Source organism: Plectropomus leopardus, chromosome 12, assembly GCF_026936395.1.
Source record: "Plectropomus leopardus strain MGB_pleo_1.0 chromosome 12, ASM2693639v1, whole genome shotgun sequence".
NCBI classification, from domain to species: domain Eukaryota; kingdom Metazoa; phylum Chordata; class Actinopteri; order Perciformes; family Serranidae; genus Plectropomus; species Plectropomus leopardus.
The window spans coordinates 8,085,557-8,207,452 of record NC_142187.1 but is presented as its reverse complement, the minus strand read 5'-3'; the positions used below and the strand labels follow the sequence as shown (position 1 = coordinate 8,207,452).

General features: G+C 40.5%; 1 protein-coding gene across 5 annotated transcripts; it reads left to right on the top strand.

The window, feature by feature from the left end:
• The first annotated feature begins 1,859 nt into the window (after positions 1-1,859).
• carmil3 (capping protein regulator and myosin 1 linker 3) lies at positions 1,860-114,647 on the top strand. Of its 5 annotated transcripts, none has more exons than XM_042496966.2 (41): positions 1,860-2,057; positions 3,420-3,693; positions 9,518-9,612; positions 23,174-23,224; positions 24,814-24,873; positions 24,964-25,085; positions 29,618-29,712; positions 30,146-30,216; positions 30,352-30,425; positions 39,992-40,067; positions 42,078-42,166; positions 44,832-44,926; positions 47,522-47,608; positions 50,911-51,020; positions 53,584-53,661; positions 59,779-59,855; positions 66,859-66,963; positions 78,103-78,172; positions 78,278-78,359; positions 81,593-81,689; positions 81,780-81,834; positions 84,239-84,411; positions 85,405-85,473; positions 85,903-85,996; positions 88,937-89,035; positions 89,143-89,262; positions 91,845-91,958; positions 92,665-92,840; positions 92,934-93,021; positions 95,975-96,100; positions 97,045-97,111; positions 97,693-97,880; positions 98,807-98,886; positions 102,344-102,463; positions 105,073-105,241; positions 106,527-106,896; positions 109,387-109,493; positions 109,606-109,819; positions 110,457-110,528; positions 110,856-110,975; positions 114,093-114,647. In XM_042496966.2, the coding sequence occupies exons 2-41, from the start codon at positions 3,636-3,638 to the stop codon at positions 114,131-114,133; spliced, it is 4,254 nt and encodes a 1,417-aa protein (XP_042352900.2). In that variant the 5' UTR covers positions 1,860-2,057; positions 3,420-3,635; the 3' UTR covers positions 114,134-114,647. The 5 variants fall into 5 exon arrangements, with proteins under 5 accessions (XP_042352900.2, XP_087941430.1, XP_087941429.1 ...); XM_088085304.1 differs by having other exon boundaries at positions 92,934-93,027; positions 97,699-97,880; XM_088085303.1 differs by having other exon boundaries at positions 92,934-93,027; positions 105,076-105,241.
• The last annotated feature ends 7,249 nt before the right edge of the window (positions 114,648-121,896 follow it).

Below are 121,896 nucleotides of genomic sequence, written 5' to 3'. Positions count from 1 at the left end.
ATAAATAATGGAACGTCCTTTCAAGTACATCTTTGAACAGTGCTGAAGTTTTTAACCCGATGAAACCTGGAGACAGCTACAGTCGCCTAGACTATAAACCGCTTATTCTCACTGCCTTGGCCCTCCGCCTTTCTCCTTCAACACCCCCACCCTCTTTCTCTCTGGCATAATGCCCCCCACTGGGTTTGCTTTCATCAGATTGAAGTATCAGTGAGACGCAGACACAAAGGTCTCTCACACACATGCGCAAACTTCCATAAAAGCATGCATAAATATAGCACACACTACACTTTAGTTGCTTTGAGGGCCAATTTTCGCAAATGAAACCAAGACACAGCTGCACCCTCCACAACTCAATAATTTGTGTCCTCATGAGCACATTTGTCACATTAGGAAGTGAGACATGGGACTAAAAGAGTTAAATATCCCGGTCTAATTCTGGCTGCTTCTATGAAAAACAGCTGAACTGTGTTGCATAAGCAATGACATTGACAAGTAGCAGCCATTCAGATGAGTGGGTGAATCATATATCATTGTTACTTACAGCTTGAGCTTCAACCTGGCCTCCCAATTCTCTGTCCCAAATCCTATCACAGCTGTGAGTGGTGATCTCGCAACTCTGAAGAGAAAGGCACTGGATGAAAGTGTTTGATATATGGCTCTATTCCATCAGCGTCCTCACATCATTACAGAAATATTGCCATAAAAACACATTTATCAAAAGCATCAACTCAACTTGCTGCTCTGACACGATAAAACCTTTACAATTCTGTGAAGTACTGCCTTCAAATAAATAAATACTTATTTTCTGTCAAAAAATGTAAGAAGAATTCAAGAATTCAGATGAATGCTTGGACACTTGAAAGCCTTCCTAATAATCTAACTCTGAATACTGGACATTTCTCATTCAGGTAGTACACCTTTCTGTTTATCCAGCACATGGATTTGGGGCCATCATGACCAGATTGTGAGCCATTAGCCAGAAAGAAATAAAAAAAAGTCAGGTAGTCTGAACTCCATTTGGTGATCAGAGTTATAGCTCCATTGCAGAACTGGGTAAAACAGCTTTATAAATGTTGCTGCCTCCACCTGGAGCTTTGTGCAATTGGATCTAAAATTGCAAAATGATGCTCCTCAGGCTGTTGATGTTTTGGGGGTATTTTATAATCTTGATGTGATACCCTCATTAGGTTTTCATAATAATAATAATAATAATAATAATAATAATAATAATAATAATAATAATAATAATAATAATAATGATGATGATGATGATGATGATGATGATGATGTTATTATTAATAATAATAATAATAATAATAATACTATTGTTGTTGTTATTATTATTTTTGGGTTATTTTAAAATTTGATGTAGTTTGCATCTGGGATGAAAATATTTTTTATAGTTGTATTTTACATCATTTTCTGAGTTGTATGCATTTTTTTTTTTAATGGAATCTCATTATTAATCTTGCCAACTCTTGCTGGGGCACTTGAAAAAGAGATTTAAAAAAATCTCGATCAGGATTTCCTCATTAAATTAATATTTTATACATTTTACGTGTTGAATAGAATTTGAAAAAGAGAAACATTACCAAGTAAATTATCATATGAAAAGGCCCACATAAAGTAAAATATAGGCTTTTATGCCTTACAACTATAAATTTGTTTAACATTTAAAACTCAATCTAAACATCATTTTCTAATTTTCTTAATATTGACAGTGTTATTGAAGTTCAGTTTTATCTGGAAAAGCTCTTTTTCAAAGGTCTGTTTTTATTCTATATAACGTTTCTTGACCGTGACGTAATAAATGCCCCGCCCCCCTCAACTGTCAGCCAATCACATGCGCCCTCAGCCTCCCAGCCGTCTAACTTACTTCCAGTATATTAGCGAAACCAACGACAACAGAGGGTCCGAAAAAAGACTGGCTGAGTCCGAAATAATTTAGGAAGTAGTGAATGAGCGACCGAAGTAGTGGTTCCAGATAGCCTCTGTGTGTTTTTGCTCTTCACTGAGTTGAGTGTCTGTCTCGTTGAAATCACGGCGCTCCAAAGGTAACACGGAACTGACCAGCTATGTGATTAGCTGTTACTGCTATCATTAGCTCTTCCCTTTAATGCTGACTTTTACATACAGGCTCACACAAGCTTACAAAGCCAGTTAGCTGGCTAGGTAGGTGACATGTTTAGCGTTGTTAAGCTAATTAAGACAACAGGTTTGTTTCTGTACTTCAACCTTTTACTTTATTTAAGTATAGCTGTAGCTTGTTGTTGCTTTGGCAAAAGCTAGCTGGCTAAACCATGGTAATGGTCTGTGAGGCTGCTATGTGATTGGCTTAAAGGCGGAGGGGGGCGGGCCCAGGGAAAACTGTCATAAAATGTGGCTATTATAAAACAAACAAGCAAACAAAAAATATCTATATATAAAATATTAGGCTAATGAAAAATATCAATTTATAACATTTCATTATTATGATTTTACTCATAATGATGAATTGAGTTGTAGTTTCAAATTTGTCTCAACTAATTAGTTAATTTATATATTGTACATTTTTTTGAAATATATTTGTCAGTTCAGTTCAAATGTATAGTTGTTTATTTATATGATAGTAAAATTTGATATAATATTAATATTTTATATCATTTTTTATTTATCCATTTAAAAAATAGATTTGATATTTTGGGGCGTTTTTAAAAAAGCAGCCATTACAAACAAGAGAATGGTTACTCTGAACCTCAAAACTCTTAAAATTATAGCCTTGAGTGCTTGACCCTAAGAGTTGTCAGTGTGATGGATTGATTGTGACTGAATTCTGTTAATCAGGGATTACAACACATCTTCAGGGGTAATCATTCTCACAGCTGCCTGTGTGTGTGATTATTTATTGATTGATTATAGTCATCCCTGTCATTCTGATTAACAAACTGGACTAACTTTCTGCATTTCACTGCAGCCAGTGGCTATCAGCTGTAACCTTTGTGTTGTTTATTGCTTGTCTATCTCAGCTTAGATCCCCTTTAGCCGACCAACTATGAGTCCTCAAAAACTCATCCAAACAGTGTCTATGCTGTGTACCACATATCCTATTTTGTATCATGCTGCTGAGAAAAGTGAATGATAATTAAATCTAGACCTGTCATCTCTTTGGATTGAATTCAGTACTGCATGATTTTACCTGAAGAGATCTCTCCCTGTTCGGGGCGCTGTGAATGTAATCTGTACTAATGAGGATGCTCATTCCAAGTAAATATAGATTAACAACAAACTATTGAATTTAAACAGAGAAATCCAGTGGCACAATCTCTAACCCTTCCACCACAATCTCTGTCTCTCTCTCTCTGTCTCTCTCTCTCTCTCTCTCTCTGTCTCTCTCTCTCTCTCTCTCTCTCTCTCTCTCTCTCTCTCTGTCTCTCAAGTGCTCGAGCGCTGGAGTCAGACGCGCTCCTCCGGTATTTGCCAGTGCGCACCATAGTATAGCTTCCCATCACACTATCCGGACTGTTGCTGCGCCCGGAGCACCTGCAGGCGCGGAGAGAGGACAAAACAAAAAGGAGTGAAGAGGACAAAATACGTAGGGGACATTTGAGAGCCGAGGAAGATAGAATTGGCCGGACCCGCGGGAGGAGCGCACCATGGCCTCAAAGGAGACCACAGCGGCGGGCTTCGTCAACGTCAGCAGAGAAATCACAGGTGAGCACGAGCGCCAGTATGAGTTTTTGGGGGAAGTATGTTTTAACATCTCAATCAGAAAAGAAGGAGAGAAAGAGGAGGTCTCTTAGGACGCGTGGGGTTAGTTTGTCTCCACTCAGCTGCTCTTTAAATCTCTGCTTTCCAGAAAAGGAGTTATCACCGCATGCAAGCGCAGGAAATGCCTCCCAGGGCAAAAGCAGTAGTTAATGGCTGTTGAGGCTTGTGAAGATTGTAATTCCATCGATCTTGGAGCGGCAGCGTTCACTTTCCGATTGATTTGGCATAAAGATCCGCCGCTGAATTTATCGCGCACAGGGGTCCTGTAGTGCTGTCAGAGTTATTTTTAAGTGTTGCGGTGCATGCGTGCGCGTCGTGGCTTTCATGTGCATTCATTAGGAGTTTTCATCTCTTTCTTCTCTCCCTGCATGTGTGCGCGTGGGAGTTATTGTGCGACTGGGAGCGCTTTGCGTGCAGGCAGGCAGCATGGGTTCATGTGCACACTGGCTGAGCCTCTTTCTGCTGGGGAGATTGGGCAAGAGAGCACAGACACACACACACACACACACACACACACACACACACACACACACACACACCAACATGTTTGGATGATATAAGAAGATGTGTCTCTCACTGCTAATTATCCAGACGCAGCGAGTTAAATCCCGCTGTTTACCAGCTCAACCTGGTCAAGCCCCGTCTGTCTGGCCTGGTGATAAGAGCCAGGAGGCTTTAGGCCAGTAAAACACCTGCCAGTTGAGGACAAGATTTGGAAGGGGGGTGGTGGGGGTTCATGATGGTGGGGTGAGTGAGCAGATCCATCAAAGTGTCAAAAAAGGCACTGGGGATATGAGAGGGAATCGAAGTGGAAAAGGGGGGGGGACTGACCCATCCTGCTTCTCCGTCTTCCCCTCTTCACCCCTTTGGGAGCAGATGCCGAGGTCACACCAGCAGGCCTCAGGGGCGCCGTAGAGTGTGTTAAAAGGTTTAAGCATTTGGGTCTTACCCAGCTTAACGTCAATAACTCTCTGTTTGTCTCCGACTGATCCTTCGTTCGATCTGCTGGTGTGATCCCCAACCCAACCCCACCCCACTCCATCCCTGCCTCGTCCTCCCTGCATCTGCTGCTGCTCACTCAAGTGTGAGAGCCAACTTCATGGCTGTTGCCGGATGTGGAAAGTGAGAATTGTGGGTGTGCAGAAGTGAGAGAGTTTGTGACACAATGGAGCATCGCCACACAGCATGACGTGCCATATCTCCATCTGGTGGGCTCATATTTAGCATGGGTGGCCCCACATGAAATTTAGACTGTGAATCTCACACAGCTTGCAGGCATATGTGCGTGTTAGCAGTCTGTGGATGTACAGTAGGTTGACACTGTGTTTGCGGACAGAGGGTTGTATTATGTTGGTCACTGTGGAGGAGATGTAAATGGCAGAGGCCTCCGGTGCGGTTCATTGAGCTTCAGCAGGGGCCATGTGGTGTGTTGGAGTAGAGGCCCCTGAAGATTGCAGCTCTGGATCTTGTGGATGGTTCCATTGAGATGAGCCGGGCTGTTTCTTTCTTTCTCTGAGGCTAAAAATAGCTCAGTTATGCGCCCTCTTCAGCTAGAGTGTGTGTGTGTGTGCCTGTCCTCAAGTTTGTGTCTTTGTAGCTGTCTACTTGTCTCTGTGACTGTTCACCCCTGTGTGGCTGTCTTTAGAGCAATAATCTACCAGTCTATCAGGGTTCCCGCGGATCCTTAAAAAGGGTTAAAAGCCACTGAATTTATTAATCTAAAAATCAGGCCTTAATTGGTATTAAAATGACTTAAATTCAACTTAAATGACTTAAAAATGCTTAGACATGGGAGGTAGGATTTTATGAATATTTTTTTCTGACATTGCGTTGTAAAATCTCAAAATATTTGGTAAAATCCTTTTTTTGTTAAATAATTTAATAAATTAATTTAATTTTATTTGTCATGATGGGAATCCAAGAAAAAACAGAAAATTGCCAAAAAAAGAAGTGCCAGATATTTCCCTCTTCGGTTGGTAAAAGATACTTTTATGATAGCGTAATATATTCATTATCTTCCGTGCGTTTCAGTCGAAAAAGGTTTTTTTTAATTTTTTTTTTAACATTTGACGCAAATAATCTAAATTATTCATTGTACCAAAGACTTTTCATGTTTTATGTCAAACTAAACAGCTGGGTAAAATAAAATTGTCCTTGAATTTAGGTAATTAGAAAATTAGTCTTAAGATTAGTTCCAAGTGGCATTAAAAAGTCTTAAGTATATCTTGTCTAAGGCTGCAGGAACCCTGTTTTTCCTTAAGGGGAAGATCAAAGACAACACACGGCGACAGCATCATCAGCATCAACATGGTGATTTTACTGGGATATGGGCATATTTTTAGCTATATTCAAAAACTGCAGAACTCACTTGGGTGGAAAACATCAAACAGAAGTTCTACAGCAGTCACTGGTTCCCTTTCATATGATCAGGTGCAAAAAGTGTCCAAAATCAAGTGTTAACACTGTGATGTCCAGCTTACTTTAGTAATGTGGATGAAAATTTAGAGAACTCAACCTGAAGTGTCTCTGTAAGGTATTTTTGACCATCATAGTCCTCCAGAACAGTTCACTGCTCCTCGGCATAGCTAGTTTAAATGAGCACTCCACCGATTTTAGCAATGCACTCCTATAGCATCGTCTGACTCACAGTGGACAGTAAAAAAGAAACAAAAAAGATAAAAATAAAGGCAGCAGATCCGAGATATCATCTTTCTTACTCTGTGTGTTCCTCCTTGCCAAAACCTACTGCCTACATAACCCTCAATGTAACGCAACCGCTGACTGTTTGTCGAGGGCATTTGGATGCTAATGTGTGCTATTGTGTTAATGTGTTAGCGGCTAATGTGGATGAGGAGCGGGCTACAGAGATCCTGTAACCTCTCGTCTTTCTAATTCAACCCACTTGGATCTTTTTCATTTTCAAACTTGCAGTCTTCAGCCCCCACCACTGCTACCTCAAGTGACATTACTTAAATTAATTTATCAGACTTCACATACGTCCCTCCGGAGCCACAAAATGCTTTATGCAACTTTTTTAAAAACATAACAGTAGTAGCCCTTAAGACCTGTAAACAGACTTTGATGTGTAAAATCGGAGGACTTCCCCTTTTAGTGTTGGGGACTAAACTAGAGGGATGAACACAAGGTGTTATCGGCCCAAACAGTTTTGGGGACTCCCTGAGAGGAACTGCCAACTGGGGAGCTCTCCTGAGAACTTTATATCTTCAAGGGCTTTTTTTCTGTTTGCATATGTGCAGCTTATTGGAATGCTGGTACAGCAACACCATACTCTCTTTGACATTGTATTCTCAGCATCACATACTGTACATGCTCAGTAAAACCTTGACTTCACTGTTGGTCCATCTATCTGTGTTTTCTGGTGTTTTTTTTTCAGTACGAGCTGTTGTTTGTGTTTTGTGTTGTCTGTTGTTTTCACTGCTAATGGGTTTTTATGAATAGCTGTTGCCAGTGCTGCATTGGCTTTGTTTGACCAGGCAAAATACACTTCAATCATGGTTCTTTTTGTGCTGGAAGAGTTACTACTCTGAAACTGGAGCTAAAAAAAATCCCTCAAAACGGCGTTCTAAAAGCTACAATCGTTCCTGGTTCTTGTGGTGCTGACACGACAAAAAAACGGGATTCCTAGAACTATGAAAAAGTTCCTCTGGTCAGAAAACCACTATTATTCTTGTTTGACAAAATAATCGCAACTGACTGACTTGCTTTTGACTAGGTCTCCAACTAACAATTATTTTCATGAATCCCATGATTATTGCTTAATTATTTGGGTTCAATCAACTCTCAAATATTCAAACATTTTTAGCAGATATTTTCATGTGAGAGGCCCGTGGCAGTGAACTTAGCTTTTAAAAACTACGTAAATGATTAATCAATTATCAAAATAGTCGCTGGTGAAAATGTCTATTCTTTTTAAATGATTTTTTAGGTTTTTGCCTTTATTTGACAGGACAGAGCATGAAAGGGGGAGAGAGAGGGTATGACTTGCAGCAAAGTGATGCGGGCTGGAATCAAACCCATGGCTGCTGCGGTAAGGACATGGCCTTTGTACATGGGGTGCCCGCTCTACCCACTGAGCTACTAGGCGTCCCAAAAATATCTATTCTTCTGATCACTTTTAGGGCTTGTAGTCCATGTCAGGTTAATGGGCAGCTTCATTATTTTTATTTTATTTTTAAAAAATCATTCTGTAGCTTCCTGGTAGTGTTCTGTATGGATTTAAATAAAAAAAAAACAAACATATTTTGTGCGACTAATGTATGTTGTAGTGTCAAAATGCTTTTTTCCCAAACCCCAAATCCCATGTGACCTGTCAGTTTCTGCATGATGATATTGCAACATAAAAACCCATGCACTGCTTTGGACGCGATGTCAATTCTGTTCTATAAATCATACAGAAACACAGAAAAACGAATGACAAAAGACTGAGGCGGCAGTAGACCAGCAGCTCCCACGTGCTGTGAGAAAAAATCTCTGTTTCTCTCAATGGAGTTAGGTGACTTTAAAAAGCAGAACTGCTTCTTCACTGAAAAAAGGCTGTCTAATTAAAAAACAAGGAGGTAAAAATAATTTAAGTAAAGCATAAACTTAATGTGATATATAATTTTTTTAAGGTGTCATTTTTTAAGTGGCTTAAATACATTTTGCTGCCACCAGACTCCTTTGAGGCAAACAGTAATTTACCTTCACAGACCATGGGGAATATATGGTCTACTGCTGCCTCTGTTTGGTCAGTTTGTTTGTGTTATTGTATCTTTCAGAGCCAAACTAATGTGGCGTCCACATAAGTATACTACATAGTTTAGCCTTTGAATGGCTGAGTGGGAGTTTCCATTTGAAAAACACTGACAAGAACGCACATGGCCCTTTAAATGTTGAACATGACAGTCTTGACCTTGAGCAAATTTTCTCTGCTGACCATGTGTCAGACAGACACTCTTGGTGTTTTGATGATGATGTTGAAGGGGCTGTCTGACAGGTCACTCCAAAATCTCCCATCGGTGTTCAGCTGAGTTGTGATCCGGTGATGCGTGAATGTTGCATCATACAAATCACATTGGTTTCATACTCATCAACCCATTCAGTGAGCCTTCATGCCCTGTATGAAAGTATCTGCATCCTTTATACAGATCTAATACGCTGCTGGGTCAGTATGAGCACTGATAACGACCTTATTAAGTGGATCAGGTATCGATCTGCCTTTTAGTCACTTCCGTTATGAAATTCCTTCCGCTTTTACACAGTCTCACTGGGCTGTTGACAGAATTTTGAGCACCACAGCAAGTCGCTAAAACGGCATCGTCACAGCAGGAGCCCCATTGTTTTGTGTTCTGCTGCGTTCTTTTGTTGTTGTGAGTGTATCTCACTTCATGAATAGTAACATGTAGCCTCCTGTTATAGGTTAGTTATATATAGTCATGTCCTCATGTTACCTTACACAAAGAGGACTGAGAATAATGAATTGAGGTATAAAGGGCTGCCCTGGTGTTGGAGCAATTTTGCCTAATATCCTGAATAGGTATCAGGAGAGAGAATTGATGCATCCCTAATGCTTCTCTGCTCTTTTATTTAGTTTTTACCCCCCCTTTCATTTGTCACCTAGCTGTATATTTGAATTTATGGTTTTCTTCCTTAAAAGCTTTTTACAGTGTTTCTGAGTGCATTTCAGGGCAACACTTTTCATTCTGTGTTTACATTATGTAATTGGCTCTCCTGTTTTACCCCATTTTTCCTCTGCTTTTCTCTCCAGAGAGCATCAGGAAGGTGCTGGACAAGCAGGCCATTAAGTTCGTGCGAGCCATCAAGCAGGACACGAGGAGCGGCAAAACAGAGGACAGGATTCTGGTGAGAGACGGCAACACCCTCACACCCAACCACCCCACCCCCCCCATTCCCTGTCCTCTGTCACACCAGGTCACCTGAAAGAGATATTGTTAAAGTGAAAGTGCCTTTCCGCGCGAGGCGTTGAATATGGAACACAACGGCAGCGGCTCCTTTCAGACAAAGTGGAAATCAATGGGAGTTAATTGGGACAAATTGAAAGAGCCATAAGATGTCACAGATTACACATCCGAGACACACAACAGACGCGTCGAAAATCAGGCTTAAGACAGATGCTGCCTAAGCAAAGCAAAGTGGACATGGCCTACTGAGTCCATCCTCAGAGTTTATTAGATGTGGCAGGATGGCCTTAATGCCACAGGCAAGAGTTTGGCGTGTGTATCCGTGTTTGAGTCCGACGTGGTGTACGTACATGGGCATCATTCATTGTTTTTTTCTTCTTTATCTGAAGGAGAAGCTTCTGTGAGTGTCTGCCAGAGGGTGTGTGGGCAGCCTGCGATGTGTTCAAGGAGCCTGTGTGAGCCAAGGCCACCTCTGTTATTGAGAAATTGTCAATTAGTCAGCCACATTAGTGACTGATCGGTTACTCACACACAGTTGCTATGCGCGAGAGCGAGCTCATTTCCTCCCCTGAAGACAGCAAAAAGGACAAGCTGATAAGCGAATCAAAACTATTAATCAGTACTTCTCTCTATTTTCCATCTCTGCTATTATTTCTCCTCCCCCTCACCCCCCCCACGCCTCCCTCTAACTCCATCATTTCACCCCCTCCACCCTCTATTTTTGTCATCTCCTCTCTTTGTTTCCTCTCTCCCTCCCTCCTTATCTGTCCATCTCGATTATTCTCCGCCCCATCATCACCCCGCCCCCTCGTCCCCCCCACCACCACCGCCCCAGTCGCCTTTCACTTTCTCTCCGTCTCTCCCCTTTATGCCCTTCCCTCTTCCCTCCATCTTTACTCAAACCTGTAAAAGGGTATTGAGCTCCTCTTTCCATCAGAAGCAATTCAATTAGGTCTCTGCCTTACGAGAGTTTTTTACTATCCAAATGGGCCTTGGCTGCTGCCACTGCTCCAAATTCTTTCAAGGCAGGGCAGGCGAGGGGGGGCAGATGGATATAAGCATTCATTCTAGCTCATTGTCAAAGTCTCCCCATCTAAAAGGCAATCTTTTCACTTTAATGGATACATTTGTTTGGATATATGAAGGGTGAACAGATGAGGGAGTTTGTAAATAGACTGTTTGTTTCAGTGTCTGGGTATTGCACACAAAATGCTCACTCATGCTTGAAAATGTCATACATGATACTAAGAGAAAGTGGCATATTTCAGGATTGCTTTCTAATACTGAGATGAAATTTACTCTTGGAAATTATTTTCTAAGCCTGAAGGCTCAGGCAAGGTCTTCTTTTACCTTTATCCTCCCTTTCATGTGGATCCTTCCTTCACGGCTGAAGAAGGATTTAGCAGGTCAAATCTGAACAGGATCATAGCTCTCATTCCGATTCCTTAGGTTTGTTTACTTTGCGGACAGGTGGGGTTTTTAATGTTACACACCAAGTCTATATCGACCGTATATGAGCCTTTGTTCTACATCTTGCTCTTTCTTTTTGCCCGCCTCTCCCTCCGGAGACTGCTGGTATCCAGCTGTCTGTGTGTGTTGACTGTACCAGCCATCACACTGCGACACACAGACACACAAATGTACACACATACACAGGGTCCCTCCACCCATCTCAGACAGACACAGTTAGGGCTCAGCATGACATCCAAACGACACCCAGGGCAATGCATTGGGGAGCTTCAACATTCATGTTTCCAACACGAACACACTCAGGCATACAGTTTGACATGTGCAGGAGGCAGACACACATGGTTCAGTGCATCAAAACTTGTGCACATACACACTCTTATAGCCATTATTAGATCACCCTATTTGAAGATTAGAGGCAACTCAGAAAACAAAGCATCTTCAAAGGCAGAGAGAGGGAGAGACACGGGGGGGAAGGGAAGGAGGGAGGAGTGGGTGGTTGTGATGGAAGAGGAGGGAAGGGCACCCCACATGAGGAAAGGGAATGGAGGAAGGAGCGAGGGGAGAAAGGGGGAAGGAAATCTCTGGTGTGTTGTGATGCCCCAGTTGCCGATTTGGCTCTTCCGCCACTTATTTATCCCTATCGGTCTCTCGGTTTTATCCTCTGTTGACTCTGCGGTTTCAATGCTGCCACCTAATAATGGGCCTATTACTGGCTGAGACTGCCACTGTTTGACAGTCCTGAGCACACTTGGGTGCTTCAGACGCTTATTTCCACTTAGATTACGCAGAGGTCCCGCTCATGAGACTCTAGTAGGGCCGAGGCTTGAGGTCGAGTTAGTGGTACAGCATTCAGAGACTTGGTTGTGGTTGCGTGCTCATAGGGTGTGTCTGTTTTGGGATGTCTACAGCAGGGTCTGTTATTTAAAAAGTTGGTGGAAGTAATAAAATGATTTATGGTCAGCATTCGCTTTTTAAAATTGCTTTGTTCTGCACAAAAATCATTCATGTGTGAGCCTCTTTATTTACTTAACCCAGAAAAAAACTATTTTGCATTTCTTAGTTCCCTGAGGCACTGACAACCAAAATCAAGATTTCTTTTTAATTATGAGCCATTACCACATAGTAGAAATGTCCATTTACATTAAAAGTGCACTTCTAATCTGCACATTTTTTTCTCCCTTAAAGTGAAGTTAAAGACTATTTTTAGTTACATATCTCTTTTTATGGAGAAGTAATTTATGGAAGCAAGAGAAATAAAACATTTAATAGGGCAGTTTAATATACTGGGTGATGGATCCCCTTTTTACTACAACTGGTATGGTTTTCTACAAATCACAACTGACTAGTTGTGGTTTGTAGAAAACCATAGTATGGTTTTATCATTTTCTATACACTTCAATCAAGCATAAACCTTTTGGACAGAAGTATCACAGAGTTAAAACTGTAATTCTTGACAACAGTTATACAACAGTTATTGGAAATTAATGTGGCTTTGTTTGATTAAATTTCTAACAGTAATATCAGTATCATCCTGTATAGGGGTTGATTAATACTGTTATTTTTAGGGCTGATACCGTTACAGATTATTAGTACTTAATAAGACAGATAACTGATATTTGGAATCAATATGCATTTACAATAAAAATGAAAATCTTTCTGTCAATATTTAGAATTTAGAATATAACTCCAACACAGAACGCTGTTTAAATGCCTTTAGCAAATGTTTAATCAAAAATGAAATGTTCAACATCATATACAGCAAGTTCCCAGCAACTTTTTTTTGATTAAGTCAAGTGAAAATTTAATTAAAAAGTAAATGAATAAAAATAGATCCCTGAAGTTTTACAAAGTAAAAGTTCCTCCCATACTGACATTTTATTTGCCCTTATAATTAATGAATTTGGTGACCATTAAAATAAAATGCTGATATAGATAATTGGCAAAATGCCAAATATCAGCACTAATAATTGGCCGATAATCCCGAACAGTAATTTTCAGATGACCCCCTCCCCCCTCCCTCCAACATGGTCTTATTAAAGTACTGCCTGCAATATTCTGACCAATGACAATTTGACCGGACAAGAGCATATTGACCAATTAGTTGATCAGGACTTCATAGCGCTACAAATTACATTCTTGTGTTCAGTTAACTCTCTGCAACTAAATTAATTAAAATGAATTACAATCATTTTCAGGATTACTTTATGAAAACTTCACCGAGCAGCACACAAGCTTAGTGATTCCTTCTGCTGCCAATTTCCTAAAAGGGACCACCTGAAAAGGTCTGGTTCTAAAAACTGCTGTGCACCATGGGAACATACTTCAAATGAGTGCTCGAGATGTACAGCTCATTTTTTTTAACAAGATATCACAGCTCAAAATGTGCTCTACCAAATGTTTGAAAGAATCATTCATAATTAATTTGATATTTTCTGTACTTTTTTTTTTTTTACCATACTTTCTGTGTTCCTTATATTGAAATTCACTTTCCCCATATTATAATTTCACAACTGCTGCCTCTTTCTCTTTCATTGCATGAAGGGATTTTTAAAAATATTCTTCCTTCAAATCAAGAGTCTACGAATTGACAGACTGTAAGCCCCCCGAGATTAACTTGTTTCCTTGCTAAATACTGTAAACGAAATCAATTTGACTTTAAATTTCTAGCATTTGGCAGTTAATACAGTTGCCAAATGTGGATACATGTACTGGCTTAGTTTTGGGACTGAAGCTCATTGGTTCCAAGATCTACCTCATGTTTGTAGCTAATCAGAATTGGCATCTTTCTTTGAGATGTCGTCCTTCTTCTTTGTGTTTTAAATTCAACCTCATAATCTCATTTCCCTAAACTTAGTTGTCTTTGCTAGTTATTGTAATTTTGTTGCAGTTAGTTCTTCTCTGCCTCCATTGTTTTTTAAACTCCTATATTTCTTTTACTCCATGGGGTTTTTTAACCTCATCTGCATGAATTAGTGTTTTCAGTCTTCTCGCTATGCATCTTTTTAATTATTGAATTTTATCGTTCTTTGGAATTGTTTAATTGCCTCTGTTCCTCAGCGCTCTGTCCAGTGTAAACTTCATCACTGACTTGTGCTTAACTGATTTGTCCAGACCCCAAGGTAATGCATTGGTGGTAAATCCAAGTCCACGTAGTTTGAATTATCATATTAGACCACTTGCATTGAAGTAGCACTCCAGTAAGTTCAGTTACTCCTCATGAGGGGTTTACTCAGCCTTTAAAAACTTGTGTATACTGTGTACTTTTGCTCTGGAAGGAGATCTTCAAGATTTTGCAAAAAAAACAAAAAACAACCCAGGTGGTGTTATTATGGTTTTCTTGGCTTGGGCTTGGAGACTTTAGTTTTAACAGCATTTTTGGAACTTAGCACAATCTAGGATAGTTGATTTTGCAATTAAATGGCCACTTTTTCCATCATTGAGCATATAATTATGATATGATTGTGAGCAAACACCTAGTCATCTAATTTTGTATATGTTTTCTGATTAGATTTGTTTCTGTATTTATAAATGTTTGTAGGCACATTAAATAGACACAAAGGTAAAATTCCATCCCTCTGCACTCAGCAGTAATCAGTAAAGAGTATTGTCACAATAATCATCAAACTTTCCTGAAGTACTACTTCAAGTAGTAGTGCTAAAATATAGCAAAATTACTTCACGCCATTATTTCAACAGATTATATTAAAACTAATGAAATGATTAACATCAAATACATTAAAACACCTCAAACAAGTATGTGGGCTTTTAGAGGTGTTTTCAGATATTTATACATGGTATAATTACCTTTGGGCGTGCATAGAATCTGAAAAGTCAAAGAAGTTAATTTTGCTTGATGAAGGATATATTATCAGAGACATTGTTTAAAAAAATGTTCAAGTAGTGCAACATTGTCCAGGATTTTTTTGGTTCTTTCACAGTTCATGATTTGACACACCTAACTAGGCATCTTGAGATTCGAGATTCAAGTGTTACCTGCTTGGTGTTACTGGATAAAATATTTTGTAAAAGACAGGTTGTTTGCAGAAGCTCAATAGAGCCTGAAACAGCTGCATTCCTTGAAGCCACTAGTGCTGTCCTCTCTGCACATTCCCTCCACACTACAACTATTAAACCCCGCAGACAGAGCTGAAGCTGACCTTTGAGGGAGAAAATAACCCTTGCTGTCTTGAGGCAAGGACTATCCCCTTTGCCACTCATGTAAAATGCATGTTCTTGCTCACATTGAAGGTTACAACTGACTGTATGTACAGATGGACAATGTGTCTCCATTTTCCCCCACTGTACAAAAATGAAGCTAATATATCAGGGCTTTGGCTGCTGCCATCTTGCACTGGTCATGTCATTTGGGCTTAAAAGATGGGCAATCAAGATGTTTTGGCTTCATTTTTTGGGGAGCTGTCATGTTGTCCATCTTGACTATACAGCCTATGATTATGACTCAGCAACACAAACTAGTGTCACTTCCGTAGGTCGACCAGCTTAAGTTAGAATAGCAAGAGTAGCCAGAGCAAAAGAGGCAGGAGCGTAATGCCCTGTAAAAAAACAGTGGTAGTGATGGTTAATGAAACTTTTGGTTGTTTGCATCAACATGTTTCTCAATGGAATATCAGGGTTTCACACAGAATGACAGTGTATGTCTGGCAGTAGCTGATGAGGTGGGAATTTTTTTTTGGCATCTTTTAAATGCCCGTGTGTACCTTTGTATCATTCTGTGTCATCTCTCAATTCAGATGCTTTTGTGCATCTTTGACTGCAGCCTAGAAGGCAGAGCTCTCCATGACTTATTTTTTTTCCTCCACAGCAGTTTGTTACTCATGTGGTGGATGACTGATTTGTCGATTGGTTAATTTTCACTTTCAGTGCGCCTGAACTTTTGCTGCGCTTTAACAAAACCGCACAGTATTTATGGCACTCTTAATGAACGGCCCAGCTTAAGGGTGGGTGACACATCAGATATACTCAATGTATCACGGCTTGTTCCACGTGCAATGTATAAAATGACTTTATTGCAAACATCAAGTATAAATTGTCACTTGTTTTGGTATGCTGACAGCGTTTTGTTTCTCTCGCTCTCTCCTGCAGCTCTGTGCCTCTCACAGACACACACACACACACAAAGTAGGGCTTTTGCAGAGCCCCAGACAGTGACTATTTAGTCACATTTTGCGACCATGGAGCACTTCTGTGATTTGCAAATGCTATTAATATATGAACTGGAGAGTTTCCAGCTTACAGTGAACTGAATAAGTGGTAGTGGAGGTTGTATGAGCAGGTGAGGCATGTATTTATATTTGCAGAGCTCCGATTGCGAGTATTTAGTCATATTTTGCAACCACGGACCACCAGTGTGACTTGCACATCTTTGCAATATATGAACTAGAGAGCAGTTAGTTTGTTGCCCGCTCACAGTGAATGAATCCTTATGGTTGAAGGTGCCACGGTATCTGTTTAACTGTCTGCTAACACTAACATCCAACTGTTGACTGGAAGCATCAGGTCCACAGCAAAAACACTGACACTTCTGGCCTGAGACGAGCCAAGTCATTCAAAATAAAAGCACCATAGGTCCTGCTTTGATTTATTTAATTATAACAATACTGTTCATTATAAAAGCACTTAATTTAACTTCCGTATAACGTTTTTTTGAAAATAAATGGTATTATAACAGTAGTGTGTTCAACTTCATTATTTGGCAGTTGCTACCTTATTTAACTTTATTGTAACTGCAGTTCATTCAATATTTTTTAAATTTTAGTAGTCAACATTAGTTTAAAGGACATTTAAAAATATTGTGATTTATATATAGCATTGCGATATAGCCAGAAAATATCTCAATAATATTTTAAAGCCATATCTCCCAGCCCAAGTCCAGCTCCAAAAATCTATTTGTGGATGCAGAAGTTTTATTGTGGCATCCCACCACAAATAAATGAATGTTTGGGAAACCCTGAATATAGTACAACCTGTATACCTGCACATCTTAACTGACATATCAGTCTTAACCTAGTGCATTTGTTTAATATTTTTATTTCCCTCTGACCCCATTTCTTCATGCCATTCAATTGCTGATTTGTTACATTTCCCACAATACTGTTTGACAACTTATAGAGAATGTGACTGACCATCTCATATTTGTTGCTACAGAGAGAAATATAGCACACTGCCAATCAACAAAACTGCTCCAAAATAGCTTCTTTTTTTTTTTTTACATTTATGACTTCATGGACATACAGTAAAGCCTGACAGAAAAGATCGAGGTGGGAGGATGTTTTTGACTCTCAAGGGGCCCATACAGATTCAAACGCAATTTTTCTGCTCTACATTGTTTGTGTTTTAGACGCCAAAAGTCTGCAGGACAGGGGATGAGGCTGAAATTGAGCCAAAGTTTAACCCACTTTTGAATTACTTGTTTCTTAAGAAAAGAAAAAAAAAAAAAATCATGCGTGGTTGGTAAAAAAACATTCACAGCATGACACACTCCCTGAATTACATAATCGACTTGTATATTTTAAATGGTGAAAGTGGGCCTTTCAGCTCTGAAGACGCTTTGTCATGGAGACTCCAGCTATGGAAGAAAGCCCAGCAAAGCAGCAAAGCACAGAGAGCGCGTGCTAGCAGCAGAATCTTCTGTTCTTTCAGCCGCTCAGCAACACTTCTATCTTTTTGTGTAATGGCAATACATTACCACTGCATCATCCGCAAGTTTCCTTTCATGGCTTTTTCCCTGCGAGATGCTCAGCGTGGAGTCATTTTCTCTGCAAGTGTCCGGGATTTACCATCTGACTGTGCGTGGCGAGCGCTCTCTCGGTGCTGTAATTAGGACTGTGCTTTCTTTTGATTATCATAACATGTCGGTGGCCTATGGCGCTGAGGCTATGAAGTGTGAGTGCTGACCTTCTCTCTTCCCCCATGAGAGGGAAAATGTGACTGAGAGTGTGTGTATTGTCACGGTTAGGAGGGCAACTCAAAGCATCTCTGCCTCTATTTTATCTCTCCTTCCTATTCTTTCTCTTCTTTTGCTCCCTTGCTCTCATTGTCGTGATGCCCCTGTATCCTCCGCACCTCTCTCTCTCTTTCTCGTTCATCCATTTGGCCTCTACCACACTCACTGCTTGTCTCCATCTCATCCCACTTTCTCACATTTGCTCACGTTTTTTCTGTTTTTCCCTTCCCCTTTTTTCCCTCTCAGCCCATTCATCCAATGCTGGCCTCTCTTCAGCCCCTACTTCTCTTATACACTCTGTCTCATCTCTAACTTCCATCTAGTACAACCCTGCAACCTCTTCCCATTATCCGTCTCCTTTTCCCTATCTTTTTTCCCTTTTTTAAGAGGTCCTTTGGGTTTCAGAGAGCTTTCTTTGCCATCTCTTTGATTCAGATGCATTGGTTTTTATGAGGGAATCTGGAACAAGATGTGTTTTTGAGCTTTGCATTTCTTTCCTCTCATTTGGCTCCATCTCTCTCTCTATCTTTCAACCACTCTAAAGTCCACTTATAAAGCAGGACCTGGGGCATCTGTGCTTTCAAACCCCCTGTCACTTACGCACACACACACATGCATGTAAGCTGACAGATTGACTGATGGCAGGGTTGTATTCTTGTGATGCAGAGTTCAGTTGAGTGATGGTAGCTGACTGTGTGTGTATGTGTGTGTGACAGTGAGAGAGAGAGGGAAAGACAGGCGAGTGTAGTCCAAAGCCAGCTTAGCTAGCTATTGTGCATCATTATACGTGCATGAGAGTCCAAACGGAGTGTGTGTGATGTACTTGCATGCTGGACTTATGCAAATGTCTGTATTGGAATGTTTCTGATTTTGCACCGTGTGTGTGTGTGTGTGTGTGTGTGTGTGTGTGTGTGTGTGTGTGTGTGTGTGTGTGTGTGTGTGTGTAAAATGCCCTTGTGGCCGAGCCAGAAATACCGCAGGCGGCCAAATCTGGCACTGATCCTCAGCTTGTTCCCTCAGAGGCAGTGCTGCAACACACACACGACCCAGAGACACACTTTGATTTGCACCATCTCGTTTGAAGTGCAAGACCCAGAGCCTGACAGCTTATGATTAATATAAGCCCCCGCCCTCTGCCCTCTCAGCTGCATGTGCACGCAAACACACACACACACACACACACAAGCAGAAAGAGATACATTTGTTGTTTTTCGTGCACGTACTGTACATGCACTCCAACTGTATGACACACACTCCCACTCTGCCCTCACAGTCTGCTTCAGGGGCCGGCCGGCTGGCTCTTTGAACTAGTGCTTCTGACACTGTGCCGTCACAGCAAGGGCAACTCTGTGGCCCCCGCCCCCCGTACCCCCAAATCCCATCGTTTTCGCCAACCGGTCCTTCTCTCTTGACACTTCCTCATCACTTTTGGAAATTGTCACCTGCCGTGTTCTTGGTTGACCAGGTCAAAAAAGACGACCATCTCATCTTGGAGGATTTCCTTGGCGGAAAATGAGTCTTTGAGGGGCTTTTAGGATTTTTGATTGATCCTCAAAGAAGAGGGCTGCCAGAATGCCACATGAGGGGGAAAAAATGTTGGTTTTGGCTAGTTGGGCTCGATGTTAGCTCTGGCTATTTGTGCCAATTAGTATCAGTAGCTAGATAATTTATCCTTATGGGTAGATGCCTCAGAAAGACTTTTTTTTTCATATAAGAAAAACCTTAGTTGTTGTTTCACCTGTTTCAGACAGCTCATGTCTGTAATAGGTTTAGGTACTGAACTGTACTTTTACAAAGTTCCCACAATCATGGAAAACATGGAAAAGTCATAGAATTTCACAGTCACATTTTCAAGACCTGAAAGATTTATACAATTAGTAAAATTATTGAAAGTTTTTGAATCGTGGCATTTTGTTGTGTGTAATAGAATTGCTACAGTAATGGACAACCTTCCGCTTAATATAACATAATGGCAAATTTATGTGTTACAGCTGTCAACGTAACATAGCTCTAATATACATGGATTACTGGCAAAGTTTGGTCTTCCATCATGTATGTTTCTTTATTTTATCACTGCATTCCATCTCTCCCTCTATGTATGCCAGCTAGCTGATAATACAACCACGAGTAAGTAGGGCAAAAAAATAAAATCTGGGTGAGAATGCTGGGTTTAGACAAGATGCAGAAGTGCTGGAAACACCTGGAAGCCTGAAAGCCAGCCATGGAGCTCAGAGGCAGCCAGTGGATCTCCGTAGATCCCAAAGTGAGCCAAAGTTATCACTACAGCGCCTATCTGCCATGATAATCACAACTTTTTGTTTTTTTTTCTTCTCTATATTATTTTAATAATAGCTTCAGGTTGCGTTCAGCGAGTCTTTACAAATGCTTTATAGCCATGGCGTTAAAATGGGAAGCAAAAATCCTGCCCTTGATATTATGGGGGACAACTGTGCACAGCGAATATGTTGTGTTAGCAGAAAACTGTCTAAACTGAGTCCTCTGTCCACCCCTAAGTCTTTCAAATAAAACGGCAACATACATTTCCAAAGGATTTCAACAACAGTTATCGCCAACTTCCAAAGTAGGATACTTTTAATATGCAGACACACTTAACTTGTATATATAAGACAGAAACTTCTGAATGTGCCTCTTTTAGAAGAAAACTGCGCAGAGCAACCCCTTTTTTTCATTATTTTCTTTATTTATTTTACTTTGTTTATATTTTATTTCCTTTCATGGTGAGAGAAATGGGCCTGTTACTGTCTATGCACATGTGTTTTTGCTCACTGGTGAGCCTGGAGTGGTTCTTGGTGTTAATAATGTTTGAGAAAGATGATACACAGCTGGAAGTCCATCCAGACAGGTGTTGTGTGTTGTGCTATTTGGTCCGGCCAGAGATTACCGTCTCAGACACATTCTGCAGCCAGAAAGTAGCAGTTTCAGTAGCGTTGTACTCCATGCTGTCATCTCTCTCACATCTTTCTTTTGCTGTTGTTTTCTCTAGCAAACTGTCTGTGCACTGTAAACATTCATTCCTTAGCAGCAACTGCTTCTCCTCTAGAGGGTCACGGGAGGTGGGGTACACGCTGGACAGGTCGCCACACTATTGCAGGTCTGACACATAGAGACAGACAACTATTCACGCTAACACTCACACCCACGACCACTTTAGAGTCACCAATTAACCTGATCTGCATGTCTATGGACTGCCCCCCCCCCTCAACTGTGCTGTGCACATGGTCTATAGCTGCGATTGCATGTGAGGAGCCCCCATCTCACCGTTTATTTAAATTAATCAGAAAATTGGTCAGAGTCCAAATAAAAAAATCATTGTTGTGCGATGGCTTGCTCTAGCTCAAACCCTGTTATCTCGCGTACCTCATGAATTGAAAAGAAATCTGTCATATTTTTGCCTTCACTGCTGCGCATACCCCAACCAAGTAGGCAAAAAGTAATCTTGAGTATTGATCGTCTCTAATGATACTTCAATGGGCTGTAAATGATATATCAAGAGAGGACAAACCGAACGCAAGAGGCCTTGTTCAGCATCAGAGGATCAAATCGGCAGCCGTCAGAGAGCCTGCATTATTGATGCCTCTGTTTACATTATGAGATCTTCTGTCGGCTCGCAGGGCTTTTGATGGGAGAAGATGCCTCTGTCTTTCATTTTTTCCACTATATCTCACCTCTCTCTCTCTCCTCTTTCTGTGAGCCTCAAGGTCCCATCACACCCCCCTACCACCACCAGCACTGCTCCTTCCTGGATTTATGTAACAGAGTTTTCAAACTTGTCAAGGAGCTGTGATTGGACTAACAATCTTCCTTGAAGGCCCTTCCACCAGCTTAGTGCGGAGATTTTTTTCTCTTGGTGGGGGTATCTCTCTCTATCACTCTGTCTCCTCCTTTTGCATCTCTTGTTTCCATTCCACTCCCTCTCCTCTGTCCCTTCTCTGCGGGAGTCTGTTATGGATGTCTATATAGTTAAGACATAGGGCTGATCCATGAGGCCAGCTTTGCCGGGGAGTAGGTGTAGTATCTGAAGGCTTCATTATCAGGAGGGAAATCTGGTGTCTCCGTCCTTCCATCGCCTCCTCTATCTCTCCCTCTTCCTCCACTCTCTCTCTTTGTATGTTTCATTTTCTTTCTTCCTCTCACCGCCACACAGCGGGGCGCCATTAGCCATTCAGCACAGAGAGGCCTTGAGGAATTGAAAGCGACGGAGCAGAAAAAGAAAAGAAAAACTGAACCGGGAAAGGAGACAGGGGAGTTAGGAGAAGGGAGGAGGTGAGGGCAGGAGGGGATGGAGTGAGGTGTTAAGGCGGGAGCGAAGCAGACAGGGCACTGTGGCGCGCAGGGAGATGGAGGGATTAGGGATTAAGGAAGAAGATGGGGAAAATGAACAGATTTCCATGGAGATGAAGAGAAATGGGAGGAATGACAGAATGCAAAGGAGGGAGTTTGAAAGCCAGCTGAAAAAGAGCAAAACCAAAGTGTGGCCGAGAATCGGGAGTACGAGATTGGGAGGGACAGAGATGCACAGTGCATGCATGGGGTATGCTAATTATGGAATTTTGAATTATGAATGAGATTAATTACATAGGCAGATGTGAATATATTCCCATTTTCTGTCTCTCACGTTATACCCAGACCCTTTTAAATGGTAATGTCTTTCTTTTGGCAGAAGCACACCTCTCTTTTTGCTTGCTCTTTGCATCTTCTTTGTCCTCTTTCTCCCCTTTCTCTCCCTTATCTCAGCATTACTTTTCTCCCAGACGCAATCAGGCATCTGTTGAATAAGTGCTACTTAGTTCCATCAACACAACTTAGCGCGATAAATCGGACTGTCATATGACTCTCAATCTCGCCGTAATATTTCTTTCACACACGCGCCATCATCATTAGCCCGCTAATGTCTAGAGTGCTTAGCATGACTTACGAGTCATTGGGATGAGCCGCAGAGATGATTTGCTCTCTTTATGGGGTGTTTGTGCTGTGCTATTTTTTGCTGCGATTTGCATTTTGCATTTCCTTCTCTGTGACAGAAAAAATGAATGTGTTCTCCCCTCAGGTCCTGGCAACATGGAGACTGTATCTCTTTGCTGTCAAAGTGCCCACCAAGGTAAATGTTCCCCCGCTCTCAGTAGAATTTTATGGCTTTCACTTGCCAACCTTGATCTTATGGTAATTCACAAGAGATATGATAAAAAAAGTAGCAGACTTTCAGCGCAGGAGAGAAGAGATAATGATGATGACTGTGGTGATGATGTTTTTGAATGATAGCGATTACAATGACAACGATAAGGTGGCAAGTGGCAGGAAGTCAGTGCTTTAAAGGGACATTTCACCTCAAAGTCAAAAATGCATATTTTTTCCTCCTACCTTCATTGCTGTTTATTGATCAAGTTTGTTTGTTTTGCTGTGAGTTGCAGAGTGCTGAAGATATTGAGGGCAGACATCTCTACATCTGATATCTCCAACACTCTGAAATTCACACCAAAACAATCTAGAATAATAAACAGCACTGCAGGCAAGAGGGAAATATTTTTTATTTGGGGTCATCTGCCCCTTTAAAGCATTTAAACAACAAATTTGATGCTACTCTCATATTTTAACATGAAGCTGCAGCTGTTTAAATTTATGGTTGTGTATGGATGAAACAAATAAGATTGCAAGTAAGATTAAGGGACTTGTTTGCAAAATGTGTTGCATTTGGAGAGAGCCTGGTAAGCTGATTTTCTGTCTTTTCTGAAGTGAAACTAACTGGCTGCTGGCTATAGATTTATATTATTTGTACGAGACAAGAGTGGTGTCGTTATTTTTACAGTCTGCAAAAAGGAAAAACTAATGTATTTTCCAAAATGCCAAGCCTCTAATTCAGGTGTATTTTAACTTTGGTCTTATTTCTGTAGATTTTGCCTTTATTTTTTCACTCATGAAATCGGTGTACATACGAGAATAATTGCTGAAATATGGGACCGTAGCAATCTCACAACAACAAAGTCCAACAGGGCTAGAGACACAAGCAGTCAAAAAATAAATGGTTAATAATTCATCAGTTAAGTGCTTCATTTTCTTTTGTTTGAAGTGGCACTTGTGACTTCAAGTTGAACTTACACGGCACGACCAACAAAGAGTTTATTAAAAAGTTTGGAAATTATTCTCACTTAAGGGTCCAGCAGTAGTTTCTTCGTGTTGGCCAGATTCAAAGAGCCACGTGTACCATTAACGTGGTTAGCATTCGTTTTTTGGGCATCCTCATTATTTTCATAGCTATGATATTTGTCCTCTACACATGTTTTTGGTCGACTTTCCCATCCCAAGTGACCTGTTGCATGAAATTGCAATAGAAATATCCAAATGTTATCAAAGCATTCGTCATTATTTTAACAGAGCTCTCCTGAGTCGCAGCATGCTCCGTCATTAGCCGGACTGGAAGTCATCAAGGCTCTGTTTTCTCTTAAGTTCAGCTAACCTTGGGCTTTGCTCAAAACATGAATGATTGTCTGATTGCTGGTGTTTTTTTGCCCCATCTGACTGCTTTTATGTGATGCTGCTGCGCTCCCAGATCTCAGCACATACTTTGAGTAAAATATTATTGAGATGAAAGGAAATGGCCATGAAAATAAGAGCCACGTTGTAATTGTCCTGTAAAGATGATGTAAAATAGGAGTTTAGTAGACCACAGTGACGTTTTTCTGCTGGTTTCAGATGGAGGTCACCTTCAACTTTTTGGAAATCCGAGCGATGAACACCTATCCAGAACACCAGGTGAACACACAGATAATCGTCTTGTTTTCCTGCTCTTTACGCCTTCAGATCAGCATAAAGTTTAAATATTGACAAAGTGTCCATCCACAGGTTGTAATTGACACAGACAAGACCACCTACTCGCTGAGACTGCAGACCCAGGACCAGCTGGATCACGTGGTCAGCCACATCAACTACGCCCTCTCCCGAGTCTTCAACAATTCCATTTATGCGTAAGCAACTCCGAGCATCCTCGCCTCGAGCAGAGAAACAAGTCTTTCTGTTTTTGTGTTACATGCGCTGAGGAGCGAAGACAAGTTGGCCGACGTTAACAGCACTCGACAGTGCGTTGGCAAGTTGGCAGCTTCACTTTCGGGGCAGCTTTCCTCTTCAGCAGCCAAATGCATTCTTGTATTGCTATAGTTTGCATCCAACCCATTTCTGTGTCACGGTAGACTTTAACACCCAGCAATCAGTGGGATTAAATCAGCCAGCTGACACTGAGTAGGCCGTTACCTGAAGGCATTGTGTTGGTTCTTTTTCATTCCTTTTTTAAAGCAGCTTATTTAGTATAAGCAATGAGCAGCAGAAAACACAGTTGCTGATGGAGAAACAGTCAAAAACGCATTCTCACAGGGTTGAAAATCCTAAAGTGGGCTGTGTGTGTCCTCTGCACTTACTAATGAGGGAAGCACAGAGGATGCACACTAAAGAAAAGCATGGATGGAGTTAAGTTCAGGCCCCGGAAATTTTTGTCCCGTGATCATGGCTGAGCAGGCGTGCGAGGCAGAGTGTATTCTCCTCCCTCGGGTCTCATCTACAATTTCTGAGAGCAATGGGATTGACTGTGCTCCGGCTATTGACCTACACAAGGCTATCTCCGCACTCTATCATTTTTCCGAATGGCTCTTTCCCATTAGGGCCACGGCGGATGATTGCTTCCAGTGAGAACGTTTAAAGCGAATAAAGAGAGAGGGGAGGACAGAAGGAAGAGAGTTGTTGTGGGTTTGATTGTGCAGCCATGTAACTGATTGGTGCCGCTGCATTGAAGTCCATAATGCAGATAGCATCCAGATAGCGGGCACATAGACACGCGCTCCAGGGGCGGAGGATGATTGTCAAGATAAGGTGGGGATTAAGGTCACGGATGTGGTTAGGTGTTGTGTGTGATTCGTTGACAAATGGGATTAAGGCTGGTGTGTGTTGAATGCAACAGTATAGTGGTGTAATCCTATCAAAAAGCCAAAGCAGGTAGAGCAAGGTATTATGCGCCATCGCAGTATTTACTTTGTGATCCCGGTCCTTAGTGTTTTCTGCTTACTGGATGTTTTTTTTTGTCAAAGAAGTATTTTAGAGAAAACAACCACTAAGCAGAGGGATATGTTTTTTTTTCTTAATGTAATTGCAGCGGGGAGCTTCAGAAAGCATCCCAGGGATCCAATTTTACAGTTTACGTGTTATTTATTCACTACCAAAGCAATGTCATAAGCAGTTTCGACATTGCAGACATTCACTTTCCATATTTACTTGAACTGGAGCAGCTATAATCAATGAAAAACAAGTCTGCTGCAAATTAGCATCTTGCGGCAAAAAAAGTCAGTATTATCGTTTGAAAATATGATGCAGCTGTGTTTCGTTTAGAAGGCTAAATTTGGATCTGAATCGTTATGAGTCAAATACCATAGTTTTATTGACTAAGTTGTTTGAGAACGGGTTTTTATTTATAACAATGTCTTGCAGGAGGGGTGCTTGCAGGGAGAGGGAGAGTTATACTCATTTTAATCTCTCACACCTGGAAGCAGTCTTGTACCAGTGTGCCATCATCTCTTGGGCACTGAAATGCTCCACTTATGCAGCTGGGATCTTAGTGCCTTGCTGAAGGGCAACAGCAGCTAAGGGAGGAGAGAAGCCTAATATTTACCATCCACTTTTCCCCCAACCTGTAATTGGGACCAGCGGCTCTCTAATCACAACATGGCTCCTCAAAAGTCAAGGAAAGTGGCCCTCCTGAAAAGATAGATAATGACGATGATACATTTTTAGCGAGCAGCAGTGGCTCTAGGGATGACAGTGTCACTCTGTCAGTTGGGTCTGCCACTTTGGTTCAGAGTGAAATATCATGAAAGTCGTGAGGAGATATCCTCTGAGCCACAAATGTTTGCTCAAAATTTCAGGGCAATTAATCTAGTAACTACTGAGATATTTCAGTTGGACCAAAGAGGTGCTGTCGTTTGTGGTAGAGTCGCACAATTAATCAAATGTCAGTCTTGATCAGGATTCGGGCTTCTCACAATTAAATGACCATGATTAACTGCAATATTGACGTTTACAATGTGTGCTCTTCTAATAGAAAACTGCTGCAAATCAAATCAAGTGCTCCCTAAACTAACAGCCATGGCAGCTGTCAAGTAGTAGCAGCCAGTGTGACAAACTTTCCTGAATGTTGACTGCAGTTGAGAGTAGAAAACTAGGTAGCAAAGAGCAGAGGGGCAAAAAGAAAATCAAATGTCTGGAGCAGAGGGTAAGGAGCTTGCTCAAAATGGCTCATCTCATGATGTTCGGAAATATTTTGATTTTAGGGTAGATGATGTTAAGCAAGAACATATTATATTCAAGGAGTGCATGATACTTGTGTTTGCGCCGCAAAGCAAAACATATAATTTGTTCACTAATGTGAACAAATACTACAAACTAGGGCTGCATGATTATTGCCAAAATGATAATCAGGATTATTTTGATAATTTATCACAGATTATTCACTGGTTTCAAGGGCAAAATATTTTTTATTGCTCTTTCACATATAAATAAACAGAGCATTGGTTTTACTTCCACGCTGTTATACACATCTCTGCATCAAATATGACTGGTCCTTATTCATAGTGCGTCTTCTAGAATAAAAATATAAATACAATTGTACCCAAAATATGAGCTAACTAAAATTAAGTAAGCCATTATAGATATGCAACCATTTGACAGATATCTTTAGCCAGGAGGAATGCTATTACAGTGGTTATTGTTTTTGAGAGCTGGATAGATTAGTTGATGCGCTTTAAAAAGAAAAAAAATCAGTAAGTTAACAATCACAACGACATTAATTTATCATTGTACTGCAGTTGGAGGTGTTTTTTTTTAAAGGTGATTTAACAATTTAGTTGTGTTGCTTTGTGGCACAGACACAAGTCTCGTGCACTTGTTGCAAACAATTTGTTCTCCTCCTAAATCCAAAATACTTTCCAATAACAGATGAAGATGGTTGACTAACAGCTGATTTTCGTTTTGCCTGTCTGCAGTCTCAACATTCAGGAAAGTTTAGACAAAGAGAGAGATGACAAGTTGCTCTGAAGACTATAGAAGATAAATAGGAAGGAAATCCAGGCACTCCAAAAGTGTGAAAAACATGAAAAAACAAGGACGTATTTGGCTCTATTTGAGACTCTGAAAAGTCTTTAGTATAGTAGCTAAATCATTTTAAAAAAGCCAACATGTTTTGACCACTGCCGGTCTTTGTCTTTCAGGAACAGGGACTTTCAGGAAAGTTTTTCAAAGGCTGCCACTGCACTGTCATGCATAGAGGCATGACTGCTCTTCCAGAGTGTAGGCTTGCTGTTAATTTAGGAAGTGCTTGATTAGATATTCAGCAGAGTTTTCTGTGAGCGGAGCACACATTTTAAACTTCAGTATGGTTGTCAGTGAGGTTTATTTAATTGTGGGAAGACAAAGTCATGATTGAGGTTAATATTCAATGAATAATGCAGCTCTGCAGCCCTACCACAATGTGAGGAATCCATGAAGGCCATAAAACAATGTTGCTAATGTTACTTCACTGAATCCTCATTCTTGTCTAACTTATAATAGAGACACTTTACATCATCATCCAGCGCCTAAAGACAGACTGAAATAATCAATGCAGCCGCACTTCAATTGGAAAAAAGATATGTGTCCAATAAACACGTTTATTTATATTTTGGCTCTGGGAGATGCACTGAAGTGAGATGAATAAAAACTTTATTTTAAGTCTTACTTTGCTAAAAGTAAAAGCAGTGCTCTGTTGATTAAATGGGGGTAAAATGTTTAGTGCAATTTTATTTAAAATTTGCTACCAGGAGATGCACTGTCAATAAGGGCCAGTTTTATTTTGATACAAAAATTTGTACATTAGTTGGAAGTTAGCACAACATGTAAATGAAGTCAGTGCTCTGTTTGTTTAAATGGTAATATGCAATAACAATTTGAAACTAAACAACAGTGACTAAGTGTGATTAATAATGGTTATCTCGATATTGATCAAAATAATTGTGACTATTATTTTGGCCATAGTCCTTCAGCCCTAGTTTGTGGCATAGGCTACTTGCTATTATCACAGTTGCTGACAAAAAACCTGATAGAGCTGCAAGTGTTGCACCCATGAATCACAGCAGACTCAGGGTAAACGTATTTTAAAATTATCAAAGACTTATTCTGAAAGAATAAATAAAAAAAGCAAATATCGACCGTCTCTGAGTTACATTTCTGCTTTCAATGGCCAACTGAAGAACGCAAGCAGAACTCCATTTATATAGGCTGACTCGCAGGGGAGCTCATGCCTTTTTAACTAAAACAGAGATTATTTAAATTGAATGTGGGGGTGTCTATTAACATTAAAAATATAAACATACAAATAAAATATCATGAAAGCAAGTTGGTAAATGGAGAATAAATATCCTCTGTGCACTAACATGGGTGGTGACTCTTATTTGAACCTGTTCTCTCCATTTTTGTCCTTCAGTCCTCCTATTTGTCGTGCAGAGGGAGATCTGACCGAAGGAAGTCACAAGTTCTCACCAAACTCTGAATCGTCATTAGATCCCCAGAAAACATGCGGTGAGTTTTTAATGTTTCTTGCTACTTCGCACAAAACACAGAGGCACACACTGCAGAGTCTGTCCACTCGCTGACTCACTGACTCACACCAAGTCATGTTGAGGACTCATCCTTAAGTGGGTCAAAAGACCGAAGTTGCTGGATGCACTCCCTTTCTGCTAGTAATCCCGTTAATCTACAAGAAGTGCTCTTTCATGCTGCAATACTTTCATCTTACCTCAATATTTACAGCTAATCTCTCTCTCTCTCTCTCTCTCTCTCTCTCTCTCTCTCTCTCTCTCTCTGACTTTTTCTTTCATCTCTGGTCTGCATTCTCTCTCCCTCTCATTCATACATACGTCCTCTTTCCTGCTTTATTCTATCCTTGGCATGTCTGATCTGTTATATGGTCTGGCTGGGATTGATTTGTTGTCTTCTCCTCTTGCCCTTTCAGGAGGTTTTTCTGAAACCTATGCAGCTCTCTGCGACTACAATGGAATTGGCTGCAAAGAAGAAGTACAGTGGGTGAGGACATGATACAGACTTTACAAAGCCACTTCTCTTTGTTGAGTTGTTTAAGAGACTCTGTCCTTTTCCTCCCTCCCTAACTTTGTTTCTTTTTCTCTCATCTTCCCTCCCTCCCTCCCTCCTCTCCTCCAGGATGTTGACACCATCTACCACTCTCAGGACAACAGGGAGTTCAATTTACTGGATTTCAGCCATCTTGACAGCAGGTGACATAGTTTATTGACATCTTAACCACAACCAGGCTGATTACGGTATGCCAGCATGCACTGATTGAAAAGACGCAATTAACTTATACCAAACTTAGACTGCAGCAGCATAAAGTGCAGTCAGTGCGTGCATGCGTGCGTGCGTGCGTGCGTGCGTGCGTGCGTGCGTGTGTGTGTTTGTGTGTGTATTGGCTCTGTACTCAGGCACATTAGATTTGAAATAAAGCTGCTAAAATAAGAGTAAAGTGCTGAGTTTCAGCATTAATGTGAGGTTGTTTACTACATCAGCAGGCATTTAGGGGACAGAAAGTAATTGGACAACACAAACTCATTATATCTGATATTTGTCAGTTCTGTTGCAGTCAATTTGTGGTTGTCTGTAACCCACAGACATCAGCAGACATTTTGGCATACTCCTTTGTGATGCTTTGCCAGGACGGAACCATCTTTATCGTTTCCTGTTTTTAATTTCAGTGTGGTTTGCAGAAAGTGAAACGCCTACTTAGCTGCATTGGGGGTTTGGTGCTTGACTTGACATTCCACTGGCTGCCTCAATGTACACATATTTCCCTAACAAGTTTAATGATGGGTGTTAATATGCAAATATTTCACAGTTTAAATGCTGGATATAAGATGTTGCCAACGTCACTAAAAAGTCCATTCTCAGTGTATGTGCAGTTTCCAGTTGCCACATCACACTTGCAATTGGCTCCAAGTAGTCGTGATGTGTAGTTAGTTAGTTGTATGATGAAACAAAAACTTTATACGTACAAGCACAGATTTAAGGTGAACATGGAGAAACTTTCATCCGTCTGTGGAAAATTGAAAAACAGCCTATTGGTGAAAAATTCTGCACATGCATCATTCGGTGCAGTTATGGGTAAACTTCTAAGTAACACTAAGGAAAACATATTTTTTAGTGGAGGGGACCTGTTAAGAAGATATACACCGTTTTATTGGCTGAGCATCAGTATCCGCCAACATCCGCCTTGTTTACTGTCATCGGCCTATCAGTAAATAAGATGACATTCACTAATGGAAGTGTCTGATGTTTATCTGTTTAGATGTGTTGCTTTAATATTGCACTGATTAAATGTTATGTCGGTTATTTGCTGCTGGACCCAGACAGCAGTAGCTGCTCATTGGAGAAAGAAGCAAATGTCTGGACCTGACTCTGGCATGATGTAAGAGGGTAACGGGTACCATGTGCATGTGTGGTTTGTTTTCACGTTTGCTTTCAGTGAGCAGCTGTTAAGTTCAGCATCTCACAACTTGGATGAGAAAAGAAATAGACTGAGCTGCAGCAAGGCAGAGATGCCTTTTTTTCTCTTCTTTTTAACACTAACATTCAGAATAACAACCAAGAAAATATTGGTAACTGCACTGGCTATCAGCCAAATGTTTTTTTTTCTTTTTTTAATGGTATTGGTATTGTCCCTGAAAATCACTATTTTTTTAGGTAATAGCCTATCACTTCAACCTTTCCCACATGGGTTCTCTTGTAGTAGCAGAAGCTGGTCCCCAGGTTGTGGAGTAAGGGTGCTCTGCTTTACTTTTAAATATAGAATATCATCAGCTGTGGAAAATAGACTGTATCCTCTTGCTGCAAAGCTAATACCACAGGAAGTTATCCATAACATTATGCATGCACAGGACTTTTAAAATGAAAAAAGGCATGGACCAGTGTTTTTTCCCCCAGTCAGAGTTGCCTCAAAGTGTTGTAAAATCGTGGATTTCAGTGTCACAGTTTGCACACGGTGGTCCCTGTGCGATAGTGTATGTGCACCCCTCATGTTTGTAGCATTCCCAAAACTGTTCACCGTAGTCTTGCAAGGCTTGTGTATTTCATGAATCACGTCAAGCTAATTCTTCCCTGAGAATTATTTAAATTAGAATGTGCCCAAAGGCTCCACTACACTGTGTACATGCAATACAAAGTCCTGGAGCTACACTGTGCTCTCATGGCACAGTGTAGCAATGCACTGCAAAAATACATTTTGTTTGTAATCTGTAAATGGATTTAGAATTGTAGAGGGTAAGCTGTGTAAATACATATTTTGCCACCCCTATGCAAAAGGCATTGACAGGAGAGATACATTCACTTACTGGACATGTGCTCAAGACACCAACCTGTGCTACTTGATCATGAATTCAGTGTCACTGTTGACTGTCCTTTTGAGCTGTCTATGTTACAGAATTGATGTGCTTCTTCCTCCCAATCCACAGCTTGTTTGGGTGCATTGTAAACAGATACTTGATAAGTCCTCTTCTACTGCACATCTGTCAGAATAGCTGTTTAATGAGTATTTGCTTCCTTGAGTCGTCGATGCAGGTCATAGAACTTGTACCTGAAAATCCATTCCTCCAAATGACCAAAGGTGTCGCCAGTCAGCCAGGATTGAAATGTTTGGGATTGTGATGCCAAATTTCTAGTCCATGGTTAGCCCTGATTTTACTTGCTTTTGGTACTAGGTGCTTTTCGTGATTTTGTTTTCCACAGATAGTACCCCTAAATTTCAGCGGGAAACCGTCGTGAACTTATCCTAAACGTGACAGAAACAGTGTTCTCTCTTGCTGGATCCTTTCAGCGACAACCTAAGAGAAACGTTTGGTGGACGATGGCATTGTTTTGCATGCTGCAATTTTAAAAAACAAATCTGGGTTGAGTGTGTGAAAATAAATGCTGTTTCTAGTGGGCTTGCTTGGCTCTTTAAAAATGGCCAATTTGTGTGGGATGTGAAGTTAGCCACGATTCTGTCTGACTAATCAGTGGTCTGCAGTGTTTTTCATTCCACCTTCTAGTATTGGCTCACTGGGAACCTCAACTGATGTGGTACCAAAAAAGTACCATGAACTACTTTCAACTTTTGCCAAAGATACCCCCCCAAAAAAACAAATTAGTTACAGTGAAGTCAAGCCATGCTCTGCTATGCAGTAGAAATGCAGCACAATTGAAGCTGAAATTCAGTTCTTAAACCTCACAGTCGTCGTTTCATTTCCAATCCACTGTGCTGGAGTACAGACCCAAAACAATAAAGCATATCACTGTCCTAATACTTCCTGACTACTCAGTCGATTTGAAAGACTTTTCCTCCTCATTCTACATCATGATGTTTTGCAAAAATGTTTCCCAGACAGCACGATGCATCTCATCATCTGTCTCATCTGACATTAGAGTGGCTGTTTATCTAACAAGACCCTCCATGGGTAAAATGTTGAGTGTATTAGTCTGTCGTTCTCTCTCTGGCTCAGCTGCTGTCCGATGTCTCTGTTCGCTTTTGTTAGAAGTTTGGAAAGATCATAGAAAAAGGGGAACGAGGAGCTTGTCAGAGGCAGAATCCAGGGCTCGGAAACAGCTGTAAAATGCCATATGTCTTCTCCTCTGCCTCCCCGCTGGTATCTTTTTAAGTCCTCCATTTCCTTTCCCAGACATATTGAGAACGAGCGTATGTGTTGCTCGAGTGCTGCCAATCATAAAAAAAAAAATTTGACAGCTGACATGCAAATGGAGCATTCAACCTAGCTTACTTGTCTTTTGTTTAAGGAATGTTTTGTCCGAAAAAAACCGGAGGCCTATAGAATTCTTTCGCCTTTACTGTGTAAGAAACAACAATCCCGAGTGGAGAGGATGCACGCACACTTAAAAATGCATTTCTCATTATAGAAGCGAGGCCTTGCTTTGCTGGTAAATCAAAAAGCCATTCATAGAATGCATGATTGCAGCAGCAGCTCATGAATATATTAATGTCTTTCATATTGAAAGCCAAAATCTCTGCATCGCTGTTGTTTTTCCTCTGCTATTTTATATAGTGTGATAAAGAGGACACATTTGCAGGGGAATCAGCCTGCTCATGCTGTTTTTTAAGATCTTCCTTTGACATATTGTTCCCACGAGCCCACGATCCAATACTAAAGACTCTCTCCCTGCTATTCGAGAGAAATCGTATCACATTGAAATTGATACAGGATGAAGAGATTTGACAAAAGTACACTCACAAAAACACAATGCAGGGAAACAATCAAGAAATTGTGCTAATGACTGAAGTAAGAGTCAAAGAATGGTCTTTCCAAGATCAACTGCCACAGGCTATTTGTGGTGCATTACTCCCTTCCTCCCCCCTTGTCCTTCCACATTTCCATCCTCTCGATCTCCCCTGATTGAGTCCATCTCCTGTTACCACGAGCGACAGGGCGATGCTTTTTCCGCTGACTGCTGTCCGTCCAAACATCGTCTGCGCTCATTCCTCCCGACTGAAAGCGGACACCTTTTTCTCTGGCCTTGTCTCATCCTGTTGTTATCCACTTCCTGTTATTTTTTCTTCCTCAGCTCTCTCTTTCTCTGAATCACTCCTGTTCACACAAACAGACACAGACACACACACTCTGCCTGCCTGGCTAGGTTGGTTCAGTCTGGCTGCTGCAGGTTGACACCATGTTGCAGAGGGGACTGTGTGTGCGAATTTAAGTTTAAGGGATTTTGTGCTTGCATATATTTACATTTGTTTGTTGTGTGTGTGAGAAAGAGAGAGGCAGAAAGGGAGGGATGAATTTTTACGCCTTGCTGCCCCAAGAATTTGTCGGGGCACTTCTTGGCCTGACAGTCACTCCTCTGTGTACACACACACATACTCAATAGTACATCTGGATGGCGGGTCTAACTTTTTGCCAACTCTCTGTTTGATTAGTTTTTTCTGTTATTGAAGCAGGACAGCAGCTCCACAGTTCACTACTACCATCTGCCTCACCTGTCACTGTTACAGGACCTGAGTCACCGTCTGCACGGGGTTAGACTCTAGCATCGATTTATTACCATACTGCATATTGGTGTGCTTCAAAATCCAATCATCTTCAAATGTTGATAATGGTCATTTGGTCCGACAATCAGTCAGATTGCTGTCAAATTTCTTATGAATATTTATAATCCCCAGAGGATGATTCCTAATGATTTAATGCCTTTTGACCTTTCTGACTCTGGAGCCACCAATTAGGTCAGAATATCCACCTTCCAAGTCACAGATATTCTCACAAAGCCCAATGAATATTCATTGTCCCCACAGGATGAATAGTAATGTTTTTGGTGACCCCTGCTAACCTTTTCTCTATCGCTACATTAAAAAAAAGTTCCACTTATAAACAAAAAATATAAAAATCTGATGGGCAAATAGCCATGAAGTTAACTTAGCAGATCCATGCTCCCCAGAGGATGAACTCTTTTTATTGTGAACACTTCATTTCCTTCCCTTAACTTTACCCACGGGCTATTAAATCATCTAATAGGCTTATTGCCATGAAATGCTCTGAGCACAGTCATGCACCCAGTGAGACTTTGATTTGAAGGATCCCATGACCTTTCCTCCTGGAACATCTCAGGAGAAACTCTGTCTTTGTCCTATTCCTGGTAATTTCTAAGAATATCAATATCAAACCTCTCTGTTGTGCATATAGTGGGCTGTAATAAATGTCGGAGCCTTTAGGGTTTGCTAGAAGGTCAGATTCAGATTATAATAAAGTTAGGCTTTGATTTAATTTATTCATGATTGTTGAACGACCAGTCAAGACCTGAAATGCTCTAAAACTGACATGGATGTGGGCAGCTCATGCCTGCATGGTCCCTTTTGAACCCCATTTGGTGTCTGCTCAGATGGACATGTTTACACATGAGCAGTTGCACATACAGTCTGTGCGGTCGTACAGTTTGAGATGCATGCAGCTGTCTGCGTGGGCAGGTGAATTTGCATCGCGCTGAACCTTGCAGCCACAATAAGTGCATGTAAAAAAATGGACTCTATAAATATAAGTGTACTTTTGAGATACATTTATTGGTTTGCTTGATAAGAAGGTCAATACCACACTCATGTCTGTACAGCAATTATGATACTGCAGCCAGTAAGCCTAGCTTAGCATTAAAGAAGTATTTCACAAATATAAAGAACGCCCTCACATACAACTGGGCCATTTATGCAGCAGAGAAAAGCAAATACTGTTGAAACTGGTGCTACATGACCAGAAAACCTAGGAAAACTACTGCTACTACCAGAATGCTACCTGCCTGATCAGACCAATAAACACTCGTGCTGGTGGGTGACATAATGTGTAATGGTCCGTGTGAAAGAATGGCATCCAGCCGGTTCTTGTATTACAGTTAAACAGTAAACTAAGACATGTTTCTGAAAACATTTGATGCAAGAAATATGCAAATCATACACAGAGCCTTGGTTTCTATTTGTTCAGTGTGGCTTAGTTTTACTGTTTGGCCACCCGTTTCTTAAGTCTCCATTTTCACTGTGCAGGAAGCAGTATGGCTCCCACTTCCTGATAAATAACAGCTAAAAAGGGCATTAAAATATGTTTCTGAAAACATACTAAGAGAGAAATAGGCAGTGCAGTACTTTAAGAGAGAGAGAGAGATAGGGGTGGATAAGTCTCTTGATCCGGCTCTGTACTTTTTGTGTCATGGTGGCGTGCGCTACAAAATGTGGAAGCACAGCCTGAAGTTTGAGCAACAGCCAGAGAGCCAGCTAAATCTGCCATAACGTAATTTGACTGTGTTGGGCTCGGGGATTGAGGTGGGAAAATCTAGACACTGGAGGGAAGATTACCACAGTAGTATCTACAAAAATTTTTATGAAACAATTTTATCCCATTTCCAATGGAAATGGGGGATAAATGGCTAGATGGGCTTTGGTCAAAAGGTGACAAATCAGCCTGTCAGCACCTTTTAATGCTGTGTTTACACTACGAGGGACACAGCAACAACAGAGCCAGCAGAGTTGCTGTTGAAGTTTTGTCAGTCTGTCCTTGTGTGTGTCTGTTACTTGCAACAAAATACCTTAACTCAGCGTCATATGAAGTTTGTTATTTGGTCAAAAACATAAATATGCTTTTGAACAATGTCCGAGCCCCATTGTAACATCACATTTTGCTGCCTCATTGCATCCCCGTGTGCACCACAACATACAGAAAGCTAGCATGGCATCATTACACAACACCACTGCTAAAAGCAAAAACATGTGATTGCTTCCCCACATCACTGAAGCGCAAGAAAAGCCAGCTCAACTTTGATTTCTAGAGCGACGCGCCATCACACAGCGACAAACGCTGGGTGTCAGTGTGTCGCTTCATGTCACTGATTTCCATTGAAAATGACTTGTAGCCTGTAGCTGTATTGTTCCTTGTGTGAACACAGCATAAAAACCAAAAATTACTTCCTGCAGTCTGGTAATCCCATGATGTTGCCAGGAAACCAGAACAGACTCTGCTGGCTCCATGAGGAAAGTGCGCAGCCAAGAAATGGTGCAGCACATAACCCCACCCCCCACCCACCCCCCCAAAAAAGACAACCCACAAATTAATTTTTACACTTCAGTTTTTACACAGATAAAACAAACAAGATATAATGTGTTGATTAGTGAGCTTTAGAAGAGCTGGTCGGCAGATAATTTTAACTTTTGGACAGAGCCAAGCTCGCTGTTCCACACGTTTTGCACCCGTTAAGCTTGCTGCCTGTAGCTTTTTATTTACCATGCTGACATGAAAGTGCTATCTATTTTATCATCCAACTCTCTGCAAGTACGCAATAAGCATATACCCCAAAATGTTGAATGAATGATGAACACCAGCGGGCAACCTTTAGTACATTCACACAGCATACATAGAAATGTAGTTTGTGTCCACTGCGCTATGAAATAGTAATTTACATCACATGGATCAACTAACATGAATTTGTATATTTGTGTGAACCATCTAAATTAAGTTATTCTGTTATTATTGGCTGTATCTGTTCCATCATAGAGGACACATGGAAGTGAAAGGACAGTGATGTTTGCAACGTTTGAAACTGACGTGTTAATTTCCGCCAGCTAAATGGCTAGCCTCCGCTTTAATGCTCCACTAACTTGAATGAGGATGAGATGATTCAATGTTGCCTCTCTTCTACCGTGGACTTTCCAAATGTAATCAGATGAAATCCTGATAGCAAACAAGTCATTTTGGGGGGAGCTGCGATGCTCAAAAAAATGTATCTACCTCTTTTTCCTTCGCTGTGCAAGTCTATGGGAAAATTCTTTTTGAGTTACAGTGCATCACATGACGGTGTAAATTCCACTATTTGGCCACTTCAAAAGTTGGCTTCAAGCTCTGTTTGATCTCAGTTTGATTTTGTTTTTTCTGTAAACACTTAAGAAAATATATTAGTGAGAGAGAGAGAGGGAGACAGAAAGGGAGAGGGGCGGCTTTCTCTCTCAAACTGCTGCTATGCTAATTGTGATGTCGGACATATGAAAATGTGGAAGAACAATCTGTAGTTGAAACAACAGCCGTAAAGCTAGTGAAAATCCACATTGAGCTGAAAGGTAAGCAGAGAGATCTGTGTGCTGGCAAGATGGAGCGAAGTCGACCATAGTTTGTACACATCTTTAACATCAGATCCAAGTCTTTGACCTTAACTAATCCATGTCAGGAAGTCAACAGCGACAAATTGACCTCCTGTACCAGCATGTCCTCGTGTGCGAGTACGCGACGACTCATAAACACCAACACGCCGCATGACAAGTGAGACATCACAGAGGTCAATTACATGTCCTGCTGTCATAACATGAATCAACAGTCAGCGTTGATGATTAATCCTGACATGTGCATCATCTGCTTACACACACACACACACACACACACACACACACACACACACACACACACACACACACACACAGACACACACACACACACACACACACACACACACACATGGACTCAGCTGCGTCAGTCAGACTGGACTGGTCTGATGGCTGGCATGGTAATGAAAAAGAACACAGCCTGTAGCCATTTTACTCCTCTGAGATATACTGTAATGTCCTGGCGACAGCAGTTATTGGCAACATGACCCTCCCTGGCTAGATTACACTTTCTCTTCCTCTCTCTTTCACTTTATGCTTCCCCTCTGTCTCGCTATCCTCCTTTCTAACTTTTTTCCTCTCTCTGGGCTTATTCTCTCTCTCCATCTTTGCTCCCCCTCCCGCTCTGCTTGTTTGTTAGATGATGTATAGCAGGTGTAGCGGCAGTGTGGCTTTAGTTGGGCCTTCGAGGATTCTAAAACTATCTCTCTTCCCTCGCTTTCTTCCTCCCTCACAAACACAAACAGGACGCTCTGCGGGCTCTGCGCCTGTTTGTGTAGCGGTGGATGTAGCAGCGTTTGAGGTCTGTAGCTGGGATCAAACTGTGGCTTTATTGAATAATCCACTGACCCGGCCATCGATCTTTGCATCTTTCTCCCCTTTTTTTCTTTTTTTCTCATCCTGTGCTTCTCGTCCTCAGCAGGGCTGCAGTATCAGTCATCTTTTAGAAAGCAGCCCTGCCCATAGTGTACTCCCTGTCACAATGATGAACTGCTTTTTTTTTTCACCAAACGGGAGAGCTAAGAAAAAGTTTGGCCCACGATAATGTGAATTTATGGATCAATGACATCAAATGGTTTTGAGCAGATGGAGTTTGCTAATTTAAAGAGTTGAATTTTATCTCTAATATGTGTGTGTGTGTGTGTGTGTGTGTGTGTGTGTGTGTCTCCATTGCAGGGACTTGGCGGTGATCGTTGCAGCCATTGCGTACAACACCTGGTTCACCAAGCTGTACTGCAAAGACATGCGCATAGTAACTATCTTTTTTTTGTTTCAATCTTTATTACTTACATTTTGTTTTTGTAGTTTTCCTTTCTTCTGGTTTCGTTTGCTGTCCTGTGTGTACATTTATTCAGTTGAATCATCTTTTTTATCTGCTCATTTGGCAGACTGGCGTCCAAATGAGTGTAAAGAAATTACGATTCTATGATTGGTTGGCATTTTCTAAGTCAACTTGAATCCATTTTCTCCTTTTTGGAACACTTCAGCATGTAAATAAAGCCTCACTTGACTGTCATTTAATCTCTTGAGATTAAAGACTGAATGAAAATCAAGTTAAGAGACGCCAAATTTAAAAGAGAAAGAAAAAGAGAGAGCCTCAGTATAGTTTTATGTACCTATTTAAGATGATGTGAATCTTCATTAAATATTCATCATATGCATCAGAGTGAGTGGTATCCATCTGAGGTGAACAACATCAAAACAGCCTGCTCAAAATATTAAATAAAAAAAATTGTTTTTAAGGTGTTACATAAATGTATTGATCGTTAAAGCCTGTCAAAACTTGGTTTTGTGTTTTAAAGGTGCCCTGTGGGAATTTGCATGTAAAAATGTCATTTACATTCATACTTTCAAAAAACATTGTGTGTACCTTTGAAGTCAAACAAACTACTTTTTCAATGTTTTTCCTTCATAGTTTACTTGCTAGCAGTCTTCTTCACTGCCTTCGCAGGCACATTACTGATTTCTCTACAAGGTACTGCCACCAAATGTCAAGTAGTGGAGTAGAATCAAAACAGTGGGAGGAATGTGTGTTGCACTGCCCATGTGCTGATTTGTGGTAATAAGGGATTAATACTATCCCCCAAAATGATACATTTTGGGAGCAAAAGGCACACTATCAAGGGTTTTCTGGGATAGTGACTTGTTTTTAAGATAACTTCAGCTACAGTGAAAATGCACTGCTTATATTTCAAGCAACGTTAAATGCAACATGGAAATATACGGATTAACTTACAGATTGCTTTAGGGTATTATTCGATAGCGTTTATAATTTTTAATGCAAAGCAATACAATTTATGTTAATTAATTAGTGATGTGTAGGTCACAACCTGCAGGACCTGGAATGGGCAGATTTGGGTAAGCTTAACAGACAATATCATGGGTTTGGGTAGATCAAAGTTTTCTAGCATTTTCTAAATATATAAAGCATTTAGTATAGAATAAAACAGAATATGTCTTTACTGTCATTGAACAGGCACAACAGAATTAAAATGCAGTCCTTACAGTGCAAGAAAGAGAAACTATGTAAAAAACTACAAAAAAGATTAAAAAAAACTATGAAATCTTAATAGCTAACAGTGTTCATTCATTCAGATTTCTTAAGATTGTTTATCTCAACCTAACTGTTGCCCTCGGGCAGACGCCTCAGGGCATTGAAAGCACTGACAAAAGGGTTAAAGAACATATTTTATGCCAGAGCCGTAACCCCACTAAACACAGCAAAAGCTTGAACATCTTGTAAATGTCCACCGTGCAACACTGATATGGATCATGCAATACCTGCAGAATGTGAATGTGTGTGTAATGTGTCTCTTGCCTCCTGTTTGAGGCCGCTAATTATTTATTTCATAGTGTTTTTTTTTAAATCTTTTTTGTAATTTTTTAGATAATTTTTTGATTTCACGAGAGATTTTTTCTAACTGAGCTCCACCTACATCTGACCAGCAAGAAGAGCACAGACAAGAAACAAGTCCAGAAATCTCTCATGTGAAATACCCAAACTGTTCTTGCCATTGCAGAGAATCTTGGGTTTATTTAGGGATATATTGTAGCTTGTGTCCCTTATTTTGGTCCCTAGTGTGAATTTATATAAGGTCCATAGCCTAATAGTCTATACCTGAGGCTACTTACCTTAATTTTTACCAATGTTAAAACATTATTAGGTTCTTTTGCTTCTGTTTTCTGCTTGTTTTTCACTTTCTCTGCCTGTATTCCTCTTCTGTTTGGTCTCAAGCTTTTGTTTTGTTTTGCTTGTCTCCAGGGGTCGGAGGTGGTGGACCAGGTCCTGCACACAGTCAGCAAGTCCAACAGTCTGGAGGAGCTCACTCTGGAGAATGCAGGACTGAAATCGTAGGTTTCCTCTTTCCTGACATTATCAACCCTGCCTGTCACCTCTGTGTTAATCTAATTTCCTCTACTTTTCTTCCTTTCCACACACCCTCACCTCTCTCACACTCCTCCATCTCTCGTCTTTTGTCCTTTCCACCCGCTCCGGTCTTTTCTCTCCCCTTTCTTTCTGCTTTGCTTGTATTCCCTCTTCTCACTCTCATTTTGCCTCACCTCTTCACCTCAGCTCATTTCACCTCCCCATTCTCCTCCCCTCCCCGACTGTCTTAACCTTTCCAATTCCATCTCTCCTCCTTTTCTCTCTCTCTCTCTCACCTCTCTTAACCTCCACTTTTTCATCTAATAAAGGTCCCTCCTGTCTGCCCGTGGCAGGTGTATTGTTTCCCCACCGAAACATTAGTGAAATTTTGGGCTTCACCCGGCAAGACTTTTCACCTTCTATGCATGGCTAGTATCATTTAACAGAGCAGTTTCCTTATTTAGTATTAATTGAGATGAATTGGCTGCCTCCAGGCGAGATGATTTACTGCAGCATAATGATGAGGTTACCAAGTTTTTATACTTTCCCTGTGTTAAATCACTTTCAATAGAGAGGGCCATTTTTATTAGAAGCTCTCCACAGGCACTGCACCAAACACACACAGTGAGGTGAAAAAAAGAGACAAAATACATTACACTATGTGAGATACTTAAACAGTATGGAATATGACTATTGAAGTTTGTAAGAGAAATATACTTTTTGCTTCGATTGCTGTGATTTAAAAGATTTGAAAGTAATGTAAAATTACAGCACAAAAAACATAAGCACTTTATTCCAAACACTTGTTTACAAGAATAAAAGAAAGTTAATTTTACTAATCCTGACTGCACATGCCCGAAGGACATTTTTCTTAAAGTGGCAGGAGGGTTGCCCACCAAATAATCTTTGTCAACTGCAGTTCATTAATTTAATTGTGAAGCACAGACTATGAATACATAGATGATCGATGGTAACGTTATTATTATTATTATGGAGCCAGAGTCTGCGCAGTAGCGCCGTGCCATTTTAGGCATGCACACCAGTTGGCACATAAAGCTGTCAATCGTGACATCAAATCCCCTTTTATGGCATCAAATAACAATTAATAACAAAATAATCAGAAAAGTTAACACTTTAAGATACATCAGTGTGATAAAAACAACCTAAAATGACAGAAACCATCTTTTGGGCAAAATTGTATTTGGTGTGCACTTTGAGTTCTAATTATGGCTCATGTCCCACCTGTTAACATAGAGATGGGGCAGGGGCGGGGGTTTATGACTTGTACTGCAGCCAGCCACCAGCAGGTGATCGAGATGTTTTGGCTTCACTTTCGGGGAGCTGTTATGTCGTCCATCTTTATTATACAGTCTGTGTTGTGAAGAAGCAGACTTAATTGAATTTTTTGTCCACTTTGGGGCAGCAGAGAAATCTGTAAACGTAATGGTGATGTATTATCATCTCATAAAGTTGTTGTAGCTAATATATTAGCAAACAAGTGCTTGTAATACATTAAACAGACATGGAGCAACATTAGCATCATGTTTTTGTCCATCACTCTCCTTTTTAGCCCTGTTTTAGTCTGGCTTTACACCTGTTAAACACTTAACTATGTACGGCTGCTTGTAGCATTGTCTGTCTGCTATTCAGTGCTAGGCAGTTAGTACAAAGTGGATTTATGCAAGCCTTTCAGCCGAAAACAGCTGCCTGCTGTTGCGATAAGATAAGTGATAAGAGTGCACGGAAACGGTAAATTTGTTGGCTGCAAAACCAAAACAATGCACTAAAAGGCACCAAAGAGCCAAAACTCACATAGAGGGTCCCCCTTCAAATGGATTTCATATCTCCTCCAATGTTTTGATACCAGTTCAAATATTATACTTGAGTTTTCACAGTAGTTCAAAAATAACTTTTTTGTGAACACAAATGCGGTGTCTTCAAATTACTTGTTTTGTCCAACCAACACTACAAAATTCAAAGAATTTCAATTCAATATCATAGATGGCTAAAATAAAACAGCAAGTAACCACATTTAACAGGCTGAAAACAATGAATTTTTGGCTATTTTTCTTCAATTGAATTGGAATCTTTGTAAAATTATGGGGAATTTAGTAGCATCTGCTGGTTGGATTGCAGATTACAACCAATTGAAACTTCTCCCGGTTAGAATTCCTTCAATGTTTATTGTTTTAGTGGAGAATTATCCGCAGAAGTCTATTCCTTTCCAAGGCGAAAGAAACAGGTGATTAAAACTAGTTAAAACACTAAATAAAGCACTTTCATGTCAGAAATCAATCTTTCTCCTATGCTGTTCGTCACTTCGCAGACGGGCTGCAAGTTCAGCATCTGCATTAACATTTTAAAAACTAACTCAACTTTTACCGTATGAAAACAGTTCAAATCAACTTCCTTTACATTCCACCCTAACAGCACAAACGTGCTTCAATTCAATTAACATTTCTACAAAGGAACAGTGCTACTTGAGTGGGATATCTTACACTCATTACCAGGAGTTTTAACGGTGAAACTTTATCAGCTGCATTCATTTGAACTGGGGAAATCTCTCCAGTGGATTTTCTCAGTCTTTGAGATCAGTATTCAGTTTTTTTGCAGAAAGTTTAATTATCCTTTTTAACATTTTGTCTCCAGGGATTTCCCGCAGAAGATGGCGTCGGCGCTGTCGGAGAACCCAGCCTCTGTGATTCATTCCCTCAACCTGGCTCATAACACGCTAGACAACCAAGGTAGCAGCCTGGACTCTGTGAACTCTCTCCCTCCTACTGCTCGCTGTCTCAGGGCGCAGCTGATTGTTCTTTTGCTTTTACTTTGCCGGCACTTTTGTTTGCTCTCAAAGAATTCAAAATCAATGTCTCTCCTCGCACAACCTTTATTTTCTGTTTCTCTTTGTTTCTCTCTCATCTGTCTTTCATACAGCATGTCTATGAGTGGTCCTGCTCTCTAGAGAAATGCTTTTATTATTTTTTTTCCCACCCACTACTCACCTCGCAGACTGAACCTCTTATTATGGTCACTAATTCCATGTACCTGATGTAAAACATTCCCCATCTTTCTCTGCCTGTGCCTCTTTCAAACTCATACAGCTGAAAAGGTGTACATGTGTGAGTACATGTGATTATGTGCCAGGGTAAGACTTTGCATGCATGCCAGTATCACTCATCAGCTTATTTATTTCCACTCGTCTGACACATGTCACTTCCACTCGCTTCAGTAAATTCTTTATGCTCACACTGCCACCCTCTGTGTGTGTGTGTGCACGCGTGCCAAGTGTGTGTGTGTGTGTGTTGACAGTGTGCAGACTTTTCTTTATTGTGACTAAAGCCACAAAAATGCTGCAGCCTTAACCAGCATTCCAGTGATACCCATAATCACAGTAAAGAATGACCTTCAGTGCTGTTTACAATGGTTGCAATGTTTCTCATGCCTTTAATGGCAGCAAGAGCTCCGTACACACGTCCCTGCAATAACAGGAAACAAAGTTTGGCACTACAAAAGAAAAAAGACATTACATTTTTAATAAAGCCGAGCCTTTCATATTATTATTACCATGGCTGTGTATAATGACATTGCTGAGCTGAAACTAGGTGTTATGTAATCTGGCTTGGCACTTGGTATTTATATGGGTTTGTTTCTGCACTGGGTATGTGGGAGAAAGAGAGATTTTTTATAGCAGTAGAATACAAGAGGGTATAGCTTGTATACCGGTATGTGTGTTTTGGTGGGGGTGTATTGAGAGAGGTTGTATTTTAGTTTCATGCTGTGTGGCAAAGCTGTGTGGGCTCTTCAGTCTGAAAGTAGATGGGTATAGGGCTATATTTTCATATTGATTATGCCAGCTATTTCTTTCACTAATTGATCAGTTGTTATTTGATCTGTTAAAAAACACAAAACAGTGAGAGATTTCCAGCATATTTTTCCACAGCTCAATTATTGTGTCTTTAAATCGCTTGTTTTATTCGACCAACATAACAAAATCCAAAGAATTTCAGTTCAATATCGCAGATTCCCTAAATAAAACAGTAAGTATCCACATTTAATAGGAAGGAATAACAAATGAATTTTGGGCATTTTTGTCTTTCATTTAAAGGAAAAGTGTGTAAAAATCAGGGGTATTTAGTGGCATCTAGTGGTGACGGTTGCAGAAATTTCTCCCAGTAAGAATTCCTACAGTGTTCATTGTTCAGAAGGTTTTTACTGAGAGCAGAATTATCCCCAGAGGTCTCTTCCTCTCCAAAAGAAAGCAAAGCAAAAGAAACAGGTGATTAAAACTAGTAAAGACACTAAATAAAGCAGTTTGATGTCACAATTCAATGACGATGCTGTTCGTCACACTGCAGACAGACTGCAAGCTTAGCACCTGCTAATGTGTGCCCACATTTTTCCACTAATAACGTGAGATCCAGGTGTTCAAGAGGTTTTTATCAAGAGGCGAATTATCCACAGAGGTCTCCTCCTATGCTATCTTTGCAAGGGGACTGTAACTACAGTTGCAGATGTGGAAATGTGAATGGCCCTATTTAGAGCCAATGTTTGGTTTGTCTGTTCTTGGCTCTGGGTTCCAGCGGGTCCTTAAAAAGTCTTAAAAGGCATTGAATTAATAAGTTTAAAAACATGTTGTAATTGGTATTATAATGTCTTAAATTAGTATTATATCAAGTATTAAGTTATGTGTCTTTTATTTTGACGTTGCATTATAATTAATAATAATTATTTCTAAATAAAAAAAAAAAAATGCAAAGAAAACGTAAGAAAAGCCAGGTATTTCCCAGTTCTAACCAGTTCTTTTATGCAACAAGAAACATGTGGGCAAAATTATCCTTATCCGTAAGGAACGAAAAATGTGGGTTCTTCTTTTTTTTTGGTAAGACTACTAAAAAATCTGTCTTAAATTTCATCCTCGGTAACATAAACAAAGTTTCAAATCTAACTTGCCTTAAGCTGTAGGAACCCTGTCTCGGCTCCTGTAGATGCATTGTGGTGCAACCTGGCATTCTCTTTAGGTCCCGCTTTCTCTGTAGATACAAATGGCTCATTCTAAGGTAGTGAAAACACAAACAAGTCTTATTTTTTCTTGATTATACACTAGAGAAAGCACACATAATATATTATTTTCATTTTTGCCATATATTCTCCTAAATCCTACTAACTGTATCCTTAAAAAATGAATCTGTCATGACAAAAGTTAGTTAGTTAGTTACTTGTGTTTATTTATTAATGAAACAATCAAATGCTTTGGCTCTAGATATGTGTTTTTTGTGGTTAAATAAGGCCTTTCTCTTCTCTTTTTGTGTCCTCTCCTCGTCTGCCTTTCCTCCAACCAGGAGTCTCCAATTTGATTCAACAAGTGTGTCGCCTCAACAAGGGACTGCGTCTTCTCAATCTCTCCAAGACCTCCCTTTCCTCCAAGGGTAGGAAAAGCTTCTTTTAAAAGCAGCCTTTACTGGCTGAACACATATTTTAGTAATATTATATGTAAATGAATGCCACAGAAAAATTTGGAGCTGGTACAAAAATGGTGCGTCTAGCTTAAAAGACACTCCATCAGAGTAGAGGCTTCCTGTGAATCTAGGTTTGAAAACAGGGTTTTCTAAGAAAGAGTCTCCATAATGCTGCCCTGTTGCCCCACATGCAGTTTTATTCATGCTGGTATTCACTCACATAGATAATCAGACCCATGCATGTGTAGTGTGACCCAACTACAAAATGATAATCAGGTCAGAATTATAAGTAGTTGATCTGTTTTTGTCCCTTAAAATCCCACGTAGGCATTAGTGCAGTGTCCCAGTTCTATTGCTTTTATCCCACACAATACAACCAACCATCCACGAGTATTACAGCAGATTCAAAAGGATCATACTGATACAGATGTAAATCCATACATCTGTGGACTGATTGTAGTAGCATTTTTTTTTGCTCATAATAGTATATTTGTAGCATGCATTTATGGATAATAACGTTCATCTGATTTAACTTAAAGGAATAGTTCACCCAAAAGTGGAAATTCAGTTGTCTTCTTCTCACCCTCATGCCCGTTGGAAAGTCGGGTGAAGTTTTATAGTCCACAAAATACTGTCAGAGGTTCAAGGGGAAAAGGAGTTGCACCCATCTCCTAAACAGTTGAAGCAAATGGTGACCAGGATTTACATACAAAAAAAAAAAAGCCAAAAAATGTCTCCTTACTGATAGTCCGTAGTAATCCAAGTGTGTCGAAGCCCAGATGTGCCAGGTTGTTTTGAAAAACGTCACTGACGCCATGTTTTTAGCCTTGTTGTAGCCTGTAGCTCCTAGTTTGCGAGTCATGTTTACATATGCACACTCACACAAGACCATCGAGAGCTCAGGTATCTGCACCGCAGTGTTTACATGCTATCTGGAAGCCTTCCCCACACACAGTAGTTTTAAATCTGACAAAGGGACCTGCTGCTTGCTGCTCACTGCACAAGTCTCTCTCTCTCTGTGTAAGGAAGGCTTCTGTGTGGCATGTAATGACAGATTTTGGCAAAACGTAAGCAATATTTTTGAAATTTCTATAAAGCACAATTGCAAGATGATTGCGTTTCCATTGAGGATTATGCGACTTCTCTTGCGATGTTAGGCGACTTTCCTCTGGCAATAACATTCAGCATGGCAATGGATGTCCAAAACATTGGTAGGTTTATTTCTATTGCAGCCACTCAGTAAAGCCAGTCTAATATCGCCAAAGTTTCTCTGTCTAGTACTGTATGAGAGTTAAGAAAATCTCTCTCTTCCTCCGCCAAAAACATATTGAGTCATCTTTTGTAGAATGTCATGTGATTTTGTTGTACTTTTTCTTCTCCTTTGGGTGTAATAGCGGTTTGCATCCATAAAGTTGCATTCTTGCCACCCAGTGTTACACATCACATGAGCTATAAAAGTGAAAAAAAAGTGTTTTCATTGCTGTTTTGTGAAATATGGCTTTTTCAAATTGTCTGAAATAACACCTCATGCACGTGTAAAAACTTTTTTGCGATAAGTAAGAGTCTTTTTGAAATTGCCGTGTTGCCATTAGGTGTATTCACAATTTCAACTTGCATAATTTGAGGGTGAATGGAAACCTGCCCACTGGCGTGCAGATACCGCAAACTGTCATTGGTCTTGTGCAGACATAAATACAGACATTGATATGAGAAAACAAATACAGAATAAAAAGAATGAATGAATGAATAAATAATATAAACAGTATTATTAGGTAGACAATATGTAGGATGATTTCTGTGGTCATATCTGAGCTGGTTTGTATGTTAGATAGAGAAACGAGGGCCACTGGGTTTCTCTCTTGCATTATACAAAGCAGTATCTGCTGTTTTTACGTATGCTGAAATAACCAGCTCAAAATGGCATAAAATGAAGGCATTAAACTTTACTATCTGTTAGACAGTTTGCTGGGCACCTTGAAATCGGAACCTTTCATTCCCCAGCTCCTCTGCTTTTGACTGCTCTTTGTAGAGCAGTATGGCTGAGGAGGTGTTGAATGTAATTATAAGGCTGTAAGCTGAGTGTGAGTGTGTATGCAGCAGACAACAACCTTGATACCCTGTTAGTGTACGTTATGAATGGGAAAACCACACGGTGCGATTTTAAAAGACAGCGGGTTGACACAGTGATTCAGGGTGGAATGCAGTGATGGTGCTGACCTTGAATGGTGGGTGTAGGTATGACTTTGCAGGGGCTGAGCATTTTTTGTTGAATATTTATAGGTCCCCCCCCTCCTTCCTGCTGTCTCTATAATACGTACACATATGCCGACACAACCACGTACACACACCTCGGCCTCGTGCACACACATGCATACGCAGTTTCTTAAAGGTGATCAGACATGCAAATAAGCAGATATATCACACATGCTCCCACACACTTGACATTGATGCACAGAGCGGATGGTTTCTGAAAGTCTCGACTTCCAGCAGAATCGAGCAGCTGATAGATCAATGAAGGGGGGGATTAGACACCCTGTCCCCTCTTCCCCTCATTTCGCTCCTAATCACTACAAATTAGGGATGAAGAGCTTAGCGCCGTGCCAGCTTGAGTGCAGCACATGCAGTGGCTGATTTCTTCATCACACACAAATGTTTGAGGACAGTAGAAATTTCTGCAACAGCTGACTATAATCGATGATAAATTTGTCGAGCGAATAGCACACGCATAAACAATGGTTGTTTTTTATTTGTTGCTGCTGCTAGTTATTTCTCCCGTGTTGTTTTTGTGTCTTATGTTTAATCCTCAACATGCCATGGCGTGCTGTGCTTTGCATCAGTCTTGCAGGGTGAGGATTTTAATGAGGGGTTCCATCGGGCCTGTGGGTGTAATTGTGTAGTGATCTGATTTGAGAGAATGATTTTCTTTTGTTTTGGCTTTCAGGGTACACTTGAATACTCAGATAGGGGGGGGGAAAGTAGCTGGCTTCCTCCAAAAGCTCTTTTGATACAAGCAAGCCATCGGAGCTTACTAGGCCCTCTTCAATTATTATTATTTTTTCCACATAGCTTGCTCACCGTCTTCCATGATGTTGTTTAGTATTCATTAGTTGCTAATAAGTCACGTCCAGAGCACTAAATTGGCCCATTGGAGAAAAAAAAAGATGATTATAAGATAATTAAATGACTCAAGGACGCATACAATTTGTTTATCCTAACTCCTAATCCTTCTCTCTCATTCATGCCCCTCTACCCATCTCCTCTCCCCCAATTAGGTGTGGTTACTTTGTCCCAGGCGTTGTGCTCAAGTGACGACTACTCTAATTCTCTGCTGCATCTGGACCTCAGCAAAAACCCCGGGGTTCTGTCTGGAGAGGATGCCACAGTAAGGGACACTCATACAGACACACAAATAAAATGCAGATTTCCTTCTTTTGCTAAGTAGATTTCCATTCACCTGTTTTTGTGGACATTTTTGATTTGCACACGACAAACCATGAAAATGCCATAAAGTCTGAAAAAAAAGTTTGCAAAAAAGTTTTTATGCTTGGCTGATGTGAAAAATTTGATCAATTGTAAAAAGTAAATCCAAAAAAATGCAGTGGAAGCAGCCTTAGGAAATACATTTTAACACTCATGAGGCATGTAACTTCAGTATATTCTCTGGACATGACAAATGGCTGCAGATGAACCATTAGATCTGTACGGAGTAGGGATGCACCGAATTTGAAATTCTCATACTGATGTTTAAAATAACAATTTGGCTGATAGCCAGTGCCAATACTGATGTCTTCATACTATTATTTATTTTGTTTTTGTAACCCCCCCCCGTACCTGGAAAACACCTCCACTATAAAAAAAAGGAAATTTTAAAGTCTTTACACTATTTTTGAATGAGCACTAATACAAACATGCAACTGTATGAAAAAACCTTTAATGTAACCTTTCACAGGAACATCATCTTTTTAAAAAATACCCTCAAATGTCGTTTTACCATGTACAATATATAATAATTCCCTCTCTAATATCTGTTTTTATTGTTGAGAAACATCAACAAATTTCTCCCTCAAGCAATTGTTTTCAAATTTCTTGCTTCTGCAATGGTTTAATGGCACCAGACTGGAGGATTTGCACCACCAGCTGTTTTTCTTGATGGAGCCATTCCTAATTTTTGCATAACAAATGTGGATAGAAATGTGGATGAAAATCCTGCTACTATTTTACAACATTTAATCATGGGGAAGTTAATGTGGCAGCAGAAAAGGGCCCTTTAATGTCGAAGTGAAGACAGATGGCTACGAAGTGATCTAAATGATTTACAAATACAAAATATATTGTGGCACAAGTATATATAAATACATTCATCTTTGCACAGCCGCTCAGGCTCTGTCAGGTTGCACGGGGACTGTGACTGAACAGCAATTTTAAATCCAGCCACAAATTCTGGATTGGATTGAGGTGTGGACTCAGCCACTCCAGGACATAAATTTTGTTGTTTTTACTTGTGTAACTTTGGCCTCGTGCTTGTGTTGCTTTAAAACAAATAATCTGCCATTTACAGGGTTTTCACATCAGATTTTCATTCTGGATGTCTGTATTTTTCTGCATTCATTTAACGCTCACAAGCCTTCCTTCGGCTGCCTGCTGCAGAGAAGCATTCCCACAGCATAATGCTGCCACCACCATGCTTCACACTAGGCATGCTAATGCATGTTGATGATAATATGATGGATGTAAAGCTCTCATCAGACCAGAGAACTCTCTTTCAGCTCTCTTTCAGTCTCCCACATATGTATTTTAGAGTGACTCTCTTTGCCACTCTTCATATAAAGTTGCGACAGGTGAAGCACCCTAGCCAGCTGTTGTCTAGACAACTCTCCTAGTTGTCAGAGATCTCCCTTGCTTTTCTCGCTCAGTTTTTGAGGACTGCCTACTGAAAGCTGTGCTGTGCTCCTCCTTTGTCTTAATGATTGATTCTTGGATTCTTAAGCAAAATAGTTTATTATTTTTTGGGGTTGTCAGTCTGTCTAATTCTAATTTGTCCCTCCGTCTATCTGTCTTGCAATATCTGAAGAACGCTTTGAGGGGATTTCTTCAAACTTGGCACAAATACCCACTTGGACTCAACAATGAACTGATTAGATTTTGGTGGTCCAAGGTCATTCCAATCTCCTATTGATCTTATTCTCATGAATAGGGTTATCTCAAGAATGTCTTGAGGGAATTTATTCAAATTTGGCAAAAACATGGTTTTAGCCAAGAATTTTAGCAAGAATGCTTCCTCCAGTTGTGACAACATTTTACACAAATGATAAAAAAATAAGATCATGAAATGATGACATTTTATATACAAAAATTTCAAAGGTCAGCTTCACTGTGACATCATAATCTGCAAAAACACTTTTCTGGCCATTACTGAGAGTCATAACTCAGGAACAGAAGGGAAGACATTTGGTCAGATACTGAATTGCTGACACTAATCTTGGGGGCACACCTCGAAACTGCGCTGAGTGTAAAGAAATTCTGTGCTGCCAGATTGAAGATGTGTGTTTGATGTGTGATTGAAGGAATCCACATATTAGCATCTTTGCAGCAACATCCATATTAGCCTTGTCATGGCTACATGTGAGTCTGGACACACATGGATATACGTAGATTTTAACTGCAATTTGACTGGTTTGCAGAGACATATAAATGTTAGTAATTTTGTTATGTATCTGTAATCATTTAGATTACTTTGTAGACATCTGTTTTCACTTTGACATGACAATTTATTTTTCTGTTGAAAAGTGTCAAAAAAAGCCACATAAATCAACTTTTATTGTTAAAATAAAAATCCAAAGGTGGTGAATACTTTTTATAAACACTGTATACTCTGTATATACATTGTATGTGTGTACATTTTCTATACTGTTTGTCTAAAAGACACTTTTGTTCTTCCCATGCAGAACCTGTACCTGTTCCTGGCCCAGCCCAACTGCCTGGTCCATTTGGACCTCTCTGGGACAGACTGCACCGTGGACTTGGTTGGTACTCATTGTCTCTGTTACAGTCGCTATCCGGCCCTCGCTGTCTGATCTCATCTCTAGGATGGGATTCGGGCCAAGAAACAGAAGGGGGGTAGCGTCCTGAATATGAATTGCCCACCACACAAATACAGTGTTACCTCAGTAGACTCTCAGTCTTCCACACAGCTCCTCTGTGTATAATGCTTTAAATGATGGTTTAAGCCCTTAGAATGCACTACAATAGAAACATATAGCTGCTTATCAATTATACAAACGATACATTGTATGACTAGCATACAGGAGCATTTGTTTCATGTGTTTGTTCGCAGCTTTGTCACTTCAGAGAGATGACTTTGTCTGTGTTGTTGCTGTGTCTAAATTTAGCATGTCTGCCAGTGTGACTAAACGGTGTCTTGCCGCATTAGCAGATACGCTAACAGCTAAAAGGATGACAGAGCCTTCTCTCTGGAAGAGTTAAGTGACCACGCTTGAACGTGTCTGCCCCTGCTGGTTGCTGCTGAGATGGCACTTTCTCTGGCTTCACTGTGAATGTACAAGACTCATTGGGAAAAAAATGTTGAAAGTTACAACTATACTCAGGATGTTTTTAGTGTCTGTGTCCCTCTGGAAGATGTAGAGGTTTGTGAAAAGTGCTGGCTGAATGGGAGGTCACATTTATTGTTAATGTGCAGTGGCTGCTGCTTTGTCAGTGCTGTATTGCTGCTGACAGGATAACGTGCAGGAGGGACATGCAAGGTTAGGTAGAACAGGCATAAATATTATTGTGTTCTCTGCTGCTGGGAGGTAAGAGGTCAGTGTCAGCCAGAGATCTCCTCTAAGCTCTGTTGCTGCTCAGTGACACCTCAGCAGGGCGGGTGCTTGCTGACATGGAGTGTTGTGTCTGAACTCTATGCTCACTTAATTGCCATGATACTGCGTCATATTACAAATCAACCACATTTGCTGATCTGCAGGTCTCATCCCTTTTTACTTGATTTAATCCCATTGCTGATTCAATACTTTTTTCTTCTCAGTGGTGAAATGTATTCTAAGAAAATTTATTGGAGTACTGTAGTTAAGAGCAGGTTTGAGGCACTTGTACTTTGAGTTTTTCCATTTTATACTTGTAATTCGGCACATTTTAGAGGAATATTTTATGCTTTTTGCCCTATCTTGCACTTTATGTCAACAACCTTAGTTAATTTGCCTATTTTTAAAAAAAGTTTTCACACAAAACATTGAATCAGCTTCTAAAACATGATGCGTTATCATTTAATAATCTCTTTCTTTTGAAGTATTTTAATCTAAAATAGTGTCATGGTTTAAAATCTTTATATTATAAAAGTGAAACAGTGCAATAGCATTATTTCAACTATTTTGTTACACCAGTCAGCTTTCTTGATTCCAGTCCTGCTACCTGCCTCCTTCATTTCTGTTTCAAGATATTGTTTCTTATTTCTCCAACATTTTTAAAACTAAACTTTAAAATTGCTTTTGCTTTCTATTGTAGATGTATTTTTTTGTACTATCAGTATCAGTGTAACCTCAGTAACAAATTAATTGTGTTTCCTGTGACTGCTTCACAATAAAAGCCACCCCGTGTTTTGTCAGGTGCTTTGAACTAGCAGAAATAGGAAATGTTCCATTTGCATTTGCAGTAATTGCATACCTCTCCGATACAGCTGCAGCAGTGTACAGTAAAAGAGTAAGGCAGATATCAGTGAGATAAAGTGCAGATAGTAATGTTAGATTCTATACATTTTTAAACCTGGTAATGTTTTAAACAAACATCGCCATGCTTGTTGAAATGTTATGACAAAAGAAGAGGTTCATAACATTGCAAGAGAAGTCTTATTACATCACTCAGTGGAAGTGCATTCATCTTGCAGTTGTGTTTTATCGACATTTTGAAAATATAACTTAAGTTTTGAGGTAATTATAGAATGCAAATACATTTAATGGCTGTTTTTTGAAAAATGCATATCACAAAATGCAAAAAGTTAGGTTTCTTTTTATGACTATTTTTAAGTTAAGAACTTTTAATTGCCAACAACATGAATCGAGGAGTTGAGGTCATCAGCACATTCAAAATAAACAAAAATTGGTAAATGCACTACTTAGTTGTAGCCCCTCTGTCTGCAGTTACCACTCTGTAGCCTCAATTAATGTCCCGCCCACAGCATCTGATTGGTTACACATGATCAGTAGGAGCTTATCAGCACTGAAGGCTGCAAAGACGGAGACTGGAGCTGCTGCGGTGAGCAAGCAGAATTACAGAGTGTCGAACAAAAGACAGCAGATATTACTGAAGTTGTAATAAACATCACAATCTCTTATGCTGAAGTTGCTAAAACAGACAAGAGTTAAACCAGAGACTTATACATTAACATTCATGATGTACAACACATAATGGTCTGTGTGTAGGGCACCAAGTGCTGGCAGAAGCACTTAAAAGTCTAATAAAAAACTAAGACAGTTATTTTTTGAGGGCAGTTGCAAGGATGGGGGGGTGGGAGTGTCAGTTACCCGCCAAACTGAGGTAAGAAAAAATCTATTCTGTCACAAACCTACTCAAACTTTAATGCAGCAATTTTAATGATACTACAATGTGTGTACAGGACTACTTTTACTTCTGTTACTTCAAGCTCATTTTGCTGATTATATTTTACTTTTACTTACATAAGGTTTTGAATGTAGAACTTTTATTTGTAATGAGTTATTTTCCGCTTGTTTCACAAAGGATCCATATACTACTGATACTTCCGCCACTATTTTTTTTCCACAGTACCTTGCACTTTACTGTGTGTGTGTGTGTGTGTGTGTGTGTGTGTGTGTGTGTGTGTGTGTGTATTTGCTTTATTCCTTGCTGCACTTCACTTGAGCAGTTTTAAACCCCAAGGAGCAGGCAGCTTGTCAGGCAGTATTCTGTTTCAGGAGGGAATAGTCCACCACGTGAAACTCATCCTCCTCCCTCCCCGTAAATGTGGGCCATGAATTTTGTATTGAATTATGTGCATGAGTGGAAGTGATTGCATCTATTCTGCTTTATTTGCAAGTTCTCAAACTTTGTCTCCCTCTATATCTCTTTAAAACTCCCCTTGAGACCAAATGAGTGCTCTCTGTGATAGCTGCCTCATGTCCTGTTTTGCTAATTGTCATTTATCCTTTAGAGGGGAACTGTCTGAGGGAGAATTTGTCTTTTTTAGTGTTGGCCTGTTGGATTGAATTATTAATAAGTTCCTGTTTTAATCTGCGTTGATGTACCGACAACGGTCGATTAGTCAATTTCCGTGATGGATCTCACTGCCAGGATAAAATGGATTTGTCCGACAGTTTAACCTCTCGCAAGTGGTGAGATGCTGCCCAAAGTGTTACGAGAAATTGGGTTTTGATGCCGATCATATTTGCCTAGAGCTCTTTCGTGTCCAACAAACACACATATATCATCTTTATTTTAAGATTAATTGGGTCACGGTTTCCTTGATATCCGTTTTGATACTTTCCAGAGAGTTTGAAAGTGAGCCAAATCTTCACAAGATGAGAGCTTGATTGGTTATGCACTTTGATAGATGGTCGATGAGTGGCTGTATTGCTGCATGACGTGACGTTGATCATATAGGCTGTAAAACCTTAGGTGACACACTATAATTAATTTCCACACAGCAACACAGGTTTTGAGTGGCTTTTTTTTCCATATTTAATGTGAAATTTGACATTTGATGGATATTCAGTATAATAAATTGAAGAATGTGCGTAATTAATTTTTTTTTTGCTGGTGCGGTTTCAGCTTGATTCTGATTCAGTGTAATACAATTACTTCTCTTACTGCCCATTTGGTCCTGCTATCGGGAATTCGTGGACTTTCTCTGACAGATGAGCACTTTCCCGACACACTTGGAAAGATTGGTGGAAACACAGTGTCTGCTGTTTTTCATTCAGCTGCTGGAGCTTGGGTGCATTAACCCTGAAATGGACGAGAAGAAAATAAAGTCACTGTATGTCTCCAACTGATACGACCAAAATAGTGTAATTGTGTTTTTTTTCTTTTTCTCAAAATGTCAGTTTCATTACTGCACATTAAGGGTATAGATTATCATTTGTTACTTCATGTTACCAGTAACTAAGCCTGTCATAAATGTAGTGGAGTAAAAAGCAGGGTTAGAAGAATTCCGTCTGAAATGTAGTGGAATAAAGATATTAAATAACATGACATGGAAATACCTCCAAATCATGTTTAAGTACTGCACTTTAGTAAGTGATACTTTCTACCATTGTGGGTGGATGATCCCAAAGTGTAGGAATCAAGTCAATGACTACTTGAGCCAAATCTCCCTCTCAGCATTTCTCACTGAGACTGAGACACCAAAAATGTAGTGGCTCAGAAGAAAGGGCATTTTAGAGTTACAGAACATTTTAGGGTGGCCTCACTTTACTGCACACAGTTATAACGTAGCATCTTAATAAGTACCCGCTGCAGATGTGAACTCAAGTCAGATGTCTTGGACTTGAGTCTGACTCAAGTCACATATTTCATGACTTTAAACTCAACTTGACAAGATCCAAAAAGACTTAAAACTCAACTTGGACTTGAACACGACGACTCGTGACTTTGCTTGGATTTGAGCATATTGACTTAAAAACACTCAATATCTTCTGCCAAGCTCAAAGATGAAAAAAGAGTTTTTGAATTTCCCATTTACTTTAACAGTTATCTTTTTATTTCATTTAGAAATAAAACGTAAAACATGCAACAACATAACATTTCACTTAAAAGGAAGAATATTCTTACAGAAAATGTCTTATACAAATGGTAAGAGAAAGCTATAGACTTTTTTTTCAATATGAAATGAATACAGTAAGACAGGAAGTAAGCAAAATAAAACAAAACAAAAAATTAATTCTGCTATGGTAATGCTTACCAGTGCTATATGCTATGAAAGTGCAGGGGCCAGTCACACTTGTTCCAACAAAGTTGTTTTACTGAGTATTTCTGATTTTTATAAACTCTGTAGTTAAAATGGCATGAAATTCGGTGAAGAGCGCATTGTGACTCGACTCTCAAAGTTTAGGACTTGGGACTTGAGTTGGGACTTGTCAGTCTTGACTTGGGATTTAACGCTGAAATTGCCTGTCCAGACTTTGGACTTGTAGTGGGACATAAGACTTAATGTAAATGACTTACAAAAAAGACTTGCAACTTTAACTTTGACTCTAACATCAGTGACTCATGACTTCACATGGACTTGAGCATTTTTACTTGCAAAGACTTAATATATTTCCTCAAGCTTCAAAAATTAAAAAGTGTTATTCATAAAATGTGCCACTGATCACTTGATCTCCCAATCATAGAATGTTTTTTTTTTTTTTTTTTGCATGTATCCTTTTATTTTATATTGGTGACTTGTGTAGGACTTTGATCTCAAAGTTTAGGACTTGGGACTTGATGTGGTAATTGCCTGTCTTTGACTTACAACTTGTAGTGGGCCCTGAATGCAAAAACTTGGGACTGCGACTGGGCAGATTCTGAACAAGCAGTCAGAACAACTCTGTATTTGTAGGTTTTCACCTACAAAGAAAACCATTTCAGAGATTCTGACCTTCACCTCAGATGATTTCATGTTACTCAGCAGTCACACACTGTGGATGCTCAGTACACTTGTGTATGTGTGTGAGAGACAAATGTTTTAACTTAATGACAAAGGTTGTATTATCTTGTATAAACCCTAACCATATGGCACAAAAAGGATCAAATAAATCCTAAATCAAATTGCAAAGACTGCTTTATCCTGATTTGACCAGCAGTAACATCACATTTGTTCTGGTCTATTTTTTTCCTCTACGCTCTGATCTGCCGAGTCAGGCTTCTGTGAAATTCTATTATTTAATACAATTTATAATGCTAGCATGATACATTTAGGGGCATTTTTATCAAAAAGGCTTCTGCCGAGAAAGAAATACAGCTGCATCATTTTTTTTTGCGTGTTCAAATTGCATTTGTGTCAGCTTTAATCTGTGCTATAATCATTTGTGCAGTGTTCAAGAGCCAGAATAACTGTTATACAACACACTCATAGTTGCTGTAGTGAACATAACGCAGCCCATTTATCTTTCTGTGTCTCTCTGTTTCTCTGCCAGTTGTTTGGGGCCTTGCTGCGAGGCTGCTGTGCTGACCTCTCCTACCTGAACCTCTCCAAGAACTCCTTCTCTCACAGGTGGGCGTTCACCTCAAGTGTAAATCCCTGTTAAAGCTTTTTTTTTGTTTACAGAAAAAAAATTACATTTGTTTTCTTCTTCTGACTCAGCCAAACAGCTCTGGAGGAATTCCAGTTAGGAGGCGCAGAGCAGAGCGAGCATCATCATTTATTTTCTGCTGTAGATTAGTGTTTAGCCCTGGACCTCACTGACAGAATTAGCTTGCACGCTCGGCTCGGCCCTCTTAATTTTTTCTGGCTCACTGCATATATATTTATATATACAGCATGTGTGTGCAGAATGTGTTCCCGTCTGTCTTCAACGTACACATGTCTCTGTTTGCTAACAAGTTTTCCATCTGTCATGCACTTGTTTGCATGCCCACAAGTCTCCTTTTTTGTGAAAATGTATGTGTGTGTGGGTGCATGTGTGTGTCTGTGTTTACCTAGCTAGCAGGCAGAAGCGGCTCCGGCTCTCATCATGTCGTGTCCCCCAGGAGCCCAGGAGCTTCCCTGCTCAGCATATTACATTACAGAATTACTGAGAAAGAAGTCGGTGAAAAATGAGACTAATTTTAGACGTGAATTATAGTGCCAATCCCCAGGCTCCCACGCTTGCATCTCTTTTTCCTGCATTCTGTTTCTTTGTATCTACTGTATCCCTCTATCTATCTGTTACTATTTGCATCAGTCTGGCTGCACCTCTTGTCTTCTTTATCACTTTTCTTCCACATTCGTATGCCTCTGCACCAGCGATAGCTGTGGCCCAAGGCGTTATGTTTTCGGGTTGTACATCTGTTTGCATGTCTGTCCATCCGTTTGGCACATTCTCTTGAATGTGATATCTCAAGAGCACCTTGAGGGAATTTCTTCTGATTTTACATAAACATTCACATAGACTGAACAATGAGCTGATTAGATTTTGGTGGTCATAGGTCAAAGGTCAAGGTCCCTGTGACCTCATCAGTCTCATTCTTGTGAACTCAGTATCTCGAGAAAACCTTTAGGGAATTCTTCAAGTTTGGCACAAATGTTCGTGTGGACTCAAGGATGAGTTATTAGATTCTGGTTGTCAAAGGTCAAGGTCATAGTGACATTGCATTGGTCTCACTCTGGTGAAAGGATATCTCAAGTGCAACTTAAGGGAATTAATTCATATTTGGCACAAACATTCAAGTGGTCTCAAGGAAGAGGTGATTAGATTTTGGTGGGTAAAGGTCAAGATCACAGTGACCTTGCATTCCTCTCAGATGGCCTTGAGGGAGTTTCCACTTGAACTGATCAGAATCTGGTGGTGGAAGGTCAAGGTCATGGTGACCTTGAAAAACATGTTTTTGGCCATACCTCCAGAAACTTAACTGTATAGATCTTCTGTGCTTCTGTGGGAAAGATTTGTGTTTAGCATCCATGTTCTCACAGACATGGATGTAAACTGTAAGTACAAGTAGACCGCTACATGGAGGCATACAACTGTGTGGTGGTATATCTTGTTTACTTTTCTGGTGTGAATTTGTGAGCTCTTCACCACACGGTTTCCTCATTTTTAATGATTTTATGGAGATTTAATTTCCCAGCATTCCACCATCCATTTTCTCTGTATGGATTTTGTCTTTCCCTTTCCATGGCTGTTTCCTCCTCTCTCACCCCTCTCCTCTTGCTTACTGCCTCCTTTACTCTTTTTTCATCTTTCCTCTTCCCTTTTCCTCCTGCCTTTGCTTTTATTCCCTTCTCGTCATCCTCTCTTTTATCACTCCTCCTCCCTCTCCTCATCCTCCCAACTTTCATCCCTTTTCCCACTGCTCTTTCTCCTTACATCTTCCCACTCATCCCCCTCCGCCCCTCTCCCCTCTGCCTCCCTCTCTTCATAGTTCATCTTACCACCTCTCGCCGGTCACGGGTCTTCTGGTATTAAATACACACTGGCTCAGTGCTGCCGGTCAGACGGCCACGGTGTTGTGGTGACAACACGGAGCCACAAAGCTGAACCGAGCTGATAAGAACCGCCCAGCTGCCGCTCATGAATATGGAACGCACCGCCTCAGACACCTCCTTCACCCGTCACACACACAAACACACACACACACACACACACACACACGGTGCTTTCGAGAAACAATGAGCAGTCCGTGTAGATACCTTTACACACATCCACACGTGTGGAAACAAGTTGCTGATACAGCTCCCCGGGGACGGTTTTGTGAGAGAGACAGTGACACCGTATCTGCTTATGCGACAGAAGCCATTCTGTATCAGCGGAGTCCTGACAGGCTGTATACTAATCATTACAAATGGGTCAAAGAGGAGCTGGCGTTCCACACACTGGGAGCTTATCACAATAGCAATGACAGGGGCTTGTAATGCAGCTGCCTGGTTTCCCCTCACTGCTATCTTAATGTCTTCATCTCAGTATTTTTTTTTTTACCTCCCATCATGTCTCACCCCCCTATGACCTTTTCCATTTTCTTCCCCTTCAAACTTAATTTTCTACTACGTTTTCCCCCTTCTTTATCTCACATTTTCTTTTATGTCTTTCCTCTCGCGACATACAGTTTTATCTTTTAACCAAGTTAACATGGTTTTATCCGTGTGGGGGGAATGTCAGAGCATTATGAAAGACATGCAACTCGGTCAAGCATACATTTTCCTAATCACTGAGAAAAAATGATTTGCTACAGTTCAAGAAATAACATGATTTTCTTTTAGCCTAGTATCTGTGCGCGCACGTGCGTGTGTGTGTGTGTGTGTGTGTGTGTGTGTGTGTGTGTGTGTGTGTGTGTGTGTGTGTGTGTGTGTGTAGGGCTCACAATGAACAACCGTCAAAAGCTTGTTGTGGCTGGTATTATTGTCAAGTTACAAGCCAACTCTGCAACTCCGAAATCACATTCTAATGGTCCTATCTTCTACAGTGCAATTATAACAGTCAGTGTAAATTGCTGGGTCATGTGCACAAGGACAATAAGGGCTCATGTTCACAGCGCAATATGCAGAAAAGAATTTGGTGAAGCGGAATAGAAATTGGTGGGGTGTAGCGATTATTCATTACATTCTCAGCCAGTCACATTACTCCTCTAATACCAATTAAACAGCTGTGCCAAACACATGGGCGCATGAGAAAGCTTGTAATCAGAGAGGAGAGTGCCGAGGAGCTTTCCGTTATGATGTCCTAGAGGTTCAGACATATTACAGATATGTAGCCAAAGGCAGGTGATATGTTGGTTTAGACTGAATATGAATGAGTGGAGATGTTGAAAGTCAGGTCATGTTGATATTTTTCCGTAATGCATAATTTTGTAGGCTTTAACTGTCTGGAGTTAAGTTCTGTAGCACATAAATTACAATAATAATGGAACTTGGCACTACAAAATGCTACATTGTCTGAAAGAAGGAAAAAAATAGTTGAACTAATACTGCACTTTTCTTAGTACTCAAAGATGTTTTCATGAAATGCAAAAAGAAAACAACTACAAATACTAAACACTGAAAGACACATGAAACAGAAGAACAAATACAAATATAAGAACAGAACACAAAAACAAAATGTAAAATAAACAAAAGACAGGAACAACTACAAAATTATGTGCTCACAACTGAAAGTGTTGCTGAAACATTTGAAATTTCTTTATTTTATCACGTTGAGTCTTCAGGAAGTGGCAACCTCCGGGGCTGAAAAATTAGGCCAACATGGAAGTGCCAAAAACTGCAGTTTTTTGTTTTTGATTGGCCCCTTAAGGCTGACTCTAGAAGCCAGGTAATCCCCATTTGACCCCCACATAAAAATGCCCAACTTTACATTAGAAATAAACATGTTTAGAGCCTGGTACAAAAAATGATTTTGACCTCTCATTCTTGACAGTTGTATGTTCAGTCAGTCATTTTCTGTAACTGCTTGTCCTCGTAAGGGTCGCGGGGGGGCTGGAGCCAATCCCAGCTGTCATCGGGCAGAAGGCGGGGTACACCCAGGACAGTTCGCCAGACCGACACATATAGACGAACAACCATACACACTCACAGTCACACCTAAGGGCAATTTAGAGTCATCAATTAACCTGAGCTGCATGTCTTTGGACTGTGGGAGGAAGCCGGAGACCCCAGAGAGAACCCACGCGGACACAGGGAGAACATGCACACTCCACACAGAAGGGCCCCCGCCCGGACTGAACCCCGTTCCAACTGGGACCCTCTTGTTGTGAGGCAACAGTGCTAACCACAAAGCCACCGTGCCGCCCTCAGTTGTATGTTATTTTTATATTAATCACCAATTTACCTTTTATTAAGGCTTAAAGTAAGGCATATTTAAGCGTGGGGTCTCTTTGAGTGACAGGCTGTCTGTGAGGCGGCACTGCGGCCTGAGTCAGATCCACCCCTCTCTCCTCCAGAGCTCCACCCTCTCATCCAAATATGGTAATTTCTGGCTCCCAAAAAAACCCCAATATGAAGATGGCCAGAATGCCAACTCTTGGCTTCAGAGCAGCAATCCACAAACCAGTGGGTGGTGTCATGGTGGCAATTTCTTTTATTTTTACGGTCTATGGTCTTGAGTCATGTTGTGTCTTTGTATGGGCATAAGTAAAACAGACAGACAGTGTCAGTTAGATTGAATCATAAGGAGTTGACTTGTGAGTTAAAGGTGAAACACTGAAAGTAATTCAAGTGTCAGTGGAAGCTGGAATGTAAGCAGGAAGAGGTGTTTACATGTTGTTTGCTGTTGTTTGGCTGAAAAGAGTCAAGATATCAGTGAAATTAAGAGTGTTTGTGAAACTGCTGAGTCAGGTAAAAAAAATTTAAAGGAGTCGGAGCATCAGGGAAAGCAGTTAAATGATCTGAAGCATATTTCTAAAATTAATGGGCAAGGCACATATCTTGTAAATATCATACATAACTAAAGTATGAAACAGCTTTTTAAGCTTATTTTTTTGGTTAGATACGACAGATTATCAAGCATGAAAAGGGGAGAGAGAGAGTATGACTTGCATAGGGCCACAAGTTGGAGTCAAACCTGTAGGTGCTGCAGCAAGGATGTAGACTCTGTACATCAGGCACCAGCTCTACCAGTTGAGCTACTGGGCATCCTAGAATTTTTTTTTTTAATTGTATAGAATTCAGCCACAACTTTGTGAATCAGCAAGAATGCAGTAGTCAACACACTAAAAATACTGTGCATAGTTTAGAGTGGATTTGAAGTGTCAGCAGGATTTAATGTAGTAAAGGTCACTATATTTGTTGTATAGAATACAAATGATCCTTGCATATATATACAGAAATACGCTACACAAACAATAAGGTCATTTATGTAGCTCCACTACTGGCGTTGCTTTAGGAATAGTAATTTCTATCTGTCACACATGCGGTTGGTCCACCACTTTCGTCCAGATTAAAATATCACAACAACTATTGAATATTTTGGGTTTTATTTTAGTACAGACATTAATGATGCCTAATAACTTCAGTGATCCCAGCATGTTAACAGTTTTACTTTTCAGTTTAACTTTGCTCTTACTTTTTTGTAACAGATTCCCAGCTAAACTAATGCCTGTCCCATCAACTAATGCTGCACTTTGCATTTAGGGCTAAACTGTTCAGACTCAAACATGTGAAATTGTGAAAGCAAACATAAGGTAAACATTATACCTCCTAAAAGTCTGTATTTTCCTTCATCACAGTGAGAGTGTGAACGTGCTAATGATAACACGTAGCTCAAAGAGCTGTTGTGGCCTCACAGAGCCGCCAGCATGACAGTTTTCTTTATCACTCCCATTACTCCATGATGTGTGGCTTTATTTTGAAAGAAAATTGATTCACTCAACCATCTGGTGTTAATTGATTCTGAAGCAAAAGAAAATGAGTACAATCAAAGTAAACAAAACATGTTGCAGACAGTTTGACATGTCATAGCAGGACACACGCAGCTTTAGTGAATAACATTAACTTCCCTTCATGGGACTGAGTCATGCCGGCCATGAGGAAGGTTTCCTTAAATTGCTAATGTCTGAAAAATGATCTGAATATATGAGTAGTGCTCTTTGATTTCAGTGTTCATAGATTTACTGATGAGTGATTTTTGCGTTTTAGTTTATGAATAACTAAAATAATGACTCATATTAACGACACTATTAAAGCGCCTCGTCATTGAAGCAGTAATCGTTGTTTATCAGAATGAGGGTGAAAAAAATGTGCAGTAAAAAAACAACAACAAAAAAGCAATCTGTGCTGCACAAGTAAACAACATATCAGCTGCCTGAAGAGGGGTAGCAGGTAATCTTTCCCTGAAAAACAAACCTCATTCTTCTGGAAGATGAATACCCCACCCGCACCCCCACCGCCCACCCTCCCTCCCCTCCCGTCTTCCCCTGCGTCTCATCACTTTCCCCCGCTGTCTCCAGACCCCTTCCTCATCCTCCCCTGCGGTGAATTATTTGTGCGCTGGGGGCTGAAATGGCAGATTGGCCGCTTTGACAAGTTCTAAACACAGATCGGAACCAGTGTACTGCATCCATCCTGTGAATGCAGAGGGTGGTCCCCATATGTAGTATGGCTCGGAGGGATGTCGTACATACACACACACATTCTCTCCGTCCTTTCTCTGATGACAGGCTAATGTGCTGTATGCCAAGCAGATGGTTGGATAATTGGTCAGTGTTACCTTTTTAACTGGTGGCAGTAATTAATGCCAACTTCACCTTTTCAGTGTCTGGTTGATATAACACCGACCTGAATGTCACAGCTAGCATCTGTCTACTTCTTTCTCTCCCTTTCTCTCCAGCTCCTCTTCTTCTTCTCTTTGTCAGTCCTCTACTTGTCTGCTGCAAAATTTCTGTCACTTTCTATCAGCATATCAACTCCCTCTGTCATCTGCTGTCTTGTCTCGATCACTCTCTTATCTGCTCGCTACCTTCCATTTTCTGTCTGTCTAACTGGCTGATTGTGGTCCATCTTTTGTGCTCGCTTTCTGTCCCGCTCTTCCCTCACCACTCCTACACATTTAAAAAATCTTTTCTCTTTTGTTTCCTTCGCCGTTCTTTTCCAGGAAAGCAAGAGATTCCCTGCCAACTTTCCGCCAGTTCTTCAGCTCTGCATTCAGCCTGACCCATGTCAGCCTGGCCTCTATGAAAGTCCCTCCTGATTCTCTGAGGTGAGTCACTGACACAGTTTTAACTGGACCTTGTTATGTCCTTAAGCATGTATAAGATGCAAAACACTACAAAACAAATGGAAAAGGAGCATCGGTACATTTTACAGCAGGGGTGTCCAAACGTTTTTCACTGGGGGCCAGATTAGACAATATGACTTGGGGGCCAGTTGCTTCTCTTATTATATGGGCTAATAAAGGGGATTTTTTTTTTCACTGCCATCTTGACTGTTAAGAGGCTAACATTTCTTTGTTCCGTCTGCCACATGGCGTCATACCACAATAGGAGTGTTTTAAAATGGATAATTTTGCCTGCCAGATTTTATTTTGTAATTATCTTTCATATTTGTGCTTCTGTCATAACTAAATAAATAGGCAGTTTAGCGTTTTCTTTTCTGTGTCTGTTTTAAACGTGTTTATTGTTTTATTTCCTACATTTTTGTGCTGTAGCCTATAGACAAAGTTGATACCATTCAAAGTTCAGTTATAAACAACATGGATCAAAAATTTGATGCTGTGTTTTCTTTAAAATGAATTCATCCTCATAATTATATTGAATCCACATTTCACATATATAGACTTTTTGCCACGTATTGTGGCTCCATCATAAATAGAGGACCTGGATTTTTATTCGGCTCTGAAACGTGCTGCGGTGCCTGTGCTATAATTACAAGAATTATCGAGAGTTGCTGGGATCAGCTCGGGCAGCCGCCTGGCGTAGATCTGCACTTTGAGTGCACTTTTCTAGTTTCTATATGTATCTGGGCTGATAAGATTCCAGCTCCATACAGCAAAAAAGAATACAATTCTTATGTAAATGCACTCAAACTGTATTAAAGATGTTATCCCCCAGACAACCTTGGGAAGTGATAAAAGATGCATATGGCTCTGCTACTTAAAAAAAATCATCTCTTGGAGGTATAAATAAATAAGTGCAAAGACAAACAAATCAATCCAAGAAGCACATCAAAACAAACTTTTCAACATACACTGTTAAGATACTCAAAATGCTTTTTTAAAGGTTGGTTTTGACAGAGAAAGTGACCTGTGAGAAGTAAGCTCTGCATTTTCACAAGTAGGGAAAAACATCTACTTCAGTGCAAGGTGCAATAGTAATAAATGCACCAAAGCTTCATATAAATCCAAACAGCATGTTAAGTCCACATATCTACGGAGTCAAGGAACATATTCAAGTTTAAAGAATCCAGCAGCACAGAGTAAACAGAGCTACGAGTGTAGTCATCGGGATTCATTGTTTGAGATGATGTGATGGAAATTGCCTGCAAACACTCAGAACTCAGGGAAGAAACACACAAGCATTTGTTAGGTTTGAGGTAAATGCATTGTATTACAGTATATTTTGGAGAGATTGTACCTGAGTACAGAAGCCAAGTAAGCTTCACCCCTATCTCTCTCAGAAAAGCGAGAAAGTCTGTGATTATTTACGGTTCCAACAAAATCACAGAAGTCTTACGGACTGGTTCTCTACTGCTTACACTGATCCTTCCTAAAACAGCACGTACGACAAGCTTAAACCTGAAAAGCAAATGCCGCACAGCTTTCATGTGACATTGTTTCAACAACATGCCCAACATGGCCCGCCATAACCCACAAATGACATCCAGAAGGGCCTGACAGTGGCGACGATTCATAGCTCAACATTGAGGTCAGCGTTCAGTGCTTGTACCTGTAGAATGCAGCCAACATGGAAATAAGTAATATCTGTTAAGGTTTTATACTGATTACTAATAACTTTACTATTAAAATGCTGGAATAATCGGAATGACGACTTTCCCCACTGGGAAAATTCACATGAATGACCTCACATGTTGAAAAAAACTACTCAGAAACTCAAAGATAATTTTTTAGAAAAATGCAACCCAACTTCTTTGTAGCTTCCATTTTGTCCTCTGTCACTCTGCGTGATGAAAGGTCCCACCCAGCCTTTTCGGAGTAGGTCCAACGGCCCCTGAACGTCACAGCCATTTAGCAGTTCCAAAGGGGAGAAGCCTGCTGATGCCTGGGGTACCTCACGGTAGGCGAAGAGCAAAAACGGCAGCGAGTCGTCCTAGTCCTTGCCAGTGTCAGCCACAAACTTCTGCAACATCTTCTTAAATGTCTGGTTGAGTCTGGTGGTATGGTGTGTGTGTTGCCTGCAGCCAGAGGCGTGTGTGGGTTTATGAGTGCGCTGCCCGCTGTCAATGACGGAGCCACTCCGTCACAATCTGGAAAATGGTGTAGTGTCGTGACTTAACTCTTCCATATGAAATAGTTTCTTTGTCCTTGTCATTATAAAACAGCTATATCTTGCCACACATTATAATGATCCAGTGAGTTTCACAAATTGAGGTTTACGGATTAAATTAATGTCTGAATTGGTATTGGATGGAAAAAAAGTGGAATTAGTACATCTCTTTTGACAGTTGTGGTATGATAATCAGTGTATAATACTCCAGTACTCACTCATTTGGTAACCAAATCTCCTGTCAGTGTTTGTATTTGTGACTGCATTAGTCGCCCTGATGTGGCTGTGTCATGAATATTCCACACTGACGGTGATCAGCTCTGACTAGTGTATCACCCCGTGTGACAGCCAATTGGCAAACACTTACTTCCTCTTTATTCACAGAACCTCTGGACAGGGTGCACACACTGAGTTGGCAAAATAAACTGCAATAAAAGCCAAGAGCATGCGCTAATATACTCATCACACAGTCCATGTCATATTATACTGATATTGTGAGAGAGATGAATATACTCCCTATTGTGAAAGCAAAAACAAAGCATGTTCCTGTATGGTGTTTAATGAATAAGGACTGATGGATAAAGTCAGTAGAGGTGCAGATCTTACAAGAAATTACCAAAGACCTAATTGCAATATTATGGAGATATTATGGATATATTATACAGAGCTTAAAATGATTAGACAAATTAATTTGTCGCTGAAAAAAAATAACGATTGAATAATTGTCTCTCAGCATTCCTATCATGAATTTCACATACATGTAGGAGAAAATTAAACCTATATAATAAGCCTATAAAGACATGAAATAGTTTAAATGAGCCAATATGGAGGTGTTTGAGATGAATTCCCTTATCTTTATTGTAACGGGTGTATGGAGGACCCAGATGCAGTACAGTACGCTTCACTGGCAGTTGGTAATAACTTTTATTAAAACCAACACGAATGGAAAACAGGATACAGACTGAGAGTTCGTTTCTTGGGCTGTGAGCCCTAGCAATAATCTCTGGGAGTCACAGGCGAAGACACGAAGCTTGTACCCTCGGTGGCTGGTGGCGAGGAAACCCCGTAGCTCCGTGAGCCGACAACACGTGTGTGAGCGTTGTCGGGGATCGAGCGGAGAGGTGGTCGAGGGCAGGCAGGGGTTGATTACCGGGAAGTCCGGTCCACGGAAACAACAGCACCAGCAGGGATCAGGCAGGAGAATGCGGTCAAGCAGAGCAGAGAGGTCTTTACCAGTGAATCCGTCAGATTCAGGAATGCGAAACTGAGCACGTGGTCGGGGACAGAAGGCAGGTAGGTTCTACGAGGAGTCAGGCGAGGAGAGCAGGTCGGGGACAGGCAGAGTCAAGCGGGTGATCTGTTTGGAGAGTGCTGGAAAGACATGCATGCTGCAGAGGACGATCTGGCAATGAGTGTGTGAACAGGAGTGTCTTAAATACCGGGTTGATTGGTGATGAGCTGCAGCTGTGGGAGAGCAGGCTGCAGCAGTGGGCGTGGCTTGAAGGTGGAGCAGGTCAGAGGAAGGTGAATGGAAATTTACTGGCAGTGAGGGGGAGGAGGATGCAGGAACCATGACAGAACCCCCCCCTCAAGGGGTGACCGCGCCCAAACCAAGGACACAAACCGGGTGGGCGGAGGGTCAGGAGAGGGCTAGAACTCCTCGGGACCCCATGGAAACATCGCCGTCAGCGCTGCGTCATGTCGTCGTCGTCATCCGAGGACGGAGCATCCTCATCGGTGAGTCGAACCCCTCGCAGGGACCCCAAACCAGATGGACCGGGAACTGGAGAAGGAGGAGGAGAAGAGACAGAAGACCCACCTCCAGGAGCGGCATGGGAGGGCTGATCAGGATGGCGACGGTGGAAGTCCTCAATCAGCTGGTCATCCAGGATCTGCCGAGCCGGGACCCAGGACCGCTCCTCAGGGCGTATCCTCCCAATCCACCAGGTATTGCAGGCCACGTCCCGGCGGCGAGCGAAGCGGCGTCGAGCGGAAGATGCGCTGGGGCGCCATCGATGAGGCGAGGAGGAGGAGGAGGCCGACGGGCTGCAGAGGCTCTCCCTGACAGGCTTGAGCTTGGAGACGTGGAAGGTCGGGTGAATGCATGGGCCGGGGCAGCTGAAGCCGGACTGCGACCTCGCTCACCACCTTCTCGACCGGGAAGGGACCAACAAACTTGGGAGCCAGCTTCCGGGACTCCACCCTCAGGGGAAGATCTTTGGTGGAGAGCCACACTTTCTGTCCCACCTGGTATGGAGGGGCCGGGGCGGCTGACGGTTGGCTGAGGAGGTAACGGGCAGCGGTCTTCAGGAGTGCTGACCGGGCTTGAGACCAGGTTCGGCGGCAGCGGCGGATGAAGTTCTCCACTGGACGGGTAAGCAGTCTCCATTTCTTGGGCGGAAACAGGGAGGCTGGAAGCCATAAGCACACTGGAATGGTGTGAGTCCAGTGGCAGAACACCTTCCAGAATGCAGACGTAAACTGAGGCCCCCGATCCGACACCACGTCAGTCGGCAGGCCGTGCAGGCGGAAGACATGGAGCAGCATTAGTTCTGCAGTTTCTTTAGCGGAGGGGAGCTTGGGTAGAGCGATGAAGTGAGCCATCTTGCTAAACCGGTCCACCACCGTCAGGATGGCAGTGTTGCCGTCTGACAGTGGTAGACCGGTGACAAAGTCCAAGGAGAGATGGGACCAGGGGCGATGAGGACGGAGAGAGGTTTCAGGAGGCCTGCAGGAGCTTGGCGAGTCTTGCTCTGGTTGCAGACCGGGCAGCATTTACAAAGTCCTTGGTGTCTTGATCCAGAGTAGCCCACCAAAGCGCTGCAGGACCTCCTAGTCCAGCGACCCCTGGGTGACAGGTCAGGCAGGGATGTGTGAGCCCACTGCAGAACTTCAGACCTGAATTCCTGTGGCACAAACAGCCGGTTTGTGGACAGGAACTGGGACCAGCTGATCCTCCAGTGCTCTTGATCCGCTCCTCCAACTCCCAAGTGAGAGCGGCCAGGAGACGGAAGCAGGAGAATGCTGTCGAACGGAAACCTCCTCATCCTCCCCACCAGGAACTGCCGGGACAAGCGATCCGGTTTGATGTTCCGGGGAACCAGGTCTGTAGGAGGCGTGAAGAGGAACCGGGCAAAGAACAGGGCCCACCGGGCTAAGCGGGGATTCAGTCTCTGGGCCGACTTGATGTATTCCAGGTTCTTAGGGTCAGTCCAAACCAAGAACGGAACCTGGGTACCCTCCAGCCAGTGGCGCCACTCCTCCAGGGCCAGCTTCACCGCCAGCAGCTCCGGTTCCGATGTCATAGTTCGCTCAGCCGGGATAAGACGTCTTGAGAAGAAGGCACAGGGATGCAACTTCCGTCGTCGGCCGGCGTTGAAAAGGGCCCACACCAACGTCGGAGGCGTCGACTTCCACCACGAACTGCTTCTCGGGGTCAGGGATGAGGAGGATAGGTGCCGAGCTGAAGCGTTTTTTCAGATGCTGGAAAGCTTCATTAGCGGCGAGGACCAATGAAACGGGATCTTGGGTGAGGTGAGTGCAGAGAGAGGCGCTGCCACAGTGCTGTAACCCGGATGAATCTCGGTAAAAGTTCCTTGAAACCCAGGAAGCGCTGGAGTTGTTTCGTGAGTCAGGAACAGGCCAGGCGGAAGCGGCAGAGACTTTGGCGGGATCCATCTCCATCCGGTTGTGCCCAATGATGTAGCCCAGGAAGGAGGCGGAGGCGGCGTGGAATTCACATTTCTCCGCCTTGACGAACAAAGAATTCTGTAGCAGGCGTTGCAGGACTGTCTGGACATGATGAACATGGTCTTGGCGGGACTGAGAGAAAATCAAGATGTCGTCCAGGTACACAAAACAAACTTATTCAGGAAGTCTCTCAGCACATACGTTGATTAACGCCTGAAAAGACTGCTGGGGCGTTGGTGAGTCCAAACGGCATCACCAGGTATTCGTAATGCCCATTGGGTGTGTTGAGCGCCCGTCTTCCACTCGTCTCCCTCTCTGATCCGGACCAGGTGATAAGCATTACGGAGGTCCAACTTGGTCAAGATAGTGGCGCCTTGTCACAGTTCCAAAGCGGAGGCAATGAGAGGAGAGGATAACGGTTTTTCACGTAATGTCATTCAGGCCCGGTAATCAATGCAGGGGCGGAAGAGCCATCCTTCTTCCCCACGAAGAAGAACCCTGCCCCAGCCGGAGGCGAGAAGGCGGATGATGCCAAGCCAGAGAGTTGATGTAGATCTCCATGGCCTCCCTCTCTGGCCCGGAGAGGGAGTAGAGACGCCCCTTGGGTGGGTAGAACCGGAAGGAGGTCGATGGCACAATCGTAGGCTCGGTGAGGAGGAAGAAGTAGCCGATGCCTTGTTGAATACCTCCCGAAGTCGTGGTATTCTGGCGGCACCATGGAAACATCCGGGAGAACCGGAACAGAGGGATGGAGCAGGTTTGCTCGGTGCGTTTAAAGAGCAGACCTGTTGACACGGCGGACTCCAGTTCAGGATCGAGCCAGTGGACCAGTCTATGTGAGGGTTATGTCGGTAGGCCAGGGATATCCCAGGATCAGGGGCAGGTTTGGGGACCTCAAAGCGTGAAACTGGATAGTCTCGTGGTGTTCCCCCGCTAATTGCATGGCGATGGGAGTAGTTTGATGAGTGACGGTCCCCAACAGATGACCATCCAGGGCGCTGGCAGGCACAGGACGAGGAAGGGGAACCTGTTGCACCCCTAACTGACGAGCGAGCTCCTCGTCAATCAGGTTAACATCTGCCCCAAAGTCAATAAATGTGGCGAGGGTGTAGAGTCCCTCCTTGAGCTGGAGCTGGGCATGGAACAGAGGACGTGGATTGGAGGCCGGGTTCCGGGATCGGCTCAGCAGAATGCCCCCTTTTACTGCTGAGCCCGCCCTTTTTGCAGACAGCGGAAACGAAGTGTCCGGCGACCACAATACAGACAGAGGTTGTCCTGACGCTGCCTCTCTCCCGCTCCTCGGCTGTCAGCCGGGTGCGACCCACCTGCATGGGTTCAGTCCCTGTACAGAGTTCGAGGAAGGGCTGGAGGAGGGACCAGGCTGAATGGCGAGAGTCAGCAGCCTCCCCCTCCAGGAGCCGTTCCTTTCTCCTCGCCAGGATTACGTCTGTCCAAGCAGTGGTGAGTTCGATCAAGCCGTCCCAAGGAATGTGGAAGATCAAGAAACCAATTCATCTTTGATGTATGGGCGAGACACGCTCAGGTGCGTCACACTGGGCCGTCAGGTTCCAATCACTCAGGCGAGCTGTCGTGCGGAACTCAATGGCGAAGTCAGCGACGGATCGATTACCCTGGCGTTGATTCAGGAGCCCCCCAGTGACGTCTGGACCCACAGGAATCGGACCAAAAACCTTGCGTAATTCCTCAGCGAAGGCAGGAAGCGACAAGCAGGCTGGCGTGCCCCTCTCCCATTCTGCCCGTTCCCCATAGGCGAGCTCGACCCGTGAGGTGGTTAATGGCGAAGGCGACTCTGGCTGCTTCTGAGGCGAAGGTGTGGGGTTGCAATGCGAACAGGATGGAACAGTTAGTTAGGAACGGGTTGCAACCCTCAGGATCTCCGGCGTAGCGTTCAGGAGCCCCTACCCGGGGTTCTGGAGCGGCGCAGGATGATGACGTAGGTGCTTGAACGGGCTGGGCAGGAGCCGGAGCTGGGCCGCGTGGTGAGTCAGCGTGGTTGCCATCTGTTGTACCTGCGTGGCTAGCTGAGTTAGCGCCCGTTCAACACTGAAGCAGACTGGCAGCCTCCGCCGCGTTTGAGAGTGAGTTGAGCTTCGTGCTGTTGAAGCATTCCTCAACTCGGGCTAGGGCGGGACTGAAGAGCACCGGAGTCTGCTGGGTCCATTTCTGGCCAGATCGCATTGCTGTAACGGGTGTATGGAGGACCCAGATGCAGTACAGTACGCTTCACTGGCAGTTGGTAATAACTTTTATTAAAACCAACACGAATGGAAAACAGGATACAGACTGAGAGTTCGTTCTTCGGGCTGTGAGCCCTAGCAATGTCTCTGGGAGTCACACGAAGCGAAGACACGAAGCTTGTACCCTCGGTGGCTGGTGGCGAGGAAACCCCGTAGCTCCGTGAGCCGACAACACGTGTGTGAGCGTTGTCGGGGATCGAGCGGAGAGGTGGTCGAGGGCAGGCAGGGGTTCGGTTACCGGGAAGTCCGTCCACGGAAACAACAGCACCAGCAGGGATCAGGCAGGAGAATCGTCGAAGCAGAGCAGAGAGGTCTTTACCAGTGAATCCGTCAGATTTCCGGAATGCCGAAACTGAGCACGTGGTCGGGGACAGAAGGCAGGTAGGTTCACGAGGAGTCAGGAGAGCAGGTCGAGGGACAGGCAGAGTGCAACGGGTGATCTGTTTGGAGAGTGCTGGAAAGACATGCATGCTGCAGAGGACGATCTGGCAATGAGTGTGTGAACAGGAGTGTCTTAAATACCGGGTTGATTGGTGATGAGCTGCAGCTGTGGGAGAGCAGGCTGCAGCAGTGGGCGTGGCTTGAAGGTGGAGCAGGTCAGAGGAAGGTGAATGGAAATTTACTGGCAGTGAGGGGGAGGAGGATGCAGGAACCATGACATTTATCATTGGAGCCAGGCTTTCTTCCTTGTTTAAGGTTGAGCAGCTGAATATTCACATAAATGTGTAGTCCAATAGTGAGCTAAATGATATGTTTAGCTGTGACGAGGGCTCGTAACATATGCGGGCCTGTTACAATAATTACATCATCGACTTATCGTACGATATATGAACACGACCTTGATCATTTAGCCAATTAGCAGTTAGCATTAACAGTAGGGTTTTTGCAACAATCATAAGACTTGGGTTTAGTGATGAAGAAAAATAAAATAACACTTCAAAGACAACACAGAGTTGCTTACCAGTAGCTAGCAACTGCATGTTTGGAGTGGAAGACGCACCGTCCCGATAGTCGTTAGTTGCCAGCCCCTGGCAACCAAACGAAAAATTGATCAACTCGGACTGGATTGACAGACCAGTTATCCACCTTGTGTGTCACAAACTCCTCAAACTGCGTTGATGGACCTGCAAAAACACGAGAATTAGGGAGGTGCCACAGAATGATAAAAAACAGACACACGCAAGATAAGAAAAAGGAGGAAATTTGCTGAACCGCCACCCTGGTCAATAGCTACTATAACTCAAATATTCTCATCTCGTGGGAAACACTGCATTGTACACATTATTATATTTATCATATCTACACATTTAAAAATGTGAAAATACTTTGTTTCCATATTCCAATTCCAATGTTTGAATATTCGTAAGAATTAAAAGTCTCTAAAAAAAGGCGCACTTGGATTATTATGCCATTATATTATCATTATTTCAGTGGCATAAAATGGTTATGAAATGACAATAATATTGTTTATCACAATTATTATTTCTGGGACAACAAAAGTGGTTATCCTGACAGGCCTAAGACAACAGATGCAGCCCATTTTTTTCAAACTGACCACCCCTTCAAGTGTGTTACCAGCAGTTTTTACTGATGCTGCCTCTCTGTGAAAACAACCATTTGTGCTGCTGACAATGTTTAGTCAGACTTTAAGTGGCAAAGGATGAATTCCCATTTGGGCCTTTCATGCTATAAATGTGTCCACTTGTGATGCTGTAAGGTGCTTCAGTTATAAGCACCGTCTAAATTACGCATAAGAAGGATCACTGCTGAAACCCTTTAAATTTTAGATCCAACCTTTAGCACACAGCAAAAGAGGAGACTCTTTAAGTTTGGTTTTTGTTTCTTCAGTTTTTGTTGTGCTATGCTTGAACACTAAAATAGCTCAACACCATATGGAGCATAGTTTGCATCCAAATCACGAGTGAGATTTAATCATCAAGGCTCGCATTAGGTTTCAAACGCCTTTCCTCGACAGCAGAGACATTTTCTATTATGTTGTTAGACTGGCCTTCAATCAGAGGACACAGATTGAAGCCCCCGTGTTGGCTGGCGTCCACCGTGCTGACGTGTCTTTGTGCACCACTCTGTATCCTTACCAGCTTCAGGAGATCTGTAGCTAAAGCAACTCCGAGAGCGGCCAAACAAAAAAAAGCAAGTTTCCCTATGAGAATAAACAAAATCTTGCTGTATAACAGTTTCTCTGTTAGGTGTATAGCCTGCTGGTAGCTTCTCGTAGCCAAGAAACACAATCAATAGCAGAGTAAACAAAGCAAACTGCCAACAATTGAGATGATTGTGGGCTGCATGGTGGATCTTGGCCAAAACGGACAGAGCAGACTCCCCACTTAGCACTTCTCCTCTTTACCTCCTCATGGTGCATAACTCTTAAATGTGTATTCGCTACACAAGAACAATCTCCAGCTGAGCCTTGATGTGCAAATGCAGTTTTCCTTTTTGTATCCAGCTGTGCTTGAGTGTGTGTGTGTGCGTGTGTGTGTGTGTGCATGCATGAGCAACAATTGGCCACTTCCTCTGAATAAATATTGAAGGGTTGGTTTTTAAGGTGATTTCTGGTGGGGAGCTAGTGAGCTTGGAATCTTCTTTTTAAGCTACTTTTCTGTAAATCCTTTAAGATGGCTCTAAAACTTTGAGGTGTGCAGAGGAGGACGTGGGGCAGGATGGGGTGGCGGGGAGCGGTTGGATGATCCGTTCAGGTTGTTAGAGGAAGGAAAAGAAGCAATTGGATTTGGGACTGATCTCTCTTTCTCTGTTTTTTTGTCATTTTCTCCTTGCCTTCATCAACTAATGGCCCTTTGTTTCTCTACCTGTCATTCTGTTCTCTCCCCTCTTTCCTTATCTCCTTTATCTCGCTTTTTTTCTCACTCTTTGGTTTTGTGTCCCCCTGTTCTGTCTCTCTTCTCATCCTACCCTGGCTGTGTTTTCCTTCAGGGCTCTGTTCCTAGGTCTGTCCAATAACCCTCATATCACTGATTTACACCTGGACATCAGCAGCTGTGAGGTACGCTCTGTTAGTCTGTGCTGTGGGTATATTCACTCATCTTCTTCACAGATTAACGCTCGTGGCCATCCCATCATGTCTCGCTCCTCTGTTATCCTCCCACAGTTGAGGTCAGCGGGTGCTGGGGTGATTCAGGAGCTGTTTCCTCGAGTTTCATGCGTGGGGACATTAGACATCTCTGACAACGGTAAGAGACGTGTCCACACACACCCACACCAGACAGACGTAGATGGTCTATTTTATATTTTCATATCAAAACACATTTCACATTTGCAGAATATTTGAAACCCTTTTGATCTCGGCCGTCATTGTCTGGACTCCAGCATGGGCAGTTTTCTATTTGAAATGCATCCTTTTCAAATGCATCTGGTTATGAAAGTGTCAGTAATATTATCTGCATTTTATATGTTACAAGCTTTAGAACTAAAGGGATATTGGACAGATTTCACATGTGAAGTTTGATTTACTCAAAGTTTAGTAATGTCATCAGGGTTATGTCAGCTCTTTAAAAAGAAAGCCTGAGTTACAATCTGGAGGTGTGGAGTTTGAGAAGTGGACATGCATTTTGAGAATTGTAGAATCCAGCCTTTTGGAGCTAGACCAATAATAGAGACTAAATGTCATAATATCTCGGCCACACAGATTTTGACCCTTTTATAGAAGTGCAGCACTGAATTGTTGGAATATCCCTGTAAAGCATCACAATAAATGCGAGTTACAATAGGCATTAAGGTGTATTTAAGTTCTGAAAACTTCAAGATTTAAACTTTATTAACGTTTCTACCAACAAAATTTAGTCAGAGAGACATGCGTCAAGGAATTGATAATTAACAGCAAAGGCTTATACAGTTAGATCTGTCTAAAGAGGCGCTGCTCTTTGAGGAAGCTGAAATATTGGAGCAGCAATAAGGGATGTGCAGGGAGAGCTAATCCCCCTTAATAAACGTCCATGAACATTAAAGCTGAGCTAAATCAACAGCACCAAAAGCTTATCACACAAGGAGGAGGTTGGGGTGGTAGAGTGAGCCACGGCAGCAAACATGGTTACTATTAGTGTATCAGTTGAGGAATTGTGATGTGTCGGAGCTGCTCTACTGCATTGGTATGATTGCTGTTAGCCAAGCAGCTGATGAATGAGTCAGTGATTGTGAAAAATGAATGAAGCAGCTTATGTCAATGACCCAACACAAGGTTGACTTTAGTGCTCTGAACTCGCGCAGTGCTCTGTAAAACAACACTGATGCATTCATTCATAAGGAAATGTGCTGTTTCTTTTATGTTCAAATCTGCATAACTAAGTGGGCAAAGTGAGCAATGACCCAGACTCGGTGCACCAGACCGTCTTGGACCCATTTTGTCCCAGGTTCACTGCATTTCAATTTGTTTTGGTAATTTGAATAAATTGCAGATTTGTTAGTTGGTGTTGTATGTAAGCGGTGCAGATTTCCTAAAACAGGTCTTTCATTATTAGCTAATCTGAGCCCTGTCTCGAAGAGGGGCATGATGTTTAATTAATCAAAAATCAAAAATGATGTATTTTTAATCACAATTTCACAGTGTTCGCTGTGTCTGTGGGGATTGTGAATGTACAGATGGACTAGATTGAAGACAGATTTTCACCCAGTAAAAACATTCTGTTGGCGCACTCTTAACCTTGCAACTACTGCTTTGCTTATACTTATTTGGTTAGGGGTAAGAAGAAAAAAAAGGTTCTTAGATGCATCATGAGAGAATGTGACTATTGTCTTGAGACTATGTCTCGAGTCAGAAAAGTCAGTATTTGAAATTTAAAACCCATGTCTCAACATTATGATCATCTGTAACTTAAAACAAATTGTTTTTAAGTCTGAGCTGTATATTCCCTACAGCTGAAACAATTGTATAGTGAAACTGTAAAATGTGATGTAAAACACTTTAAGCTAGGCAGCGCTGATCAAATATGTATTAAGATTCTGTCACTGCATGGTCTATTTCTCACATTTTAAAGTTTTCACAAATATATTTTAGTGTTCTGTTTAGCTGTAAAATAACAGTTTGCTCCAGCCAGTGGAAGGTGCTTAGTTTTGTCTCAGCTTTATCCAACATGGCAGCTAGATCACATGCTTTAAAATATGTCAGAATCTTGATTCATAATTGGTCAGCACTGCATCTAACCGCATTTCATGGAGTGATGGAGTGACCGCTGCATTATAGACTCCTCTGCTCTGATTGGTTGTTTTCGTTCACATGCTGTCTTGTGATGGCATCAGAAGCACTTCCAGGATAAAGAGGAACCTGTTTTTTTTATTTTTTTCAGATCACCCATCTAATGTACAACTGTTTGGCTAAGTGACAGTTTCAGAGTCATTATTATAGAATTAACCAACTGCAGCTTTAACAGCTAAAACATCTCTTCTGTTTTCTACTGCTATTGTGTTTAGAAAAGATTATGGAAATAATTTATGCTGTTTATTTTAATTATGGATTATTACAAATCTGCTGTGTTTTAAATGTAGTGTTTTAAAAGTATTCATGCAGCGAGACAAATTAAAACATGTTTAGAAAATTTTGAGGCATCTAGTTGCATTGACAATAGTTTTATAATTGCATCATAGACCTTTGATCCAGCATCAAATCATAATGTGCCTAAAGCTTCCCACCCCTACATCTGATGCTTCACAAAATCAACAAGTTCATTCTTTCTAACTCTAACAGCATAGTTTTTTTACAGTTATTGAACCACTTTCTAGACCATAACAAAAGCGATGACCACTGCCTTCATGCCTACACAGCCATTAAGCTATTTATTTCATCAATATGTGTCTCCTTCAACACACATCTCTGCTGTAGCCCCTGCACCCCTTTCTGCTCCGTCATGTAATAGTTTCTGTTTAGTGACACAAGAATAAGCTCACTGCATGTGAGTGTATTTAACCATGGGTATATTTTGCTCTCTGAATGAGGCATTTAAGTCTTTGTTGCTGAAATATCTTGCCATGGTAACCACTTCCTCTCAGCAAGCATCATCCATCCTTGAGCTTTTGAAAATGTGAGTGGGTGGGAGTGAGGGGGGGGGGTTAATTAGGAGTATTTTGGAATTTCAGTGGGCAGTGAGATTTTGTTCCAAAACAGTCCATGAGAAGAAAAAAAACAGCTTTGTAAAGTCAGGAATATTCACACCTGGCAGAGTAAATGATGACTCACTGCTGTGACAGACCAGAAATTTTATGTAGTAAAAATATGACTTGATGTACGTTAGCATCTCATCTTGTTTGTGTTCAAGAATAACTCTCGTAAAGTTTGATGCCCATTCTTTTCTGTACTTAGAAAGATGTAATTAAAGATTTTCTTGGAAGTGGGTTTTCACAAAGGCTCTGGAGAGCGCAGTATTGCTGGCGTTGCACTCCAGTGATGCGTGTGGTGTGTTGGTGGTGTGCGCAGGTTTGGATGCTGACTTGCTGGCTGTCATCCCGGCGTTCTCCAGGCACCCCTCCCTCAAACACCTGATGCTGGGGAAGAACTTCAACATCAAGGGCAGGTACGGCCCGCGAGGGGGGAACCAGCTGTGCAGATGGTTGTGAAGACAATACTGATGATGAATGTCTGCCTCTCGTCTCTGCCTCCTTAGGGTGCTGGATGAAATTCTGCAGAAACTGGTTCATTTGGTGCAAGAGGAAGAGTGTGTGAGTTGGATTATGTAACATATTGTACACAAATCCTCTGTGGCGTTCCACACAGATGCACGCCTACACATGCCTCACAGATTTGTAGCCGCACACACATCTTGCGCGCACACTTGTCGCCGTTTAAATTCTCATGTCCTCATTCATGCGCATTTAAGCACAATCTCCCACCTGCCACACACACAAGGTGTGAACATGCACACGAGTCATGTTGTCTGTGAGCTCGGCAAATTATTCATTTGGGCTCAGTGTATTCGCAGGGCTCCCCGGGCTCTCTCTGCTCTCCGCTCTGCAAATCCAGCATGACAAGTAGCTTACTCAATTATTTACCACTGTTGATGGTGATAGCTCTCAACGAAGCCCTCGCGCCGAGTACGGTCTGATGCGTTTGTGCGAGCGAACTAACAGAGGCGCAGATGGGTGTCAGTGTGTAAGTTTAAAGGAAGTACAGCAAGTTTGTCAGACGTTGGCCTGTTGTTCAACTCGCCCAGCAAGTTATGACAACACGAACATCAGAATCATCTGTGTTTGTCTCCTGGACTGCTTTGGTAGGGGCCCCATGATAACACTTCAGTACATGAGTCACAGAAGGCTGCGAGCATCAAAAGCGAGAAAATAAGAACAAACCAGGAGACAGTTAGCTTAGCTATACAAAAAGACGAGAGGCAGAGGGAAACGGCAAGCCTGGCTCTGTCTAAAGCAACAAAATCCATCAACCAACAACGCATTCATGTTATGTCTTTTTTGTTTTTAAATTGTTCACTCTAAGATCAAAAAAACATATTTTTCTTCTTACCTGTATCGCTGTTTATCAATCTAGATTTTTTTTGGTGTGAGGTGCCTTGTGTTGGAGATATCGGCTATAGAGATGTCTGCCTTCTCGTATAATGAAACTAGATGGCACTCAGCTTGTGTTGCTCAAAGTGCTAAAAAAATACAATTGAAAAACTCAACAGTTGCTCAAAACTTTCCAGAAGTCATGACCCAGTTACTTAAGATAATTCACTGAACTTGTTGTGAGCAGTTTCATGGAGGAGCTATTTTCTTTCTACCAAACTACACCCACCAACTACGTACATCAGTGCGCGGAAGCGTGCATCTACTCATGGACTACAGACTCGTGCTCGTGACAGCGCAAAATGCAAATGGCAAGTGCCAATTTAGCTACATTATATTGGACATCTCTACAGCTGATGTCTTCAACACACCGAAACCATCTACACTGATAGAAACTACAAGTAAAATGTGTATTTTTAATTTTGAGGTGAACTGTCCTTTAAGTATGAAAATAATCACTTGCAGTTCCTCCATGTTTTCAACTTTTATTCTGACAAAAGCTGACTAGCTGCTTGCTTTATATTTGGCATACAGACATGAGCTGGGAGAGACTAACTCTTGCATAGAAAGTGAATAAGAATATTTTTTTTCCAATCTTCAAACTATTGTTTTAAATTTAGCAAATTTCCTTTTCCATAAGAACTTAGTAATGGGAAAGGTGATGACTATCTTGGTTCCTATCCAAAATATTTTCAGAAATTCAAAAATATGATTGGACACTGGAATTTTTAATTAAAAAGTACCCAAACTAAAAAAATGACTTGGTGTGTGTCCAGTGTGTAGGATTTAGGCAGAAATATGGGCAGAAATTAAATATTATATTCATAGCTATGTTGTCATTAGTGTATAACCACTTAAAAACTAACAATCATGGTGTTTCTGTTATCTTAGAATGATCTGTTTATATGTGCAAACGGAGCAGGTCCTCTTCCACAGAGTCCGCCATGTTTTTCTACAGTAGGCCAGGATGGACAAATCAAAGACTTGCTCTAAATAGGACCACCTTAGTTCTCCTACTCACTTGGCACATGGGAGATATTTCAGTGCTCACTGCTCAATGCCACAAAATCCTACACGCTAGACCTTAAAACTAATTTTAAAACTGAAATGATTTCCAAAAATATTTAGAAAACAAACTTTATACTCAAAAGTTGTCTTAACGCATAAAGCACTGCTCAGAATGTTCTTCTGATAAAAGATTATCATGCACTGGGCCTCTCTAAGCAAGAAGAAAAACAATAAATGATTCAACTACAGAGGCTTTGAGCGGAAAAAGGTGCTTTGAAAAGCTAATTTACATCCAGGTTCATGTATTACTGACAAGAACATGGATGAACAACAGGTTTTAAGTTTTATAAGAATCATTTCAACACTTACACTCTTCTGCGCTCTACCTGAAATACATGTATGATTTTGTCTGTTTTCATCACTTAATGAGTCCATCCTCCAAAAAAACTTTACCATAAATATTACTACTCACATTTATTTCACTCCTGGGACTTTTTATCATACACACCATCTTCCATTTTTTATTTCCCCCCATGCTGTCTCCTCCTGCCTCCCCTAGGCCCTGCAGTCTCTCTCGCTGGCTGACTCGAGGCTTCGCCAGCGGGGCACGGTGCTGGTCAACGCTCTGGGCTCCAACGCCTGCCTACGGAAGGTAGACCTGAGCGGCAACCTCCTGGAGGACTCCGGGGCCAAGATGCTCAGCAAAGCACTGCAGATCAACACCACACTCAGGTGTGTGTGTGTCTAAGAAAAAAGGCGGATTTCCCTGCAGATCAGAGCGCACCATTACAGAGGAGGAGAAAAAAAAAGAGGAGGACAGATGAAAGAATAGGGTCAGAGAAAATTAATATGTTAGGTATGGTTTGAGGAGAGGATATAGTGAGGTTGCTCGGAGGCAGAACAGCGAGTTCAGTGCAGTGCTTCAAAGATAGAGGGGGGAAACATGAACCATGTAGGAGATAAGAAGGTAAGACTGAAGACTTGGAGGGATAGCGAGGAGAATCGGCGGAGGGAGGGGATATGGCCTTCAGGCATACAATGTATTGCACCTCCCTTAAGTAAAAGAAAAGAAGAAACTGAGTGAAGAGGTGTGTGTTTTTGGAATGTAAGGAGCAGATGGAAGCTCTGAGATAGGCAGAAGGAATGACAGGAAAGGAGGACAGAAGCGAGACGGGGGTAGGATGGAAGTATTAGGATGGGGGGGAAACGGTTGGATATGGACTAGAGAGGGGGAAAGTTATGAAGGGAGCGGAGAGGGAGACCACCCAAGGAGTGAGATTTGGGCTTAGCTGATTGAATTTCTAGGGCAGAGTGAGTCGAGGGAAGGAGAGATGGAGATGGAGGAGGAGGAAGATGGATGAAAGGGAAGAGGGGCTGAAAATGACTGATATATTAAAAACAGGAGTTAGACAGTGCGGAGTGTAGGTGGAGAATCTGCACAGAAGCTCATTAGTTGCATGGCAGTTGTTCATGCATTCTTAATGTTGTGATATGGACTCGTTCTGTGCATGCAGCAAAAAAGAAAGTCCTGACAAATGTCTTGCTAATCCTTCTGTGATGTGTTTGTGCAGCTGCGTGGTCAGATAAGTATGCTGTGATATTATGCCCCTGTGTGTGTGATTGTGTGCGCGCGTGTGTGTTTTAGGAGCATTAGAAAATGACTGATCTTCTCCTTCTTCTCTGTGCCTGTCTCCCCCTATTTCCTGCCGGTTTGATCCCTCTCAGGAGTGTGACGTGGGATCGCAACAACACCACAGCGACAGGCTTCCAAGATGTGGCGAGGGCGTTGGAGCAGTAAGAGGAACAGAACACACACACCAAAAAAAAAAAAAAAAAAAAGAAAAAAGTTTGAAGAGGCGATACACACATAAGACGGATCACACACACACACACACACACACACACACACACACACACACACACACACACACACATGAAAGGCGGATAACCATCTCTGTACAATGTTTACTATTACACAGCGTTTCATCAGTCGTCTGACGTGCACGCCAGTCAAACTGTCATTTTTTTCACAGTGTGTGGGTGTGAAGTTTGTGTTTATGCATGTACAAGTGAGTGTGGGTGCATTTGCGTATGAAGGAGTTGGAGACAAGTGTTAAAAGTGCCCTGGGTGTTTCCTGTTTGTTCTTGTTAACGTCACAATTCTTCCTGTTTATTCTTGCAAGGGTAATATTGTCTTTTCTTTCTTTCCTCTCCACTTAACAGCAACTTTACCCTTCAGTACATGCCCCTCCCCCTCAGTGATGTCACTCAGGCGTACCGCAGCGCCCCAGAGAAGACGGACCAAGCCCTGACCAAGGTGAGCACGGCTCTGTGCCTTCAGTTTTCGATGTCTAAATTTGCTACATCATGTTATAAAAATGCAAATTGTTAATAGCATTATCTGACAATTAGGATGATGATTCATGGGTTTGATGAATGAGTTTAATTAGCTTGTGCAGTAGAAGTGAAGATTAAATATATAAAGCTTTGATATTGCTGTTGTGGGATATGTGCCATACAGAAAGCCAATAACTTTTTAATGCCCTCTAAATATTTGGGTTACATATCAAACCAAGTGAATGCAGACAAATGCCTGAACATAAACTGTTATAGTAGTTCAGTTTATGCCATCTCCATATTAAAGGTAACATACCTGCCATTCTGATGACTGCAATATTTTAAGGACATCTTGAGAGGATTTCTTCCAAACGTCCACTTGGACTCAACAATAATTTCATTAGAATTTGGTGGTCAGAGGTCAAGGTCATTGTGACCTCACAAAACATGCTTTTGGCCAAAATTCAAGAATCCATATGGTATGACAAAAAATACACACAATTGTCTAATAGAGTAAAAAGAAGTGATGCCATTTTATATCAAAAAGGTAAACTTCATTGACATCACAATGTTGCACAAACAGTTTTCTGGCCGTTATTCAACATCACAACTCAGACCGGGAACAGAAGAGACATTTGGTCTGACACTAAATTGGATGTAAACTGTAACTTGACTGGTTTGCAGAGGTATACAAGCATGAGGCTGTAATTGTAGTTCTCTATGTAAAAAAGTCTTAATTACAGTCAAATTGATTAAAATTAGGGCTGTCAGATGATTATTTTTTAAAATCTCAATTACAGAATTTGAATAGTGAATTGCAGTTAATCACATTTTTTTAATCGTATGTTTTCAATTCCATTATTTTGCATTTCAAAACAGTTCAAATCAGTTGACTTGATTAGTAACCAAATGACAGTAAAAAAAAAAAACTGCATGGGACTAGCATAAGTGGGCTCTGTGGGAGGCTCATGGATACCCGCAGAACCAATTTTTGTGCCATTTTTTCATTGTCAAAATTCATCCTAACTTTTGAGCGTTATTTGACCTTCTCTTTGAGATGCTGGCATGAGATGGTACCACTGGATTCCTCAGGTCTTCTAGTTTTATATGATACCAGTATAATCACTGTATCCTTAAAATTCAGCATGGTACAGGCTCTTTAAGACAAGAATTTCAGCCAGCGATTAACCTTATAATAAAAAAAATTGCACCTTATGTGTGGTCCTTAATGGCATCACAATTGACACGTTAATGCTGGCAGCTTTAATTAAGATATAGATAATGATGACGAGCAATAATGTTGTTATAGTAAAAAAAAAGAGTAAAAAGGTAGGGATGATAATAGAACAAGTATAAATATGAAATATTAAAGTTATAAAACATCACATAAAAGCAAGACAAAATAGTTTTTGTTTTTTAGTTTATGTTTAAAACTATTCATATTTTCAGCTCCTCTCGGATCCTCTGGAGGGCTGTTCAGTGGCTTGAAGTGTAATGGCTGAAAGCAGCATCACCAAATGTTTTTGTTCTGCTTTGTAGAACAGTGAAAAAGAAAAGAACCGGAGGATCTGAGGGACTTTCCTAGTTCATAAACTAAAAGCATTCTGAGTGGTTGTCCGGTGCACATGCAGTGCTTTACATAAAACTATACAATACATTTAAAACCAATACAAAAACTAACAGGTAACTAGTGTAAAGACTTAAATATTTAACCAGAGTGCATTTTGTTACTTAAAAACTCACTCTGGAAGGTGATGGATCTCTTTCACAGATCATGCTGCTTTTCTTGCCACAACACATGGATGTGCTCCGAATATCGATGTTCTCCGGTGTCAGTGCCCATTCACATTTTATTTTTTGATCACGGAGGCGCCGCGTCTGTTCATGTGTGTGCCTACGTGCCGTTCTCTGGCTGTGTCTTCCGAGATGTTCTCTTCATGAAGCCAATCAAAACATTCTATTTCAAGCAGCATTTGCATAAAGCAGTAACCTCCTCTTATTGGCGTGACAGAGACATTTACTGACAGCCAGACAGCAGCCTACGACAAAGACAACAAAAGAGACAAAGACTGCATATAGACAACAAACATTAGCTATTTCAGCTTTAGTGTTTCTTTTTGCCTTGATGCATTTCTTATCTTGCATCATGGCTTTTTAAAATCCAGATCTGAATATCCATCAGAGAAAGGTGGGCTCGCTAACATCGCTAGACTGGCTAAATATAAACATTTGTCATTTTAGATAGTGAACAGTGTGGTCATTTTTGTCAACATGAGTGCTAACTAAATGCTGTTTGTCACTTGGCTTGTAAGCTGCAGTTAACAGAGCAAGTCTGTTTACGTTGCATGTCAGACTCCATATCCCCGGCAGCTCAGCTGTCAGTCAGTCACACACAGCATCTCGCCTCCCCAGAGGTTTGGAGGCTAAAGGAGCATTTCTGATACATCTCCAAAAAAAAAAACCCACTGGAAAAAAACAAATCTAACTTTATTTTTACATGACGTTATTTTGACTGTAGGATCTTTCCAGCTACAAAAATAGTTCTGCTGTGGAAGCAGCTGCATAGATAATTTTCTAGCTGTTATCTTAAGTGTGCATACGGAGTGTTTGAAGCTTTATTTGGGTTAGGGTCCTTGTTTGTCTGCACATTGTCTGTGCAGCTCCTAAGTCCTTGAAGAACCACCTCCGATTCTATCTTTCTTTACATAATATGATTAAGCAGTGAACACTTCCACCTGCTGAGTCAAGAAAATAAATCAAAGGCATCCCGTTTATTTCTGGGGATCAGAACTCTCTCTCCAGTCTCCTTATTACCATGCAAATGGACTTGTCTCCTGTCTCCTGCACACTGTGCTTTGTAAACACCTGTCATCTCCACTCCCCTCTCTCCTTGTTTGTTTTCTGTGTGTGCGTGTGACAGATCCAGCGTGCCCTGCTTAGGAACAACCAGACTCAGCGTTTCTCTCAGAAGCAGGCTCTCAGGCTGCACCAAGGCCTCGTCACCAGCACTGCCGAACAGGTGCGTGAACAAGTCAAGATTTTTTTATTTTGATGTGTATTCTACTGACATGTTACTTTACGATTACATGCATTCATGTGTTTTTTTTCTATGTTTTATGTGTGTAGGTGATGGAGCGTCTGTGTGTGCGGGTGCAGCAGCAGGTTTGTGTCCTGAAAGGCTGTGAGGAAGGAGAGGAGGTCCAGACGGCCAGACAAATCCTCAAAGAAGCCAGGGACTCGAGAGCTGTGAGGACATTACCACTATATTTTGTGTTTGTGTGTGACCTTTAAACTGTAATCATTTTCATAAAGCCAAAGGATGTGTGATGCATACACTAGAAAGAAGTGCACTACAGTGTGTCTACTCAGATGTCTAGCCTTTTAGAATAAAAAAGCTCTTGAAAATTCACTGGATGCCCATCATCAAACAGCAGACAGAAAATGTTAGCAGCTATCTAATGAACACAGTGGAGCATCTAGCAGCTAAAGAGAAATATGTTTTCCTCAAGAGCTGGTAGAGACCAAAAATGAGGCTAAAAGGAGAGTTTTAGCCCCCCCACCCCCCTCCCCACCCCTAGTTGTTGGTGCGCCAAAATGGCCAAAAACAAATGTATTAATGTAGGTTCAATATTTATAGGTACTTGTAATCTATTTGTGTGTTTTCACTGTAAACACTGTAAGCTACTTTATACTTCACTGCATTTCAGTGGAAAGTATTGTAGGCCAGTTATTTGGCAGATTATGACTTTACACTTTAAGATAAGGCACCCTTCATATAGGGTTAATACCCCTCAACACATTGTTTCATTAATGGTGAATTAATAATTTACTAATACTTTACACATCAGTTATAAGAAAATGAAACAAATTTTAGGTTGCCAGGTTGTGTCTGGTTGGATAGTCATAAATAAAGATTAACAAATAAGCAATCAGGCAGTACTTTTAACAGTTTGTAGGAACATGTGACAAACTTGGCAAAGCAATTGAAATCACCGAAGACATCAGATAAAAATTAATCATCAGCGATTGCAACTGTCCAGGGGCCAAGCCGGTATAACAGTTTGAGTAAGATTAAAATAGAATTAAGGACAACTGTGCAAACTACAAACCCACCTGGCATAGGTTGCTATGGCAACACTGGCACATGGCACACTATAAAGATACAGTAACAAAGAAGTGTCATAAACTGTATATTGGACCAGGATGAGCCATCAATAACCAGAACATGGAAGCTTTATAAAGGTCAACCCAACGAATGAAAAGTTTGTTTGTGCTGAATACTGACAGAGTATCAATACACGTGAGTATCAGTACACAGACCCACTAAACCACACTAAAACCCCCCGGCCCCCAAAAAACAAAACAACTAATTCCATATTGCACTCTGTTGCATGTGTGCTGGTGCGACAGTGGAGTGTTTAATGTTGCAAGTGCTCTCAACAGCCGAGTGTAAAACATGGGGACGTAACAAATAAAAATTGCTGCTATTTCATTGTTAATTAGAAAAAACTAATTAGAAAATTTCTAAGCTTCACAAAGTTCCAGAAGGAGCTGCTGCACCACCTCCTGATTTCAGTTTGTTTTGCATCCACTTCTGTTAGAAACTGATGATACACGCACATATTGTTTGTCTTTGTCACTTGGATTAAAGCTCCATGGAGGTTTCTGAAGTTTTCTCGCGAGAAATCAATGCTCCAAATGTACACGTTTCACCTGTAACAGTCCTGCACTGTCCAGCACTTCACAGAAGCAGAAAACTCGCCTCCTGTCAACTCTAATTAGGCTAATGACTGTCAATCACACATCAAAGGAGACAGCCAGGTGGAGCACTGCTCCCTGTTCAGAGCTGTTTTTCTCTGTGATCAAACAGAGCCAAACAGGATTAAAACCCAGCGTCTAAACCAAGAAAAAAGATAATGAAATTAAGCTAAAGAAAGAACAGCAATTAGTGACATTTCTAAAAGCTCTTGGCAAGAATAAACCAACAGTAAGTAACAGTATTTACATGAAAAAAAAATCCCAACCTGCAAATGTAGACTGGGTTTTTTTTAATGGCTTTTAAATGAAAATAATATATGAATGAAAATCAGTAATTTGGTCCACAGTAATACAATCAGCTTTTAGAATATGCTGATTTTTCATAAAATGTAGTTAAAGTTACTGTAAAACTTCAATTAATAGTCCGGGCTATTATTGTCTTAAATCATTCACCTCAAGAGGCTTATATTTGGGACAGACATCTATATGGGGCGGGCTTTTACTTTCTTTCACACAAAACTGTTGCTCAGCAAAGATGGAAATACAATCAAATTATTTATTTAACACTTTGAAACCTGGGCAAATTTGCTTTATTTATTTATTTTAAAAAAAGGAAGAAGGTAATGAGCAACAAAGGAAGAAATGACTCAAGTACAGAAAATTACCTGAAAATTTGCCAAAAACAAACAAACAAACAACCAAAAAAACCCTGAGAAATTGCTTGAAAAAGATAATATTTCAATAACTCCAGCAGGTAGCCAACAACCCAGTTTTATACATCCAAACAACCTCTATAAGAATGAACTGCATGGCAACGACACCGCGCCTCTAATTGTGACAGAATGTGTCGCCATACTGGGCTAGTATAAGGGACTAGCTATTTAATTAGGGACTAGGTTTATATATGGAGTTTTACAGTAGTTATTACTATTTACACCTTAATTATAATAATCAAACAGTATAATACACGGCTCAAAATGACTTTTGAAAAAGGCGAGATTGTGCTTAATGCTTTATTTTCATATTCATTTAAAACATTTTCTCTGTCCTGCTGTTTGTGTGTGTTTCAGCTGTATCCCTCACTGTGTGAGTTGGCCCATGTGTTGTCTGTGGATGGCCCCGTCAAACAGCGGCTGGACACTCTGGCTGGAGAGCTGGCTAAAGCTGCCGACAAAGAGCTGCAGGTACGATGGGAGTGGAACTGCAGCCGTAATCGCAGACAACAGCCGTTCCCCCGATGCATCCGTATTTTAAACAGAAGTTGAGCTCTGGACTAGTTGCATTTAAATTGCCCATTAATGGCGTGCGACTGTGTGTGTGGTGCAGGTATGCTGACTTCAAAAGAAATGTAGCATTGAAATTCACAGGGAAGAAACAGTTTAACATTTTTTTGGTTCAGTTCTGTTCCCATTGGGATTCAGTAGCAGTGGAATGATAAAAAAGCAGCACACCCCGAGGAGGAATCTGGGGTACTTTCTATTGAATTTGAAACTTTCTTGAGCATAATTCAGATTTCTGTTTGTGCTTTCTAATTTTGCTCTCATGCACAAGGCTACATTTCTAATTTTCAAAGGTCAAGATCAGTTAAAATGCAAAAACTCAGCTCATGCACAGCTGTGGTGTGAGCTGGTAAAGTTAAATCTTGAAGAGGATGAACAGATCATCTGAAGAGTTGGTGGCTGATACATGGATGAATGGATTGCTGCAATGCACATAAATAAAAGATAAAGACAAGTCGAAGTTAAGGAGCTGGATGAAAATCTAAGCGAACAGATAAAGAAACACAGTGCATGAAAAATTAAATGCTATGGAGATATCGATGTGTATTTATTGAGAATGTATTAAACATGTAAGCAATGTAGTGATGCATGTTGGGTTAACTGTGTCCAGGTGGTGGTGGACTCTATGGTGTCTCTGTGCCGCGAGTTGTGTCCAATGTCCTGCTCAGCGGCCGAGAGACTCAACCCGCCTCTCTCGTCCATCTCCGAACAAGTTTCGATCCCTCGCTCCGCCATCCGCAACGCGCTCTTGGAGAGAGCAGCTGAGGATATCAATAGAGCCCTCGAGTAAGAAGGAGAGCTGGTAAAACAAGCCAAGCCAAGAATTCAGCTAAGATACTGATTTTATTGTTCTGTTTTCCTCCACTCTCCTCTTTTCAGGGAGGTGAAGCTGTCTGTGGTCTCCTATCTGACCAACTCCATCGTGGATCAGATTCTACAAGAGCTGTACACAACCCATAAAACCCTGGTACTGGTAATACCCCTTTTCTGCATGACTTCTTTGTAGAAATGTAGGAACAAAATGTATTCGTCTTTAAAGCTGAAATCGATAACTTCATAGCAAAGATGATTTAGGCTCGGCTCAGACTACAGAAGTGTTTGGGCTGATTTATTCTTGATTCACCCCTCCTGACAATCAGAGGGGGGATCTGATCTAATGGTAAACCCAGATTATCTGGTAATGTGAGAGCTTTACAGATCCATTCTTAAACCTCCTGAACTGCTCACAGGCCTCATCGGGGCGGCCCTGATAATTTCAGATATGTTCAATGTGGATTTAAAGTCTGGTAGATTATGATTACATCAGTACTTTCACAAAAGCCAATAAGTGACATAAGTCGACTAGGAGACGGGAGCAGCTGACGGTGTTGCCAAACAGTAAACACTCGAGCCCTTGAGGCTCACATTATCTAGCCAGAGTTGTTTAGCCTTATGCTTTTGCTTTTTTCTTAAAGCGAAGCATAGTTAACATTACAGCAGGTTGCTGCACCATGTCAGTCTCTGTTTTGTTTACAGCTGTTTCCTTTGATATAATTGTGGCATGAAATTTTCGTATCATCCCATGCCTGAGTGTGTGCATGTTAGAGATTACAGAGAGGTACATCTGTAAAGTTTGTCCTTGTGAATCTTATGCCGCTCAATTTAAAAATCTGTTTGGATTTTAGATCTTCAGAAGTCTGATTCCGGCCTTAGGCAAAGCGTCCAGACAGTCAGATGCACCAGAATGATGGAGTCTCCAATTAATATTAAATCTAATGTTATTAGAAAAAAGGTTAAACCACCCTTTACTGTAACAGCAGATCTAAACATTATAATTATTAAAAAACTTTACAAATTTCAGCTATAAATTTGGATATTTCAAATGATTTTCTAAAGGAGTAGTTCAGCATTTTAGGAAAATGTCTTGGGTAAAAAGAAAAAAGCTGAGGAGAAACTAGTTTCATATTGACCACAATTTACATATTTAAAATTAATGTTACTAAATTATTTTAATATTCACAACACTTTTTTTTCCTGGTTAATTTCCTTGTTTTTTTTTTTTTTAATTTCTTTTTTTAAACCAATTTTCAGGTAATTTGCTTGTACTTTTCACTAATTTCTTGCTAATTTATGGGTCATTTCTTCCTTTGTTCCTTTGTTGCTCATTGCTCACGTTTTGGAAAGAAATTAAGCCAAAGGGTCAAGTTAAGCTACACTGCCTCCACTATCTGTGGTGGTACTGTTCCATTTGTCTGTATCCATAACCTTTCGGAAAACACACAATTTTTGACGAAGTGAACGCACAGGACAGACAGGAGGGATGGTCTGTCAACTTCTCTGTCTCTGTACCTAATGTTGACCATAAGTTAGCCCTCAGGGAACTTTATTTGGAGTATGCACGGCTGCATGTCAACAGGAATGGTGACAACAAGACTCTCAACACGTGTTTTTCCCAAAATATCGAACTATTCCTTTAAGTTGCTTGACATAAATCTGCGATCTCTAAGTCATTTTGGGAGGTAAGACATCAAATGTGTTGATATTTAAACCAACTTTAAGAATGACACCCTTACATTGATCCAAGCTCCATCCCCAGAAGTAGGTTAGAAGTGATTGACAGGCTGCAGGCACGCCCTCCGCCTTAGACTTCATCTCATTGGTTGGATAAACAATCCAACCAATGAGATGAAGTCTGAAAATCTATTGGATTCCAAACTTTGGAATCCAATAGATTTTTATTGCTACTATCCAAAATCAGGAATTTCTTTTAATATCCTCTATATGAGGAATAATTTATGTAATAGTTACCTACTGCCACTTCAACAAAACCCATTCACCATTGTGTACTTTTACTGATTTGTGTGCTGTTTGTTAACGACACTATGATTCATTTCATTTTGTGAGTCAATATTTTTTAGTAGGATGAGTCATGGATTCATCTCAATACTGAACACATTGAATTTGTTGAATTGAATTGAGTTGAATTGAAAGTGTTGCAGAATGATAAATGTTTGCTTTAAAAGTCTGTGTTTATTACAGAGTACACATAATATTGATAAAATGTTGCCAAATATGTGCAGCGTGCCTCTAGTTTCCTCAGCGTAGAGCAGAGCTTTACAGAGTTCTGTAGAGTCAGCCCAGAAATCCTTTTACATTACTCTCAAATGTCAAAGTCAACACTTAACAAAATGATAACATCTACTTTTAAGATTCAGTTTAGAGAGTTCTGGATCAGTGGTGGTGCAATTTGACATGAAGTGCAGATTAAGCTCATTATTGGCACCTTATGAAAGACTTTCTGTAGCATGGAGGACCTCATTAAAATCTGATGTCTTGAATGTTTGTGATAGAAATCTCCCATGCTGTCAAAAGGTTGTGTATCTTTAATGTTCGGTTTAATTGAAGTAGGTAAAATAATTGAGCTGCTGTGTGTCATTACCATATCAGGATGAAGGGTTGTAAGTATGGAGCAGCTTTTCTAGGAGAATATTGCACTCAGAAACAACATAACAACCAGATATGAGTCTGTTAAGGACATGATTAGACCCTGCAGGTTCTCCTTTCCATAAAATTGAATTGTTTAAGATGAAGCCAGTAGAAAAGGAGACAAAAATAGACTTCTTGCAATAACACCACCGGCCTTGCTCTGTTTTGCATTCCATTCACTGCCTCCACCGTTACATCTCATTTTCTCTTCTCTGTTTTGCTGCAGTTCGTCCTCTATCATGCCTCACTCCGCTTTGATAATCAAGAAACTGTATTTTATTCATATTCTTCATGCAAACTATAGCAAAGTACGATCTGCTTTGTTTGCGAGTTCCTTGTGTACAAGGGCGGACACACTTCTCCTCTGAGATTGTGTTGAAGGTTTCGGGTGTCATCACTGTGTATTTGTGTGTTAGTGTTTGTGCATGTGTTCTAATGTGTGTGTGTTGAATCAGCTGCGACAGGTGTCTCAGGCGAAGCGTTGGGATGATGTTGGGACGGGAAGGCGCACTATCAGACAGTCCAGAGTTATGGAGTCTCTGGAATTTCCTGATGAGGACTTTGGCGTCAACCTGGGGATAGTAAGTGTCTGAGGACAATATGACAATATTGTTACAATATTGACAATATTGACAATATGTGCATGCCTTGGTAAATCAGTAGTGAGTAGTTTCCTTTTTTATTCCACAGGTGCAAATGTGAATGAATTATTGAACATTACTTAACAGGGGTGGGAATCACCAGAGGTCTCATGATATTAAATGATCACAATACTTAGGTCACAATACAATATTATTAGGTTTTACAATGTTTTGCAATATACTTAGTACTGTGATTATTGTGCAGTATATTGAGATTTAAAACCTTTTTTTCAACTGAAAATTAAGGAAAAATATTGCCAACATCTGTTTAAACTAATAAGATAAAGTTTCAGTCTGTTCACCTCACTTAAGTCATTTTTATTGCAACAACTTGTATCTAATGGAATGAAAAGCAACTTATTTCATTATTCTTGTCCAAAAGTTTGATTTGTATTTGTAATATGAATAACTTATATAAATATAGAAAATCAATACTTTCGCATTTATGTTTTGATACAATATTGCCATGCAAAATATTCAATACTATGCCTTATTGATTTTTCCCCCTACCCCAATTACTAAATAACTTATTTTGCCAATTTGATTGTCAGCTGATACTTTCACCAGTTGTACCTCCATTTCCTCTGTTATAAACCCTTCAAATTGACAACTGTTGGATTTCAGGATATTGAAGGGACAAAGTAAGCAAGTGGAAAATGTAGCTTTGTATTTTAGGCATGGGAGATATAGAGAGATCTTTGATTTTTACTATTTTGCTGCGAGATCAAAATGTAATGAAGGTAATGATATTTCATTAATGCTGAAACAACACATTACCCTTTTCCTCTTGCTTAGTTTGTGTGTTGTTGTAACATCCGTGTTGAAATATTTGGATAGTGTTTGAAATAAAGTCATGGCTCATTACACATTTCTCTCCCTTGAAGGACACAATGGCTATTAAGAAGAGGAGCTCCAGAACTAGAAGAATTCGTCCTGTCTCCACCAGACTGAGTGAGTTGTCTGAGCCTCAGCTTGCAGCTAATTGCCCTCAAGTGCTCATGTAGCATGATATACTTACAGTTATTGCAGGGTCATGGTCAATTGACTCTTCATATGTCATAAGTACTGTATCAACTTAACATGATGAAATGAGAGATTGTGTCTTTCAATATGTAAGCTGGCTTTAACTTTGCTCACCCGTGCTAATGCTTATGCTAATAGTGACTGTGTGACAGCCTTTTTCGAGATATTGACATGGCCTTTGCTCTGATAATGCCAGACTTAACTCACCACTTTTAGCCCCACACCGCCACTAATGGTCTAAGAATAGCAGAGTTGCCTCTCCTTTTTATCAATGCTCTGCATAACAGGGCAGCTACAGTGGCATGGCTATGTAAATAAAGCCCATAGAAGTTTTTCATATTTGTCCTCTCATATTTGTGTTTAGAAAAATATAACGGAAGAAATTTCATATTTGATTGTAAATTCAGTCTGTTTAATTGAAATCAAGAAGACCTTAAAACCTGGTTTAAATGCAGTGTGCTGGAGGCCAAAATGTGATGAAACTTTATTTTTATTTCATGTCGTCGGAGGTTTAGGTGATGAGCCCAGTCCCTCTCCCACCCCGTCTGCTCCACCGCACTCTGCACCTCTTACCCACTCGGCATCATGGGAGTGCCTGTCCACCCTCCCCACCAACGGCTCGCCCTTGCGTCATGTGACCCACGTCAGGCCTCGCCCACCACGGAGACACAGAGCAGGGCACCCTCCCCCAGAATCTGTAAGTTAATGACAAGTGGTGTGGCAGTGACCTTTGACTTTATTCTGAGTCTTAGTCGGCAGGAATCCCCTTACCTTTGACCTTCTTGTGATGGCAAACTCTGACGAGCAATTACTCTACCATTAATCAGCGTAGAACTGCCATACAGGATGATCCTGATACACCTCAATTAAAATTACACAATTAAAAGGAATGCATAAAACAAATCATACAGCAAGTAAATAAAATGACTAAAATATTAAAAGGCAAGCAGACATTTGGGCACTCACCTGATTTCTAACACGGCTAGAACTTTTTAAAATAGCATGTGGATCGTTTTTATGGCCCCCTGAAGGTAAAGAGACTTTATTGTGCTAGTGGCACCATTGTATATGTTTAGCTGCCGAAAGTTTTATCTCAGACTGGAGCATGAAATTATGTGTTTCCACAAAAGAGCTCAGAAGGCTGCAGAGGTGCAAAGGTAAACCTGACATGTATAGTTTTCAGGGATGTCTTTTATCTCTTGACTGCTGTGTGTGAACCTTTGTTATTTATCTTATTTTTCATGCCAGTGGCACTTTCTAAAAATAAGCTCCTTTTAAAGTAGGAAGCTGCCGCATGTGTCTCTGTGACTCAAATGTTAATCATGCACAGCCATCTCCCAGGGGCTGCAGGGCAGCCTCTAACTTAGCGGTTTGTTTGTTTAGAGACTTTGTAAAAAGCTTTTTCTAAATCGGTACAAACTCAGTTAAGGCAGCGTGATGAGGAGTTGTTTTACAAACAGACTTCTGTTGGCAGTGGATTTGGTTCTGCCAGCCAGCCATTTGAAATGATAATACCTTATTGTCAGCCTTTCAGCTTTTTGTCGACATGGCGGATTGATCATTGTTATCCTGTTATTCTATCCCTTTCCTGTTATGTGTGTGTGTGTGTGTGTGTGTGTGTAGCATTGCTCAGAGAATGGAGGAGTCAATATGCTGGAGGATGGACTGCCTGATTTCTACAGCAAGAGAGTTCTTCCTGACAGGTAGTTTACAGAAATGTTTTTTATTTTTGTGCCATTATTAAAAAATGCAGTCAATATGTCTTTACTGCAGCGGGCCCTGAGGACAACACACATTCAAGGGTGGAAGCACAAACATTAAGAAAACTCCACATTAAATCTGGGGGATCAGTAAAACCTAATATTTTATTCTGTATCATCTAAAAGGAGCGTATCCAACCAGACATACAAGAGCTGTAATTATGTGAGACAAACGATTGTACAATTCTGCAGTTTCCTTCAGCTCTATGGAGGATCTTGCAGCTCACTGTCTTGGTTTTAGGCTCACAACTTAACTGTTTTGGTTCACTCTCAGTGCTTTCATTAGTTTCCAGCAGCAGCAGGCAGCTGTTTTCAGTCAAAAAGTCCTAAAAACTATCTGTACGCCACTTGTTTAGCACCTAAAGGTACCTGTGAAGTTTTTGTCCACTAGTTTCTTTGTAACTGTGCACATGCACATGGACACATGTGCACACGAGTGGCACAATAGACATTCTAGAAAATGGTTTGGAGCCACATGAAGCGACAGGCAATAGTAACACGCCAAGAAATGCAGTTCGGCAGCAAAGGCAAGGAAGATGAAGATTAAAGTTAGCAAACATGGACTCCATGCAGATTTTATATTTTTAGCTTTGCAAATGTTTTATAAGGAAGGAAATACGTCCAATACATCTGTTAGACAGCTAATGAAACACATAATGTGCTCTGGTGAGAACCACTGTATGCAAATAGTAACTTTTTTGTTTACAAGAAAATGCCTCAGGGTACATTTTACAGTAGAAACGAAGACGTTTTTTTTTTTCTTTGAAATGCGGTTCTGTCCCTTTTTATCATCCTGTGTCCCCTCTGTAAATTTGGAGGTTTTTGCAGGATCGTGTCAGAGCTATTGATGAGTTCTTTTTTAACTCAGAAACAGTTTATGACTCTTGTGGTGGATAATTGATCTGTTGATTGATGGATATGAGGAGCAGCTACAGTGAGTATATGCAAACTTTTACTCTCAATGTGTCTGATGTTCTGCTGCTTTATCTGTGCCCAGAGTATGCTCTGCGCTCCGGGAGGTGTAACGCGTAATTAAACAGTATATATATTTCAACAGCACTCCTAATGATGGTCCAGCTCCAAAACTAGAAAAGCTATTTGTGGCGGTAGATGTTTTAATGGCGGCGGGCTGCCACTGTTTTTACATTTTGCATTAAAATCAATGAATCTAGTCAGTGCATCCTGTTGGTGATAAGGTCCAGGTCATTAATTCCATACCAGTTAATATAAGTTACATGCTTTATTGCATTGCCAACTGCAAAGATTGAGCTTTTGTAGCAGGTAAAAAACAATGCTCCACCCCACATGCACTAATGTATTTCAACTGCAAGTTAGTAAACGCAGGTTTAAGTAAATCACGATGTGTTCTTCACCTTAACTTTCTGATCAGTACTGACATACAGTATTAATATTGCCATGAAGACAGTAACTGAATCAGTGTCTCTCAAACCAAGCAAGAAATAATAGCATAAAGGCCGTGTCATCCCAGTGTGTCGTCTCAAATGGTGACAGGTTTTTTTTTGTCATAATTATGGGATAGTCTTCTCATAATTATCACAAATATTTCCTAATTATGAAAAGTTTCCTCATAATGACAAGATAGTAAGTTATAATCATGAGATACTGAGTAATAATTATAAGAGAAGACATTTTTTTCTCCCTTGGATGAATGTGATATGCTTCAATGCTGTATCAGTAAAATGGAAATGTTATCAGTGTTCCTTCACATTGTTTTGAATTGGAGAGAATAATTTCATACATTTCATTCAGATAGGGCTGAAGTGAATGATATCAGTCTTGTGGCTGCTTAACATGTATCTGCATGCCTCAAATTAATCGTGTATGAAGATGTTAATGATTTTAGTTTTAGTCTTCCTATAGGGTAAACTGCTCTGGGCACAAAGTAAAAGGCCACTAATCAATCAGCTGTGTCAAAAATAGCAATATATGGCCCTATATAAAACGAGTTTTCCTTCTAGTTTATTTTACAAGTATTGCAACAGGACTATTAGATGTCCTTCTCTACTTTGCTTTTGTTATTGCATGCCATGCAATAGCAATAGCATCAATGATGAATGAACACTATGTTCCTAAAGCACTCTGGCATAGACGCAGTGGAGACTTTCCATTTGTACTGAATGGAGGCCTCATTTGTAGCTCTATTTGTTCAATAACTAGAACATAATTCATTATATAAGATAAATCATTTTGGTTACTGTCAGAGTCCAGCCTCCTGTTTATTAATTTTCCTTTGAAAGTGCACAGTGGTCATGAAAAATCATTTTTTGTGTATTAGAGACAACATTCATTGTCTACATATACACATCTGTGGCAAAGCAACTATATATTTAAGAAATGCTACTACTTCCTTACATTAATACAACCACTTTGACCCAGGATTTGTCCTCAGTGGTACATGGTGTGAAAGTATACTGCAAAAGTAATCAAATTTCAATAAATCATTGTATTTTGATATTGGAGTTAAGATGATTTTAACCTTTGCGGTCACTTTGAAGCCACTAAAATCAATATTTATGTATAAACAATGGGTTACATGTCTACTTGTATGTGAGAAGGTGATGAACCAACAGTTAATTATCACTCAACTCTGCAATTCCTCTCAGCTAACCAGAGCATTTCAGGATTTTTTTTTTTAGCTCATTGCTTGTTTTTAGGGACATCCACTTTGCTGTTTTGGATCACAAATCGCTCCTGTCTGCATTGTTTTTAGCAGCAGAAGGCAGCTAGTTTCATTAGGTACTCAGCACTATACTATCCAGTTACATATTTGAGCGTTCGGCAGCTAAAAAGTAAGATATTTCCCTCCAGAGCTGGTGTAGACCAAAAACTGAGCTAAAACGAAAGTTGAATACTGGGATGTCATTCTTCATTGAGAAGTTAAAGGTGCTCTATGTGCTCTAACTAATTTATTCTGGGCATATAATAAAAACAGATTTGATTGATATTGTAGCCTGATCATGACTCAAAAATATTCATCTCAAACTGCGCTGTGACTACCCAAACCTCATGTAAATTGTGGTTCCCAAACTGTTAAAAGGCCACATAACAGTGTGTGCTTAAAGTTCACCAGCAGTGCATGAAAAAGATTCATTGGGGCAGCATAAACTACGCCTTCTGTCAAATATATAAAACCATCTGCACAGGCCCACTCAGAATAAAAAAAAATGTTATTGGCAAATGGTTCATTAGCTGTAACACTGGGATTCACAAGCCAATAATGACTTGCATATATTGGTCAGTAATGGATGAAGGGTGATTGCATTAATAGCAAATCAACAAAATGACCTCTAACTCTGATCCTATTGTTTGTATCCATCTGTTCTATTACTCTGTCATCTTTTCCAATATCCTCTCTCTTCTCGTCTTTCTCTCCCCTCAGTCAGTTGTCATCCCTCCATCAGGGCCAGTCACTAAGGAGAAAGAAAAGACGCAGCGTGTTGTCCATTTTCTCTGGCTTTCGCAAGAACCGCAACTCCACCATCTCTAACCAGGACTCGGAGTAAGTATGCAGCACAGGGGCTGAGTGGAGGGGATGAAATTAACATTTAAGTGCATGGACCTAGAGAATGAGACGGCTGTTAAATTAATCCAGCGCTGGGCATTAACGTCACTTCATAGCTTCATAAATATTTTAATGGAAGAAAATGTTTTGCTGTCTCCAACTGTTTTCCTTTGCTTTGAATTTATGGCATTGCATACATTTAAGCTGCCGTTACATTACAGCGCCATAGTTTAAAAAGTAGACTGTATTGCAAAGGGGAAAAGTGAAAAGGCAAACGTTATTGTTGAAAATAAACTACCAAAGGAGTTACACATAGTGGAGAAAAAGGCAGTCAGAGCTGCGCGTGTGTTTCAACTGACAGATGCGCTCATAAATTGAACTTAAAGGAATTGTTGCGATGCTGAAAAGTGGTGACGCAAACACCTCTTCTGTTTAACAACCGTGCTGCAGCGAACGGAGGCCAAGTTTTACAGCAGCCTACAGTAGTCTGAAAGAGTCGAATAAAATAACAGCTGACTCATCTAAAGGATAGCTATAGATAGACACGGCTTTTAAAAAAAAAGGTCAACCATGCTGTACAGTATAGCATTTTACCTTCAGATTGTTGCTAAGCAATCAAAGAGATTGTTCTTGTTCTTCTCACCGTTTCTTTTTACAACTGCGCAGTGTGTGGGAATTGCAGCGGCATCTGGTCCAAAATGTGTTCATTTACTACGACATCTTCAAATTGTTGACATAAGAAGCGAGAGCATGTGATGTTCAGTAAATTGTAATAAAAGGTCAAGTGTGCAGGATTCAGGGGGATATATGGAAGAAATTGCTTGTAATATGTTAACTATGTTTTCTTCTCTAGACTCTAGTCTCTAGACTATAATGACCTGGAAACACAGACACAACGTGAAACTGCTTTATTCTGTGTTTTTACTTGTTTAAATCACCTGGCCTGTTGGTTTGGGAGAGAGAAAAAAAAACCTTTGCAGATTATTTGCCCCTTGGTAAAAACCTCCTGAACAATGAATTGTAACATTAACACTAAACTAGAACTAAACCCCCAGACCAGTTTTTTCAGTTAAAAACCAAAATATATACTGGTAGTGTTGTTCATTGATTCAGGTCTAATCTTGAAATTTTTGTGCAAAGTATTAAAATTCTACATATTGTGTGTGAATATGCATAGAGAATGCCCTCTGAAGGTTGAAACCTGCTATTGCACTTGAATTTTACTTGAATTTTGCTTTAAGCTCACATTGTGCGGTGTCTGTCACCGCCCTGCCGCCACCCTCTCACCAATAGACCCCACCCTTTCTTCTCTGCAGGCTGTGGAGGGTCAGACAGCGGTCTGTAACGCTCACCACATACATGAAACAAAAGCCCCATGAACAAACAGCCAATAACAGAGGTGCACACTTGTCACCTTTTGGCAAAAATTGCCATTTTGAATCCAAAATAGGTCATTTGTGAGATTTGTTCACCTCCTATGAGTTTTTGAAAAGGGTTGATTGTTGTGGGGGTGCGAGGAGAAGACAGAATCATGGGGAGTAAATGAGGTCAGTTTGTCTGTCCTCATGGTAAGAATCTCTTAAAGTAGTGTTATGATAAGTTGTGGCTTTATGACGATGTGTCAGGCATGGCAATTTTAGCCCCATTAGGTTGTTTTTATTTAGCAAACATTAGCCAGTGTTTCCCTTGCGCCACTGCTAGTACTGAGTTACGATATGATGCATTCAAGCGTTATTCAGTAAAAATGACAACTGGGTGAATAGAAATATATTGTTTTCATGTCATGTTTAATGTAATCTTATAAAAAGTAGTTTTTACCGCGAAACTTGAATAAATGCCGCTTTTTGAAGGCAAAAACGGAGCACTTAATATTTTTGGACTTACAAACGATTTTCAGTCAAAATTAGTGAGGGTAGGCACGTACAAACAGCTGCTCCTGGCTTGCGTCTCTCTCTCTTTCTCTCAGAGAAAGTTGAAGTTTTGTTTACAACCACAGAAAGCAAGGAAGAACCAAACTAAAGTTTTCTGTCTGTCTATTGATCTTCTCTGCTTCCTTTCAGTGCTGAGGACAGTGCTGCACCTTAACACATGCGCGCATGCACACACACACGCACACACGCACGCACGCACGCGCACACACACACACACACACACACACACACACATACCACTTCATATGCAACTCCAACATGCAACAAACAGCAATGGAGTCCAATTATAAATAAGTTCTTATGCCAAGTCGAAAAGACAAATTGTTCAGTCGGGTGTTTCAGCTCTTTTGTCTGGTGCGGACAAAAATAAACAAATGTTGTAAAAGAGAATATGGATCAAGAGGGGAAGAAAAAAAAACTAAACATGATTCAACTATCATTCAGCAACAGGCAACACTCGACAAATCGGATGAGTTTACATAAATTCTTAGTCTGGGATACTGCTAGTGCAATGTATAAATAACATAACAAGTAGGTGAATTTGAGGGCACGTTAGATCACCCAACACTTAGTCACATCATCCTGTGCCTCTCAGGCAAAACCTCAGCCCCAGAAACGTGTGTGAATATGATTCACATATCAAAATGTCTTGTGTTGTCTGTCTGTCCGCTCCAGCAGCGCCTCGGAGAACGTCTACTCGATGATTCAGCACCCTAAGGAAGCTGGGAGGCCAGAGAGCGCTGTTCCCGGAGCAAACGGGACCATGTCTTCACCTCGGCCCATGCAGGGCGTACCTGTGCATGGGATGAGGGCTGCCAGCCCCCCCTGCCTCATCCAAAGACAGGTACAGTGTCGGGGACGGTCACAGTGAGCATGCAGTCAACACTGTTCTACTAGAAATCTAAACTCTAACAACAACAGGCAGCTACTGACAGTGAATTGCAATCAGCTCAGAGGGTGCTTGTTCTGGCTAAATGTGACCTTTGACCTGTGGAAGCATAGTGAAACTTTATTAGTGTGTATTTTATTTTCCAAATAGCCAAAACTCTTTGGCACAAGTGTCATTATTCCCCTGTGGAATAGTGCGCCAAACTGGCACAGCAAACACTTTAAAAAATGCAAATGTGCAACTATTTAAAAAAAATCATATCTTCTGTCTGCTTTTAATCCAACTCATAAATTGGGATCCAATTTGCATCCTGTTCCAAATTCCTACAGTTTCACATGGCACGACGCAGTGCATGCTGTGCCCACAACCAGTCTACCCAGTCCAGTCCTGTGTTGGATGTGTGTAGCTTGTCAGATTTGTGGAGGACTATATGGCCTATTTTAAAATCTCTTGCCTAGAGGCACGTGCAGACACAGAGAGAGTTGGAGTTTTCCAAATCCCTTTGGTTCTAAAAGTAGAGTCCATGGATCCTCACTGAGCCTTGAGGGGATTTGAGGACATCCCCAGAAAAATGAGGGCTAATTTAATTTTAGTATAATTAATTTCACTAGAATTGCAAAATTGTTAATCGCAGCCTTCACTCTCTCTGCTGTTACCACCAGACTAGACAATTTAATGATTCAGTTCATCATCTACAACAAGGAATCCTAAACCGTGTATTATGAGGCATGTGAGGTTAAGTTTTAACCCTTTGAAACCTGAGCAAATTGGCTTGATTTTTTTTTCAAAAGCATGGGAACAAGGCAATGTGCTTCTTAAGAAGAAATTAAATTAATTAGAAAAATTATAAAAAAGTACAAGAAAGTTACCTAAAAATAGAAATAAAAAAATAACGTGAAAAATAACCCCCCCCCCAAAATGGAAATGACCTGAAAAAGGTGCTTAAAATAATAATAACTGTAGAATAATTATAAATGCATAGTTATGATAATTTTTAATCTAGTTTTTTTAATTTTCCAAATCTACTGAGTTCTTGCAATTTGTAAAAGCGTTTTTGCCAAGTTGCTCATTGCCTTTTCTCCCATGTTTTTAAAAGACATCAAACCTATTTGCTCAGATTTTGAAGGTTTTATCCCTTTCAAGGTGTCTGACTCCAGCACAAGAAAAGTAATGTCGATCCAGGTTTCAAAGGTTTAAAGACTCAGTTATGTATCTTTTTTGTGTTTTTGTCCTTGTCCAGTCCACAGACCTGGTCAGCATGGTGTACAGCTGCATCGGGGCCGAAATCGAAGACTCGGATGGGAGCAGCACCTGTGACATCAAAGAGACAGAGCAAGACGCCGACAGATCAACTGCCATCTCAGATGTCCCAGCAGACACTCGGACGAATGGCCACGTGGTGTCCTCCAAACAACAGACGGACAGACAGATGGAGACGGGCAGGCAGGAGAGGATCGTGCCCCTGACAGACTCAAGGACTGAGACGGAGGAGGACAGACAGAGCAGCGGAGGAAGCGTGGCCCCCTGTGGGCCGAGGCCAGACCCGCCCCCACAGAGCACCAAGCCCAGTCTGGTTGTCATGAAGCAGAGACACCTGCAGGAGAGTTTAGGTACTGCAGCCCAGACACCATGTGGAGTTTTATTAACATCATTTTATAGATGCATCGCCTCAGTTTGTTTCCTCATTCTAACAGCCCAAGTGACTCGTACCGTTAAATACATAATGTTGAACTTCACATGCTCCTCAGAATACAGTCGCTGCATATAAGCTTCTGTGCTTCCCAAGAACAACACAGATCACTGAATAGAAAGCAAGCATGCTTACTTATTAAATACCTTTACCCTGGTAGGTAGCATTGCATCACAAAAATTGTTAAATACTTAAGTTCACCGTCAGTTGTTGGAAAAGAAATGCAGTTTCTTTCCTTTTGATCACTGCAGAAGTGCTGCGATGTACTGAGCTGTGTCAGGGCTATGGCTTAGCATATATTGAATATAATAACTGTATCGCAGCCTTTTTCCACGATATTTAAAGTGCCTATATCGGGAACATCGAGTTTAAATTGTCACACTTTTTTAAAGTCACTGGAGTGACACTCACTTCGCCGTTTTGGTTCTCTCGCTCTCTCCTTTTGCTCACCCCCTCTCAAAATCACACACAAAAAGAGAGACTCACACACATGGCACGTCACACACACTCAGTTTCTCCCGAGCTGTAGAGTGCAAGCAGGCGAAACATGTTTTTGTATCTACAGGCCTCCAGACTGTGACTATTTAGTGGAATTTTACAACCATGGAACACCAGTGCAACTGGCAAATATTATTATTAAATGAACTGAAGAGCTTTTAGTTTGTTTCCAGCTCACAGCAAGTAAATCCTCACATATGACGGCTCTGCGACATTTTCTTTTAACTGCTTAATGCCAACATCTAACTGTTGACTGGAAGCTTCCAAGTTCACAGCAAAAAAAAAAAAAAAAAAAACACTTCCAGCCCAAGATGAGCTGGATGCTTCAGAATAAAAGCACCAGTGGTTCTGCTTTTATTTATTCAATTACAACAATACTTCATTTAACTTTATTATAACTGCATATTATTTAACTTTATTATGACAGTACTTTATTTAACTTAATTGTAACTGTAGTTCATTTGATAATTTTGTGTTTTCATTGTCTAGAGTAGTTTAGAAGGGATTTCAAAACACAGAGATATACACATGTATTGCACCATTTCAAATACTGACTTCAGCAGATATTGTTTTTTTTATCTCTCATTTTTCATCATACTGCTGGCAGCATTATTTTAGAAACACTACTTTATTTCAAAATTAAGTAATAATTTAGATTAAAAGCATCACAACTTTGTGACAACCATAATACTGTCTGATAAAATGTGACACTAGGTATAATTAGTGTGACATGCTGAAGACAGCTGGCTGGTTCTGTGTAATTATATGCTTTTTTCAAAATCCATTTGCTGATGTTAAATGCAGCATGTGGCACCTTTTTTGCCCCCAGTTGATGGTAGTTACTCGCTATAATGTAAAATTAATGATGAACTAACAGATTTACATGCAGTAAAAAGAAATATATAGATGTCAGATATCATAATACTGATTGACACCGATGCATTTATGGTTAAACTCTACTTGCTATGTGGCTGCCTGTTAAGTTAGATGTTTATTTTTGTTGTTTTTTGGTTTGGTTTGTCTAATCTTGTTTGATTTTATTTTTATATCTTTCTTTTTTCCCTTTTTTTATGACTGTAGATCCTTTTATATCTATATTATTTGTGCAATGCTCATACGAAGCCAAAAAAGCTCAGATGAAGCCAAATAAGAAGTAAGAAAACTTCTGTGCTATAGAAGCCAAGATTAGTTCAACATCATTAAAAGAACATTTGCTGAAGAGAAGTTTGTCAGAGTGAGTTGGACAGAGATGGACAGAGATTCGATTGGCTTAGTCCCAAAAGCTGTCCAAAACTATAATGGCCTTTACAGAAAGAGGGCCTCAGTTCTCAGCTCCTGTTGGTTTCAAATCCAGACTTTGTAATGAAAAAAACAACAACCTCCTCAGCTATAAAAGCAACTTTAGACTGTACTGGCTTAAAGGGAATTAAAATATCAGTATTATAACAGGGGGCCAGAACAGTGCAAATCAATGTAAAGATATGCAGACATAAAAAAAGCGAAATGGTACAGAAAAGTAGACTTTTATCTCTACTCATTAACTGGAGATGATGTCAATGACAACCCAGCAGCATATCAACATGAATATAGACACATACACATGTATATGATTATGATTTTTTTTGTCTCCCTTGAGGTCGTAGAAACCCCTTAAGACAGAAATTTCAAGCACCCCAGTCCATAATTGCAGGTCCTTTACTGTTATTGTTACTCTTTATCTTCTGTTTGTGCAATGCATGTATGTTTTGGCACCGATTTCGGTCCCTTCCTTAGTCAAGGTTTACATTTCTAATTACAGAACGCACATGAAATATGTGCACCTGCTACTTTGTGCTTAAAGGATTTGAATTTTCAAACAAAGCTTTGACAGATCATTGTAGAATCTGTGTTGACTGTATTTTTGTCTTTCCAGAAGAGGCAGGAAGGCTGCAAGGAGAAGAAGACCAGTGTGACAGAAAGCATGAAGAGAAGCAGAGAGCGCGAGGGCCGGAGGGACAGCGTCCTCTTTTACCCAATAAGGTATGTGTGCAGCATGTAAAACAGAAAGACACAAAAAGAAAAACAGAGGACACATTTTGAAGTAAGTCTCAAGCAGCAGACACCCTAACATAAGCAAGTGCTCTTCCTTCAGCCCAATCTCGACCTCTCAAGAGACAAGACCTCTCCGGAGAAGGTTGTGACCTCTCCCAAAACCTCACCCGTCAGTCCAGGTGGAGAACCGGCCAACGAACAGAGGAGCTTGCCTTCTGCTCAACCAATCATTCCAGAGGAGGAGACCGCTGACAGGGAAAGCCCACCAACATCTGCCAAGTCTGGGACAGACGCAGCAGATCCTGTCAGTCCAGGTACAACGTACAACTTACTGTAGACCAAAGTAGTGACAGAAGTTGGAAATTAAAATTTAAACAGTGTGGTTGTTACTTTAAAGTTATTTTCTTGGAATTTTTGTTAAAGTTTCAGATCTTACAGACTATACTAGAAGTGGATGAATTTTTGTGTACTACAGTTTTAAAGCCTCAAGTTTGGTATTTTGGCCATAGCCATCTTGGTTTTTTGGTGGAGAACTTTCTGGAATGTAGAGTAGTGGATGACCTATTACCCAAAGCATACCCTGCTTTATTGTCTCTTTTTCTTTAAATGGGACCATAATTTACAAAATTACCATTGTGCTATATTGAAGAAGACTTGCAAGTAGTGACTGAGACCATAAACTCAGCGGAAAAATGTTTACTGAAGTAATAAATCATGTGAGATATGGATCATTTTCGTGAAGACTTCGATATAATCTGACCTTTTGCAACCAGTGGAATCGCCCCCTAGTGGCCATTAGAAAAAATGCAGGTCTTAGGCACTTCTGCATTGGCTTCACTTTGTAGACCCAGAAGCTACTTCTACTTATTTCATACACTCTGTGGTCAGTAAAGTCGTGTCGGCGGAAGAAATGCAAATGGTGATATTAATTTTGACCATTCTACTGACCAGATGAGGAAGAAGGCCGTAATGGATTTCCAGCACCATCACGTCACACCAGGAAGTCCAACTCGTTTGACATAGGTACTGTATGTCTGACTCTGGTTTCAGCCCTCCTGCTGTTTTACACACACCATATACACAATCTGCATGCTATTCACTTCTAAACAGTGATGCCTGAGACAAACGCACATCTTGCTATTTTTCTTCATAATTCATGTCAGTGGCGCAGTGCCTTTGTTATTTTTTATGAAATAAAAGCAGCATGAGTCTCTTTATTTGTTGTGCTCCCAAGCCTGTAGAGTTTGCTGGCTATGCACCTACCGCATTACCGCTTCATCCTGCAACCCCTTTTCAGTCCCCACTCCCAACTCTGTGCGTGTGTGTGTGTCTCATGCCATCTCCCCTCAGGCATGGAACGGGACAGCCCCTACGATCTGGAGAGGTCCTCAGATCGCAGATTCCCTGTGAAAAAGCCCTGTTTTCCTCAGTACAGAAACAGATCTCTGGACTACCCTGCTGGGACCAGGTGTATGTATCTGTTTCACTTCCTGCAAATATGTACGGTATGACAACCATGAAGGAAAAAAGATATGCACCCATGTGCTTTTATACAGTTCAAAGTAATATGATGATTTTTATCTGATATAGTTCAGTTTTAAATTCACTGAAAGTAGAGTCACTTAATCTAAAGTTAATTAAAAGCATTTTGTAACTTAAAAAAAAAACCTCACCAGTGTAGTGTTTTTCATGGATGAGTCATACCTTCATATTGGATGCATGCTTGTTCCGGTATTTTATAAATGGCTGACCAAAGAAAGAGATCATAAAACATAATTTAAAGACGTAATTTGGCTGTTTTCCAGAAATAACATGATTGCAGCTGGCAGCCGGATCTGACACTGCCTGGATAAGTGTGCTATTAAACAAGAACCTCACCATTTTTCAAACAAGGACCTTTTATCTCTCGCACTTTAATTAAAGCTGATTCCTTTTTGATACTACGTTGTGTTATTGAGATAATTGGCAGCTGTGCTCAACCGATTCGTCATCAGTTTCTCCTCGGAGCCATTTGGTATTGGACTAAAAAACAAAGGAATTGTAGGTGCACTAATGACACGGCAAAACCACTGCCAATTACCTCTGAAATACACAGCTGTATGTACCTGCTGCATGGGACTCAATCATAAAAAGATCCACGTCACAAATAATGGCATAAAAGACAGTTTTGTAGAAAGTGTGAACGTAATTGGTCCTCTGTTGCCGGGCTAGTACAATTTCAGGAGGCTGTTGCATCAAGCAGAGACTTTATCATCTGGACAGTAGTCACATTGCCACATTTGCGTTTCCTGCATTAATATAAACCTGAATATTGGAAGTGTAAGGACAATGGATTCTTTGGGGCAGCAGAGCAAGCTGAAAACACATCTGACATTCAGTAGTATCACCTAAAAAACATGTTGGCATTCTTTTTACACATCCAGCAGACAGAACAACTGTAGCATTCATTTGGAGTTTATAGTGAATTGAATAGTGAAAATATACTTTTCCCCATTTTTTAAGGAATCCTGTGGAACTTCTTCAAGGACCGCTGGTTCAGAACCACTGGTTTATTAACAGGTGGTTGTCAAGAGCGAAGTTGTGTACCAAAAATCCAAAACAATGCAAAATAGACCAAAAGGCTTGGCATAATTGAGGGAAACTGCATGGTTTTGTTATAATTAGAGTTGGATTTGAAAAAAGGATTTTCTGATTCAAATGGATCTTCATTTGAATGCTCTGATATTGATTCATGAAATAAAATCCAGAGATTGATACAGTTTTCCCACAGTTATGGAAAACCTGGAAAAGACATGAAATTTCACAGTCACAGTTTCCAGGCCTTGAAAAGTCATGGAATAAGTAAAAATCATTAGAATTTTTTCATTTGAATTTTTTAATTTTACATTTTTTAAGATTTTTTACAGTAATCTTCTGTGATAAACATGTGTAGCACTTGTTTTTTTAACAAATGTATTTCCTGTAGCTGTTGACGTAGCATAGCTGTAAGATGCATTAATATGTGTCATTTTCTTATCATCATGTATGTTTCTGTAATTTTTTCCTGCGTTCTGCGTCTGCCTTCATGTATTCCTGTTAGCTGAAATTGTTTTTTGATTAGAGTGTGAATCAGATATGTCTGAAATGCCGTGCAACTGGGGTAAAAAAATGAAAGGCTCAATTAAAAAGCGTAGGATACCTGAATATATGCATTTTCTTATGGCTGCATGAGACTTCAACCTGATTCAATTTGTATGTCCGGCCTTTTGTTCTTTGTACAGCGAGATCTGGCATGAAAGACTGTTGAACCTCAGTCAAAACATGCTGGGAGCTGCTCCACTGAAGGCTTCACCAAGCCTTAAATGTCTGGTTGCATTTCAGATTTAAAAACCATGAACAAAGAGTTGTACGAAAACAAAGCCATACCAATGATATGGAAAATTGAGGAAATAATTGTGGTAATACCACAGTCAGATACATATTATGGAAAAAAGCAAAATATACTATATATTATAAATATGTATACATATATATATATATATATATATATTATATCAAGGTGGCCAAAAAAAATAACAGGCTGTGGCAACTTTAACATGCACATATATATAAATATATATATATGTGTGTGTGTGTGTGTGTGCCCATAGAGTTGTTGAAAATGATGGTCTCTGAAGCGTCATTTATACACTAGAATTATGCTTCGTTTTTCATTTTATTTACATTAATGCCTAGCTTAAAGGATTGCAGTTAGCATTTAATCAGTGTTTTGTCATTGAAATAAATGTGTGTGGGTTTTTTTTTTTAAATCTAATAGTATATCTAAAAATGTTTTCTATTTTGCACTCATAATAATGACATTTTTTTATGTTACATATTGTCATTATTTTGTAAATTTTAATTAATAAAAAAATACAGATAACTCAAGACTCTGAGGACCCTCTTGGAGTCTTGGACCTCCTGTTGAAGACCCATGGTATAAAATATTGATTGTAACAGCTTTAAACCAGAAATAACTTGATTTTTTGGCCACGTGGGGTCAGCACAAACACTGTATTTGGAGTTGATACGGTAAAGATGTTAGTGAAGAGCTGCCTGTTTACATATCAAGCACTTACACAACAACAATAGCTTTCATTTGAAGCCATGTTTGTGTTCAGCTGATGAATGTAAGGAGTTAATGTTCTTTGCTTGTTTCCACTCATCTAGGCAATTTATTTTGACAAATGACATATCCAAAAAACACTTAAGTCACAATATCTTCCCAAAATCCTTTAGTTATTTTCCTGTTTAAAAAAGTTTTTCCAGTGTCTCCTGTAGTGTACAGAAGCTGAGAGCTCAACTCTTCATCTCAAGATAATGGCATTTAAAACATGTATTATAAATAATTGCAAGCACTGCAGTTCTTGTGTCCTGTACAGGTTTGTCTCTTGCTTGTCTCTTTTGTCCAATATTAATTCTTGAGTCTGCAAGATAGGGTGAAGTTAGGCTTGTCACTACGGATGACCCATTTCACATTGCACATAATCACTTGATCCATTTCTAATGTAAAATGTTTGATTAGTGCAGCTTTAAAGTCATGTTCTAACACTGTATCTTCTTGTTCAGGTTATGAAAGTCCCCAACTTGGTAATCGAGACGCTTTATGACATTACCAGCGGACTAGAGGAAGTTTTCTGGGAAGGAAAGACTGGAACATGGAGGACTGGAGAGAGACAAGCTTTTGAACTGTGTGGACATGAGTGACAAAGCTCCAACAGCTGCTTTTTTTTAATTTTAATCCATGTAAACATTCGTTGCTGGAAATGCATGTACTGTATGCTTTCTGTTTTGAACTGGTTGCACTTGCTATGGTTTTTCTCAGGCATAAGGGAAGCTCTGACCTGCAGTACATAAAGCACACACTGTAGTTCATTGTCTCTCCAGTAGGCTTGTCATGAACTGTGTGGTGTTTGGGCAAAATAATTTAATATTGAAAACACTTGTCTTCTCACCCCCTTCCCTGTCTTTTACTGACAATCTGTGACAACAAAAAGTGAGTTTGTACTGTATTTATTCTAATGGAGGTGTAAATATGGAATATAAAACTGCACTAACCATTGTGGTTACTATACCAGTTAACAATCATGTTTTTATTTGTGATAATATAATTTGATAACTGTGTTTCTAAGTATGCTTTTCTTGGTGTATGCTGGTGATGATGATGATTGAGAAATGTGCACCATGCACTTAGCACTCCCATCTGTTCAAGAGTATTTAAGTCAGTCAGTGAATCACTTCCAGTTTTAATCTGATTTTGCAGGCCTGAAAATGAGTATATTTTCTAAAAATGCTTCTATGAATCAGAACAAATAAAATTGACTTTACACAAGGAACTGGATTGTTAAAATTTATTTTTAAGCATACCTTTTGAACCCTTTGAAACTTTCTTTTGAAACCTTTGAAATTTTCAAAAACAGGAGGAGGGCAAAAAGCAACTTAACAAGATGTGATCAAAAAAATAGCAACAATTTACAAAGTTCATTACCAGATTACCAGATAAAAAGTTAAAAACGAAAGAAAAAGACCTAGAAAAATTGCTGAAATTAAAATAATTTTTTGACTTTTTTATGCAGTTTTGGACGACATTCTATAGTATGTCAAAAATGTCAAATTTTGTCAAAGAATGGCTGAAAACAACATAGCTTGTAGAAAAACGTCATAGTATAGTATGTCATCAAAACGGCATGAAAAAGTCAGTATGTCGTCCAAAACGGTATAAAAATGTCATAGTTTAGTATGTCATCCAAAATGGCATTAAAAAAGGCATACTATAGTATGTTGTTCAAAACAGCATAAAAAAGTCAATGTATTGTATGTCTTCCAAAATGGCATAAAAAAGTCATACTTTAGTTTAGTATATCGACCAAAATGGCATAAAAAATTCATACTATAGTATGTCGTCCAAAACGGACATTTGTTTTGGATGACATACTTTACTATAATGTTTTTATGCCATTTTGGACAACATATTATACTTTGATGTTTTTATGCATTTTTGAATGACATACTATATGTTACTGTTGGGAGACCTGCTAAGAATGGAAACGTGCACCCACATCCTAACCCAAGCTGCTCCTTCCCCCCGAGGGAAATTAACCCTTTCATGAACATGCAAACTGCTGCACCCTCATGAGCATGTTTAAGATATTCATGAATAAGGTGCAGCAGCTGTTTGAGCAATCATTGACAGGAAACCACATGCGGAGGGTCGGAAACTCCCCAGCAGCAGGAGAGGGAAGCTTCTATCCAAACATGACACCCAAAGCAGCACGAGGAAGTTTCTACTCGAACACACCACGAAGCCAGCCAATGAGGAGAGACAGAGTGGAGAGAGTGATGACGTGACTGACCTCCAGGTAAAGACGAACAACAGATCACTGTGTGTGCTTTTTGGGGCTTTTTGTGCTGTTGCCTTATCTTGCTAAGACCTTGTGTTAGACGTAACTCCCATAAAAAGGAATGAGGTAACTGTTGCTTTTGATTTACGCTTTTGACATTTCTATCTTTGAGTAAAGCCTGCCTCAAGCAGTTTTAACCTGTTGCTACCATCCTTGAGTGTTTGCATTTCAGCCTTCTGAGCATCTGGTGAGTGGCTAAATATACAAAACAAGACAAAAAACAAACAGGTTGCTGGACAAATGCTTTCAGTTTGCTGCTTGGTTTTGGCAGATCGCAAGTAAAAATTCACAAAACACCAAGGGAGGGTAGTACCATAGCTATTCCCAGAACGACATGACGTTGATCACTCAGAAAAGAAAAAGACACCTTACCCTTCTAATAGGCCACTCTCTCACAGGTCTGAGGTGAATTTCAATTATTTAGAGTGTCTGAGTAAAGGGGAGACACAAACTCTTAAAGAGGACAGCTGCTGCTCCTTTACAGTTACATGTGGCTTTGATGCGCACACCCCAGTGGGCGTGATCTGCTCCCCTTCTCTTTCTCTCCCCTGCTTCTTCCTCCTCTACCTCTTACTGTAGAGGTGACTGCAATCAGCTGGGGGTGGATTCAAGGGAGACAAGGAAGAGGCATTGGCTCTCTCTCCGGTCAGACACAGATGGAAGCGGCGGCGGTGGTGGCGGCAACTGCAGCAGTAGTGCAGCTGTCAAATATTGACACGTCATAAAATGTCTGAAAATTACATATTATAGCTTGTAGAGACATGTCATAGTACAAAATGTGAAAATAAGGCCAAAAAAGGCCAAAAACTTCATGTTTTAGCATGTTGAAAAATGACAGAAAACACAATAGTATAGTATGTCGAAAAATGTCAAACTTGGATAAAACGTGAAAATGACAAACGAAAAGACATATCATAGTTTATTAAAAAAAAAAAACCTCAAATTTTGATGTGTCCCAAAAGTGGCTGAAAGCTACTTGTTATAGCTATAGCCTTGCATTTTTCAACATGCATTATTATGGTGTTTTTGTCAATTTTTGAAATATTCTTTACTTTGGTGTGTCTTAGCAAGTTATTTCATGCTGTTTCGAGGTGTTTTCAAGTATTTTTGGGACATGTCATATTTTGACATTTGTAGCCATACTATTGCCTTGCTTTTTTCGTCATTTTTTCAACATGCATTATTATGGTGTTTTTGTCTGTTTTTGCCCATTTTTGCAACATTCTATGCTATGACGTGTCTCGCCAGTATTTTATGTTCTTTTGAGTTGTTTTCAGCTGTTTTTGGGACATGTCATATATTGACATTTTGCTTTTTCGTCATTTTTTCAACATGAATTTTGATGGTGTTTTTGGCAATTTATGATAAATTCTATGCTATGGCGTGTGTTTGCAAGCTGGTTAATGCAGTTTTCAAGTGTTTTCAGCTGTTTTTGGGACATGTCATATTTTGACATTTTTCCATACTTGCCTTGCCTTTTTGGTCATTTTTTCAACATGCATTTTTATGGTGTTTTTGGCCATTTTTACAAAATTCTATGCTATGGTGTGTGTTTGCAAGCTAGTTTATGTTGTTTTAAAATGTTTTCAGCTGTTTTTGGGACGTGTCGTATTTTGACATTTTTTCTATACTATATCCTTGCCTTTTCGATCATTTTTTCAACATGCGTTTTTTTTGTTTGTTTTTGGACATTTTTACAACATTCTATGCTATTGCATGTCTTGGCACGCTATTTCATGGTGTTTTGAAGTGTTTTCAGCTGGTTGTCGGACATGTCATATTTTGACAATTTTTCCATACTATAGCCTTGCCTTTTCGTCATTTTTTCAACATGCATTTTTATGGTGGTTTTGGCCATTTATGATAAGTTCTATGCTATGGCGTGTGTTTGCACGCTAGTCTATGTTGTTTTAAGATGTTTTTAGCTGTTTTTGGAACATGTCATGTTTTGAAATTTTTTTCCATACTATAGCCTTGCCTTTTCGGTAATTTTTTCAACATGCATTTTTATGGTGTTTTTGGCCATTTTTACAAAATTCTATGCTATGGTGTGTGTTTGCAAGCTAGTTTATGTAGTTTTAAAATGTTTTCAACTGTTTTTGGGACATGTCGTATTTTGACATTTTTTCCATACTATATCCTTGCCTTTTCGGTTCATTTTTTCAAAATGCATTTTTATGATGTTTTTGGCCATTTTTCACAAAATTCTATGCTATGGCGTGTGTTTGCACTATAGTTTATGCTGTTTTGAAGTGTTTTCAGCTGTTTTCTGGACATGTCATATTTTGACATTGTTTCCATACTATAACCTTGCTTTTTCGTCATTTTTTCAACATGCATTTTTACGGTGTTTTTGGCCATGTATGATAAATTCTATGCTATGGTGTGTGTTTGCAAGCTAGTTTATGTTGTCTTAAAATGTTGTCAGCTGTTTTTGGGACATGTCATATTTTGACATTTTTTCCATACTATAGCCTTGCCTTTTTGGTGATTTTTCAACATGCAATTTAATGCAGTTTTTGGCAATTTATGATAAATTCTATGCTATGGCGTGTCTTGGCACACTATTTTATGGTGTTTTGAAGTGTTTTCAGCTGGTTGTCGGACATGTCATATTTTGACATTTTTTCCATACTATAGCCTTGCCTTTTCTGTCATTTTTTCAACAAGCGTTTTTATGGTGTTTATGGCAGTTTTTGATACATTCTATGACATGGCGTGTCTTGGCATGCTAGTTTGTGGTGTTTTGAAGTGTTTTCAGCTGTTTTTGGGACATGCCATATTTTGACATTTTTTCCATACTATAGCCTTGCCTTTTCGGTCATTTTTTCAAAATGCATTATTTCTGTGTTTTTGTCCGTTTATGCAACATTGTATGCTATGGCGTGTCTCAGCAGGCTGTTTTATGCTGTTTTGAGGTGTTTTCAGCTGTTTTTGGGACATACCATATTTTGACATTTTTGCCTTACTTTCGCCTTGCCTTTTTCGTCATTTTTTCAACATGCATTATTTTGGTGTTTTTGTCCGTTTATGCAACATTGTATGCTATGGCATGTCTAAATAGGCTATTTTATACTGTTTTAAGGTGTTTTCAACTGTTTTTGGGACATGTCATATTTTGACATTTTTGCCTTACTATAGCCTTGCCTTTTTCGTCATTTTTTCAACATGCATTATTTTGGTGTTTTTGTCCATTTATGCAACATTGTATGCTATGGCGTGTCTAAATAGGCTATTTTATACTGTTTTAAGGTGTTTTCAACTGTTTTGGGGACATGTCATATTTTGACATTTTTGCCATACTATAGCCTTGCCTTTTTCGTCATTTTTTCAGCATGCATTATTTTGGTGTTTTTGTCCATTTATGCAACATTGTACGCTATGGCGTGTCTCAGCAGGCTATTTTATGCTGTTTTGAGGTGTTTTCAACTGTTTTTGGGACATGTCATATTTTGACATTTTTGCCTTACTATAGCCTTGCCTTTTTCGTCATTTTTTCAACATGCATTTCTTTGGTGTTTTTGTCCGTTTTTGCAACATTGTACGCTATGGCGTGTCTCAGTAGGCTATTTTATGCTGTTTTGAGGTGTTTTCAACTGTTTTGGGGACATGTCATATTTTGACATTTTTGCCTTACATTTTTGCCCTTTTTGTCATTTTTTTAACATGCATTTTTTTGCTGTTTTTGTCCGTTTTTGCAACATTGTACGCTATGGCGTGTCTCAGTAGGCTATTTTATGCTGTTTTGAGGTGTTTTCAACTGTTTTTGGGACATACCATATTTTGACATTTTTGCCTTACTTTCGCCTTGCCTTTTTCGTCATGTTTCAACATGCATTATTTTGGTGTTTTTGTCTATTTATGTAACACTGTATGCTATGGCGTGTATAAATTGGCTATTTTATACTGTTTTAAGGTGTTTTCAACTGTTTTTGGGACATGTCATATTTTGACATTTTTGCCTTACTATAGCCTTGCCTTTTTTGTCATTTTTTCAACATGCATTTCTTTGGTGTTTTTGTCCGTTTTTGCAACAATTTATGCTATGGCGTGTCTCAGCAGGCTGTTTTATGCTGTTTTGAGGTGTTTTCAGCTGTTTTGGGGACATGCCATATTTTGACATTTTTCCCTTACTATAGCCTTGCCTTTTTCTTCATTATTTCAACATGCATTATTTCGGTGTTTTTGTCCATTTATGCAACATTGTATGCTATGGTGTGTCTAAATTGGCTAGTTTATGTTGTCTTAAAATGTTTTCAGCTGTTTTTGGGACATGTCATATTTTGACATTTTTTCCATACTATAGCCTTGCCTTTTCGGTCATTTTTCAACATACATTTTTATGCAGTTTTTGGCAATTTATGATACATTCTATGACATGGCGTGTCTTGGCACACTATTTTATGGTGTTTTGAAGTGTTTTCAGCTGGTTGTCGGACATGTCATATTTTGACATTTTTTCCATACTATAGCCTTGCCTTTTCTGTCATTTTTTCAACAAGCGTTTTTATGGTGTTTATGGCAGTTTTTGATACATTCTATGACATGGCGTGTCTTGGCATGCTAGTTTGTGGTGTTTTGAAGTGTTTTCAGCTGTTTTTGGGACATGCCATATTTTGACATTTTTTCCATACTATAGCCTTGCCTTTTCGGTCATTTTTTCAAAATGCATTATTTCTGTGTTTTTGTCCGTTTATGCAACATTGTATGCTATGGCGTGTCTCAGCAGGCTGTTTTATGCTGTTTTGAGGTGTTTTCAGCTGTTTTTGGGACATACCATATTTTGACATTTTTGCCTTACTTTCGCCTTGCCTTTTTTGTCATTTTTTCAACATGCATTTCTTTGGTGTTTTTGTCCGTTTTTGCAACAATTTATACTATGGCGTGTCTCAGTAGGCTATTTTATGCTGTTTTGAGGTGTTTTCAACTGTTTTTGGGACATGTCATATTTTGACATTTTTGCCTTACTATAGCCTTGCCTTTTTCGTGGTTTTTTCAACATGCATTATTTCTGTGTTTTTGTCCGTTTTTGCAACAATTTATGCTATGGCGTGTCTCAGTAGGCTATTTTATACTGTTTTAAGGTGTTTTCAACTGTTTTTGGGACATGTCATATTTTGACATTTTTTCCATACTATAGCCTTGCCTTTTTGGTAATTTTTTCAACATGCATTTTTATGGTGTTTTTGGCCATTTTTGTCACATTCTATGCTTTGGTGTGTCCCTGCAAGCTAGTTTATGCAGTTTTGAAGTGTTTTCAGCTGTTTTTGGGACATGTCTTATTTTGACATTTTTTCCATACTATAGCCTTGCCTTTTTGGTCATTTTTTCAACATGCATTTCTTTGGTGTGTTTGTCCGTTTTTGCAACAATTTATGCTATGGCGTGTCTCAGCAGGCTGTTTTATGCTGTTTTGAGGTGTTTTCAACTGTTTTTGGGTCATGTCATATTTTGACATTTTTGCCATTCTATAGCCTTGCCCTTTTCGTCACTTTTTTAACATGCATTATTTTGGTGTTTTTGTCCGTTTGTGCAACATTGTATGCAATGGCGTGTCTAAATTGGCTATTTTATACTGTTTTAAGGTGTTTTCAACTGTTTTTGGGACATGTCATATTTTGACATTTTTGCCTTACTTTCGCCTTGCCTTTTTCGTCATGTTTCAACATGCATTATTTTGGTGTTTTTGTCTATTTATGTAACACTGTATGCTATGGCGTGTATAAATTGGCTATTTTATACTGTTTTAAGGTGTTTTCAACTGTTTTTGGGACATGTCATATTTTGACATTTTTGCCTTACTATAGCCTTGCCTTTTTTGTCATTTTTTCAACATGCATTTCTTTGGTGTTTTTGTCCGTTTTTGCAACAATTTATGCTATGGCGTGTCTCAGCAGGCTGTTTTATGCTGTTTTGAGGTGTTTTCAGCTGCTTTTGGGACATGCCATATTTTGACATTTTTGCCTTACTAT

What these genes read in the sequence shown, in the direction of transcription:
- carmil3 (XM_088085302.1), top strand. Translation starts at nt 3,636, where the DNA reads ATGGCCTCAAAGGAGACCACAGCGGCGGGCTTCGTCAACGTCAGCAGA. An exon ending in CTGTCAAAGTGCCCACCAAG is followed by an intron (nt 23,225 to 24,813) that starts GTAAATGTTCCC and finishes TGCTGGTTTCAG; the next exon opens with ATGGAGGTCACCTTCAACTT. An exon ending in AAGCCAGGGACTCGAGAGCT is followed by an intron (nt 89,263 to 91,844) that starts GTGAGGACATTA and finishes TGTGTGTTTCAG; the next exon opens with CTGTATCCCTCACTGTGTGA.